We start from the raw sequence: 142,632 nt of genomic DNA, 5'->3' as shown, positions 1-142,632 counted from the left end.
CTGCAAAGACTGGCACAGAAGAGTGTACCCTACTAAGCAGAGTAAATAAATCTTTATAACTTGTAGTAATAAAACCATCTTGATTAAACAGAGAAACTGGGTTGGTCTTAATTTTGTTCTCAGTATGGCCCAAACACTCATCATAAAAAGGAGAAAAACCCACAATTGGTATCTTCAATCTCCTTACAGTTGCAAGCACCAGCCCTGGAGGGAGAGCTCCTCTTCCGCTATGCTGGGAGGAAAGCCCATCTTCTCCAGAGAATGATGGAATTCCACCAGCAAGGATCCAGATGAGTTCCTACCTTGTATTTCTGAGCAGCCACTTCCAGGGGAAGTATTGTGTGTCCTTTGTGTTCTGGGAGTCGCTCACAGACAGCACACACCAATTTTTCATCCTCTTTGCAGAAGAAGTGGAGTTTTTCCTGGTGTCTCAAGCAAAGACCTTTTCTTGAACTTTCTGACATTAGTTTAATTTTTTTTACTATGTTTCTCAGCTGCCAGTTTCGGCGGAAAGCCCCTTTCTGGAACTTGAATTTGCAGACAGGACACTCCAAGTCTCCCAGAGTCTCCCATTTCTCACAGTAGTCGGTGATGCAGGCCTGGCAGAAGCTGTGCCCACAGTCCAGGACCACGGGGTCCATCAGGAACTCCAGGCAGATGGGGCAGTTGGCCTCCTGCTCTATCTCTGTGGATGGTGGAGCTGAGGCCATGAGGGCTGGATTCTCAGTGGCTTGGGTGATAGGAAGGGCAGCAGCTTGTCAGATCTGTAAAAGGGCAGCATAAGAACAAGAACAACAGAGAAGCCATGTTGGATCATGCCAATGGCCCATTCAGTCCAATACTCTGTGTCACACAGTGGCAAAAAACCCACAAGTGCCATCAGGAGGTCCATCAGTGTGGCCAGAACACTAGAAACCCTCCCAACTGTTGTTCCCCATAAGTTCCAAGAATGCAGAGCATCCCTGCCCCAGACAGAGAGTTCCAACAATACACTGTGGCTAATAGCCACTGATGGACCTCTGCTCCATATGTTAATCCAATCCCCTCTTGAAGCTATCTATGCTTGTAGCTGCCACCACCTCCTGTGGCAGTGAATTCCATGTGTTAATCACCCTTATAAGAACATAAGAGAACAGGAATGACCTAGAAAGAAGGCTTTGCATTTTAGTCTATTGCCATGTTGGGTTTGTTTTGAAATAGGTTTTATTGTTACTGCTCACACTATGTAAGTTGTCCACTGCCTAAAGAGTCTGAAAGTTGAGACCAGTGTTCCCTCTAAGCTGAGTGAGTGTGAGCTAGCTCACAGTTTTTCAGACCTCTGGCTCACACATTTTTCTTAGCTCAGAAAAAATGGCCCCAGAGCAAACCAATTTATGCAGTAGATAAATTATTTGCTTACAGCTTTTAACATCAGTAGCTTACGAAGTTGAATATTTGCTCACAAGACTCCACAGCTGGTTGCATAAAAAGGTAAAGGTAGTCCCCTGGGTAAACACCAGTTGTTTTTGACTCTGGGGTGACATTTTCATGGCAAACTTTTTTAATGGGTAGCTTGCAATTGCCTTCCCCAGTCATCTACACTCCACCACCACCACCCCCCGCAGCAAGCTGGGAAGTCATTTGACTGACCGCGGAAGGATGGAAGGCTGAGTCAACCTTGAGCAGGCACCTGAACCAGCTTCCGCCAGGATCGAACTCAGGGCATGAGCAGAACTTCAGTAGTGCAGCTTTACCACTCTGCACCATGGGGCTGCTTTCCTGGTGGCAAACACATCTTTAAACAAATGAAGGGTCCATGTAATATCCTTTCTGATGTGACTCAGACTTCATGGAACTTTATTCCCCGGGAGAGCCACCTGGCCACACTTTCAGCTCATTTTTGCTGGCAGGTAAAGAACTTCCTGTGCCAAAGAGGTTTCCTACAACCAGAAACTGCTGGCTGCCAGGAGCCTTTTCAGAAGAAGGTAGACACTGCTGTGGATTTTAGCTATATCAAGATTTTAGTCTGTTTTTATTTATCACACAATGTTCTTTTAATTTAGCGACTTAAGGGGTTTTTTTTAAATTAATACCTAAGCTGTTCATTAATGAAAAAAGAACATGCATCTTACAATATAGACAAAAACTTCCATGAAATCTAGCAGAAAACTCTCACAAAATCTATATCTCTACAAAAAAATAAAATCTTAATGGCAGTTCAGCACTTCTTCCCTTGATTCTGTTGTAGGAAACAACCCATGCCAGCATCTTATTAAAGGAAACCACCATTGAATAAACCATTTCTGTGCCTCTGTCTTCTTTACATAGTCTTCTTAAAGCATTCCTGTCTTGGCTATTAGCATAATAAACCAAATTTTGCATAACTAGAACTCAAACTTTGGCAGATTGCTGCTTCCAATTTTTAGCAAAGAGCATTCTGGCTGCCAGTGTGGAGTAGTGGTTATAAGTAGCAGACTCTAATCTGGAGTACCGGGTTTGAGTCCCCCCTACTTCTCCACATGAAGCTTGCTGGGTGACCTTGGGCTAATTACAGTTCTCTCAGCCCCTCCCATCTCACAATATGTGCCTGTTCTGGGGAAACTAAGGGAAAAGTGATTGTAAGCAGCTTTGAGGCTCCTTAGGGTAAAGAAAAGTGGGGTATAAAAACAGACTCTTCTTGTTCATCTTTACAAGTAACTGCCACAGGGTATATTAGTGGTTTTTAGGCAACACGGTGTGGCTAGTCTAACAAAACATTAGAAATTGCAATGGTTCTGGATCAACCGCTGCATACATTCCATTCTGAATATTTTCCCAACACTTTCTAGCAATGTGACATATAGGAAAGTGCCCATTCTCACATCTCAGGCACATACCTGGGTTGACACAAGTTTTTGTTAATTCATTGGGATGCTAACCTCCAGGTGGGACCTGGGCTGCCTTGGAATTACAGCTCACCTCCAGCAACAGAGATCAGTTCCCCTGCAGAAAAGAGGTTCCTGTCCTCCCCAGGCTCCACCCCAAATCTCAGGGAATTTCTTAACCTTGAGCTTGCATCCCCACCCCCACCCCTGCCAGTGACCTGGGAGAACCTGGCAATGCAATCTGAGGCATCCTTGTGATTAAGCAGCATCTTATAGGACATTTATGGAAGCCTACGAGATGGTGGTGAAGGCTGCAAAGAAAGAGCCACATGTGGCTCCCGAACCACAGTTTGGCCACCTCCGCACTAGACCAAGTGGGTACAGTGAATGAGACAGAGCTTTGGATATTACAATCTTCACAAGTCCCCTGTTCATAGCTCCTCCTAGGCTGTACTCCCTCCTCTCACTGAATCCTCTCTTGACCTGTGCATCCACTGCCAACTCCCCATCCTCTGACTTCCAGTTTGCCTTTTAGACATCCTTCAACCCTCAAGGCACCATTTCTTAGCTGAATGTCTATCCCCAACTCAGACAAAATTAAGGGCATTCACTGGTAGAGGGCTCCAAGCACAGCCCTTGTAAGTAGAAGCTGAATCTCCTCCTTCACTCTCAACCCACCACCAGCATGGCTTCTCCTCCATTATGCAAGAATTACCTGCTGGTTGTCTCACCTCAGAATCACTGGATGGGCACAATGGTCTCCCCCTTGCTTGGGAGCTCTCAGGCTTCATATGTCCATGGAGAGTCAATGATCTGAGGTCCCCTTGGCAGCTGGCACCCCACACTCCCGTGGTGGTTGTTGCCGCCCTTCACTTCTTCAGGGAGCAAGAGCTAGAAAATGCACTTTGATTTCTAACACTGCAATAAACACGCCAGCAGTCAAACAAAGCGTAAATAATATTCTATTTCAGATGCAATATCTATTAGGACAAATTTATGATTCCAAAGTCCATTTGAATTCTAAAGTCCAAACTGTGCTTGCATTTCATCTCCTTCTGACTCCACATTTTCTTCTTTTGAACATGTCGGGTATGTGCAGCTGCCCAAACAGCCCTGATGTGCATTTAGAGCTCAGCAGGTTTAAAAGAACCTTGGAAACTGCTTCTGTTTCTGATGGTGCACCAGTGTGCCTCTCCATCTCAGCTGGAGGACAGCTCCTGGGCAGGGCAAGCAAGCAGATCCAGGCGGCTGTGAGCAAGGAAGAGAAGCCAGCAGAGTCCCTCTGCTTCTTTTGCATTCGCTTCAGAAGTCACGTGTATAGTGAATTGGATAGTAATGCATTCACTAGAACCTGCCCTGTCTAGTGGGGAGAAAACTCCACCCCCTAGACAGCTCAGTCTGAAGAAGTTGGTTGAAATACAGCAACTCATGTGAGTAAATTGTCCCAATGAGATCACAAAGGTTTGTGCTTGCAAACTGTGTTTATTTTGGCTTCTTTGTGAGAGTATGTGTGTGTGTTCATTCTCATTTAGTGGAAGCGCAGCTGCTGGCATTGCTGGTGCTAGGCTGCTGGAGTGAGGCCAGCACCCCAGGTATTGGGCCCCCTGCCCCCTCTTCTCCACCCTCATCTGCGGAGACCACGAGTGCAGCCGGCAGCGGCACAGCTTCTGCCCCTCAGAGCACCCGCCACCTGGCTGCTGTCACTCCACCTCCCACGTCTGTGCTTCTGGGATGTGGAGCGACAGCAGCTGGGCATTGGCACACACTCTGAGGCACAGGAGCCACACTGCTGTTGACATCGCTTACATATTTCCCTCACGAGGGTGGGGAGGGCTGAAACTGGTGCCCACAGGCTGCGCTCCAGACAGCTGCCTAGGGCTGCATCATGGATGCACTGGCCCTGGCTGCTGGGGAAATACATATTTAGATCCAAGGGAACTGCAGTGCTGCATTTTTATTCAATTGGGGGTTTGAGAAAATCTCCTGGTCCTGCCCCCAATGTCTCCCAGCTCAACCCCCAAAGTCCCCAAATATCATCTGAGTTGGACCTGGCAACCCTGCCTCTCCTAAATTTTAACAATTGATAAGGCATCTATAGAGAAAGGACAGAGGATTTGCCTTTTACCAATTTTGTTTAGCTCTCTTCCTCAGTCTGGTGCTGTGCTAAAAGTATGTCACGCAACGTTTTCTTTTAAATAAATACTTTATAACTTTTGATGCTGCGAGTGGTTCCCTGTACCACATAGATCTCCACAGTCTCAGACACAGTATTTTAAATGGAGCACTGTGGAAAGCCAGGAAGCTGGCAGGTGGCTATTCCTCCAGGGGTGCACAAGACAGTAAATGGCCCCTGTGGTGACCAGGCAGCGGGAAACACAGAGGCAGGGCCGCGGAACTTGGAAGGGAAGCTGGGATGCTCCCGGTGGGGAATTTCTAGGTAGTGTAGGAGAGTTACTGGGGGGTGGGGGGTGGGGGGGAGAGAAGCCTTTCTAGTTGTTGAGAAAAACCTGGACAGGCCTTTTCTGACAAAGATAAAAATCGAAATCAGATAAAATATGCACTTTTATCATCAGTTTTTAAATATATTTCACACTTTCTTTTAGGAAAAATCCCAATATAAAATTGAAATCTTCATAATAAGGCATTTGGACCCTGCGGTCCTCACCAACCACCGCCGTCTCAAATCTTTCATTTCTGCGTAAGGTACTGGAGAGAACAGCAGCTGAGCAGCTCTAGTCTTCTTGGATGACGCCTGCCCCAGACCCATTCCTGTCTGGCTTCTGCCCTGGCCATGGGGTAGAGACTGTACTGGTTGCCCTCACAAATGACCCCCAGAGGCACTTGGATCGAGGCAGGTCAATGCTGTTGTTACTCTTTTTTACTTTTTAAATAATTTATTTCAATAAGAGAAAAAAACCATGAAATAGAACATCAGTTCAAACAAAGCCCCCCCCCCCCCCAGGAAATACACAACAAATAATTAACCAAAGGATTACAGTAGAATAAATACCTAAAAGATATCAATAAAAAACAAAGTTTAGATATTGCTTTGGAACCATACAATAATCCTTATCCGAGTGCTCAACATAGTCCTACATTGTGCAGGGGGTTGGACTAGATCCTGGAGGTCCCTTCCAACTCTATGATTCTATAGTCAAAAAAGGAAAAACATTTTTCAACCAAATTATCTTTTATCTGTTGAACTTCCTGTTGTAAGATCCGATGAGCCAGTTTATCTATGATTAAGACATCCCATACCTTTAAAAACCCAGGGCTTTTTTTGTATCAGGAACTCCTTTGTATATTAGGCCACACACCCCTGATGTAGCCAATCCTCCAAGAGCTTATACGGCTCTTTTTACAATAGCGTTCAACATGGTTGACTCTGACCAGTCAACCCACCACCTCATCAATGTAGGGATTTGGGGGACTGCTTTACTGAGGTTTTCCTGCTTTCTCCATGATCAGGGACAGAGGGTGGTGCTAGGGGAGAGGATGTCCCCATGATACCTGCTTGAATGTGGAGTGCCACAGGGGACAATCCTCTCTTCAATGTTGTTTAACATCTATATGTGCTTCCTCACCCAGTTGATCTGGGGCTTTGGCCTGGGTTGCCATCAGTACACTGGTGACACTCAGCTTTATATGTTCATAGAATCATAGAGTTGGAAGGGACCTCCAGGGTCATTTCGTCCAACAACCTGCACAATGCAGGAAACTCACAAATACTGCACCTTTCTTCCTAAATGTACAGGATCCAGCCTCTGTTTAAAAACCTCCACAGAAGGAGACCACATCACTTCCCGAAGAAGCCTGTTCCACTGAGGAACTGCTCTGTCAGGAAGTTCTTCCTAATATTGAGCCAGAAACTCTTTTGATTTAATTTCAACCCATTGATTCTGGTCCTTCCGGGACCACAGAAAACGATTCCACACCATCCTCTATATGACAGCCCTTCAAGTACTTGAAGATGGTGATAATATCACCTCTTAGCCGTCTCCTCTCCAGGCTAAACATCCCCAGCTCCTTCAACCTTTCCTCATAGGACTTTAACTCCAGATTCCTCACCATCTTCGTCACCCTCCTTTGGACCCATTCCAGCTTGTCTATATCCTCCTTAAAATGTGGTGCTCAAAAGTGAACACAATATTCCAGATGAGGTCTTACCAGAGCAGAGTAAAGCGACACCATCACATCATGTGATCTGGACACTATACTTCTGTTGATACAGCCCAAAATTGCATTTGCCTTTTTAGTCACCGCATCAGACTGTTGACTCATGTTCAGCATATGATCCACTAAGACCCCTAGATCCTTTTCGCACATACTACTGCTAAGACAAGTCTGCCCCATCCTATAACCATGCATTGGATTTTTCCTACCTAAATGCAGAGCTTTACATTTATCACCGTTAAAATTCATTTTATTGATTTTAGCCCAGTTTTCCAACCTGTCAAGATCATCCTGTATCCTGTTTCTGTCTTCTTCTGTGTTTACAACCCCTCCCAATTTAGTATCATCTGCAAATTTAATAAGCGTTCCCTCTATTCCTTCATCCAAATCATTGATGAAGATGTTGAACAGAACAGGTCCCAGGACAGGCATGCATGGATCCATGTTGTAAAGAGTTGAGCTGTGGCTCTGTGTACGTCAGGAGATGATATCCAGGAAGTCACCCCTGTACTTATTCCCAAGCCAGGCACCCCTGGCATGTGATATTGCAATGTAACCCTAGAATATTAATTGGATACAGCAATGCCCATTTGAATTGGAATGGTCTTTCTTGCACATAAGGGAGACAAATCCAGTTCCTTCTTTTGGAGTGAATAAACAATTTTATTAGTAACATATGGTAGTAGAACTATAACTACAACTTATAAAAAGCTTAATATATATTAAGAAAAAGACCATCATTCTACCCCACATCTTACTTTCTCCCACCCCTCCCCCAATTACTTGACCCCCGCCAGTGTTATTTTCTTTAAAAAAACAGATATTAAAGGTACCCTTAACTATCAAGAAAAAAAACGAAACAAAAAAGAAACATAGGGAAGAAGAACCCCCTTCAAGAGTTATATTGTTATCTTAAAAATCTTAATCCTCAAAAATTGTCCAATGTCCTTTTATTTTCCACTCTTTCTCTACATATCTTCTGAATTTCTTCCACTCTTGGTTAAAAAGTTCTAAATCACAGTCTCTTAATTTTCTTGTTAATTTGTCCATTTCACTCCATGACATAACTTTCATAATCCAGTCCCATTTTTCTGGTATTTTTTCTTGCTTCCACAACTGCGCATACAATGTCCTAGCAGCTGAGAGCAAGTACCATATTAATGTTCTATCTTCTTTTGGAAATTTTTCCATTTGTAATCCCAGCAGAAAAGTCTCTGCCTCTTTATTGAATTCATATCCCAGGATCTTAGATATCTCTTGTTGAATCATTTGCCAAAACATTTTAGCTCTTTCACAAGTCCACCACATATGGTAGAAAGAACCTTCATGCTTTTTACATTTCCAGCACCTATCTGGCATCTTATTGTTCATCTTTGCTAATTTTTTTGGAGTCATATACCATCTATACATCATCTTAAAACAGTTCTCTTTAATACTATGACATGTTGCGAGTTTCATGGAATTTTTCCACAGATATTCCCAAGATTCCATCTTTATTTCTTTATTTACATTAATTGCCCATTTTATCATTTGAGATTTCACTACTTCATCTTCTGTAGCCCATTGTAAAAGTAATTTGTACACTTTTGAAATTAATTTCTCATTATCTCCAAGCAGAACTCTTTCCATTTCTGTTTGTTCTTTCCTTATTCCTTCAGCTTTGATATCATTCTCCATCAAACTTTTTATTTGTTGCATTTGAAACCAATCATATTTATAGTTTAGTTCTTCTGCAGTTTTCAATTCTATTTTCCCGCTTTGTATTTTTAGTAACTGGTTGTATGATAGTTGTTTTTCCTTGACTGTTTTGGCCGTTAACTTTATCACTTCAGCCGGCACTATCCATAAAGGTCTCCTCTCATCACCATATTTCTTGTACTTTATCCACACATTTAATAAGCTACTCCTTATATAATGGTGAGAGAAAAGACCGTCCATCTTCTTTTTTCCATAGTACAAATATGCATGCCAGCCGAATTTTTTTCCATGGCCTTCTAACATTAGAAGTTTTTTATTTAATAACGTTATCCATTCTTTTAACCATACTAAACAAATTGCTTCATGATACAGTTTCAAATCTGGTAATTGGAATCCACCTCTCTCTTTCGCATCTATCAGGACTTTCATTTTAATTCTAGGTTTCCTCCCGGCCCACACGAATTCCGAAATTTTTCTTCGCCATTTATCAAATTGCTTAGCATCTTTCACAATGGGGATGGTTTGAAACAGATACATAATCCTTGGTAAAATATTCATTTTTACTGCAGCTATTCTACCCAACAGTGACAAATTGAGCTTGTTCCACTTTAGCATATCTTCTTCTATTTTACGCCATAGCTTTTCATAATTGTTCTTAAACAAATCAATATTTTTCATTGTTATCTCTACCCCTAGGTATTTTACCTTAGAGGTAACTTCACAACCCGTTAGTCTTTGTAGTTCTTGTTGTCTATTTTTCTGCATATTCTTACATAAGATTTTTGATTTTTCTTTGTTTATATAAAGTCCCGCCAACTCCCCAAACTCTTGTATTCTCATTAACAACAAAGGTGTAACTTGTAAAGGATTTTCATTTATAAACATTATATCATCTGCAAATGCTCTGTATTTATAGGTAAATCCTTTTATTTGTAGTCCTTCTAAATCTTTTTCTTCTTGAATCTGCATTAGTAAAATTTCAAGAGTCATTATAAACAGCAATGGCGAAAGCGGGCAGCCTTGTCTGGTACCTTTACTAATTTTCATTTCATCTGTAAGATCTGCGTTGATGCACAGCCTTGCACTTTGTTCAGAATATATTGCCTTTATCATTCTTATAAAACTTTCTCCAAGCTCCATTTTTTCCATCACTGCAAACATAAAGTCCCAATTTAAATTGTCAAATGCTTTTTCTGCATCCGCAAAGAATAGCGCTACTTCCTTTTCTGGATGTCTTTCATAATATTCTACAATATTTACAACAGTTCTAATATTGTCTCTTATTTGTCTTTTGGGAAGAAAACCGGCTTGGTCCTCTTTTATAAAATTTATCAAATATTGCTTAAGACGTTCTGCCAGAATTCTTGTAAATATTTTATAATCATTGTTCAAAAGTGAAATTGGTCTGTAATTTTTCACATTCGTAACATCTCTTTCTTCTTTAGGTATCAAAGAAATAACAGGTATCAAAGAAATAATAACGGGGAGGAAAATGGCGAGCTGAGTTGTCTCTCGTAACGGGAGCAAGCTGAAGGTCTTGTTCGGGGTAGTGGAGGGCAAACCAAAGCCCACTGCCTACCTTTCTCAGTGAGAGAAAGGTCCAAGACTTGCACTAAAAACTTTAGAAGAGATTTACCTTGGCTGAAAAGGAGCTTTGGAGAAGGGTCCTTTGAGGCTTTGAGGAGTCTCAGAAGTTTGCAAAATTATCGTCTGCAAGATCTCTCAGAGCCATTGATTTGGCATAAGCTCGTCACGATCCTAACCTTCTGGGACATTTTTAAACAACTAAAGTCTTGGAAGACCAGTGGAACTTGGATAAACAGAGGAAAAAAGGTACAGAAACTCTTCTTTCACTCCGGAGCTATTTACAGACTAAAGAGACGTTTTAAAGGTGGAAATAAGGGGAAAATATAAAACTTGCAAGTAGAAGAAGGGAAGGGTGAAGTTTGGACTATTTTGACATAAAAGACAGTGTTAAAAACTGCTAAAAATTGAAGAGAAATCATTGTTGTGTCTACTTACGATTTGTGGAATGTAAACAACCATACTGCGCAGGAATATACTGGAACAGTCCTCTAACTCTACTGAGCAAGACAGGAAGTGCGTCAAGCAATCTATAAGGTTGAAGGTGACAGAGACAGGAAGCAGTAAAGAAAAAAGCCTACTCTACATCATAGAGAAACATCGGCAGCCATTGCTGGGAGGTCCAATTTAAAACATCGTTTTAAAAAGATTTGGGACTTTAAAAAGTGACAGAAACGACAGGGAAAAGGGTAAGAAGATAAGAACTATTGACTACATTATTGGTGGGCTCCTGGGGTGATTTTAAAAGGGGAAAAAAAATCTTTAAAAGGAGAAAAAATCGCGGCCGCCATTTTGGATTTTTTAAAGACTTTTTTGTTAAATATCTTTGCTTTGGGGGCTCAGAAACCAGCGAAATTGGGCTTGCTGGAAAGGGCAAGCCCTGCTCTATTGAACCTGACTGTCAGATTTTAAATTGGTGAGGTCAAAAATTTCGTCATTTTTTTTAAAGGGGAAAAATTCTTCAAAAATTTATATCTGGGCCTGGGAAGCTCAGAAGAAAATAGAACAAAGTTTAATTGAGAGAGAAAATTTAGACCTTCTGAACTTGGTAGTCAAACTTGCAAATTGTGCGACGGAAATTTTTGGTATTTTAATTGCATCCCCCTTGCTCTTTGCTTAAATGTCAGAGCCCAGGCAGCTCCGAACAAGAGCCCTTTCATTAGAAAAAATGCAAGACCAAATGGAGGCTATGGAAGCCAGGATTATGAAAGGAGTTAAGAAAATGATGGAAGAGTTGAAGGAAGAACTTACTACAGTGATTAAAAAAGAAGTGGATGACCTCAAAAACCAAATTGGGAAAATAGACAAGAAAGTACAGGAGGTGGAGGAGAAAGTTAAAACACATGATACCACCTTGCTGAAAGTACAAGAAAAAGTGACGATTCACGACTGCAAATTAATGGAAAATCAGCTACGTTTGAGAGGAGTACCTGAGGAAGAGAATGATGATTTGAAAGGATATATAACAAACATAATCGCAGAATTCTTAGAAGAAGACCCTGATAAGACTAAAAGCATGTATGATCACATGTATAGAGTCAACTCGTTATATGCCAAAAAAAATAACTTACCAAGAGATGTGGTTGTAAGATTCATGACAAAGGAAATGGTGGGAAGGATTATGAAGAGAAACTTTGAACAATCATTGATAGTAAGAGGTAGCAGAGTGAGAATTATGAAGGAGCTACCGAAAGAAGTGATAAATGACAGGAGAACATATAAAAAGTTGACAGAAAAATTGAAAGACAATGGCACAAGGTATAGATGGATAATCCCCGAGGGTGTGAGCTTTGAACTTCAGGGGAAGAGAGTCACGATCACAAATGCCCGAGAACTGAGGAGATTTTTTGAAGAAAATAAAGAATTTGCACCATGATGGATTACAAACTATTGTCTTGGAATGTTAATGGACTAAATTCACCACAAAAAAGAAGGGCAACTTTTCATTGGATTAAAAAGCAAAATTGTAATATAATTTGTTTGCAAGAAGTCCACATTAAACAAAAGGATTATAAATTTTTATGGAACAAACAATTGGGAAGGGAATTTTTTTCGTTAGCTGACCAGAAAAAAAGGGGAGTAGTTTTTTATATTAAACAAGACCTGGAGCCAAAATTGGTATTTAAAGATAAGGATGGAAGATTTGTAGCAGTGGAAATAACATCAAATGGGAAAAAAACGCTGTTATTGGGACTATATGCACCTAATGGTGCAAAAGATGTTTTTTTTAAAGACATTACACAACAACTAGATGAGTTGACCTACGATCAAATACTCTTAATGGGAGATTTTAATGGAACAGTTGAGAACTCATTGGATAGATCCGGAGGGGAAAAAAATAGTGGAAAAGAAGGAAAATTGCCAAAGTCTTTTTTTGAATTAGTAAAACAGGAAAATTTGGAGGACATATGGAGAAAGTTTAACCCTGAAGTGCGGGACTATACTTTTTTTTCTGCAAGACATAAGACATTTTCTAGAATTGACATGCTATGGGGAACCAGAGATTTAGGCCTCATAACAAGAAAGATAGAGATTTTGCCTAAAATTGGCACTGACCATAACCCAATAATGTGGATTACAAAACTGTCCAAAAGATTGAGAAGATGGAGATTGAATGAAGACTTGCTACAGAACAAAGAAACAGTGACTTTCCTAGGAAAAGAAACTAAAGAATTTTTCCAAGTGAATGATAAAGAAGATATCGATTTTCAGACGGTCTGGGATGCTTATAAAGCAGTAATGAGAGGGTTGCTGATTACTTTGAACAATAAAGATAAAAGGGAAAAAGAAAAACAACTACTGGATATTCAAAATGAAATAAAGAAAAAAGAAAGAGAGCTGAGGAAAAGACCAGGGAAAAAGAAAATTCTAAGGGAAATTTCAATATTGCAAACTCAACTAAGACATTTATTAAACAAAGAAGTAGAATGGAATTTGAAAAGGCTCCAGCAAAAATCGTTTGAAGGAGCAAATAAGACGGGGAAATACTTGGCGTGGCAGCTGAAAAAAAAAGAGGGAAAATAAAATAATTAATAGAATTGTGATAGATGAAAGAGACGTAGTTACTCAAGAGGGAATAAAAAGAGAATTTTTTAAGTATTATGCCAAGCTGTTTAAAGGTGCTGAAGTAAAGAGAAAAAAGATAGATGAATATCTACAGAAAATAAAAATTGAGCCATTAACTGAGAATATGAGAAAAATTTTGAATGACCCAATTGAAAAAATAGAAATTGAGGCAGCAATCAACGTGATGAAAAATGATAAAGCTCCCGGGCCAGACGGTTATACAGCCAAGTATTTTAAAATGTTTAAAGATGAATTAATACCAAAATTACAGAAGCTGATGAATGCAATAAGAGTCAAAGGGAAGGTACCAAATACATGGAAATCCAGTTCCTTCTTGACCCAAAGCAGGTCTGTAATGTGGTTCTGGTCCACAAGCCAGACAAACATGATGCCAGCTGAAAGGTTGAGAAGCGTCCATCTTTCTGCTCCTGGGAATGAAGATATCTGAGCACAGAGAGGTGGTGTGGGCAGTGCCATAAAAATTCCTTCACTCTTTTGGCAACCTTTAAAAGTCCTGTTATAAGGAAATAAGCATAAGGAAATAAGGATGACCCAGGAAACCTCCAACACAAATAAATGGCTTGTCTGTTATTCCTCAGAGCCAGACAGCAGAAACACGAAGGTTAGAGGCTAAGCACTCCTCTTGTTGTGAATGTGTGGTATAACCTGTAAACTGATCCCACATTTCTGACTCTTAACAAAGTTTCTATTTTTCTTTAATTAATTGCTAAGGCCATCAAAGTCAACCAGTCCCCTGACCACTTGATGGATGCCCATCCATGGTTGACACTAAGAGAGAAATCTATCACTTTTGGGAAGCTTCAAAGGAACCAGTTTTGGGAAAACAAGGCCATAAAGTCATTTGGCCAGTGTAATTAAAATGCCTATGTTGGGGTATGGATCTATGATACGAATGGTCTCTGATTGGATATTACACATATGACACCCCAATTTTCCATTGGTGTGATGCTCTGCCCCCTCATTGGGTAGGTTAATTGAGTGATGTGACGTAATTTACCCTAGAAAACAGACAACCCGACCTGTCAGGCTTAGCGTAGGAGCAGGGGGTCCTGAGAGCAGAAGAAAAAAGGAAGGAAAAAGGGAATCCCTTCATCCTCTCCTTCCTCCACCCCCTTCCTACCCTCACCCCCCCCCCCCCCGCTTCCTCTCAAGAGAAATCTCCCTCCAGAGGTCTTGCATTTCCTCTGACTGAGTCTACCCTGCAAAGATATAGGTATTGTATCACCTTCCCCCATCCATAGTGATTCAGCTAACCTCTTTGTAATTCCTCTTGTATGCTTGAAATTGTTTGATTGAGATGTAACTATCTGAAACCCTATGCCATAATAAAATCCATTATTAACCAAAGGATTTTCAGTGGTCTATCTCCGTAGACAAAGACATAGATCCTATACACCTCACCTCTCGTAGGCCTACCATTTTGAGCTAAGAAATATTAATATTCCCCAATAAAAAGTTGTTTGAGGTGTAACAGAGAAAGAGGCTGAGGAAGAATTAGCTATTGAAACCGTGAGGAGCCCTTTTAAAAGCAGTTCCTTATTCTCTCCGCACCATCACAAGTGGAACACTAAGAAATTAAAGATTGTACCCATGCCTTCATTAAGTCCTATTTGAAGAGGCTATCATTCTTTGTGACTGTTGAGAGACTTTGTGGGGAAAATGTCAAGAATGTTCAGTGTTCCTTTAGTTCTGTTTTTGTTTAACTTTACTAAAAATGGATATTTACATGCCTGGCGTGAAAGCTTTATTGCTTCCGGTGGTTATCTTACATTGCTTATTCTCCACAGTTGCTGTGCGGTTGTGGGGAACCCAGGCCCAACTGTTTAAAAAGCATACCTCAAGCTTGGCAGCCCCACATCCTGTGCTCTTATATGCTGGACTGTGATTCTTTTAACCTGCGAAAAAACATTTCCATGGTTTTGCATGCTGATTCATGGCCCACCTGCTCTATATTAGGACTGTTTGCCATTCCATCTCACTGTCTGATGAACACTGCCCACAAAAGCTTACATTCTGAATAAAACTCTGTTGGTCTTAAAGGCGCTACTTGACTCCTGCTTTGTTCTGCTGCTTCAGACCGACACGGCTGCCCACCTGGATCTATAATCAAGCAATTGTCTTTGATGGGGGAACTCTCTAGTTCTTTTCATTGCAGAGTTATAAAGGGAGCTCTGTCAAGATGTGTAGCTGAGTTAGGCTGCCTGTTGACCTAGAATCTAGTAGCGCCTTAAAGACTAATGAAATTTGTGGCAGGGCGTGAGCTTTTGTGCGTCACTTTTGACTTTTGAAGTGAGGAGTGGCTCCTGAAAGCTTTTACCCTGCCACAAATTTCTAGAGGAGTTACTGGACTTTTGCTCTTTTCTACTGATAAAGTGAACTGTATTGGCTTTTCATTAACTGTTTATGATTCTGGAAATAAAAGGACTAGGGAGTTATTTTTTTTTTTTTTACAAAAATGAAATCTGAGAAGTTGTGCATTATTACTATAGCTGGGGTATAAATAGTTTAATATTTTGATCTAGCTGTTACCAATTTTTTAAATAGCCCTCCAATAGGAAGGGCATGACCTGGATAGCCCAGACTAGTCCAAGATCAGAAGCACATCTGGGTTGGTCCTGGTTAGTTCTTGGACGGGAGACCACCAAGGAATCACTAAGCAGCATCACTGTGCAGAGGCAGACGATGACAAACCACCTCTGTTCATCTCTTGCCTTAGGGAATGGCCTGCTCAGAGCATTAAGACGAGGAAACTGCACATGTGCAGAACTTCAGTGTAAATTAAGAAACGAGAAAACCCAGAATATTGAGTCCTGCCCATATCAGTGCCAGTGCAGAAGTCTCATTCCCTGCACCTCCCCACTGCATGTTCACAAATGACACCCACAATGTGTGTAGAATGAGGACAAGAGCACGCCAGCTCTGGCCTGCAGACCCTGCCCTCTTAGGCTTCGCAGCACCCGGAGGGGCTTTCCTTCTCTCTCCGGTAACACCCACCACCCCCACCTGATCTTTGTGCGGAATTGCCCAGTGGGAGGGTCAGGACTCCCAGCTTCCCTTCCAAGTTCTGAGGCTGTCTTGCCTCTGCAACTTCCACAGCCCCAGCCTGGCCTACCATGGGGACAGTTTAATGCTTTGGGCACCCTTGGAGGAGTAGCCGCTTGCCAATAGCCTGCCTTCTCCCCGGCATCACTTTTAAAATAGTGTGTTTGAGACAGTGGGAGGTCTGTTGGTACACAGATCCACAGCCAGCATCAAGTTATAAAATATTTCTTTAACATTTTTACAAGCATACTTTTAGCACAGCACCAAATTGAGCAAGGGATTCCAAAAGAAATGCTCTAAAGCACAAATCCTTGGCCCTCTCACAATACATGCCCTATCAGTTCTTAAAATATAGAACACGTTCATTAGCATAGACATTCTGGATTTAAACAGAGTAGCCAGTACTTTGACGCTTGTTCCAACTCCTCCACGCAAATACATGGTGAAGAGCTGCCTCCTTACGGATCTCAGCGAAGAGTTCTCATGGATGCAGCATCCCACAGAACAAAGACCTCCTTCCTCCTGCAAGGAGTTTTTCTCAGTCTTTTTCTCCACCTGCTGACCAGATCAGTGAAGCAATTCCTGCAGTCTCCAAAATTTCCCTTTCTGTACCACTCTCAAGCACATTGTTCTCCAGACCTCTGTTTCCTGCTTAGAGAAGGGAAAAAGCTTACCTGGCCCATTATCTCTCCTGCTATATCTATTAGTATTTGTATGAAGGTAAGCTGAGTTCCTTCCGGGAAGCAGATGAACTGACACGCCACCCCCACCCCACTCTCTGTTCAGAGGGAGGGGGGAGGAACCTGTTAAAATGCAAAGTGAAGGTTTGGCTCAGCTCACCCCCCCAGGAAAAAAATGTATTTCTTTGCACCTTGGCTTCATTTTTGCCTCTTCTTCTCCTTTGCTCCCCATCTTCAGTCTCTTGTCAAGTCATGAGGCTTCTTCCTTTACGATGTTACCCCCCCCCAAGCACTTCCTCTCTGCCCAAAGTTTGGTTCATGCTCTTGTCACCTCTCCCCTTGCAAACTTCTCTGCTCTCACTCTGATCTTCCAGAGTACCCCTCAAGCCCCTTTCCTTCTGCCCGGCACTCTGCTTTCCAGGGCTGGATTAACAAATAGGCCAAGTAGGCATTGGCCTAATGAGCCCCCACACCTTTAGGGGCCCTGGGCTGGTTTGTCTCTCTCTGCCTCTCCCCTGCAGCTTTGCCAAAGGGGCTTTTGAGGAGGTGCCTGCAGGAGAGATTAGGAGATAATTACCGGGGGGGGGGGGAGGTTTTGATTACCTAGGGGCCTCCACAGGATTTAATCTGGCACTGCTGCACTCCAAATCCTCCACCTATTCCCTTCATTCTCAACAAGTGACATCACTCCTTAAATCCCTCTATTTCCTGTCTGTTCGCAGATCCTGCCCTTCAAAGCCGTCCATGGTCTCCCCTCAATCTGTATGTCTCTGCTCTTATATCCAAAATCTTTTATAAACAGAAAATTGTAGGAGATGAAGAAACTTGGAACTTATTTACATTTTTAATTTACAGGTTTTTTTATTTTAAACTTTAATTTTAAAAAATTGTGAGACTAAGCAATAAAAATTGTGAGAATACTACTTGATCCTTTTAGCTGGAGGTGCCAGGGACAAGATCCTCACATGACCATTTCGACTTGATCCTTTCAGCTGGAGGTGCCAGGGACAAGATCCTCACATGACCATTTCGACTTGATCCTTTCAGCTGGAGGTGCCAGGGACAAGATCCTCACATGACCATTTCGACTTGATCCTTTCAGCTGGAGGTGCCAGGGACAAGATCCTCACATGACCATTTCGACTTGATCCTTTCAGCTGGAGGTGCCAGGGACAAGATCCTCACATGACCAGTTCTACTTGATCCTTTCAGCTGGAGGTGCCAGGGACAAGACCATGAGCATGTGAGAAAGATGCTCCGCCACTGAGCTAGGGCTCCCACCCCATGGCTGTCAAAGTAGAATAGGAAGGATGGATGGCAGCAGACCACTTCAGCAGGAGCCAATTTTTAGAAACTGTAATTGGCTCTTCTTCAGCTTTTACACGTGGTTAATTTACCCCTGCCAGGCTCTGAGGAGCACACTGCGCAGGCGCTGTCCATGTTCACATTTCCTGGGTCTGTAACAGACCTGGGGAAGGTGAAACTGGCTGGGCAGCATTTGCGCTCCATGGAGCCTTCTTCCCATTGGGGAAGGCAGACTCCAGGGAGGACACACGCTACTTGTGGGGAGAGGGGGTGCCTGGCGATGTACACTAGTCCAGGTCTACTTGGCCTACTCCCTGCTTGGCCTACTCCCATGCACCGGCCATGTTTGCATCCTCCAAGAACTCTTCCCTACCTGTTCTGCCCCTTATGCCTACAGCTGCCTCCCAAGAACACTTACATGCTACCATCTCTCTCCCTTCCCTCCTTTTCTTCGACCTCTTGGGCACAACTTCTTAGCTCCATTTCCCTGCAGAAGAATGTCTATTCTTCCAATTTCTCCCTGCTGCCACCTTCTACTCCTACTTCATGGCAAGGATTGCACTGCAAGCTCATCAGGCAGAGACCTGTTTTCCTGTACTTTGCCAAGTGCCATGCCCAAAGATAGCACTTTGAAAATAAACGTATAAAAAAGCAAGGACACGTGTCCGTTCATCTGTCACTGGCAAGCATAACATATCAGAAAAAAGGACAGGAGGCTCAGAACATCTAGAGCCAAAAATGAAGGGAATCCAGAAATCCTAGTCTGGGTAGGTCCAGAAACTCTGTTCTTCGCAAATGGACCCAAAGGGTTTATGAGGAACCAAGAAAATGGAATCAGCACAGACAGGGAGGGTGGAAAACATCTTTCCAAAACAATGGCGAATTTAACATTAACAATAGGTAAAATTATTGAGAGGGCAGTGGCGTTGCAGCTGCAGAGGTTTCTTGATGACGCTTCCGTCCTAGACCCGTGCCAGTCTGGTTTCCGGCCAGGCCATGGGACGGAGACGGTGTTGGTCGCCTTGGTGGATGACCTCCAGCGGCAACTGGATCGAGGCGGCATCGCGGTGCTGATGCTGTTAGACCTGTCGGCGGCATTTGATACAGTCGACCATCAGCTACTGACCCGTCGCCTCGCCGACATAGGGGTTAGGGGGCTGGCCTTACAATGGCTTTCCTCCTTCCTCAAGGGTCGGGGACAAAGGGTGGCGATCGGGAGCGAGCGGTCCCAGAGGCGCACACTAGACTGTGGGGTGCCCCAGGGAGCAATTCTCTCCCCGATGTTATTTAACATCTATATGCGCCCCCTTGCCCAGATTGCCCGGAGGTTTGGGCTGGGTTGCCATCAATATGCAGATGACACCCAGCTCTACCTGCTAATGGACGGCCGACCTGACTCCGCCCCAGGGAATCTGGATCAGGCATTGCAGGCTGTGGCAACGTGGCTTAGACTGAGTGGGCTGAAGTTGAACCCGACGAAGACAGAGGTCCTTTGTGTGGGCCGCGGCACTCTGGGGAAGGAAATACCTCTCCCGGTCTTTGACGGTGCGCCATTGAAAGCAGCGCACCAGGCAAAGAGTTTGGGTGTTTTACTGGAGCCTTCATTATCAATGGAGGCCCAGATAGCAGCCACTGCCAAGTCAGTGTTCTTCCATCTGAGGCGGGCAAGGCAGTTGGCCCCTTTCCTAGAGCGTCGGGACCTAGCAACAGTGATTCATGCGATGGTCACCTCAAGATTGGACTACTGTAATGCCCTCTACATGGGGCTGCTTTTGTGCCGAACCCGGAGGCTGCAGCTAGTGCAGAACGCGGCGGCTAGGTTGTTGTTAGGACTCCCGAAGTGGGAGCATATACAGCCGGGGCTATGCGGACTGCACTGGCTGCCGGTCATGTACCGGGTTCGCTACAAAGTGCTGGTCATTACCTTTAAAGCCCTATATGGCCGAGGACCGGCCTACCTGAGGGACCGTCTTTCCCCATATGAGCCCCAGAGAGCACTGAGGTCAGCCGGGAAAAATAAACTGACTACCCCTGGGCTGAAAGAAGCTAAACTTCAGAACACTCGTGCACGGGCCTTTTCCATCGCGGCCCCATGCCTATGGAATCAGCTCCCGGAGGAGGTGCGGGCCCTGCGGAGTCTTGACCAATTCCGCAGGGCCTGCAAGACCACCCTTTTTAAGCTGGCTTTTATGGACTGCTGATTTATGATGGTTAAATAAGGGACCCGCCAACATGATTCTGTTTATTGATTTGCTTTTATATAAACTGAACTGAATTGTTTTTAAATAATGTTAATTTTAATGTCTGTATACCTATTATATTGTATACCTATGTATGTTGTTAGCCGCCCTGAGCCTGCTCCGGCGGGGAGGGCAGGATATAAATAAAAAATTTATTATATTATTATTATTATAACAGCTTTCCTGACCTACCAAAGCATCTTGAGATCCAGGTGCCAATCCCAACCGCACCATGGAAGCTTCCTCGGTGACTTTGGGCCAGTCACACACTCTCACCCTAGCCTAGCTCTGAAGGTTGTTGTTGTGAGGATAAAATGGAAGGCCTATTTTTCCGCTTGTGTTCACTGTGCATGTCCATTGGGTTTTCTTTGTCGTTCTGTATTGATTTTCCTCCTTTCAGCACTCCGTTCACTTTGTGGTTGCCGTTTCCCCCAGGGTTTTCTGAGAGTGCTTTCATGAGGATTTTTCTCTTGCTTTGCTTCCAGGTCAAAGTTAAATCAAAAGCATACAGATTCCCTCAGATACCACCCCCCACAAACCTTTTTACTGCCCCCTGAAGGTCACCTCCCCCACATTGAGGTTGTTCCATCAAATCTGCACCTTCTGCCATCATCTCCCACACATTGGTACACAAATTCCATTTTCCATTTGTTTTTAAAGTTTGAAATTTTTTGGACAAGTGGCATGAGACTAGCTATGAAAGACTATCACTAGTCTCAGATCACTGAACGAAAAAACATTAATATTAGGTAGTCTTTCAGATTATTTAATTATGTCTCGTGATCATGATTACTGGTTTCCCCCCTTGTTGTTAGTCTAGTTTGGTTTTAAATTATTTGTAATCTGTTTTGTATTTACTGTTTTCTTTTATCTTGATCTTAAGACCATTGGTCAAAGAAGCTAACAAATAAAAGCAAAGGAAAAATGAAGACAATGGGAGAGGGGAGTTTAAGAAGTGCTCACGTGTATCAGGGTGAAGGCAGAAGAGGGAGTGGAAGAAGGAAGGAGAACCATCGTTCCCCCTCACCACTGCACCAATGAGGTAGGAGATGGCAGCACATTAGGCTGACACGGTGGCAGTTCAACAGTCAGCACAGCAAACAACGAGGGTAAGATAGGATTCCTTCCCTGCAAGTGTCATGGAGCCCTTACTTGTCATCACCAGATCTTCCAGAAATGTAGGTGACCTATTAGTATGAGCTGAGAGCCAGTGCATTGCAGTGTGGTAGACTTAAAGTGATGAGGCCTGAGTTCAAGTTCCTGCTCAGCTATCGGATTGCCAGCCTCCAAGTGGGGCCTGGAGATCACCCAGAATTACAGTTAATCTCCAAACAACATAAATCAGTTTCCCTCGAAAGAAGGGCCACTGAGAGGATGGCTATGGCATCATGCTCCCGCCAGTCCTTCCTCTTCCCAGACCCCACCATCCCCAGCTCTGCACTCAAAATCTTCAGGATGAAGCTCACTCACTCTTGGACTGCCTTCCCTCATGGGGGCGTGGGTAGGAGAGAAAACAGGAGCACCCAGTTCCTTGGAAACACAGAGGAGAGAAGAGGAGACTGGAGTTATACCTTCCCTTCACTCAGAGAGCCTTACAATCTCCTTTCCCTTCCCTCCCCACAACAGACACCCTGTGAGGTAGGTGGGGCTGAGAGAACTCTGACAGAACCCTTGAGGGGAACAGCTCTGACAGAGTTATGGCGACCCAGGGTCACTCCAGCAGGTGCATTTGGAGGGGTGGGGAATCAAACCTGGTTCTCCCAGATTAGAGTCCATGCATTTAACCACTACACTAAAGGAAAGCAAGATGGCTGCGTGAATGTGAAAGGGCTATAACGGTTTGAACAGAGACACAAAAACAACAGGAAGAGCAACCGCAATGCAAGCATAGCCCAGCAGGACCCTGGTTATGCAAATCCACCTCTGGATTTTTCTGTCCAACTGCAGAGTTGGGGATGGGACAAGTCAATAAATGATGGCAACCTTTATGACTTGCCCGGCAGTTATGAAATGGCTTCACCCACCTCCCCCCGCCCCCACCAAAGAAAACTGCGGAATTCAAGCAGCAGACTTTTCAACAAAACATCACTTTATAATAAACATAACATCTTTTCAATCTCTGGCATAACTGAAACACAAGTGGTATCTGAACACAGCTACCTTGGCAGGGACAGGATCTCCAGTGTCCATCAGAAAAGGCAGGCTGAACACAGGGCAAAACCTAGCAGATAGTGCCCAGTAAAGAAGAGAGGAAATCCCAAATAGTAACTGAAACATGCAGGACCTCGTCTTCCTCTGTAGGCTCTGCAGCAGTTCCTCTCTTGTGCTTGAGGAGAACGAAGGCTGGAGTGATCAAGTGGGGGGGGTGTCTGTTCAGAGCTCTCCTGTATCTTTTACAATGGGAAAGGCATTACTGTCACTTTAAGGAATAAGATACAAAGGGGGGGGGGAAGGAATGTTGGGAAATGGAGGGGAAATATTTCCATTTTACCCCAGTCAAATTTTGGTGGCTGGAGACAGGAGAGGTCTTCACAGGCCTTGAAAAAAGGAAGAATATTGAGAAATACTATTTTCTTCTTGATGGTCCTGGTGTGAAGAAAAGGTCCTAGGAAGAGATTTTGAGGTGGCCTTTTTTATACACCCAAAAGTAGGGCAAGAGAGTCTCTCCACGGAAGGAGGCTCCAGAGAACTCATAGAGAAGGGCTGCTCGGTCAGCATCAAAAAAGGCCACTCGACCCCCAGCATAGCTCAGGCATACTCGGATCCTCTTCAGCTCCCCAGTCACAGTCAGGGGAGGGTAATGTTCTTTTATATAAGCCCTGTGCATCCCTGACCACTTCCCCACAGCCCAGATCCCTTCCTCAGGAGTAAAAGTGAGGCCTCCCTTCCTCCTCACAGACTTTCTGGCCACCCCCACAATCCAGCTTTCCTCACTTCCCACAAGGACTTCCCAGAAATGGCAGCCTCCTGTGAATCCCTCACGGCCCAGCACAGCAGTATACATCTCAAATCTCTCCGGACCTCTGGGCAGAGCTTGAGGTTTTTCTCCTTCTCTCACGCTTTTCTGACCCTCAGACAGGATGAGCCATGAATGGGCTGTGTCTGGATCCAGAGTCACATTTGCTGTTGAGGGAAAATGAGACGACAAGAAATGAAACGGCATCAGCTGGGGGATTTCACCCACTGGCCTGTTTGGCTTCCTTCTCCTGCCAGTCATGGCCTCCTCCCACTAGGCTTCCCAACCCCCCGGCCTGGCAGGGGATCCTTGAATTTGCAGGCTCCTCCCCCACTCTCCAAAAATCCGGAAGCAATTGGGGGAGCGAGGGAGAACTGACAGCAACACTCCCAAGAGCTACCCAGCCTATGCTGGCTGCACCGACTACATGGGCGGAAGAGCACCACAGCGGTGGGAGCAACCCCCCCCCCCCCCGAGAGGAAATTCCGGAAGAGCAACAAGCGGTGGACAGTCCTCTTCAGGCAGCACCCCACCACGAGGAACCAGCCGCCCCGCCAGCCATGGCGGCCGCTCCAACTCCCCAAATAACCCCGAGGTCGACCAGGGAACGCAGGGCGCCAGCCTACTCGAAAGACTTTGTGTCCAGAACTAGGGGGGGAGGAGTGTTGTGTCTTGCATTTCAGTCCTGAAGTTACATCACAGCGAACGCTACAGAGGTGACCAGTGGAAGCCCACTGGTCCCCGGATGTAGCTCGCAAATACGCTCCGCCAATCACGATCTGTGGCAGGAAGTTTAACTGGCCAGGATTGGACCTGGCCAGATGGAGGGTTGTTCCGGGGTATGTATATAATCGGGACCTGGCCCGCATTTCCGCGCCTTGTGATGTACTTGTCAATAAAGCATGTTGCCTTCAACACGTCTCGTCACTCAGTACATTACAGGGGGGAGAACAGCAAGACTTCTTATGGAGCTCAGTCAAGTTCTTGCCCAGCAGCCATTCTCCCATCATTTCAATATGGCAGCAAGTAGGTGAAAAAAGGCAGTTCATCTCCTCAGAGTTCACCTTTTCTTTCATCCTTACCAACATCCGCAGAGCAAGAAGGAACTGGCTGTGGTACGGAGGGTCAGATTTTGAGAAACAAGAGTGTTCTGTAATAGGCTTGCCAATCCCCAGGTCCCAGCGGGGTTTCCCTCACTTTTGCAGGCTCCTTCCCCTCCTCCCAGTCAGCTGACCAGCGAGGGAAGTCCCGCCCCCACAGCCACCATGTGCCTTTCTACTTCTGGAGACTTGAAAGATGCTTGAAAAGACTTACATTTTAGACTGTGTGTCTGTGCCTTTAAATCCAGAAGCCAGGCTGAATGTGGGTGGGGTGAGCTGGCAGAATAACATGGTTGCTCCCAGTAGCTGTGACAGGAGCCCAGAACCTCTGTTTTACAATCTTTTCAGAGGTCGTTTGCATGGTTAGGGGTAAACTAGAACCTTGGTTTCCCCTGTTAGTCTGAAGAACTTGGAACTTCAGCAACTCATGAGTAAATTGCCCCAGTGAGACCACACAAGTGTGAAATTGCAAACTGTTTATTTTGGAGAAAGGGAGAAAGAGAGAGAGAGAGAGAGAGAGAGAGAGAGAGAGAGAATGTTTACAGGGAACATGCAGCTGCTTGGGGTGAGGAAATGAAGATTGTATTCAGGGGAACTGCACTGCTGTATTCTTATTTATTTATTTATTTATTTAATTATTTCAGGGAATAGGAAATTCTCTTGGCTCCACCCTCAAAGTCTCCCACCCCCAAAGTCCCCAGGTATTTTCTGACTGACTTGGTAACCCTCTTCTGCAGTGCTATCTCTGAGAACACCAAGCAGAAGAACACAAATTGTAAGGTGAAGCTTTTTAGTTTAGAAACAATTGATACGTTTATGAAGAAAAATGTACCTTTCTGCAGATGAAGTCCAGAATCCAGAGTGTCTGAGAAAGCAAAGGAACAGAAAGTGAGTGGCAGACCTTTCCACTTATCATAAATCTTGGGACAAAAATATCAGCATGGGGAGGGAAGGCAGCATGATATAGCCCAACATTATCAAATCTTGGAAGCTGGGTTGGTACTTAGATAGGAAACTAAAGAAGACTCTGCAGAGGAAGGAAACAGCAAACTGTCTCTGTTTCTCACTTGCCTTGAACACCTCTTGGTGGGGTCGCCAGAAGTCATTTCTGACTTGATGGCGCATAAGTACATATTCCTTATGAGTTACAGCTAAGGGGTCAAGTAGAAGCTATTTCGGGGTGGGGGGGAGGGGACTGTGTACAAATATTCAAATCTGCTTTCACAAGTCACTGGAGTTACTTGAGATTCATGTCATAGAAAGTATCCTAAGGACTGCAGCCCAAGGGTCCAATCTGGCTAAATTTAGGACGTTTCTAGACACAGGTTCTGCAGTGCCATCCTGAGCAGAGTTACACCCTTCAAACTCATTGATTTAAATGGGCATTTGACTTTACTTTAAAGACAGCATTGTAAAGAGAAGGAGTGTCCCTGAAATTGATCCAGTGGCTGTCTTCATTAAATGCAGATGCCCTGAAGGGCAGTTTCCCTCCTCCTTCCTATCATTTCAGGTGCTTGCTTGACCATCTACCTCACCATGTGCCCTTGCATGGTCACAGTAATGATCAGAGATCAACACAGAATAACATCGAGAAGTCCATGTAATGCAATTCTGAGCTGAAGTTATGGCAGAATTCTCATCAGAAATCTTTCCATGGTGAACTAAAATGGCCTTCTGAACTGATACATAAACTCCCCACGTTCCTGGGTCTGTTAACGATATAACCATCCTGGAACATCAGGCCCACTCTAATGTCCAGTTTGAAACTCTTGCAGTGTTTCTTCATTACCTTTGAATTGCCTCTTGATGACCTCCAAAGGGGGACTGAAATATGAGAAGTACCAGATGTGCCACTTCAGGGCAAGTGGAAAATCCACTGGATTCTCAAATGACTCCTTTTCTTCATACCTGGAGAAAATCCAATAAAGATGCTATCCATCCAATTCAGAATCTCCCGTCCCAATGGATTAAAGAAGTAGAAGGAACTGCCAGAAAGCCAAGAGAGACCCAGGCTGATGTTGAAAACACTGAAGGATTGGGGGAGGGGGGCTTTTGGACAGGCCTGTAGCCATGGGGGGCCTGCCCCTCCACACAACCCCACCCTCCACCTATATGGCCCCTCCTGGTGACCCGGCTCTCCCCGGTGCTTTCGCGGCACCCGCTCTCTCTGTGGCTGCTGCTCTGGCAGCCGCTGATCTCCCCACCACTCTGGTGCCTCCCCCCTCCCTCCCACCAACACACAGGAAAAGCAGCGCAGAGGCCAGCAGCTGCCTCCTCCCCACTCCCTCCGGATTGCTGCTTTTCCCGCTGATCAGGTGATGGGGGGAGGCTGCGGCTTTGAAAGAGTCCCGCTTTTCCAGGGCTTCGGTCTGTCGGTGGGTGGGAGGGAAGGGGGAGGCACTCCGGAGGGGAGCGGGGCTGCCAGAGTGGTGGGCCCCTCCATCTGAAATTTAATTCGGTGGGACCCCCCACCTAAAATTTTCTGGCTATGGGCCCGCCTGTGGAGAGAAATGTTCACCTCAGTGTAGCTCCTGCTTTGTTAAGAACTGGACCTGGGTTCCACACAGCAACTGCAGAGAACGGCTACCACAAAACAATACAGCTGGTTTGTGCACTAAATAGCACTGCAGAAATTAACTGTCCATTTTTCCTGCTCCTTGTGCTGCGTTTTGTGCATGTGGAACAACAAAAACAGGGAAGTGCCCTGCCCAACTCTGCCTTGGCATGAAACAAATGGCATGAGGAAGAGAAGGCAGGAGCCCTCCCTCTCCCAGAGGGGCATTTGAGGCCTAAACAGGGTCTGCTTTCTTTTTTTAGAGCCATTTGCTGCAGGTGGCATGTGACCCTGTGGAGCCCAGGCCAAACTATTTTTTTAAAAAGCAAATGTCTGGTTTGGCCCTAAGAACTGCAACCCCAAATCCCCTGCTCCTGTCTGTCTCGCAAATGTCCAGGTAAAGAACAAGAAAGCTAGTGAGGGTTCTGGACAAGGACTATCCCGGCTGTCTGTCTGTCTGTCCCTCTCTCCCCCCTACCCCTGACATGAAAAAGGCCTAAAAATAGATGAGGGAATGACTGCTGTTCCTGCTCCCTGCAGTACTGAATGAAGGACACATTCACAATGTGGAAACAGCCGTGGCCAATCTGCTGCTACCATTACAGAAGGATCTTTATAAAGTGACTGAGGGTAAGCTGCGGCAGCCGTTTTGTGGCTGACATCATCTCCTGTGGCAGCATCCTTCACACCATGTCAGCATTCCAAAGCTGCCGGCAGCCTCAAAAAGGCTGGAGACCCTTGTTCTAGAGGTGCACATCTAGGTGCCAACCCAGACCACCCACCATTTCACTACACAATTTCCTGCTGACGAGGCTCTGTGTATAAGCCGTTTGCCACTGAAAGATGGATGGAGATCTGATTTGGCTCTGAGTCAAGATGCTGAAGGACTGTGTTCTTCACAGGCTACTCAGTCCAATCCCAACATTATGAAGGTTAATGCTAAAGGCCTACTTACTTCTGCAAGGTGCTTCTGGCATCCTGAGAAAAAATGGCAGAGAGAAAAAGAAAAGAAGATATTGGATTTATATCCCGCCCTCCACTCAGAGTCTCAGAGCGGTCACAATCTCCTTTACCTTCCTCCCCCACAAAAGTCACCCTATGAGGTGGGTGGAGCTGAAAGGGCTCCCACAGCAGCTGCCCTTTCAAGGACAACCTCTGCCAGGGCTATGGCTAACCCAAGGCCATTCCAGCTGCAGCAAGTGGAGGAGTGGGGAATCAAACCCGGTTTTCCCAGATAAGAGTCCACACACTAAACCACTACAACAAACTGGCTCTCAGTGCTTGCTAAGAGACCTCAGTGCTTGCTAAAAGATCATACCAGGAAGACCTCTCTGGAAGATTCTACCCTATGGCATTTTGCTTGTGTCCAGCTAGCAGACTTCACTCAAAGACTGGCATAGATCTTCATAAAGTGGAAGAAAAATCTCTGTGAGGTTAATACGACCAGACAAAGTGGAGCCATTCTGGAGCGGTGTGATCTGCTCTGATCACTTAACAACGATAGTGTTCACAGAGATTTTTCTTCACATGGAAGGCTGGAAGACTGTGTACCCCTTCTGGCCACCTGCAGATGCAAAGGCATTCCTAGCAACGTTTCTTCCATCAGCCTTGCATCACTGCAAGACTTCCTCCCTTTTCCCTGCTACATTGCTGAGCCAGCTTGCAGGAGTTTCCCTGCAAGATGGCTCAACAACAAAAGGGAAGGGAGGGTCTAGCCATCAATGCCATCGTATCTGCACAGATGTGAAGGGCAGGCAGAAGCAAGCTCAGCGGTGGCAGGAACAGGTGTGCAGATGCCATTCCTGTAACCACCTGTTGTTGCTGTTGTGTGTCTGTGTGCATTTGGAGCGCACATCTGTGAGCCGCCACTATAACCCACGTTCCCTGCCCCACAGACATCCTCCTTTTAAAATGTACTGTGAAAAACCTTGCATGGAATCCTAACTCCAGGGGTGGGTAGGTTTCACAGAGCCCCTGCTTTTGTCCAGTCTGCCCCTGGCTGGAGATGTAAAAGGACAGAGAGGAAAACAGCTCACATGCAGAGATGAATACTTCCTAGCAGCATAAACTGGCCTTGTTTGCTTTTCTGCTGAGCAAAGGAGGCACAGAGAAGATTTGGAGCCAGCCTTTTCCCCTAGGGGACCCTGCCTGTTCCTGCCACCCCCCTCACCTGCAGGAGATCACTGGCTGGCAGCTGACACTTCTCTTCCATCTCCCGGATGAGGCTTTCGAGAGAGGAGAGGGCCTCAGAGAGTTCGGCCAGGTGCTGGTCCCTTTTCTTTGCCACCTCCATCTCCACCTCTTCCATCTGGGCCAGCAAAAGCTTCTCTTGTTCCTCCAGAAACATGTGCAGTTGCCTGAACTTTGCTACTGCCTCTTGCTTCTCTCCTTGGGTTTGTTTCTGAAATGGAAAGAGAAGAAAATCGGTCCAGTGCCAGGAACACAGCTGGTCTCTGCAGTGGGAAGAGCCTCTTATGAGAAGAGCACTTTGGCCTTTCAGAGATCACAATTAACATTCAGCAGGGAAAGCGGAAGATCCACCAGGCCCAGCCTCAGGGCCAAAGAACACAAGGATCTCCCTCCAACTCCTGGAGGGGTTCTTTCAGCCACAGAAGATTCAGTCTGCAGCAGAAGACCCAGAGAAAAGAAGGGGGGGGGGGCTTGAGTCCATTTGTTCCCCCACTAGAACACCCTTCATAGGTTGACTCCCCCAATCCATATTAGGGGATGATATACCGTACTATTTGAGTAGAAACCCCACTGGGGGCAAAAGAGCACAGAAGCCCCTTCACCTTGCTTCGTCTTCCAATGTAAACTGCAGCTTCCCTGGCTGCATTCTGGGCAAGGAAAAATTGCAGGGGAGGGGGGAACTACACACTACTCAGTATCCCAGGTACTTTCCCCACCTTAGAATCTGCAGTGGTTTAACCCCACTTGGCCCAATTCAGCATCGCTGGGCTACCTATCAACATTTGCAGCAAGCATGAGGAGGAGGCAGAGACTCCTTCGAGGTTGCTTGCTGGTGCATTTACACATATGGGGCCTGAACACGTATGTTCTTCTGCCTGTGATTCTCTCTACAGCAAAGAGTGCCTTGGAAAGTCAACTGATGCTGCTCAAAACAAAACATCTAGGGCACTGGAGGGCAGGCAGCTCCCGAGGCACAAGAGCGTGCAGTTCCACAGCATCCCCAGACTCACCACCCAGGTAATACCTCTGCTTAGAATTGCAATGTTACACCTGCCTAAGAGCTGCCTTTGGGGCCTGTTCTGCTGAATACGGACCAGGCTGTGCATCTAGGGATGCCAGCCTCCAGGTGGGGCCTGGGGATCCCCTGGAATTGCTCATTTCCAGACTACAGAGATTGGTTCCCCTGGAGAAAACATGCTTTGGTGGGTGAATTCTGGTTTTAAACAATTTTATTGATAGCATATGGTAACAATATCCATTTCTATCATCTCTATCCCTAACCCATATGATATTTTCTAATCCCCCCTCCCTCCGTTACTAGACTCCCGCCGAAGTTATATACTTAAAGTTCACTTATAAAGGTACCTTTAACTATAACAATCTAAATTCATATTCTACCTTTTCTAATACTCATTATTAAAAAATTGTCCAATGTCTTTTTACGTTCCATTCTTTCTCTACATAACCTCTAAATTTCTTCCACTCCCTTTTAAACACTTCCAAATCATAGTCTCTTAGAATTCTTGTTAGTTTATCCATCTCACTCCACGATAAAACTTTCACAATCCAATCCCATTTCTCTTGCATTTTTTCTTGCGTCCACAACTGCACATACAATGTCCTAGCAGCTGAGAGCAAGTACCAAATTAAAGTTCTATCTTCTTTTGGAAATTTTTCCATTTGTAATCCCAACAGAAAAGTCTCTGCTACTTTCTTGAAGTCATATCTCAGAATCTTAGATATTTCTTGTTGTATCATCTGCCAGAACTTTTTCGCTCTTTCACATGTCCACCACATATGATAAAAAGAACCTTCATGTTTCTTACATTTCCAACATCTATCTGACATCTTTTTACTCATCTTTGCCAATTTTTTAGGAGTCATATACCACCTATCTCTCTCTCGGCTTGGCTTCGCGAACGAAGATTTAAGAAGGGTGCAATAGTCCACGTCTGCTGCAGGCTCGCTGGTGGCTGACAAGACCAATGCGGGACAGGCAGGTCCGGCCACAGTGGCTGCAGGGAAAAGTCTGATTTAGGGTTGGTGCTGTAGCAGTGCGATTCTTCCTCAATCTCCTTTTGTCCTCAAGACCAGCTATGCGTGCGTTCTCAAAAGAAGAGACAGCCTGGTGGATGGTGTGCCTCCATGCTTTGCGATCTGAGGCTAGGTCAGACCACTGGTGATGGTTGATGCGACAGGTGCCAAGGGATTTCTTCAAGGAGTCCTTGTACCTCTTCTTTGGTGCCCCTCTATTTCGATGGCCGGTGGAGAGTTCGCCATACAGGGCAATCTTGGGAAGGCGGTGGTTTTCCATCCTAGAAATATGCCCTGCCCAGCGCAGCTGCGTCTTCAACAGCAGTGCCTCGATGCTGGTAACCTCTGCCCGCTTGAGAACTTCAGTGTTGGTCACAAAGTCACTCCAGTGGATGTTGAGGATGGTGCGAAGGCAGCGCTGATGAAAGCGCTCAAGGAGTCGCAGGTGCTGACGGTATAAAACCCACGATTCGGAGCCGTAGATGAGGGTTGTCATCACAACCGCTTTGTAAACATTGATCTTTGTGCCTTTTTTCAGATGCTTGTTGCTCCACACTCTTTTGTGCAGTCGGCCAAAGGCACGGTTTGCCTTTGCCAGCCTGTTGTCAATCTCCTTGTCCATCTTAGCATCTGAGGAGATGATGCACCCCAGATAGCTGAACTGCTGGACTGTCTTCAGAATTGATTCACCCACAGTGATGCAGGGAGGGTGATAATCTTCCTGGGGTGCAGGCTGGTGGAGAACTTCTGTCTTCTTCAGACTAACTTCTAGGCCGAATAGCTTGGCAGCCTCTGCAAAGCAGGACGTCATATGCTGCAGAGCTGATACCGAGTGGGAGACGAGTGCAGCATCATCAGCAAACAGTAGCTCTCGGATGAGTTTTTCCATTGTCTTGGAGTGGGCCTTTAGTCGCCTCAGGTTGAACAGGCTGCCATCGGTGCGATAGCGGATGTAGACACCATCGTCATCATCTAGATCTACTGCGGCTCTTTGAAGCATCATGCTAAAGAAGATCGTAAAGAGAGTTGGCGCGAGAACGCAGCCTTGCTTTACACCTGTGCCTATTGGGAAGGTCTCCGAGAGGTCGTTGCAGTGTCTGACTTGGCCTCGCTGGTCTTCGTGTAGCTGGATGATCATGCTGAGGAACCTTGGGGGACATCCTAAATGTTCCAAGATTTGCCACAGGGTGGGGTGGGGGGGTGGGCTCCCTCTGGGTATCCTACCCCCCCAGGGAAAGTGTATGCGCAATACATAGCCTCTCCTCTCCCGGTGTAGTGAATGCCGCGTGGTCACTGTCTGGCTATGCCTGGCAGATGGTCACTGCAATGGCCTCTCCTGCATTACTGCATCCGTAGCAACACCTTCTCGCTGGTCCCCCCCGTTTTTCACAGAGTTTGCTACGTCATGGTGCGACCGAATTGTCCGGCGGTATAACCGGATGGGCAGGCTGGGCCCACCAACCTTGCCAGCCTAAGAGAAGGAAAACTCTAACATCAAACCCGGGCAGATAGAGCTCGTTAATGTAACACCTACCACCTGGAGGACTCGCTGCCGGCGTCCCGGCTTATTGGGCCATGGCAGATGACCCCCAGGTGAAAGGGTGGAGCCAGTACCGCGCACACTGGGCTTCACCTAAAAAATTCCTCTGCGCAGGCCTGAAGGGCATATCCACATACACAACCCACAACGCATCAAGTCCTGTAGCGATGGGCAAGGGGCGAAACGGCAGGTGGAAGGGGCCACTGGAAGCCGCAGTCCCGATCCTGCATGTAGGCGGTTCAGGGTATTGGTCGCCTGATGCTAACCCGGAGACGAAAGCATTTTTCGGCAGCACCCTGAACGACCAAGCAGCCTTATCTAGGGACAGCACTGCTTGCTCCACACGGAGAGGGGCCTAGAAAAGGTGGCCTAAACAAAGCTCGTCTCCTCCACCCCAGTTGGCTAGCCACGGTCAATGGGCATCCTTACTTGCGGTCAAAAAATAACAACAAAGAAAAGGCATGCACCTGCCTCACAAAGTGTGCAAAGACTAAAGCTTGCGTGTTGGAACATCAGAACCATGCTTGACACAGTAGACAGTGGTCGCCCTGAACGACGCTCTGCTCTAGTTGCCCACGAACTTCTCAGGTTGAATATCGACATAGCAGCTCTCAGTGAGGTCCGTTTCCCTGAGGAAGGTAGTCTTCAAGAACACGGTGCTGGCTATACCCTCTACTGGTCAGGTAAGTCAAAGGCTGAGAGCCGCCTTTCTGGCGTTGGCTTCATGGTCAAGAACTCCATTGCCTCCAAACTCGAAAACCTGCCAACAGGTCACTCAGATCGCATCATGTCCATGCGCCTCCCACTTCAAAACAAGCAGCATGCAACACTCTTCAGTGTGTATGCCCCAACCCTTCAAGCAGATCCTGCAGAAAAGAACAAGTTCTATGCTCCTCGTACGGAAGACCCCTACAGAGGACAAGGTGATCATCCTTGGCGACTTCAATGCCAGAGTAGGTAAAGACTCGGAAGCCTGGAAAGGAGTACTTGGCAAACACGGCATTGGCAACTGCAATGACAACGGGCGCCTCCTGCTAGAATTCTGCATGGAGCACCAGCTCACCATCACCAACACTATCTTCCAGCAGAAGAACAGTCTGAAGACAACCTGGATGCACCCACGGTCCAAGCACTGGCACCTTATCGACTACATTCTGGTGCGCCAGAGAGACCTTCAAGATGTCTTACACACCCGAGTAATGCCCAGTGCAGAATGTCATACGGATCGTCTTGTACGCAGCAATCTCCGTCTTCACTTTAAACCCACACCCAGGAGAGGAGGTATCCCTCGGAGGAAGTTTCAGGTTGGCAGTCTCCAGTCAGCCGAAGTTAACGCTGCCTTCCAGGCAAAACTCCAGTCAAGAATTGAGGACCCCAGTTGCCCCACAGACCCTTCTCCAGAAGCACTCTGGGAACACCTAAAAACTACCGTCCTGCAGATCTCTGAAGAAGTCCTCGGGTTCTCCACAAGGAAGAACAAGGACTGGTTTGATGAGAACAATCAAGAGATCCAAGATTTACTGGCGAAAAAGAGATCTGCCTACCAAGCACATCTTGCTCAGCCCTCCTGTCCTGGGAAAAAAGCAACCTTTCGCGCTGCATGTAGCAACCTCCAGTGCAAGCTTCGAGACATTCAGAACGAGTGGTGGACCAAGCTTGCAGAGAGAACCCAGCTGTGTGCAGACACTGGTGATTTAAGAGGGTTCTACGAAGCCCTGAAGGCAGAATATGGTCCATCATATCAGACTCAGAGTCCCTTGCGTAGTGCAGACGGCCAAGTGCTCCTCACAGACAAGGCATCCATATTGAACCGGTGGTCGGAGTATTTTCAGGTTCTCTTCAGTGCCAACCGCGTAGTTCAAGATTCAGCAATTCACCTCACCCCACTTCAACCAGTGAAAACAGAGTTGGATGAGATCCCCACCCTAGAAGAGACTGTTAAAGCCATCAAGCAACTGAAAAGTGGCAAGGCAGCAGGAGTTGATGGAATTCCACCAGAGATCTGGAAGCATGGGGGCACAGTACTACATAGCTCACTTCACAAAGTACTTGTCACCTGCTGGGAACAAGGCAAATTACCACAGGACTTTCGCGATGCAATCATCATCACCCTATACAAAAACAAAGGCGAAAAGTCAGACTGCTCCAACTACCGGGGGATAACCCTGCTCTCCATCGCAGGCAAAATCCTTGCCAGAATACTCCTGAACAGACTGGTGCCCGCCATTGCAGAAGAACTCCTCCCAGAGAGCCAGTGCGGCTTCAGAGCTAACAGGAGCACCACCGACATGGTATTTGTTCTCAGGCAGCTCCAAGAGAAATGCAGGGAACAGAACAAGGCTCTGTATGTGACTTTTGTCGACCTTACCAAAGCTTTCGATACCGTTAGCATACCACCTATACATCATCTTAAAACAATTCTTTTTAATACTCTTGACATGTTGATATTCTCATAGAGTTCTTCCAAAGATATTCCCATGTACCCATCTGTATTTCCTTGATTGCATTAATCCCCCATTTAATCATTTGAGATTTTACTACTTCTTCTTCTGAAGACCATTTCAACAATAACTTATATATTTTCGATATTAATTTTTCATTATCTCCAAGCAGAACCTTTTCCATTTCTGTTGGTTTGCGTCTAATTCCTTCAGATTTAATATCATTTCCCATCAAACTTTTTATTTGTTGCATTTGAAACCAGTCATACTTGTTGTTCAGCTCTTCAGCAGATTTTAATTCAACTTTATCACCTTGGATCTTTAGTAATTGATTATATGACAACCCTCTCTCTTCATCAGATTCAACCGTTATTTTTATTACTTCTGCTGGTACTATCCATAACGGCTTTCTTTCATCACCATATTTCTTGTACTTTATCCATGTATTTAACAAATTATTTCTGATATAATGGTGAGAAAAAAACCATCCATCTTTTTTTCCCCATAGTACATATAAGCATGCCAACCGAATCTGTTTCCATGAGCTTCTAGGAATGAGCTGGAGGGTGAATTCTATGGCCCTGTGTCAGTTTTGGATTAACCATTAAGCAAAAGAAATACACGCCTAGGGTACCAAGGGAAGGGGACACCCCACAGATTTTTCTCATAACTCTCATGCCCTTAACTTTTTCACTGGTGCACTCAGAGCCGGCCATAGGGCGCATGAGTGCCCCAGGCAGCCTCACTGCCCGCCGCCCTCCCGCGCTATGGCCCCAATTTTAACACCTGGGTGAAGCATGAAGCACTGCGCTCCTGGGTCTCTTTCAAGGCCGCCCCCCGCCATTCAGCTGATTGGCGGGTAAAACAACACTGAGGCAGAAAGGACGAGGACCCACTGAAAAAGCAGCCGCCACCGCTGCTCCTCCCCACTTCCTCCCCACACTATCCAGGGAGGAAGTGAGTAGGCAGTAGCCAGCAGCAGCCGCCTTTTCAGCGGCTCCTCATCCTTCCTGCCGCCACTGCCCAACGCTGATCCTGGTGAGCAGCCAGCCTCTACGCTGCTTTACCCGCCAACCAGCTAATTGGCGGGGGCAGCAACCTTGAAAGAACCCCTGGAAAGCGGCGCTTCACCGGGGCATTAAAACTGGGAGGGAGGAAGGGGAGGCAAATAGGAATTTGTCTAGGGGGCAGGAGCGAGGGCCGATTTTGGGGCCCCCACCCTACCAGCACCCTAGGCAAATGCTTAGTTTGCCTAGTGGGCAGGCCGGCCCTGGGTGCACTCAACTGCTAGTTAGTGCTAAACAAATACAAATAATATAGCAAATATAAATTAAACTTAATATACTTGTGAGGTCTGGCCTGGGGATGGAGTAAAAATCTGAATTTTTAATCTCTTATTTCACCTTCAGTACTTACTGAGTCTCAACGTTTTGTCAGTTAAGTAATGGAAAGGCAGTGGGGCAACGTTGTTGGGCTGTGATTAGGGCAACTCCACTTCCCAACTGAAGGGGAGGGGGCGGCCTTGTGAGCTGATATTTCTGCTCTTTGGACTCTGTTCATTCCCCAGCCACAGTGACACTTACAAGCAAGTCTTGGCTTTCCCTCTCAATGTCTCCTTTATACGCCACAATTCTCTCTCTCTCCTTCTTCAGAATCTCCAGACAGTTGCAGAACTGATCCTGCGGGGGGAGGGGGGGCAAAATTGAAATGCATTCTTTTTTAAAGGTTTACTCCATTCTCTTCCCTCCTGCCCACTACTACACACACATTTACACACACGTGCCCCAGCTACGGGTTGGATATTTTTTACATTAAAAACAATTATTTGTAGTCAATATATCACTAAATTGTGTTAACACTCCAGCAATCTGTCAAGTATTGCTTACTGTAAAGAGAAATGGCAAAAACCTCAGTGGTGAGGGATGGTAGTGAAAATCAATACCTTCCAGGGCTGGTGCACCCACTAGGCAAACTAAATGGTCACCTAGGGTGCCAGCAGGATGGGGGTACCGAATTCGGCCTTCCCCCCTCCCCCCAGACAAACACCTAGTTTGCCCCCTCCCTTTGCTGTGGAGGGGGGACAGCAGATCACCAGTCTGCCTAGGGTGCCATGGGCCGTCGAGTTGGCGCTGATACTTCCCACACTTCCTCAAAAACCTCTTTTGATACGATCTTTAAAGAATGATCCAAATCAGGTTTGAGAAAAAACTGTAGCAGATCTGCAGAAAACTGAGAAGATGAGTGGAAACACCACAGTGTTGCACCAAACTAAAACCCCCTGCAATTTCAGAGGGGGCTGAATGCAGCAAGAATTCTGGATAGAAATAACCACAGTTGCAGGAAGCGGGGGGGGGGGGGAGTCCTTGCAGTGCCACAATGCAGCGGGAGGGCTGGGGCTCAGTGGCAGAGCATCTGCTTGGCTAGCAGAAGACCCTGGGTTCATTCTCTTTGCATCTCCACTTGAAATGGTAGCCATTGATGTGAAAGACCTCCGGCTGAGTCCTTGGAGAAGCACAACTAGTCAGAGTGGGCCTGGACATGTGTAGCTTTCCTACCCCACCCCCACCCCACCCCCACCCCACCCCCAGTGCTGTCCTTCTGATTTGAACTGCTTCTTCACAGCTAGGATGTGCAAATGAGAGACAAGGTTCCAAACCTGCACACATTCTCTCCCAGCCCCCAGGCAAAGAGCAACTCCAGGACAGCAGATGACATTGGGAAAGCAGTGTGTGTATGTGGGGGGGGGGGATTTAAACAGGGAGTTAGGCAGCTGCCCCTTCCTTGCTCTGTCACACAATCATCTGACTAGAGGGCAACACAGCCTGACAGGAAATGAACTCATCTCCCCATATCACCCCATGTCGGCCTCAGCAGTGGGCAGGAAGCAATGCACTGGGGAGACACCAGGCCAGGAAGGAGGCAGCAAAGAGGTGTTGTGACTCCCCAATTTAGGCCCAGAGGCCAGGGCACAAATTGGAGGGAGTTTCCCCGCAAAGAGATCCCACCAACCTCCACCTTTTGGCTGTCCTACCTTGTACTCTTGGGAGGCCTCCTCAAGAGGAAGGACTTCGTGATCTCTGTGCTCCTTGGATCGGTCACAGACCACGCAGATGAGGGCTTCATCGTCCTTGCAGAAGAGCTTCAGGGGCTCCTGGTGCTTCTGGCAAACTCTCCCTTTTCCAGCTGCCACTGCTGCCTGCTGCCCAAAACCAAGACACAGGATTTGTTTCATTTTTTCCTCTCCCCCAGGACAGTTTCTCTCTGTGTAATGACTGGATATAGCTAGTGCCTTGTTCAGTTAAAAAATAACACCCACATCCTCCCATCTGAACCCTCTGGATTATGGTTCTCAGTTGCAGTTTGGGGAGGGGAGAGGCACTTTCTCGATGTGAGGGATCTAGAGGTGCCGCTGTCAAGAAAGTGGCCTTTCTCCAAGCCATTTCTTGGCCTTTCAGATTTTGGCTCAGGGTTGGGGCCTAGTAAGTGACGGAAGGCCCCTATCAGGGAAACAAGTGTCCCGATGGCTTGCAGTTCAGAGAGAGATCAGGGATGAGAAGGCCACAGATCATGGAACCTTCAACCCAATGGGAGATTGGTAATCCCACCCCCTCATTCGCACAAGGAACCTCTGTGTGTGTGTGTGTGTGTGTGTGTGTGTGTGTGTAAAAGCTTGCTTGGACTGTTGGCACACACAAGCTGAAGAACGTGTTGCATGTCTAAGCAATGCCCAAGATTGGCCAAACGGGATCAGGCCAGCTGAGAGCAGTCTGGTCATCCTTTGGACTAGGTTGGGTGTTGTGGTCAGAATACTCGACTCTTGGATCTGAAACTCACAGGGAATTTGGCAATCCCACCCCCTCATTTGCACAAGGAACCTGGGAAGGGGAAGGTGAGAGCTTGCTGGGACTGTGGCCACACATGTGAAGGACAAAAATTACATTAAGACCTGAGAATCTCCTGTCTGCAGACTGGCAGCCCCTCCCTGCGAGCGTAGTCGCTACAATAAGTTAGCCTCGTAGCAGAATGGCAAACAAAGAACAATTCACTTGTGCATTCTTTCAAGTTTCTGGAAGCTGCTTCTCAGGGGAAAGGGGCGTAAGAAATTCACATGCCATTAGGCAGGTGCTTACAAATAACAAGCCATAATTAATGGGGCGTGGTTATTAGATCAGGGGCTGGACCACTGACCACGCAGAGGGAGGCTTCCTCCTCCTCCTCGCGGACTCCCCCCTTCGCACCGGCCTCTTGCAGAGCGACTCTCTCGGCTATTTCCACAAAGTTGGCCAGCTGCTGTTGGGGCGGAGGCTGCTTGGCTGAGCCCTTCCTCTGCACTGGGGGCAGGCAGGCTCGGTGGCCCCCGACCGCTCCCCCAGCTGCGGGTCAGGCAGCCTCGGCAGAAACTGTGGCCACACTCGGCAATCATGACAGGGTCGTTGAAATAGTCCAGGCAGATGGAGCAAGAGGCTTCCTCGCAGAGGTCGTGCAGGGGATCCCCGGCTGCCATGGCAGCCGCCTCCGCCAAGCGAGAGGAGAGACGAAGAGAGCTACTTTCGCTTTCCCAAAGAAGCGACGGGGTGTTTCCTTTCCTGGGAATCAGCTCTCTGCCGGCGCCCAATCAGCGGCCGAAGACGAACCGGCGCCAAGAAAGAGAGTGGCGGGAAGGCAGCCCTTGGCAGGGAATTCGGTCCTGATGGGGAGCAAAAGTCTGAGTTCAGCTCAGACTTCATTTGGAGCAGGCTTCATTTGGAGCTCACAGGAGCCCCGCTCCGGAACCTCTGAATTGTATCCTGCTCTTTCTTTCTTAACCCCCCTCCCCCAAAAAACACCTTGCTTCTGGGCTCCACTGCCTGTGAGAATTTTGCTGAACTCTAAGCTTTGACAGACTTTCTAATATCCCCCCTCCCCCCACACACACACAAATAATGGGGAAATAACCCAAACATATAAAGCAGAGAGGCAGAAATCTTCATCATGCCACTGTGGCCACAAAGGAGAAAGTACTTTAAAAAGTACGATGGGAGTAAGATTTTATTTGGACAGTTATAATTCAAGAAGCAGTTTAAGGTAGATGCTGAACTGACATAATTTAGGACACCTTCCGGTGATGTCAGGGGTGTGTGGCATATGCAAATGAGTTCTGGAAATGAGTTGTGCTAATGAGCCCTGGCATCTCTTTTTCTATGAAATGACTCCTGGTTCAGCGGCACCTTTAAGACCAAAATGTTATATTCAAAGTATACGGAGAGAGGTCCCCTTTGCCCTCCTTCGGCTGCTATTTGCAGGCGCCCCGGAGGGAAGAGGCTTCCCTTTGGTCTTTAGGGGACTGGCCCATGCAGTGTCCCAGGGGCTGAGAGGTTTCCCTGCAGGGCTTGATGGGAGTGGGGGGGAGGTCAGAGGTTTCCAGCAACTCCCCTCCCACAAAAAAAAAAAATCCTGGAAAAGTTCCCCCAAAGATGAGATTAAATCAGCAGAAAACCAAGAGTGCCTTGACCTGGATAGCCCAGGCAAACCCAATCTTCTCAGATCTCAGAAACTAAGCAGGGTCGACCTGGTAAGCGTTTGGATGGGAGACCTCTCTGGAATACCAAGTGAGGAAGATAAGGGCAGGCTTTATTCAGACACCTCTCTGAATATCCTCCTGACCCCCAGTAGGGGTCAGTCACCAGAGGACACCATGACTTCCAGGTGTGTGCACAAACACACACACAAAATCACAAAAATACCAGCCAGAGAGAGAACCTAGCAGTAAGCTTCCTGAGTCTTTTTGTTTCCCGGCTAAAACACCATCCGTATGCTGACTCTTGTTGCAAAGCAACAATGAAAAGATACAGTGTTTGAGCAGAAATGCCACTGGGGACAAAAGCGCAGAAGCCCCTTCCCCTCACTTGGTTTCCCTATTTAAGCTGCAGCTTCCCTAACTACACTTTGGACACAGAAATAAAACTCCGGGAGGGGGGGGGGGGAGAGAAATCTACATGCGGCCAGGGCTTTTTTTGTAGCAGGAACTCCTTTGCATATTAGGCCACACACCCCTGATGTAGCCAATCCTCCAAGAGCTTACTGTAGGCCCTGTAAGAAAACCCCTGTAAGCTCTTGGAGGATTGGCTACATCAGGGGTGTGTGGCCTAATATGCAAAGGAGTTCCTGCTACAAAAAAAGCCCTGCAAGCATTCCAAGTACTCCTCCCCCTTAGAATCAGCACCGTTTGAATCCCACAAGTCTAAATTCAGTCTCAGTAGGGTAGCTATCAGTGATTCTAGCATATTTTGGGGGAGGAGTGTTCAGGGAATGAGCTGTCTCTGAGTAAAATTCCAGCTGCAAGATTCCACCCCCCACCCCCCTTCTCAGCTCAGTACATGTCAGGTGTTAGTTACTGGGGAGAGCAGCCCGCCTCAGCACTGACCGCACAAGGCCCCTGTGCAGGCATCCAGCAGCCCTGCCCATTCATTTTACTGGTTTCAGCTGGAACAGTTGGAAGGGGGGGGATAGATCCAGGTGGGCACCTGTTTTGGTCTGAAGCAGCAGCACAAAGTCTGAGTCCAGGGGAGCCTTTAAGACCAACAAAGTTTTATTCAAGGGATCAGCTTTTGTGTGCAAGCACACTTCCTCCGGTACACTGAAATGGAAGGTGACAGTTCATGGATATGCAGACAGTGGAAATTAGCATACAGTGTAATGACAATGTTTAAATAGATGTGAAAACTAAACGGGAATAACAAGTTAAGTAAAGCAAGTAAACATGTCAAAATAGGAGATTGGTTTTGTCTAAGTATCTTTCTCAGTCAACATGGTTTTTGTGGGGGAGTTTCTCTCGTCTCTTGGGAGTGGGGGGGAGTCCTGATTGGTTGAAGGAGATCAAAAGATCATTGGCCTAAATTTGAGTTAGGCAAGTCAGCTGCCTGCTGTTGATTTTCCCCGCTCCCCAGAATACTAGAACTCCAGGGCATTCAATGAAGCTGACAGGAAGTAGGTTCAGGACAGGTAAAAGGAAATACTGTTTTACACAGAGAGTGATTAAAATGTAGAATCCACTGCCAGAGGATGCAGTGATGGCCACAGGAATCAAGAGCTTTCAGAGGGGATTAGACAGATTCATGGAGGATAAGTCTATCAGTGGCTACTGGCCATGGTGGCTGAGGGGAACCTCCACATTCAAAGGCGCTAATCCTCTGAATCCCAGAGCCAGGAGGCAATGGGGTGGAGAGAGCTGACAAAGAGAATTTTTCTCCTCCTCCAAAAATATTAGAACATGGGGACATCCAATGAAACTGATGGGCAGTAGGTTCAGGATGGACCAAGGGAAATACTTCTTTCCACCAAGAGTGGTTAAAATGTGGAATTTGCTGACAGAGGATGCAGTGATGGGCACAGGAATGGACAGCTTTTAAAGGGGATTAGAAAGATTCATGGCAATAGGGCTATAGGTGGCTACTAGCCACGGAGACTGAGGGGAACCTCCACTTGCAGAGGTCGTCAATCTCTGAATTCTAGCACCACCAAGCAAAGGCATCTATGCCCTGTTGTCGAGCCTAGGTGATTGCCTAGGGCGCAGAGGGCACGAAGCACCAGAGTGTGCAGGTCTACAACACTCCAGCCCACTCTTCAAGTAGAACGCTGTTCAGAATTCTAGTGTTAAGTCTACACTTTGTGGGCCTCTTCTGCTGAATACTGAACCACTGGCGCATGGAACATCCACATTGAAAGTGGCGGGGGCTTTCCTTGTCTGTCAACATTTTTGCTTCAATAATAGTTCTAGAATCTGTTCACTTCCTAGCAACAGTAACATTTACAAGTAGATCTTGGCTTTCCTTCACTATACGTCCTTTATAGGCCACAATTCTCTCTCTCTTCAGAATCCTCGACAGTTTGAGAACTGATCCTGGGTGTGGGTGAGGAAAAGACCCCAAACTGAGATTTATTTACTATAAAACAAGGAATACCAGGGCTGGAATGCAGAGGCGGGCAATACAACAATAGGCAAAAGCCACCTCTCTGAACATCCAAGCCTCACTAGGGGTCACTAGAAGTCAGCCATGACTTCCAGGTATGCACACGCACACAAAACATACAAGAAGCAAAACTGTCATTTAAGGGCCAAACTAGATATAACTGCCTCATGTCTGTAACAGGATCTTCAATGACATTTCTGAAATATTGCACGAAGGTAGCTTCCTCACAAGAATGGTGTGTCCTGTTCTCTGTTTGCCACTTCAGTACAAAAATATTCACAGGGACAACTTTCCTTCATGGAGATTTACTCCATCCTTTATACTCCCACCCACCATTCCACCCACAGGAGAGTTTTTTGTACTAAAAAAATTCAGTCAGTATATCACTCAACCGGGGGTTTTTTGAGCAGGAACACACGGGAACGCAGTTCTGACTGGCTTGGTGTCAAGGGTTGTGGCCTAACATCCAAATTAGTTCCTGTTGGGCTTTTTCTACAAAAACTCAAGCAATATACCCAAGCACTGAACATTTTAAAAAGGCAAAAAGCTCACTCGTTTGGGTGGAGGGGGCGCAGTTTGAGAATGCCAGGCAAGAGGCTAAATGGCACTTGATTGTGGGGGTGGGGGTGGGGGGTGGAGAAAAGGCATACTTTCCACTCCACATTTTCCCATGCTCTTTGTGTGGTGGGATTTTAGTAAGATGACTTAAAGTTCATGATAGGGGTTGGGCTTTATCAGATATGTCAGATGTTCATCACAGACTGACAATTACATTAGCTCCTGCGGACGGAAAAAGGGTATTTAATGTGTGATTTTATTTTTGCCACTTTTGTTGTTCTGGACAACCACCTGATAGTCTTTGGGCAGAGCAATCAGCATACATTCTTTAAGAAATAGTAGTGCACTTTAATTGGGTATTTGTTTAATGTAACAAATTCTGCATGCTGCATATTGTGCTACATGATTAACAATAATTGCAACACAGTTTGAATTTTAATAAATGGTTTTAATTTTTGAACAGGTTTCTCTCTCTCAGTTCATGGGATTCTTGCCATGGCTTAATGGCAGAGCATCTACTTAGCAAGCAGAAGATCCCGGACTGACTCCCTGACATTTTTGGTTGAAATGAAGAGGTAGCAGCTGATGCGAAAGAACTCCACCTGACTCCCTGGAGAGCCGCTGCCAGTCAGAGTGGACCTGGGCAGACCGAGAATCTGACTCAGAATAAGGTTGTTTCATGTGTAGGTCTCCCACCCCCCAGTGCTGTTCTTCCAATCTGAACGGCAACCACACAGCTATGGTGTGCAAGCGGGGACACACACAGGTACCAAATCTCCACACTATTCTCTGCCAGCTCTGCCACCACTCCCTCGGCGAACAGCAGCTCTTTACACAAAGAATGATTCAAATGTGGGATTTGCTGCCAGAGGATGAAGAGATGGCCAAAGGAATACACAACTTTGAAAGGGGATTAGATAGAGATCCTTTTCAAACTGTCTTTGCATTCCATTTTAGTAACTGGTTGCTAATAAGATTTTGTTCCTGTCATTTCAGACAGACCAGTTTTAGTAACTGGCTCCTAGTGGAATTTATCACTAAGCATAGAGGAGTAGAAGTTGCCACCACCACCCCAGCCCTCAGGATGTCAGAGAGGAGGAATGGGAGCTGCTGCTGCCTGGCGCCCTTGCCCAGTAAGCCAGACAGTGGAGGTAGTGGCCCCACGAGTGGAAGGGGGAGGGAGGGAAAGGAGACCCCCTGGTTTCTGCCCACCACTGCACCAATGAAGCAGGAGATGGCAGCACATTAGAGTGGCTCTTCAGGGGCGAGCACAGCAAACAAAGTGGGCAAGATTTGATATCCCCCCCAACAAGTCTCAAGAGGCCCCTGCTTGTTACCACCAGATTTTCCAGGAATGTAGATTATATCGGGGTGGCTAAATTGCTTTATGCAAGAGCCACACAGAATAAACATCAGATGTTCGTGAGCCGCAAGACACGAACATCAGATGTTTGAGAGCCACAAGACAAGAAGGAAGGCAGACAGGCATGCAGGCAAATAGATTGGGGGGAGGGAAGGGTGGAAAGAAAGCAACTTTAAATGCATTCCCCAAGTTTCTGTCTGACTTGGCTTGGATAAGTGATTTAAACAGAGAAATGCCTTCTCCTAGCCAGCTGATGGAGTGGTGGGGGCTTCAAGAGCCATACAATGTGTGTGACACAGTCACATATGGCTCCTGAGCCACAGTTTGGCCACCCCTAGATTATATATTAGTATGACCATCTGTGCTGAGAGCCAGTGCATTGCACAAGGTGGTAGGACTTGAACTGATGGGGCCTGGGTTCAAATTCCTGCTCAGATATAAGATTCCCCGCCTCTTGCGGGGGGGGGGGGCTGAATATCTGTGGACTGGATGTCATTATGCCCTCCCCCCACACACACACTTGGTCCCTCTCCTCCCCTCCCCAGACCTCCCCCTCCCCAGCTCTGCCCCCAAACTCTCTGGGGTGAAGCTCACTCGCTCTGGGCCTGACTTCCCTCTCAGGGTCACAGTGAGGATAAAGCAGGAGCTCCCAGTTCCTTGGAGAACCAAAGGAGAGCAAGATGGCTGTGTGGATGTTGAAGGGCCTATAATGGTTTGAAAAGAGGCACAAAAGCAACCGGAAGAGAAACCTTAAAGCAAGCAGAGGCCAGCAGGAGCCTGGCTACGCAATCCACCCCTGGATTCTTCTGTCCTACTGCAGAGTTGTGGATGGATCAAGTCTGTAAATGACGGCACTGTCTGGGACTTCTCTGGCAGTTATGAAACGGCTTCCCACCTCCCAAAAAACAAACAATTAAAGCAGCAGCGTTTTCAACACAACATAACTTTATAGTAAGCATAACATCTTCTCAGTCTCCGGTATAACTGAAAAATAAGTGCTATAAGTGCAGCAACCTGGATAGGGACAGGACCTTCAGAAAAGTCAGGCTGAACACAGGCAAGATCGAACCGTTGGTGCCCATTAAAGAAAAGCGGAAGTCCCCAACAGTAACCGAAACAAACAGTCCTCAGGGTCAAAGAAGGCTCACCACGAATCTGCTGCCGATTCTGGTCATAAATCGACCCAGGCCACTATTAGGTTTTTTTCTCACGAAAGGGGTACATTTTATACCAGTTGCATTAAAACTCTACTTGGCCAAAACAATACCCCAACTTACTTATGGAACTATGTTGGGTCCATCCTTATCAAGCTTTGATCCCCTTGAAAAAATTCAGTCCAAATTCTTGAGAGCCATTTTCCACTTTCCAACCTGCGTTTCCAATGCAGTACTACGCTTGGAAACTGGCTTGCTAAGGATAGAGGCTAGGGTGAGCCTGCTTTCAATCACCACTTGGCTCAATCTCAGCCATTGCCCCACGAATATCACATCGTTGATTTTAAAGGATAGATATTGTTCTTCTTGGGTTAGAGCCATCCATCAGAAATTGTTTATGCTTGGCTTTTCACCTGAATCTCTCCAGATAATGGCCCTGGATCAAGCCAGGGCCATAGTCAAACAGATACTACAAGATATTGAGAGACAGAATGATATTGCCAAGGTCCCGGATTATCTAGCTCCCCCTCTATGGCTCGTTGCAATATCTTTCCTTCAGCAGTCGTTGAGGGCCACTTTAGAAAGGTGCCTATGGCTCGCAGTTGTGGAAGCAAGAAAAAATACCAGAGAAAATGGGTTTGGATTATAAAAGTCATGTCATGGAGTGAAATGGACAAATTAACAAGAATATTAAGAGACTATGATTTGGAATATTAAGAAACTATGATTTAGAAGTTTTTAAGATGGAGTGGAAGAAGTTCAGAAGATACGTAGAAAAAGAGTGGAAAATAAAAGGACACTGGACAATCTTTGATAATGATTAAGTTTTTAAACAAGAGTATAACTTTTGGTTCATTAATAGTTAAGGGTACCTTTAATATTTGTTTTTCAATAAGTAAATAACACTGGCGGGGATCAAGTAACGGGGGGAGGGGTGGGGGAAAAGTAAGATATGGGGCAGATAAATTTTTCTTTCTTAAGTTGTAAGATATATAGATTTGCTACCATATGTTACCAATAAAAATTGTTTATACAAAAGAAAAGAAAAGAAAAGAAAGGTGCCTAAGGCTGAGCGGCTTTGTCCTTGTGGTGCAGATAACGACTGACCATGTTTTGTTGATTGAAAGGATTGACCATGTTTTGTTTGGGTGTGGCCTATACCCTGGCATATGAGCCAGGTACATTTATTCTTTGTTGGAGGGATGTCTCGGGTTTTCTGATTTCAAAATCAGAAATACGCTGTTATCAGGTTTTAACCCCCAATTCACAATTAATTGTGCCAAATTTATGGCGGCAGCTAGGAGAATTCGTGAGGATTATGTAAAGAAGGGGTCTTGAACTGACTGTTTTTTGAATATTTCCAAGCTTGTATTTTATCTTTTCTTAAATGCCTGAGTACTTTGTATACCATCACAAATGCTACTGAAACTGATATAAATACAGAGACCATTCATAATGTTGCCAAATTTTGTTCCCATGCAATCAACTTGCATTTTATGGTTCTTACAAGTTAATGTCGAGGTAACAGATTGTATTTTTAACCAGTGTATTCTAGTTAATATTTTTCTGGAGCTGTATAATTTTTAAATTTTTTATTATATGCACTATATTTATTAAGCTAGAAGATGTTTGACCACTATTGTATTATCTGTCATATCTCATCATTCATACTAATGTCCTATATTTTATTTTCGCATTTATTTTTTAAATATCTTACGTTTCACCTATTTAGGTCCATCTTGGTTTTTACAATTTTTATGTGGTTGTTGTTGGCCTGCATTGTGCTGTGTATTTGGTCATGGACCGTAATAAAGCAAACTGAAACTGAGTAACCGAAACATGCAGGGCCTCTTCTTCCTTCCTCTGTAGGCTCTGTGACGGAACCGGCCCGATTCTGCCTTCAGACCCGGTCCTGTCAGCTCCCTATTGAGTCGCCAACTCCTGGAGGGAGCTATTTCTCCTCCTGCCCCTTGGGCTCGCTGCCACCACCTGCTCAGTCTAGGGGTTCAGATTGAGAGGAACAGGACTCCCAATCCCCCTCTCCAGCTATGAGGCTAGGCCTCAAGGTCCTCTGCCACCCTGCACTTGGGTTTCACAGAGACCTCAGCACTTCTTTGGGGCACCCCTGGAGGATTGGCACCTTATCCAACTGCATGCCTTCCCCCTTCCCCGGGGCCCCCTTCTCAACACAGCGGGGTCTAGAGCGGTTGGGGATCTATGTGGTACAGAGATTGACTGCCAGCATTCAAACAGTAAAAATATATTTATTTAAAAGAGAAAAAGAAAAGAAAAGAAGAACAAAACAAAAACAGTTGCATTTAAAAAGTTAGCACAGCACAGCACCCGTACAGCAAACAGCATGACAAACAAAATGTGGTTTTAAACGCGTCCTCCTGTCCCTGGTCTAAACACGCCCTGCCTTTTTGGATGACTTACTTGGTCTGACTGCCTGGGGGCCTTTTCTCTTGAATAGGCCGCATGCACAGGCAGGAGCCCCCACACTGGCAACCTCTTCCTTCGAGCTGCAGCTGAGAACTGAAAACTCTTCCTCCAAACTCACATGCAGAGAACAAAAGAACTTCCTGTCTCTCTAGGAGACTTTCCCCCTAGCGTTGTTGGTTTGGCTCTGGAAGGGAGGGGGGGAGTGAGGAGAAGGCTAGGCCCAAGCCTGCTTCGCAGTTTCATGTTTTCCCTCCCAATGAAGCTCCAACCTGGATTAAAATGGCGTTTCTCCACAGGCTCTGTAGCAATTCCTCTCTTGTGCTTGAGGAGAACGAAGGCTGGAGAGATGGCCGGGGGGGGGGGGGTCTGTTCAGAGCTCTCCTGCATCTTGTACAATGGGAAAGGCATTACTGTCAGTTTAAGAAGATACGAAGGGGGGGAAAGGAATGTTGGGAAATGGAGGGGGAAATGTCTCCATTTTACCCGTCAGTTTGGTGGCTGGAGACAGGAGTGGGCTTGCCAGCTTCCAGGTGGGGCCTGGAGATCTCCCACTTTTACAACTGATCTCCAGCTGGCAGAGATCAGTCCCCCTGGAGAAAATGGCTGCTTTGGACCATGGACGCTATGGGACTGTACCATGCTGAGTCCCCTCCCCTCCCCAAACCCCGCCCTCTCCCAGATCTACCTCCCAAAGTTTCCAGGTGTTTTCCAACACAGACCTGGCAAACCTATACAGGAGAGGTCTTTACAGGTATGGAGAAATAATATTCCCGATGGTCCTGGTGTCAAGAAAAAGTCCTATGAAGATATTTTGAGGCGGCCTTTTTTATGCACCCTAAAGAAGGGCAGGAGGGTCTCTCCATGGAAGGAGGCTCCAGAGAACTCGTAGAGAAGGGCTGCTCGGTCAGCATCAAAAAAGGCCACTCGACCCCCAGCATAGTTCAGGCACACTCGGATCCTCTTCAGCTCCCCACTCACAGTCAGGGGAGGGTGAGCTTTTATACCAACCCTGTGCATCCCTCCCCACTTCCCCACAGCCCACATCCCTTCCTCAGGAATAAAAGTGAGTTCTCCCTTCCTCCTCACAGACTTTCTGGCCACCCCCACAGCCCAGCTTTCCTCACTTCCCACAAGGATTTCCCAGAAATGGCGGCCTCCTGTGAATCCCTCACAGCCCAGCACAGCATTATAGTTCTCAAATCTCTCCGGACTGGTGGGCAGAGTTTGAGCTTTTTCTCCCATTTGCACGCTTTTCTGACCCTCAGACAGGATGAGCCATGGATGGGCCGTGTCTGGATCCAGAGTCACATTTGCTGTTGAGGGAAAATGAGGAGACAAGAAGTGAAACGGCATCAGCTGGGGGATTTCACCCACTGGCCTGTTCGGCTTCCTTCTCCTGCCAGTCATGGCCTCCTCCCACCTCTGCCACCCTCTCCTTGGTCATCAGGCTCGCCTGCCTGCTCCTGCCCTTCTAAAAGGCAGAGCTGTCTTCCCACATGCTTCAGAAGGCAGACAATGTGCACAACAAGCACCCACAGGGACACAATCTATTTCCTCCCGTATCCCATCCTGAAAAGAGAACTATGAAGAAGAGAAAAAAAAACAATGGCAATTTCAGTCATAGGCTTCTTTGGTTAGAAATCGCACACAAGAACAGAAGATTTGTCTCCCTTATCATGAATCTTCCTTCTTGCTGGTCCTGGGGTAGGGCAGTCTCTACTTCTGGGAGAAGCTCATTCCTGGAGACCGGGAGAGTCCAGAACCTTGCAATTCTGGGAGGGGACGGGCTTCGCTCCCAGGCCCCAGTCTGGCCCCGAAGCAGCACAACTCCCTCTCCAAATGATCAAACATGAAATCAGACCTCCAATAAAATGGTCCAAAAAAACCTCCAACCGACCACACAGAGAACAGGGTGAAGAACTCAAAAGAGACGCCCACCAGTTCAGGAAACTGAAATTGAGGCAAAGAAGCCCCATAGAGTCAATACAGCACACCTACTCTGGCTCAAGTGCCTTCTGAGAAAGGGAATTCACCCCCTTGGATGGGAAGAGACTGCCCTACTCTAGGACCACTGACAAGGGAGATGCACAGTGAGACAACTCTTCCATTCTCCAGTGGTCCGGGGTGGGGAAGTCTCCACATCTGGCACATAAGACAGCAGCATGCCTCAGAGAGGGGAAGAATCTCAGACTCTAGCCTGAAAAGGTATGCTCCAGGACCATTTTCTTCCAAAAGCAGTCCCAGCTGAGCCCATTTTGTCAATCCTGTAATGCCTGGTGAATGAGTGGAACAATTTCCAGGCTGCAGCCCTACAGACCACCTCTAAGGAAAAATAATAATAATATTTTATTTATATCCCGCCCTCCCTGCCGAGGCAGGCTCAGGGCGGCTAACAACATGTCCATATAGTAATTTATACAAAACTTTAAAATCAACATTAGGGAAGGACCAGATAATGCTGAGGTTTCTGCCCCTCTGAGGGAGTGGGCTGTAACACCCAAAGGGGGATCCAGTCCCCTGGACTTATATGCCGGGAAAATGCAGCCTCTGACCCATCTGCTAGTGGTGGATGTGGAGACCTTACGGCTTAAGGAACATTCCCTAAAAGGGAATCAAATCTATTGGAAACAAACAATTAAAAGCCTCCAAAAGTGAGGGAAAGAAATGCTCACCATAGGACAGGGTCAGGGATATAGTGGCCACAGAGGCTGGGAAAATCTGGATTCTCCCACCCACATAGCAGCTGCCCAAACTTCACTGCAATCCTTTCCAAAACTCCAGTGGAAACTTGGTTTAAGTAAGCTGGGAAAACCCAGAAGGTGCCTGAATGCAATGGAGAAGCGGCGGAAAACCTGCTACACATTGAACAAGGGCAGAGCTAGAACGGACAGAAATATCCTTGGTACTTAATACTTAATTCATATTCCCAACACACACACACACCCAGCTGCTGCAAAAATTAATGCCTGTTCTGGTATCCGCAGTGGAAATTTTAAAAGAATTGCAATATTACCAGTTGGAACTTCTTCTGGACTGGAGTTACCAACATGGAGCTATTGAACATCAGGCATGATCTATCCTGGGCTGGCAAACCTGATGCCCCACCTTTGGTAGGAGAACAGAGAGACTTTTCTTATGGAACTCAGTCAACCTGTTGCCCAGCAACCATTCTCCCATCACTTAAATATGGCGGCAGGTTTCATCCCCTCAACCTTTTCTTTCACCCTTACCAACAGAACAAGAAGGAACTGGCTGTGGCAGGGAGCATAAGATTTTGAGGAACGAAACAAGAGCATTCAATTGTGTTATCTCGGAGAACACCAAGTGGGAGAACACGAATTGTTAGGGGAGGTTTTTTAGTTTAGAAATAATTGATCAGTTTATGAAGAAAAATGTACCTTTCTGCAGATGAAGTCCAGAATCCAGAGTGTCTGAGGAAGCAAAGGAATGGAAAGTGAGCAGCAGGCCCTTCTTGTGACAAAAATACCAGCTAATAATACTATTTTCTTTTGGGGAGGGGAGGGGCATGATACAGCCCAATGTTGTCAAACTGCTGAAGCTAAGCTGAGTCTGTACTTGGATCGACCAAAGAAGACTCTGCAGAGGAAGAAAATAGCAAACACTTGTCTTGTTCACCTCCTGGTGGGGGTTGCCAGAAGTCATTTGTGACTTGATGGCACACAGGTACATATCTCTTCTGAGTTACAACTTAAGGCTCAAGTAGAAACTATCTTGGGGGTGGAGGATTGTGTACAAATATTCAGATTTGTGTTCACAAGTGACTGGAGTTGAGATTCATGTCATAGAAAGTATGCTAAGGACTACAGCCAAGGGTCCAAACTGGCTAAATTTAGACTTCTAGACAGAGGCTCCGCAGCACATACTGAGCTGAGTTACACTCTTCAGACTCACTGATTTCAATGGGCTTCGAAGGGTATGACTCTACTTTAAAACCAGTCTGTCCCTTTGAGACCATTCTGTGGGCTCTGCTACGACATACTCAAACAAACACAAACATCCAATCAAAGGGATCAGTTTTGATAAGTCTGATTTGGTCACAGACACATTGCAGAGAGAAGGGGGGGGGGGTGTCCCTGAAACTGATCCAGCGGCTGTTTCATTAAAAATAGATGCCCTAAAGAGCAGCCTCCCTCCCTGTCATTTTAGGTGCTTGTTTGACCATCTACCTCACCTTGTGCCCTTGCATGGTCACAGTAATGATCAGAGATCAACAACATAATATAATTTCGAGAAGTCCATGTAATGCAATTCTGAGCTGAAGTTATGGCAGAATTTTGATCAGAAAACTTTCCATGGTGAACTAAAATGGCCTTCTGAACTGATGCATAAACTCCACACATTCCTGGGTCTCTCAATGATATAGTCAGCCTGGAGCAGACTAAAACACATCTGGCCCACTCTAATGTCCAGTCTGAAACTCCAGCAGTGTTTCTTCATTACCTTTGAGTTGCTTCTTGATGCCCTCCAAAAGGAGATTTAAATCTGAGAAGTCCCAGATGTGCCGCTTCAGTGCAAGTGGAATAGCCACTGGATTCTCAAACGACTCCTTGTCTTCATACCTGGAGAAAATCCCATTAGGGTACCATCCATCCCATTCAGAATCTCCCTCCCTCCCCTCCGCCCCAAGTGGGTCAGAGAAGCAGAGGAAGGAACTGCAGAAAGCCAAGAGAAACAGGCTGATGCTGAAAGGACTGGAAGGTGGGCGGGCTCTTGAAGAGGAATGCACAGCTCCTGCTTTCTTAAGAACTGGCTACACTAAACCTATTGGTTACTGTGACCAGAATTACTAAGTACTCATTACATTTATTATAATAAAGAAAGGTAAATCAAAGATTACATATCATAGACAGACACACAAAAGGGTAAAGTCCTTTCTCTGAAAAAATTCCTAAATGATGGTCCAGATTCCAGTGTGGACTTCAATACCATGAAGTAAGTTGCAATTTCTTGAATCTCATGAAAGGTATCATTAGGATGCTCTGTATTCTCAGTGCTGGGGGGGGGGGGCAACAGTGGGAGGGCTTCTAGTGTCCTGGCCCCACTGGTGGACCTCCTGATGGTACTTGGGTTTTTTGGCCGCTGAGTGACACAGAGTGTTGGATTGGATGGGCCATTGGCCTGATCCAACAGGGCTTCTCTTATGTTTTTATGTCTGGGGCAGTGATGCTCTGAATTCTTGGTGGTTCTTTTTTTGGGGGGGGGGCAAAGTGGGAGGGTTTCTAGTGTCCTGGCCCTACTGGTGAACTTTTTGATGGCACCTGGAGTTTTTGACCACTGTGTGACACAGAGTGTTGGACTGGATGGGCCACTGGACTGATCAAACATGGCTTCTCTTATGTTCTTATAGTCTTCACAAGCTGCCCAGTTCAATCCGAGGATTAAGAAGGTTAATGTTAAAGATCCACTTACCTCTGCAATGTGCTTCTGACATCCTAAAGAAAGAAGGCAGAGGGTGAGAAGAAGAGAAAGAGACCTTCAGAGTAGGATGTGTTGTGTTCCCCTTGTGGACTTCCCCCCTTTTCTCTGCAGCCTTACAACATGATTCTGCCATGAAAGGGAAGAGAGGAGAGAGGGTCTGTCTGGGCATAAGTGCCATCACATCTGCACAGACATGCTAGACAGACAGCAGTGCCCAGAACAGCTGTGTGGATGCTGTTCCTGTAACCATATGCCGTTGCCACTGCGTGTCGGTGTGCATTTTATATATAAGTGACATTCCCCCCACCACACTGCCCCTAGACATTCTCCTTTTAAAATGGGTTGTGAAAAGTCTTGCATGTGACCCTCCTTCCTGGTTGGTGGTGTTGTAAAGAGTTTCCCAGGAACCATGGGGTTCCTCAGACTGTTGGTTGAAACACAAACACACTTTGGCTTCCAGTGGCTGCAGTCTAACAGGGAGGGGCAGGGGGCTGTGGGGGAATGTATCTCCAGGGAGTGTTGTTTTGCAGGGCCCCTGGGATTGTCCAGTCTGCCCCTGGCTGGAGGTGGAAAGGGGCAGAGGGGAAAGTGGCCCTGGTGCAGAGGTGAAAACTTGCTAGCGACATAAACTGAGCTGGTTTGCTTTTGCTTTTCTGCTAAGCTGAGAGGATTTGGAGCCAGCCTTCTCCCCAAGGGGACTCTGCCTGTTTCTGCCACACTCTCACCTGCAGGAGATCACTGGCCGGCTGCTGACATTTCTCCTCCATCTTCCGGATGAGGCTTTCCAGAGAAGAGAGCTCCTCACAGATTCTGTTCAGATGCTGATCCCTGTTTCTCACCACCTCCTTCTCCACCTTTTTCATCTGGGCCAGCAAAAAGTTCTCTTGTTTCTCCAGAAATGTGTGCAGTTGCCTGAACTTAGCTACTATCGCTTTCTTCTCTTCTTCAGTTTGTTTCTGAGATGGAAAGAGAAGAAAAGCAGGCCAACGTCAGGAACACAGCTGGTCTCTGCAGTGGGAAGAGACTCTTGAAGAGGCTCCTATCCCATCCTATCCCGGAGGGGTTCTTTCAGCCACGGAGGATTCAGTCTGCAGCAGAAAACCCAGAAAGTAGAAGGGGCTTCTTGAGTCCACTTGTTCCCCCACTAAAACAGCCTCCACAGGTTGACTTCCCCAGTTCCCATTGGGGGATGAGACATGATGGTTGAGGAGAAACACCACAGGGGGCAAAAGTGCTCAGAAGGGGGTGACACCCCCTTAAGGCTCGTATGGGGGTGTCACCCAAAACCTGTTTAGGCGGAGAGCGTATTTTAGCTCACCCGCGGAGCCTGATGGACCCGGAACAGTTCCTAACAGCTCTTCAGGACACCTGGCCCACTGGCGATTCCCTGGATGATCTGGTAGAGTCCTGGAATGATGGGCTCTCCAGGGCCATCAAGGAGGTCGCACCCAAGTGCCCTCTGCGTCCCCGCTTGAAGCCGTCGCCCTGGTTTAACCAGGAGCTGCGGCACCAAAAGCGGGGACTCAGACGACTGGAGAGGCAATGGCGGCGTACTCGAGACAAAGTGACCCGAACATCTTATAGAGAAAATTTGAAGGCCTATGAGATGGCAATCAAAGCCGCAAAGAAAGCGTTCTTTGCGGCTAAGATTGCATCCGCAACTTCGCGCCCGGCACAATTGTTCGATATAATTAGAGGACTGACAACGCTGCCGCAAGGCAGACTAAATTCTATTGAATTGGAAATAGGCTGTGAGGCTTTTGCGAAATTTTTTGTGGATAAAATCGCGTCACTCCGCCCCGACCCCTCTGCCAATTTTGAGACAGTTAGCGAAATCGAGGCCCCGAGCCTGTCTTCGGATTATACACTGGATGGCTTCGGCCCCCTCAGCCTGGAGGAAGTTGACAGGATCCTCTTATCTGCTAGCCCAACAACTTGCAAATTGGACCCATGCCCTTCCTGGCTTATTAAATCTTGCCAGGGTGACCTTAGATATCCTATACGGGATATCATAAATAGATCCCTGACGGAAGGGCACTTTCCAACGCTGCTCAAAGAGGCTGTGGTCCGTCCCCTCTTAAAGAAACCATTATTAGATCTGGCCCAATTGGCACACTATCGGCCAGTCTCAAATTTGCCCTTTTTGGGCAAACTTATTGAGAGGGCAGTGGCGACGCAGCTACAGACTTTCCTGGAGGATGCTTCCGTCCTTGACCCATTTCAGTCCGGCTTTCGCCCGGGACATGGGACGGAGACGGTGCTGGTCGCCCTAGTGGATGACCTTCAACAGCATCTGGATCGGGGCGGCTCGGCGGTGCTGATGCTGTTAGACCTGTCGGCTGCGTTCGACACGGTCTACCATCGGCTACTGAAGGGTCGCCTCGCCGACGCGGGGATACAGGGGTTGGCCTTACAGTGGCTTTCCTCTTTCCTGGAAGGTCGGGGACAAAGGGTCGCAGTTGGGGGGGAGCTATCCCGGAGGTGCACACTCGATTGTGGTGTGCCCCAAGGGGCGGTTCTCTCCCCGATGTTATTTAACATCTATATGCGGCCTCTTGCCCAGATTGCCCGAAGGCACGGGCTAGGGTGTCACCAGTACGCTGACGACACCCAGCTCTATCTACTGATGGACGGCCAGCCGACCTGCGCCCCGGAAAATCTAGATCGGGCATTACATGCCGTGGCTGAGTGGCTCAGACTGAGCGGGCTGAAGCTCAACCCTGCGAAGACAGAGGTCCTTTGCTTGGGTCGCCACGGCCCGGGAGGGGGAATCCCCCTACCAGCCTTTGACGGTGTGCCGCTGATAGCGGCGGACAGGGTCAGGAGCTTGGGGGTGCTGTTGGAGCCTTCTTTAAAAATGTAGGCTCAGATAGCAGCCGCTGCCAAGTCCGCGTTCTTTCACCTTAGGCGGGCAAAGCAGTTGGCCCCTTCCTGGAGCGCGACGACCTAGCAACAGTGATCCATGCTACGGTCACCTCGAGGTTGGACTACTGTAATGCCCTCTACATGGGGCTGCCCCTGTCCCGAACTCGGAAATTGCAGCTGGTGCAGAATGCCGCGGCCCGGCTGTTACTGGGTCTCCCAAAGTGGGGACACATTCAGCCGGGTCTCCGGACCCTGCACTGGCTTCCAGTGATATACCGAGTCGGGTACAAGGTGCTGGTTATCACCTTTAAAGCCCTATATGGCTTGGGACCTGTCTACCTGAAGGACCGTCTTTCCCTGCATGTTCCCCAGAGAGTACTGAGGTCGGGAACACAAAATCTCCTTACTGTCCCTGGGCCGAAAGAAGCCCGCTTGAAACCCACCAGAGAAAGGGCTTTCTCTGTTATGGCCCCTACATGGTGGAATCAGCTGCCGGAAGAGGTGAGGGCCCTGTGGGACTTTGTACAGTTCCGCAGGGCATGTAAGACGACCCTCTTCCGGCTAGCCTATACCTAGCTTGAGAATTTAATGCAACTTGCCAGATTTCTTTTATATATTTAGAATATTTATTAATCCTCAAGGTTTTATCTGTTTTATCTGTTTTAAATGTTAATCCCTTCCTTACATGTTTAAATATTGTATAATTTTTATCTTGGATTTATTATTGGAAGCTGCCCTGAGCCATTCGTGGGAAGGGCGGGATATAAATTCTAAATAAATAAATAAAGCCCCCTCCCACCGCTTGGTCTCCTAACCTTAACTGCAGCTTCCCTGTCTGCATTCTGGGCAAGAGAAATTTGTGGGGGATGGGGCGGGAATGTACATACTACTGAATATCCCAAGTATGCCCCCCCTAGAATTAGCAGTGGCTGAACCCCACTTTCAGTTGGCCTTAATCCAGCCCTGCATTAAACCCTCCTGAGGTCTCAGTCTCTCTCCCCAAATCTCCAGGAGTTTCCCAACCTACCCCCCATCCCCCACTGGTGGCCAGAGGAGACCCGACAACCGTCCTTCTAAATTGAAAGTGGGGGCAGCCTCAAGGGTTGGTTTTTCTGCTATTTGGACTTACGAGCAGGTCTTGGCTTTTCTTCTCCGCATCTCCTTGATACGCCACAATTCTCTCCCTCTCCTTCTTCAGAATCTCCAGACGGTTGCAGAACTGATCCTGGGGGGGAGATCACAGTTGAAATGTGTTCTTTTTAAAGGTTTACTCCGTGCTCTTCCCTCCTGGCCACCATTACACATACACACACACCAGCCACAGGTTGGATTTCTTGCACTGAAAACAATTATTTCTAGTCAATATATCACTACATTGTGTTAACACTCCAGCAATATACCCAGAATGCCTAGTGTAAAAAGAAATGGCAAAAGGTTCAGGAAATGGTGGTGAAAATCAGTACCCTCCGCACTTCCTCAAAAACCTCCTTTGGTATGATCGTTAAAGAATGATCCAAAGCAGGTTTGAGGGGTACTGGTGTCATGTAGTGTCATAAGTCACCTGACCTCTGTCATGGGTCACCTGACACCATTGCCTGGAGACACAAATTTAGTAATATAAGGCCGTGTGGTCTGCCAGTTCAGTGTGTTTTGTCTTGCTGTACCACACACTTGCACCCCCAAACTCTCTTTGGGCCACTTTCCACATTCATGTCTTCTGCTTCATGGATCCATGGACCACCCTTGAAAAGGTAGTATCAACCTCTGCAATAATGCTTAAAAATCCCTATCATCTCTTTTTCCTAACCTCTTGTTTGTGAGACCTCACCAATTTTGCTTACAGGGGGATCCAAGTATTCAGCCTTGCCCAGGGCACAAAAAAGCCTGGCACCGACCTTGATGGTATGAAACTGAACCTTAGAATGTCCAATCAGATATTCTGTGGGCTTCTGCAAGGCCTGGGGAAGAGGAATGATCTGTGGCTCCAGGTCAATGCCATTCTCCATAAACTAAAATTGTAATTGCCACATAACTCACTTGGTAGCTGCAAAATAATTTTTTAAAAGCTCATGCTTTCCCATGGAGCAATGGCTAGGGTCGCCAGCCAGGAGCACTGGTGGAGTGAGAGTATTTGGAGAGTGGAGACTGTGCAAACAGACTGCATGCTGACATTCCCTCCCCCCACCCCCGTTTTGCTTCCACGGCTTCATACAGTGAAGCCAGAGCAGTGGGGTTTGGAAGTGGCGACCTGATAAGTCTACCGCAAGCACACATCAAGACTCTGTTCCCACCTCCTGTTTCTTCAGTCTAAAAAGGAGGGTGTGCTCTGCATAACCCAGGGACGATTCCCACATGGACTCCCAGAATGGGTGGTAAACAAGTTATTAAAAGGACATGACATTTTTCTTCAGGCCAGCTGGAAGGACAAACAAGACCTGTATTTTGTTTACTCAACCATCCCATACACTTACACCTATGATTTGTTTACAGCGTAAAATGCGCTACATTTTGAGGAGTTTTGTGTCCATTCAGGTGCAGTGGCATACCTAGCCTATTTGGTGACCAATGCAGACAATTTTTAACACCCCCTTCCTCTATTGCTTGTTGTTGTCAAATCACAGCTAACTTATGGTGACCCTGCAGGGTTTTCAAGGCAAGAGACCTTCATAGGTGGCTTGCCATTGCCTGTCTTCTTTTGGCCCTGCTTTGCTCCAGAGATCTGAGGAGAACAGGCTAGGCTGGGGCTACCCAAGACAGGACCCCTCCTCTATAGGACAAAATTATTTTCAGTGATCACCATGAAATGAAACAAATAACAATAATGTCCAGAAAATAGATTCAGGTGGGTAGCTGTGTTGGTCTGAAGCAGCAGAACAGAGTTGGTCTCAGAGGTGCCACTGGACCCAAGCTTTCTTTCAGTGGCCAGGAAAGAGAAGCAGACAGTGAAATTTCCCTTTTATTTAAATTCATATATATAATCATGTTAGTAAAAAAAAAATCAAATTCCAGCATGCTATTCCATCAGGAGAGCCTGTGTGCAGTAACACTTAAAGTGCTGGACTAAGATCTGGGAAATCCAGGTTTGAACCCCCCCGTGGAAGTTTGCTGGGTGACCTTGGACCAGTCTTATGACTCTCAGCCTACCCCTGACCTGGTTAGTCCCAGGATAGCCTGATAAGCAGGGCCGACCTGGAGGCAGGCAGTGGCAGGCAAACCACCTCCAAACCTCTCTTGCCTTGAAAAGCTTACAGGGTGTCCACAAGCCAGCTGTGACCTGACAGCAAAACAGAATTCTGTCACGCCACTCGTGTTCTGAGCAGGCACTTGGGTGGGCTTCTGTTCTCCATTTTGAAACCCAAGACCTGACAATCTCAAACATTCACAAAACATTTTTGAGAGCTAGGAGTCTGCCTTTGTACTAATTTTAACTAGCTAGCCAAAGCATCACACATCTTTAAACAAATGAAGGGCTCAATGTAATACCCTTTCTGATGTGACTCATCATACTGGACGTTAAGAAGCACACTATGCCCAAAGAAGGTGCCCCCATCCTTCACAGTTTCCAAAGGACTACGTCAAACCAGATCATCTCTGCAGTAGAAACTGAAGGGAGGGGCCACAGTTTTGCAAGCCTAGTAGAACCAAAGCGATGTACAGAGTACCCAGCAGTACTAGTGCAATCAGAGTGCCCAGCAGAACCCAGTGCCGTTGTGGCAATGCCAGCCGATGTCAAGCACAGAATCGCAGTCCAAGAAGGGGGGATGGAACCTCAGCAGCACTAGTGCAAATGTGCCCAGCAAACCCAGTGCCATTCATAATATCAGCAAAAAGTTTGCCACTATACTACTCTTAAATACCTTCTGTCACCAAGCAGGATAGGGATGAAAAGGTCTTGAGGTCAATAAGTGAAAATAAAGGGGGAGGGGGACATGGAAAAATTAGGTGAAGGGAGATGGAAAACATGAATGAGAAGTGTGTGGAAAAGGGGGGGAGAGTTGTTTATCCTACTGCATATCATGGGCTCTGACAAGGCAGAGCCGACAGGGTTAGGTGACCCAGTGGAGCCGACAGCTGATCCCTCTCACAACTTGACTGATTCGCTGCCGCTGCCCTCAGAGTTCTCAGCACCTGGCTCTACAGCTGACGAGGAACAACAACAGGTAGACACACATCCCAGTTCACCACCTTCCTTGCTCAAGTATAGGAAAGGCTCCATCAGGAATTAGCGATCTGAAGGAAAGAGGCCAAAATGCGGGCAAGACGTTCACTCAGCCCAGAGTTTTAGCAGACGCCAGGCTGGCCCTGCTGCCTGCTAACTGGAAACAGCAGCAGCAGGCTATATAAGCTCCTGCTTCCAGCTGAATGCTCTGTGGAAGCAACAAGTCCATCCGGTGACTTGCGACTACTCCAGCTCCCGTTCCTTGGCTCTGTTCCTGCTCTGACTTCCCGACTCCTGGATCGTACGATCCTGCTTTCAGACTGCAATTCGGACTCAGCTACTGGTTCCTTCAACGCTCCTCTGGCTCTGACTTGGATTGGACTCTGACTTCCCCCTTGCCTGCACTCCAGCGTGTGACACTGCAATACTAGAACTACTGCTTTGCAAGATCTGGCTGAGCTGGGTGCAAGGAAAGGAAGAGATAAAAACTAGACTATTGGAGAAAATGAGCTGCAGGCTGGCTACACATGGGCTTCCACAGAGACCAATGTATCAAGAGGCCTCTCCTGTAAATACAGTGCCCTCATATTCTCACACACATGATGCCAGACAGGCTGGCCATTTGTGGAAGAGAAAGTGTGCATCTCCACTTGAAATGGTAGCCATTGATGTGAAAGACCTCCGCCTGAGTCCTTGGAGAAGCACAACTAGTCAGAGTGGGCCTGGACATGTGTAGCTCTCCTACCCCCCACCCCCAATACTGTCCTTCTGATTTGAACTGCTTCTTCACAGCTAGGATGTGCAAATGAGAGACACACACAGAAAAGTTACAAACCTGCACACATTCTCCCCCAGCCCCCAGGCAAAAAGCAACTCCAGGACAGCAAATGACATTGGGAAAGCAGTGTGCGTAAGCGGGGGGGGGGGGATTTAAACTGGGAGTCAGGCGCCTGCCCTCTCCTTGCTCTATCACACAATCATCTAACTAGAGGGCAACACAGCCTGACGGGAAATGGACTCATCTCCCCATATCACCCCATGTCGGCCTCAGCAGTGGGGCAGGAAGCAATGCACTGGGGAGACACCAGGCCAGGAAGGAGGCAGCAAAGAGGTGTTGTCACTCCCCAATTTACCCCCAGAGGCCAGGGCATAAGAACATAAGAGAAGCCATGTTGGATCAGGCCAACGGCCCATCAAGTCCAACACTCTGTGTCACACAGTGGCAAAAAATGTTATATACACACATACACTGTGGCTAATAGCCACTGATGGACCTCTGCTCCATATTTTTATCTAAACCCCTCTTGAAGGTGGCTATACTTGTGGCCGCCACCACCTCCTGTGGCAGTGAATTCCGCATGTTAATCACCCTTTGGGTGAAGAAGTACTTCCCTTTATCCGTTTTAACCTGTCTGCTCAGCAATTTCATCGAATGCCCACGAGTTCTTGTATTGTGAGAAAGGGAGAAAAGTACTTCTTTCTCTACTTTCTCCATTCCATGCACAAATTGGCACAAATTGGAGGGAGTTTCCCTGCAAAGAGATCCCACCAACCTCCACCTTTTGGGTGTCCTACCTTGTACTCTTGGGAGGCCTCCTCAAGAGGAAGGACTTCATGATCTCTGTGCTCCTTGGATCGGTCACAGACCACACAGATGAGGGCTTCATCGTCCTTGCAGAAGAGCTTCAAGGGCTCCTGGTGCTTCTGGCAAACTCTCCCTTTTCCAGCTGCCACTGCTGCCTGATGTCCAAAACCAAGACACAGGATTTGTTTCATTTTTTCCTATCCCCCAGGACAGTTTCTCTCTGTGTAATGACTTGATTATGGTTCTCAGTTGGAGTTTGGGGAGGGGAGAGGCACTTTCTCGATGTGAGGGATCTAGAGGTGCCGCTGTCAAGAAAGTGGCCTTTCTCCAAGCCATTTCGTGGCCTTTCAGATTTTGGCTCATGGTTGGGGCCTAGTAAGTGACAGAAGGCCCCTATCAGGGAAACAAGTGTCCCGATGGCTTGCAGTTCAGAGAGAGATCAGGGATGAGAAGGCCACACATCATGGAACCTTCAAGATCATGGAACGTTCACGGCTGAGACCCAATGGGAGACTGGCAATCCCACCCCCTCATTCGTGCAAGGAACCTGGGTGTGTGTGTGTGTGTGTAAAAGCTTGCTTGGACTGTGGGCATACGCAAGCTGAAGAACGTGTTGCATGTCTAAGCAATGCCCAAGATTGGCCAAACGGGATCAGGCCAGCTGAGAGCAGTCTGGTCATCCTTTTGACTAGGTTGGGTGTTGTGTGCTCAAAATACTCGACTCTTGGATTTAGGACTCTGAAACTGAGACCCGTGGGGAGTCTGGCAATCCCATCCCCTCATTTGCACAAGGAACCTGGGAAGGGGAAGGTGAGAGCTTGCTGGGACTGTGGGCACACATGTGAAGGACAAAAATTACATTAAGACCTGAGAATCTCCTGTCTGCAGACTGGCAAGCCCTCCCTGCGAGCGTAGTCTGCTAGAATAAGTAAGTCTCATAGCAGAACGGCACGTGCATTCTTTCAAGTTTCTGGAAGTTGCTTCTCAGGGGAAAGGGGCGTAAGAAATTAACAAGTCATTAGGCAGGTGCTTACAAATAACAAACCACAATTAATTGGGCGTGGTTATTAGATCAGGGGCAGGACCACTGACCTCGCAGAGGGAGGCTTCCTCCTCTTCCTTGCGGACTCCCCCCTTCGCACCGGCCTCTTGCAGAGCGACTCTCTCGGCTATTTCCACAAAGTTGGCCAGTTGCTGGTTCGGCCTGAGGCTGTTGGGCTGAGCTTTTCCTCTGCACTGGGGGCAGGAAGGCTCCGCGGCCCCCGACGGCTCCTCCCAGCTGCGGGTGAGGCAGGCTCGGCAGAAGTTGTGGCCGCACTCGGCGATCATGACGGGGTCCCTGAAGAAGTCCAGGCAGATGGAGCAAGAGGCTTCCTCGCAGAGATCGTGCAGGGGACCCCCAGCCGCCATGGCAGCCGCCTCCGCCAAGCGAGGAGAGAGACGAAGAGAGCTACTTTCGCTTTCCCTTCCTGGAAATCAGCTCCCTGCCGGCGCCCAATCAGCGGCCGAAGAGCGAACCGGCGCCAAGAAAGAGAGTGGCGGGAAGACAGCCCTTGGCAGGGAATTCGACCCTAATGGGGAGCAAAGTCTGAGTTCAGCTCAGACTTCATTTGGAGCAGGAGCTCACAGGAGCCTCGCTCCGGAACCTCTGAATTGTATCGTGCTCTTTCTTGCTTGCTTCTGGGCTCCATGGCCTGTCAGAATTTTGCTGAACTCTAAGCTTTGACAAACTTTCTAACATCCCCCCCACACATACACACACAAATAATGGGGAAATAACCCAAACATGACGCAGAGAGGTAGAAATCTTCATCATGCCACTGTGCCCACATAGGAGAAAGTACTTTTAAAAGTACGATGGGAGTAAGATTTTATTTGGACAGTTATAATTAAAGAAGCAGTTTAAGGTAGATGCTGAGCTGATATAATTTAGGACACCTTCCGGTGATGTCAGGGGTGTGTGGCATATGCAAATGAGTTATGGAAATGAGTTGTGCTAATGAGCACTGGCATCTCTTTTTCTATGAAATAACCCCTAGTTCAGCGGCACCTTTAAGACCAAAATGTTATATTCAAAGTATACAGAGAGAGGTCCCCTTTACCCTCCTTTGGCTGCTATTTGGAAGCAACCCAGAGGGGAGAGGCTTCCCTTTGGTCTCTAGGGGACTAGCCCATGCAGTGTTCCAGGGGCTGAGAAGTTTCCCTGTAGGGCTTGACGGGAGTGGGGGGAAGGTCAGAGGTTTCCAGCAACTCCCCTCCCACAAAAAAAAAAAAAATCCTGGAAAAGTTCCCCCAAAGATGAGATTAAATCAGCAGAAAACCAAGAGTGCCTGGACCTGGATAGCCCAGGCAAACCCAATCTTCTCAGATCTCAGAAACTAAGCAGGGTCGACCTGGTAAGTGTTAGGATGGGAGACCTCTCTGGAATACCAAGTGAGGAAGACAAGGGCAGGCTTTATTCAGCCACCTCTCTGAATATCCTCCTGGCCCCCAGTAGGGGTCAGTCACCAGAGGACACCATGACTTCCAGGTGTGCGCACACACACACACACACAGAATCACAAAAATACCAGCCAGAGAGAGAACCTAGCAGTAAGCTTCCTGAGTCTTTTTGTTTCCCTGCTAAAACACCATCTGTATGCTGACTCCTGTTGCAAAGCAACAATGAAAAGATACAGTGTTTGAGCAGAAATGCCACTGGGGACAAAAGCGCAGAAGCCCCTTCCCCTCACTTGGTTTCCCTATTTAAGCTGCAGCTTCCCTAACTACACTTTGGGCACAGAAATAAAACTCCGGGAGGGGGGGGGGAGAGAAATCTACATGCGGCCAGGGCTTTTTTTGTAGCAGGAACTCCTTTGCATATTAGGCCACACACCCCTGATGTAGCCAATCCTCCAAGAGCTTACTGTAGGCCCTGTAAGAAAACCCCTGTAAGCTCTTGGAGGATTGGCTACATCAGGGGTGTGTGGCCTAATATGCAAAGGAGTTCCTGCTACAAAAAAAGCCCTGCAAGCATTCCAAGTACTCCTCCCCCTTAGAATCAGCACCGTTTGAATCCCACAAGTCTAAATTCAGTCTCAGTAGGGTAGCTATCAGTGATTCTAGCATATTTTGGGGGAGGAGTGTTCAGGGAATGAGCTGTCTCTGAGTAAAATTCCAGCTGCAAGATTCCACCCCCCACCCCCCTTCTCAGCTCAGTACATGTCAGGTGTTAGTTACTGGGGAGAGCAGCCCGCCTCAGCACTGACCGCCCAAGGCCCCTGTGCAGGCATCCAGCAGCCCTGCCCATTCATTTTACTGGTTTCAGCTGGAACAGTTGGAAGGGGGGGGATAGATCCAGGTGGGCACCTGTTTTGGTCTGAAGCAGCAGCACAAAGTCTGAGTCCAGGGGAGCCTTTAAGACCAACAAAGTTTTATTCAAGGGATCAGCTTTTGTGTGCAAGCACACTTCCTCCGGTACACTGAAATGGAAGGTGACAGTTCATGGATATGCAGACAGTGGAAATTAGCATACAGTGTAATGACAATGTTTAAATAGATGTGAAAACTAAACGGGAATAACAAGTTAAGTAAAGCAAGTAAACATGTCAAAATAGGAGATTGGTTTTGTCTAAGTATCTTTCTCAGTCAACATGGTTTTTGTGGGGAAGTTTCTCTCGTCTCTTGGGAGTGGGGGGGAGTCCTGATTGGTTGAAGGAGATCAAAAGATCATTGGCCTAAGTTTGAGTTAGGCAAGTCAGCTGCCTGCTGTTGATTTTCCCCGCTCCCCAGAATACTAGAACTCCAGGGCATTCAATGAAGCTGACAGGAAGTAGGTTCAGGACAGGTAAAAGGAAATACTGTTTTACACAGAGAGTGATTAAAATGTAGAATCCACTGCCAGAGGATGCAGTGATGGCCACAGGAATCAAGAGCTTTCAGAGGGGATTAGACAGATTCATGGAGGATAAGTCTATCAGTGGCTACTGGCCATGGTGGCTGAGGGGAACCTCCACATTCAAAGGCGCTAATCCTCTGAATCCCAGAGCCAGGAGGCAATGGGGTGGAGAGAGCTGACAAAGAGAATTTTTCTCCTCCTCCAAAAATATTAGAACATGGGGACATCCAATGAAACTGATGGGCAGTAGGTTCAGGATGGACCAAGGGAAATACTTCTTTCCACCAAGAGTGGTTAAAATGTGGAATTTGCTGACAGAGGATGCAGTGATGGGCACATGAATGGACAGCTTTTAAAGGGAATTAGAAAGATTCATGGCAATAGGGCTATAGGTGGCTACTAGCCATGGAGACTGAGGGGAACCTCCACTTGCAGAGGTCGTCAATCTCTGAATTCTAGCACCACCAAGCAAAGGCATCTATGCCCTGTTGTTGAGCCTAGGTGATTGCCTAGGGCGCAGAGGGCACGAAGCACCAGAGTGTGCAGGTCTGCAACACCCCAGCCCACTCTTCAAGTAGAACGCTGTTCAGAATTCTAGTGTTAAGTCTACACTTTGCGGGCCTCGTCTGCTGAATATTGAACCACTGGCGCATGGAACATTCATATTGAAAGTGGCGGGGGCTTGCCTTGTCTGTCAACATTTTTGCTTCAATAATAGTTCTAGAATCTGTTCACTTCCTAGCAACAGTAACATTTACAAGTAGATTTTGGCTTTCCTTCAGTATACGTCCTTTATAGGCCACAATTCTCTCTCTCTTCAGAATCTTCAGACAGTTTGAGAACTGATCCTGGGTGTGGGTGAGGAAAAGACCCCAAACTGAGATCTGTTTTCTATAAAACAAGGAATACCAGGGCTGGGATGCAGAGGCAGGCAACAATAGGCAAAAGCTACCTCTCTGAAAATCCAAGCCTCACTAGGGGTCACTAGAAGTCAGCCATGACTTCCAGGTACAGACACACACATGCATGCACACAAAACATACAAGAAGCAAAACTGTCATTTAAGGGCTAAACTAGATATAACTGCCTCATGTCTGTAACAGGATCTTCAACGACATTTCTGAAATATTGCACAAAGGTAGCTTCCTCACAAGAATGGTGTCCTGTTCTCTGTTTGCCACTTCAGTACAAAGATATTCACAGGGGCAACTCTCCTTCCTCATGGAGATTTACTCCATCCGCCCACCATTCCACCCACAGGAGAGTTTTTTGTACTAAAAAAATTCAGTCAGTATATCACTCAACAGGGGTTTTTTTGAGCAGGAACACACGGGAACGCAGTTCTGACTGGCTTGGTTTCAAGGGTTGTGGCCTAACATGCAAATTAGTTCCTGTTGGGCTTTTTCTACAAAAACTCAAGCAATATACCCAAGCACTGAAAATTTTAAAAAGGCAAAAAGCTAACTGATTTGGGTGGAGGGGGCGCAGTTTGAGGAGAATGCCAGGCAAGAGGCTAAATGGCACTGGATTGGGGGGTGGGAGGTGGAGAAAAGGCATACCTTCCACTCCACATTTTCCCATGCTCTTTGTGTGGTGGGATTTTAGTAAGATGACTTAAAGTTCATGCCTTACGGTATGATAGGGGTTGGGTTTTATCAGATACGCCTGTCCTCTGAGAGATTTTACTCAAGCAGGACATGGACCTGGCTTGCGTGACCGAGACCTGGGTACAAGAGGGAGATCTGGTAGCTCTCTCTCAAACAGCTCTCCCGGGTTACTCGGTCTTTCACCAATTGCGGACTAGTGGGCGGGGGGGAGGAGTGGCGTTGTTCATACGTGAGGCTTACTCCAAAGATCGAGGGTATTGAATGTGCGGGCCTGGCGTGGGAGGTTGGAGAGGGGTGGGCGATTTGGCTGGTGTACTGTTCGCCTAGCGCACCAGCCAACGCCTTACCGTCCCTGCTTGAGGCCGTGGCAGGCTGGGCGTTGGAGCACCCAAGGTTGGTGATCCTTGGTGACTTCAACGTCCATGCGGACGACCCGACCTCCAAGCCGGTGGCGGACCTAGTGTCATCCATGGCAACACTGGGACTCTCTCAATTTGTCACAACCCCCACCCACCAGGCTGGCCACATGTTAGACCTGATCTTTGCGGCCGGGGTTATGGTGGACGATGTAACTACAGAAGCAGTGCCATGGTTTGACCACCTTGCTCTCAGGGCTCGCATGGACATTCCATTCCAAACCTGCTTAGGCGACGAGTGTATTATGGCTCGCCCGCGGAGCCAAATAGACCCGGAACGGTTCCAGATGGCTCTACGGGATCCCTGGCCCTCTGGCGGTTCCCTCGATGGCCTTATTGAGTCTTGGAATAGCCGGCTCTCTACGGCCATTGATGAGATCGCACCTCGGCGCCCTCTGCGACCTCGGATCAGGCTGGCTCCATGGTATAACCATGGAATTATGCCAGCTGAAACAGGGTCTCAGATGGCTAGAGAGGCAATGGCGGTGTACTCGGGACGAAGCGACTAGAGCATCTTATAGAGAATTTATGAGGTCCTATGAGATGGCAGTCAAGGCCGCAAAGAAGATATTCTTTGCGGCTAAGATTGCGTCTGCAAATTCGCACCCGGCACAATTATTTAGAACAATTCGGAATCTTACTACATTGCCGCAAGGCAAACCAAATGTTAAGGAATTGGAGATAGGCTGTGAGGCTTTTGCGAAATTTTTTGCAGACAAAGTCCAATCGCTCCGCCACGATTGCCCTGCCATGTTGGATACAGTAAGTGGACTCGAGGCTCCATGCCTGCCTTCTGGTTTGACCCTGGATCGTTTTGACCTTCTCAGCTTGGAGGAAGTTGACAGAATCCCCTCTGCTGCACGCCCAACAACTTGCGATTTGGACCCCTGCCCCTCCTGGTTAATTAAAGCTTGCCAGGGGGAGGTAAGACGTCCTATACGGGACATAAATAGATCTCTTTCAGAGGGTCTTTTCCCAACCCCTCTGAAGGAGGTAGTGGTCCGCCCTCTCCTGAAAAAGGTCACATCAGATCCGGCCGAATTGGCGCATTACCGGCCGGTCTCAAATTTGCCCTTTCTGGGCAAAGTAATAGAGAGGGCTGCGGCGTTGCAGTTGCAGTTTTCTGGATGACGCTTCCACCTTAGATCCTTTTTAGTCTGGCTTCCGCCCAGGCCACGGGACGGAGACAGTATTGGTCGCCCTCATGGATGATTTCCAGCGACATCTGGATCGAGGCGGTGTGGCAGTATTGCTGTTGCTAGACCTATCGGCGGTGTTCGATATGGTCGATCACCGGCTGCTGATCCGCCGCCTCGCCGATGCAGGGATTCAGGGGTTAGCCTTGCAGTGGCTCTCCTCTTTTCTTGAAGGTCGGGGACAAAGGGTGGCGATTGGGGGAGAGCTGTCTCAGAGGCACCCACTTAATTGTGGAGTGCCTCAGGGGGTGGTTCTCTCTCCAATGTTATTTAACATCTATATGCGCCCCTTTGTCCAGATTGCCCGAGGACATGGGCCGGCTTGTCACCAGTATGCTGATGACACCCAGCTCTATCTATTGATGGGTGGCCGGACCGCTGACGCCCCTGTAGATCTGGATCAGGCATTGCAAGCCGTGGCTGATTGGATCAAGCTGAGTGAGTTGAAATTGAATCCAGCGAAGACTGAGGTCCTTTGCCTAGGCCGCAGCGGTCCGGAAGGAGGGATCCCCCTTCCAGCTTTTGACGGGGTGCCACTGGTACCAGTGCGTGAAGTCAGGAGCTTGGGAGTGCTACTGGAGTCTTCCTTGACAATGGAGGCCCAGATAGCTGCCACTGCCAAATCTGCCTTTTTTCATCTTAGATGGGCGAGGCAGCTGGCCCCCTTCTTGGAACGAGGCGACCTGGCAGCAGTGATCCATGCGACGGTCACCTCGAGATTGGACTACATGGGGCTGCCCCTGTACCGAACGCGGAAACTACAGCTAGTGCAGAACGCAGCAGCCAGGCTACTAGTGGGACTACCTCGGTGGGAACACGTGCGGCCTAGGCTGCGGGAACTGCACTGGCTGCCAATTGTATACCGGGTTCATTACAAGGTGCTGGTTATCACCTCTAAAGCCCTATATGGCCGAGGACCTGCCTACCTCAGGGACCGCCTCTCTCCATATGTTCCCCAGAGAGCACTGCGTTCCAGCTCACAAAATCTTTTGGAAATCCCTGGGCCTAAGGAGGCCAAACTTAAAACAACTAGGGAGCAGGTCTTCTCTATAAAAGCGCCACAATGGTGGAATCAGCTACTGGAAGAGGTGCGGGCCCTACGGGATCTTAACCAGTTCCGTAGGGCCTGCAAAACTGCCCTCTTCCAAGTAGCCTTTTAAGATGTAACCAGAACGAATATTACGCTGTCTTGGATAAACAGAGACTGTAGCACCACTGTATTGTTTTAGCTTATTCTTAAAATTAATTTATATATTGTATTTATACTGTTGATTGATTTTATCTGTTATTGTTGTACCATGATGTTGTATCATGCTCTGTAAGCCGCCCTGAGCCTGCCTTGGCGGGGAGGGCGGGGTATAAATAAAAACATATTATTATTATTATTATTATTATTATTATTATTATTATTATTATTATTATTATTATTATGTTCATCACAGACTGACAATTACATTAGCTCCTATGGATGGAAAAAGGTATTTAATGTGTGATTTTATTCTTGCCACTTTTGTTGTTCTGGACAAACACCTGATAGTCTTTGGGCAGAGCAATCAGCATACATTCTTTAAGAAATAGTAGTGCACTTTAATTGGGTATTTGTTTAATGTAATAAATTCTGTATGCTGCATATTCTGTGCTACATGATTAACTATAATTGCAACAGTTTTAATTTTAATAAATGGTTTTAATTTTGGAACAGGTTTCTCTCTCTCAGTTCATGGGATTCTTGCCATGGCTTAATGGCAGAGCATCTACTTAGCAAGCAGAAGATCCCGGACTGACTCCCTGGCATTTCTAGTTGAAATGAAGAGGTAGCAGCTGATGCGAAAGAACTCCACCTGACTCCCTGGAGAGCCGCTGCCAGTCAGAGTGGACCTGGACAGACCGAGAGTCTGACTCAGAATAAGGTAGTTTCATGTGTAGGTCTCCCACCCCCCAGTGCTGTTCTTCCAATCTGAACTGCTACCACACAGCTATGGTGTGCAAGAGGGGACACACACAGGTATCAAATCTCCACACTATTCTCAGCCAGCACTGCCACCACACCCTCGGCGAACAGCAGCTCTTTACACAAAGAATGATTCAAATGTGGACTTTGCTGCCAGAGGATGAAGAGATGGCCAAAGGAATACACAACTTTGAAAGGGGATTAGATAGAGATCCTTTTCAAACTGTCCTTGCATTCCATTTTAGTAACTGGTTGCTAATAAGATTTTGTTCCTGTCATTTCAGACAGACCAGTTTTAGTATCTGGCTCCTAGTGGAATTTATTTACCTGCTCATGCAAACCACTTTTTTTGGGTCACCAAAGTGTGTTTAAGCCACTTTTGAGAGAACCTGCTTTCTTCCATTTTCAGCCCCTTCACAGCATGTCTGAATCACTGTGGTATGCTGTTTAAAATCTTCATAATTCTTCCAACAGTGCTTTTTTCCTGCCCTTTTTTGCTACACAATCTCCCTCGGACTTAAAAAAAAAAAAACCATGTTCTAAGGTAAGCATAGAGGAGTAGAAGTTGCCACCACCACCCCAGCCCTGCAGGATGTCAGAGAGGAGGAATGGGAGCTGCTGCTGCCTGGCGCCCTTGCCCAGTAAGCCAGACAGTGGAGGTAGTGGCCCCATGAGTGGAAGGGGAGGGAGGGTAAGGAGACCCCTTGGTTTCTGCTCACCACTGCACCAATGAAGCAGGAGATGGCAGCACATTAGAGTGGCTCTTCAGGGGTGAGCACAGCAAACAAAGTGGGCAGGATTTGGTATTTCCCCCAACAAGTCTCAAGAGGCCCCTGCTTGTTATCACCAGATTTTCCAGGAATGTAGATTATATCAGGGTGGCCAAATTGCTATATGTAAGAGCCACGCAGAATAAACATCAGATGTTTGTGAGCCGCAAGACACGAACGTCAGATGTTTGAGAGCCACAAGACACGAACGTCAGATGTTTGAGAGCCACAAGACAAGAAGGAAGGCAGACAGGCATACAGGCAAATAGATGGGGGAGGGAAGGGTAGAAAGAAAGCAACTTTAAATGCATTCCCCAAGTTTCTGTCTGACTTGGCTTGGATAAGTGATTTAAACAGAGAAATGCCTTCTAGGCAGCTGATGGAGTGGTGGGGGCTTCAAGAGTCATATAATGTGTATGACACAGTCACATGTGGCCCCTGAGCCACAGTTTGGCCACCCCTAGATTATATATTAGTATGACCATCTGTGCTGAGAGCCCGTGCATTGCACAAGGTGGTAGGACTTGAACTGATGAGGCCTGGGTTCAAATTCCTGCTCAGATATAAGATTGCCCCCCTCTGGAGGGGGGCTGAATATCTGTGGACTGGATGGCATTATGCCCTCCCCCCCACACACACACACACTTGGTCCCTCCCCTCCCCTCCCCAGACCTCCCCCTCCCCAGCTCTGCCCCCAAACTCTCTGGGGTGAAGCTCACTCGCTCTGGGCCTGACTTCCCTCTCAGGGTCACAGTGAGGATAAAGCAGGAGCTCCCAGTTCCTCGGAGAAACAAAGGAGAGCAAGATGGCTGTGTGGATGTTGAAGGGCCTGTAATGGTTTGAAAAGAGGCACAAAAGCAACCGGAAGAGAAACCTTAAAGCAAGCAGAGGCCAGCAGGAGCCTGGCTACGCAAATCCACCCCTGGATTCTTCTGTCCAACTGCAGAGTTGTGGATGGATCAAGTCTGTAAATGACGGCACTGTCTAGGACTTCTCTGGCAGTTATGACATAGCTTCCCACCCCCCAAAAAACAAACAATTAAAGCAGCAGTGTTTTCAACATAACTTTATAATAAGCATAACATCTTCTCAGTCTCTGGTACAGCCGATAAACAAGTGCTATAAGCGCAGCAACCTGCATAGGGAGAGGACCCTCAGAAAAGGTAGGCTGAACCCAAGCAAGATCTAACAGTTGGTGCCCATTAAAGAACAGAGGAAGTCCCAAACTGAAGCACACAGGGCCTCTTCTTCCTTCCTCTGTAGGCTCTGTGGCAATTCCTCTCTTGTGCTTGAGAAGAACGAAGGCTGGAGAGATGGCGGGGGAGGGGGGGTCTGTTCAGAGCTCGCCTGCATCTTGTACAATGGGAAAGGCATTACTGTCAGTTTAAGAAGATACGAAAGGGGGGGGGGGGAGGAATGTTGGGAAATGGAGGGGGAAATGTCTCCATTTTCCCCCTGTCAGTTTTGGTGGCTGGAGACAGGAGTGGGGTTGCCAGCTTCCAGGTGGGGCCTGGAGATCTCCCACTTTTACAACTGATCTCCAGCTGGCAGAGATCAGTCCCCCTGGAGAAAATGGCTGCTTTGGAGCATGGACGCTATGGGACTGTACCATGCTGAGTCCCCTCCCCAAACCCCGCCCTCTCCCAGATCTACCTCCCAAAGTTTCCAGGTGTTTTCCAACACAGACCTGGCAAACCTAGACAGGAGAGGTCTTTACAGGTATGGAGAAATAATATTCCCGATGGTCCTGGTATCAAGAAAAAGTCCTATGAAGATATTTTGAGGCGGCCTTTTTTATACACCCTAAAGAAGGGCAGGAGGGTCTCTCCATGGAAGGAGGCCCCAGAGAACTCGTAGAGAAGGGCTGCTCGGTCAGCATCAAAAAAGGCCACTCGACCCCCAGCATAGTTCAGGCACACTCGGATCCTCTTCAGCTCCCCACTCACAGTCAGGGGAGGGTAAGCTTTTATACCAACCCTGTGCATCCCTGCCCACTTCCCCACAGCCCACATCCCTTCCTCAGGAGTAAAAGTGAGTTCTCCCTTCCTCCTCACAGACTTTCTGGCCACCCCCACAGCCCAGTTTTCCTCACTTCCCACAAGGATTTCCCAGAAATGGCGGCCTCCTGTGAATCCCTCACAGCCCAGCACAGCATTATAGTTCTCAAATCTCTTCGGACTGGTGGGCAGAGTTTGAGCTGTTTCTCCCATTTGCACGCTTTTCTGACCCTCAGACAGGATGAGCCATGGATGGGCCGTGTCTGGATCCAGAGTCACATTTGCTGTTGAGGGAAAATGAGACAAGAAGTGAAACGGCATCAGCTGGAGGATTTCACCCACTGGCCTGTTTGGCTTCCTTCTCCTGCCAGTCGTGGCCTCCTCCCACCTCTGCCACCCTCTCCTTGGTCATCAGGCTCTCCTGCCTGCTCCTGCCCTTCTAAAAGGCAGAGCTGTCTTCCCGCATGCTTCAGAAGGCAGACAATGTACACAACAAGCACCCACAGGGACACCATCTATTTCCTCCCGTATCCCATCCTGAAAAGAGAACTACGAAGAAGAGGGAAAAAAAACAATGGCAATTTCAGTCATAGGCTTCTTTGGTTAGAAATCGCACACAAGAACAGAAGATTTGTCTCCCTTATCATGAATCTTCCTTCTTGCTGGTCCTGGGGTAGGGCAGTCTCTACTTCTGGGAGAAGCTCATTCCTGGAGACCGGGAGAGTCCAGAACCTTGCAATTCTGGGAGGGGAGGGGCTTCGCTCCCAGGCCCCAGTCTGGCCCTGAAGCAGCACAGCTCCCTCTCCAAATGATCAAACATGAAATCAGACCTCCAATAAAATGGTCCAAAAAAACCTCCAACCGACCACACAGAGAACAGGGTGAAGAACTCAAAAGAGACGCCCACCAGTTCAGGAAACTGAAATTGAGGCAAAGAAGCCCCATAGAGTCAATACAGCACACCTACTCTGGCTCAAGTGCCTTCTGAGAAAGGGAATTCACCCCTTGGATGGGAAGAGACTGCCCTACTCTAGGACCTGTTGGAACTCAGTCCTAAAATGGCTGACTGACTCCATCTTAGTAATAGTAATGTTGTTTCTGCAATGTCATGCTGAGTCATGCTGCATCATGATCCAGCTGTTACCTGTTACTGAGGTAAGGTGGGATGACCTCACCTGTAATTAGGCTTTGTGCTGACTCACAGAGCTGATGCAACCCTGATGATTGGTATGTGTACTTAGGGAAGCTCAGTGAGCTTGCTCTGTCTGCCTGTAAGGATTGTGGGTTCTGTGAGGCCCGCTATCTGGGTGGCAGCGATCACTGCTGGTGTTGGATCCTATGCTACTGTGCTTGGATCGTGCTGTGTATACTTACTGCTGTATACTGTTATCTACTGAAGTGTGTACTGATTACTGTGTATGACCTTGGCCTGGCAACGACTCTGAATATTGGATACTATTCCTGGTAAATATATCTACCATTGAATACAGCTGTTTCTCTTGTCTATTAATTCCTGTGTTTTGCCTGTCCCTCTCCTTCAGCTCTTCTGCTGCGTGCAAAATACTCTAACATTGGTTCTGGGCCCAGAGCTCCCAGTGCTCCCAGTGTTTCCAGAGGTGCTGCTGTTCTGAAGACAGAGGAGGCAACACAGTGTTTTGGAAGAGACGGAGGCAAACTGCCAAGTTGCCCAGGTGTCCAGTGATAAGTAGCAGAGATGGAAGCTGCAAATGTTGTTTCCTTCTCTGGGCTCAGCATTACTAAGCTGAATGGGACTAACTATGCTACGTGGTCCCAGAAGGTCAGTCTGTTATTAAAGCACCAAGAGCTGTGGGAGGTGGTGGCTGCTCCTTTACGGGGGTTGTTGGCAGCTGCTGAGGACAGAAAAGCTGCAGACCTTTTGCGTAAAAAGGATGTTAAGGCTTTGTCTTTAATAGGTCTTTCTCTAGACGACTCCCAGCTGGTGCATATAGCAGGACTGGAGACGGCTAATGACTGCTGGAATGCTTTGAAGGAAATTTACGTCCGAGGAACTGTCGGTTCTCAGATTCGTTTGGTGAGGAAGCTTCTGCATACCAGGCTGGCAGCTAATGCAGATATGTTATCTCATATAGAGTCTATGCGTAGGATGTTTCTAGAGCTAAGAGAGCATGACCAAATGTTTTCTGAATCACAGGAGGTGTGCATACTTTTAAGTTCCTTAGATGCATCATATGACGCTGTGATAACGAGCCTGGAGGGTTTGCCTGAGACAGGGTTAACCATGAACGTCGTAACTGGACGGCTTCTTGATGAATATGGCAAGAGACAGTCCAATTCCTCTCTACGTGCGGAGAGAAAGCCTGTCTGTAAGCCAGAGAGGGGCAGTGGATTTACTGTTAAGGAGGATCCTGACTGTCAAACAGGTAATGTAATGGCTGTAAGGAAGAAATGCTTCCGGTGTGGCTCATCTAGACATTTGTTTAGGAATTGTCAAGCCCAGAAAGGGAAAGAGAGACGGTCTGGAATGAGGTCTGCTGATAAGAGTGGTAATGTGCATCTCGTTACTACTGGTAAGTCAACTAACCACACTCAATCTTTCCTAATTGACAGCGGAGCGTCGGAGAACCTCTGTAGAGAGAGGAGTTTGTTTACTACTTACACACCTGTTGATAACCAGTCTGTTGTTTTAGCAGATGGAGTTAAAGCAACTGTTTTTGGCAGAGGGAAAGTGTTCCTGCCAAGCCTAAGGAAGGAGCTTCAAATGGGTTTTGTTCCTTCACTTAAGATGAATCTGCTGTCTGTGTCTGCTCTGTGCAGGGAAGGTTTCAAACTGCAATTTGACACCTCGTGCTGTGAGCTGAGGACCAAGGACGGTTTGTGTGTAAAAGCTATGCTGAAGGAAGATTTATACTTCTTGCATACCAAGGTACAAACGTGTAATAACGTCTGTGTAAATAAACCAGTGCATGATAATTGCTGTCATCTTTTACACAGGAAATTAGGCCATGCTGGTTTTCCTGCTCTAAAGAAGACTGTTGAACAGGCAGAAGGTATTAATCTTAAACCTTGCAAGGAATTTCTTGACTGTGAAATCTGCAAGCTTGTGAAGTCTACAAAAGCTCCTGTGCGTACTCCAAGTAAATTTACTAGTAAGAAACCTCTTGACCTAGTGTTCTTAGACCTGATAGGGCCCTTTAAGGAGTCAGTGGGCGGGGCCAAATATGTCTTAAGTATAGAAGATCACTATTCAAGGTATGGTTTTGTTTACCTGTTGAAAGCTAAAACTGAAACCTTTCAAAATATGCAGAATTGGCTAAGGTTTGTTAAGAGAAAAACTGGAAATGTGCCTGCATGCATTATTTCTGATAGAGGCTCGGAATTTGTTAATAAACGTTTTCAAAGTTTGTTTGCAGAGCTTGGGATTGAGCACAGATTGACTGCTCCGTACAGACCTACCCATAATGCTTTTTGTGAGAGAAGAGGCCGTACATTGCAAGACATGTGCCAGTGTATGTTACGTGATGCAGATATGCCCTGGAGATTTTGGGCAGAGGCTATGTGCTGTGCCAACTACAACCTGAACAGAGTTTGGTGTTCATCTACTGGCAAAATACCAGCAAGCCTATGGCATGACAAGGTAACTAACTTGGCAAATTTGCATGTATTTGGAGTTACAGCTTTTGTTCATATTCCTCAACAGCTCAGACGTAAAGGCCAACTGAAGGCTAGACGTATGAGGTTTCTCGGGTATGAGAGGAACGGGAGCTGTTATCGTTTTGGCACGCTCGACAGTCGTGAGGTGGTGATTAGTGCTTCAGCCACGTTTCTGGAGAGATCAGAGGGCTGGGATCGTTGCACCCAATCGCCAGCGTTCTGTCTTGAGGATGACCAGGGAATCCGGTTACAAGTCAGCTCGATGCCTAGCAACCCAGAGGAGGGAGAGGCGGCTGAATTAACCCCAAAAGAAGAGATGCCTGACGAGGAGGAGATGGAGGAGAAGCCTACTCGTGAGGAATCATCCGGGAGGAATGTGCCAACTGATGAGCCTGCATTGAGGAGATCTACACGTGAAAGAAGAGCTCCTGAGAGATTTAGTCCTGTAATGTCTGCTATACATGAGCCTGAGAAATATACTGACATTTTCTCTTTGTCCAAGGAAGAGCAGTGTAACTGGAAGGCTGCTATGGACGATGAACTTTCTTCCCTGAAACGTTTAAATGTTTATGTTGAGACTGATACTGTACCTACTGGTGTCTTTATATCGAACCTAGGGGGAAGCTAGCACTGAAAGTCTATACAGATGCAAGTTTTGCAAGTGACTGTGAAACCAGAAAGTCAACAACAGGTCTTTCCATATATTTGGGAGAGGTATTAGTATGCTGGAAGACACAAAAGCAGCGTGTGGTTGCCTTGTCCACCACAGAAGCAGAGTTCTGCGCCCTTTCTACCGCTTGTACTGAGGTAGAATGGTTTAGACAGCTACTAAAGGACCTGCATATAGAGGCAGAGAAGCCTGTTGAAGTTCTGGAAGACAATCAAGCTGTGATTGAGATTGCAAAAGCGGAAGGAGTAAAGACAAGGAATAGATACACTGACATAAGGTACCAGAATGTCAGATCATGTATCATGGAAGGGTTGATAAACATAAGGTATTGTGATACTGGCCACAATACAGCAGATATGTTTACGAAACCCCAGACTATGGAAAAGCATAATGAGCACTGTAAAAGGCTCGGATTGAGAAACGAACAGAACTATTAAGAGGAGAATGTTGGAACTCAGTCCTAAAATGGCTGACTGACTCCATCTTAGTAATAGTAATGTTGTTTCTGCAATGTCATGCTGAGTCATGCTGCATCATGATCCAGCTGTTACCTGTTACTGAGGTAAGGTGGGATGACCTCACCTGTAATTAGGCTTTGTGCTGACTCACAGAGCTGATGCAACCCTGATGATTGGTATGTGTACTTAGGGAAGCTCAGTGAGCTTGCTCTGTCTGCCTGTAAGGATTGTGGGTTCTGTGAGGCCCGCTATCTGGGTGGCAGCGATCACTGCTGGTGTTGGATCCTATGCTACTGTGCTTGGATCGTGCTGTGTATACTTACTGCTGTATACTGTTATCTACTGAAGTGTGTACTGATTACTGTGTATGACCTTGGCCTGGCAACGACTCTGAATATTGGATACTATTCCTGGTAAATATATCTACCATTGAATACAGCTGTTTCTCTTGTCTATTAATTCCTGTGTTTTGCCTGTCCCTCTCCTTCAGCTCTTCTGCTGCGTGCAAAATACTCTAACAGGACCACCGACAAGGGAGATGCACAGTGAGACAAATCTTCCATTCTCCAGTGGTCTGGGGTGGGGAAGTCTCCACATCTGGCACATAAGAAGCAGCATGCCTCAGAGAGGGGAAGAATCTCAGACTCTAGCCTGAAAAGGTATGCTCCAGGACCATTTTCTTCCAAAAGCAGTCCCAGCTGAGCCCATTTTGTCAATCCTGTAATGCCTGGTGAATGAGTAGAACAATTTCCCGGCTGCAGCCCTACAGACCACCTCTAAGGAAAAATAATAATAATATTTTATTTATATCCCGCCCTCCCCGCCAAGGCAGGCTCAGGGCGGCTAACAACATGTCCATACAGTAATTTATACAAAACTTTAAAATCAACATTAGGGAAGGACCATATAATGCTGAGGTTTCTGCCCCTCTGAGGGAGTGGGCTGTAACACCCAAAGGGGGATCCAGTCCCCTGGACTTATATGCCAGGAAAATGCAGCCTCTGAACCATCTGCTAGTGGTGGATGTGGAGACCTTACGGCTTAAGGAACATTCCCTAAAAGGGAATCAAATCTATTGGAAGCAAACAATTAAATGCCTCCAAAAGTGAGGGAAAGAAATGCTCACCATAGGACAGGGTCAGGGATATAGTGGCCACAGAGGCTGGGAAAATCTGGATTCTCCCACCCACATAGCAGCTGCCCAAACTTCACTGGAATCCTTTCCAAAACTCCAGTGGAAACTTGGTTTAAGTAAGCTGGGAAAACCCAGAAAGTGCCTGAATGCAGTGGAGAAGCAGCGGAAAACCTGCTACACATTGAACAAAGGGCAGAGCTAGAACTGACAGAAATATCCTTGGTACTTAATACTTAATTCATATTCCCAACACACACACACCCCCCAGCTGCTGCAAAAAGTAATGCCTGTTCTGGTATCCGCAGTGGAAATTTTAAAAGAATTGCAATATTACCAGTTGGAACTTCTTCTGGACTGGAGTTACCAACATGGAGCTATTGAACATCAGGCATGATCTATCCTGGGCTGGCAAACCTGATGCCCCACCTTTGGTAGGAGAACAGAGAGACTTTTCTTATGGAACTCAGTCAACCTGTTGCCCAGCAACCATTCTCCCATCACTTAAATATGGCGGCAGGTTTCATCCCCTCAACCTTTTCTTTCACCCTTACCAACAGAACAAGAAGGAACTGGCTGTGGCAGGGAGCATAAGATTTTGAGGAACGAAACAAGAGCATTCAATTGTGTTATCTCGGAGAACACCAAGTGGGAGAACACGAATTGTTAGGGGAGGTTTTTTAGTTTAGAAATAATTGATCAGTTTATGAAGAAAAATGTACCTTTCTGCAGATGAAGTCCAGAATCCAGAGTGTCTGAGGAAGCAAAGGAATGGAAAGTGAGCAGCAGGCCCTTCTTGTGACAAAAATACCAGCTAATAATACTATTTTCTTTTGGGGAGGGGAGGGGCATGATACAGCCCAATGTTGTCAAACTGCTGAAGCTAAGCTGAGTCTGTACTTGGATCGACCAAAGAAGACTCTGCAGAGGAAGAAAATAGCAAACACTTGTCTTGTTCACCTCCTGGTGGGGGTTGCCAGAAGTCATTTGTGACTTGATGGCACACAGGTACATATCTCTTCTGAGTTACAGCTTCAGGGTCAAGTAGAGACTATCTTGGGGGTGGAGGATTGTGTACAAATATTCAGATTTGTGTTCACAAGTGACTGGAGTTGAGATTCATGTCATAGAAAGTATGCTAAGGACTGCAGCCAAGGGTCCAAACTGGCTAAATTTAGACTTCTAGACAGAGGCTCCGCAGCACATACTGAGCTGAGTTACACTCTTCAGACTCACTGATTTCAATGGGCTTCGAAGGGTATGACTCTACTTTAAAACCAGTCTGTCCCTTTGAGACCATTCTGTGGGCTCTGCTACGACATACTCAAACAAACACAAACATCCAATCAAAGGGATCAGTTTTGATAAGTCTGATTTGGTCACAGACACATTGCAGAGAGAAGGGGGGGGGGGGTGTCCCTGAAACTGATCCAGCGGCTGTTTCATTAAAAATAGATGCCCTAAAGAGCAGCCTCCCTCCCTGTCATTTTAGGTGCTTGTTTCACCATCTACCTCACCATGTGCCCTTGCATGGTCACAGTAATGATCAGAGATCAACAACATAATATAATTTCGAGAAGTCCATGTAATGCAATTCTGAGCTGAAGTTATGGCAGAATTTTGATCAGAAAACTTTCCATGGTGAACTAAAATGGCCTTCTGAACTGATGCATAAACTCCACACATTCCTGGGTCTCTCAATGATATAGTCAGCCTGGAGCAGACTAAAACACATCTGGCCCACTCTAATGTCCAGTCTGAAACTCCAGCAGTGTTTCTTCATTACCTTTGAGTTGCTTCTTGATGCCCTCCAAAAGGAGATTTAAATCTGAGAAGTCCCAGATGTGCCGCTTCAGTGCAAGTGGAATAGCCACTGGATTCTCAAACGACTCCTTGTCTTCATACCTGGAGAAAATCCCATTAGGGTACCATCCATCCCATTCAGAATCTCCCTCCCTCCCCTCCGCCCCAAGTGGGTCAGAGAAGCAGAGGAAGGAACTGGCAGAAAGCCAAGGGAAACAGGCTGATGCTGAAAGCACTGAAAGGTGGGCGGGCTCTTGAAGAGGAATGCACAGCTCCTGCTTTCTTAAGAACTGGCTACACTAAACCTATTGGTTACTGTGACCAGAATTACTAAGTACTCATTACATTTATTATAATAAAGACAGGTAAATCAAAGATTACATATCATAGACAGACACACAAAAGGGTAAAGTCCTTTCTCTGAAAAAATTCCTAAATGATGGTCCAGATTCCAGTGTGGACTTCAATACCATGAAGTAAGTTGCAATTTCTTGAATCTCATGAAAGGTATCATTAGGATGCTCTGTATTCTCAGTGCTGGGGGGGGGGGGGGGGGCAACAGTGGGAGGGCTTCTAGTGTCCTGGCCCCACTGGTGGACCTCCTGATGGTACTTGGGTTTTTTGGCCGCTGAGTGACACAGAGTGTTGGATTGGATGGGCCATTGGCCTGATCCAACAGGGCTTCTCTTATGTTTTTATGTCTGGGGCAGTGATGCTCTGAATTCTTGGTGGTTCTTTTTTTTGGGGGGGGGGGGGCAAAGTGGGAGGGTTTCTAGTGTCCTGGCCCTACTGGTGAACTTTTTGATGGCACCTGGAGTTTTTGACCACTGTGTGACACAGAGTGTTGGACTGGATGGGCCACTGGACTGATCAAACATGGCTTCTCTTATGTTCTTATAGTCTTCACAAGCTGACCAGTTCAATCCGAGGATTAAGAAGGTTAATGTTAAAGATCCACTTACCTCTGCAATGTGCTTCTGACATCCTAAAGAAAGAAGGCAGAGGGTGAGAAGAAGAGAAAGAGACCTTCAGAGTAGGATGTGTTGTGTTCCCCTTGTGGACTTCCCCCCTTTTCTCTGCAGCCTTACAACATGATTCTGCCATGAAAGGGAAGAGAGGAGAGAGGGTCTGTCTGGGCATAAGTGCCATCACATCTGCACAGACATGCTAGACAGACAGCAGTGCCCAGAACAGCTGTGTGGATGCTGTTCCTGTAACCATATGCCGTTGCCACTGCGTGTCGGTGTGCATTTTATATATAAGTGACATTCCCCCCACCACACTGCCCCTAGACATCCTCCTTTTAAAATGGGTTGTGAAAAGTCTTGCATGTGACCCTCCTTCCTGGTTGGTGGTGTTGTCAAAGAGTTTCCCAGGAACCATGGGGTTCCTCAGACTGTTGGTTGAAACACAAACACACTTTGGCTTCCAGTGGCTGCAGTCTAACAGGGAGGGGCAGGGGGCTGTGGGGGAATGTATTTCCAGGGAGTGTTGTTTTGCAGGGCCCCTGGGATTGTCCAGTGTGCCCCTGGCTGGAGATGGAAAGGGGCAGAGGGGAAAGTGGCCCCGGTGCAGAGGTGAAAACTTGCTAGTGACATAAACTGGGCTGGTTTGCTTTTGCTTTTCTGCTAAACAGAGGGGATTTGGAGCCAGCCTTCTCCCCAAGGGGACTCTGCCTGTTTCTGCCACACTCTCACCTGCAGGAGATCACTGGCCGGCTGCTGACATTTCTCCTCCATCTTCCGGATGAGGCTTTCCAGAGAAGAGAGCTCCTCAGAGATTCTGGCCAGATGCCGATCCCTGTTTCTCACCACCTCCTTCTCCACCTCATCCATCTGGGCCAGCAAAAAATTCTTTTGTTTCTCCAGAATTGTGTGCAGTTTCATGAACTTGGCTTCTGTCTCTTGCTTCTGTTCTTTGGTTTGTTTCTGAGATGGAAAGAGAAGAAAAGCAGGCCAACGTCAGGAACACAGCTGGTCTCTGCAGTGGGAAGAGACGCTTGAGGAGGCTCCTATCCCATCCTATCCCGGAGGGGTTCTTTCAGCCACAGAGGATTCAGTCTGCAGCAGAAAACCCAGAAAGTAGAAGGGGCTTCTTGAGTCCATTTGTTCCCTCACTAAACAGCCTCCACAGGTTGATTTCCGCAGTTCCCATCGGGGGATGAGACATGATGGTTGAGTAGAAACACCACAGGGGGCAAAAGTGCTCAGAAGTCCCTCCCCTCCCTTGGTCTCCTAACCTTAACTGCATCTTCCCTGGCTGCATTATGGGCAAGAGAAATTTGTGGGGGTGGGGGGCAGGAATGTACATACTACTGAATATCCCAAGTTTGCCCCCCCTAGAATCAGCAGTGGCTGAACCCCACTTTCAGTTGGCCTTAATCCAGCCCTGCATTAGACCCTCCTGAGGTCTCAGTCTCCCTCCCCAAATCTCCAGAAGTTTCCCAACCTGGATCTGGCAAACCTATCCCCCCATCCCCCACTGGTGGCCAGAGGAGACCCGGCAACCGTCCTTCTAAATTGAAAGTGGGGGCAGCCTCGTGGGTTGATTTTTCTGCTATTTAGACTTACGAGCAGGTCTTGGCTTTCCTTCTCCACATCTCCTTTATACGCCACAATTCTCTCTCTCCCCTTCTTCAGAATCTCCAGAGGGTTGCAGAACTGATCCTGGGGAGAGGGGGGATCACAGTTGAAATGTGTTCTTTTAAAGGTTTACTCCATGCTCTTCCCTCCTGGCCACCATGACACATTTATTTAAATCCATATATATAACCATGTTAGTTAAAAAAAAAATCAAAATCCAGCATGCTATTCCATCAGGGGAGCCTGTGTGCAGTAACACTTAAAGTGCTGGACTAAGATCTGGGAAATCCAGGTTTGAACCCCCAGTCCTGTCGTGGAAACTCGCTGGGTGACCTTGGACCAGTCTCATGACTCTCAGCCTACCCCTGACCTGGTTAGTCCCAGGAGAGCCTGATCAGCAGGGCCAACCTGGAGGCAGGCAGTGGCAGGCAAACCACCTCCCAACCTCTCTTGCCTTGAAAAGCTTACAGGGTATCCACAAGCCAGCTGTGACCTGACAGCAAAACAAAATTCTGTCACGCCACTCGTGTTCTGAGCAGGCACTTGGGTGGGCTTCTGATCTCCATTTTGAAACCCAAGACCTGACAATCTCAAACATTCACAAGACATTTTTGAGAGCTAGGAGTCTGCCTTTGTACTAATTTTAACTAGCTAGCCAAAGCATCACACATCTTTAAACAAATGAAGGGCCCAATGTAATACCCTTTCTGATGTGACTCATCATACTGGATGTTAAGAAGCACACTATGCCCAAAGAAGGTGCCCCAGTCCTTCACAGTTTCTAAAGGACTATGTCAGACCAGATCATCTCTGCAGTAGAAACTGAAGGGAGGGGCCACAATTCTGCAAGCCTAGTAGAACCAAAGCGATGTACAGAGTACCCAGCAGTACTAGTGCAATCAGAGTGCCCAGCAGAACCCAGTGCCGTTGTGGCAATGCCAGCTGATGTCAAGCACAGAATCGCAGTCCAAGAAGGGGGGATGGAACCTCAGCAGCACTAGTGCAAATGTGCCCAGCAAACCCAGTGCCATTCATAATATCAGCATAAGTTTTCCACTACATTGCTCTTAAATACATTCTGTCGCCAAACAGGATAGTGATGAAAAGGTCTTGAGGTCAAGAAGTGAAAATAAAGGGGGAGGGGAACATGGAAAAATTAGGTGAAGGGAGACAGAAAACATGAATGAGAAGTGTGTGGGAAGGGGGGGGGGTTGTTTATCTTACTGCATGTCATGGGCTCTGACAAGGGGACTGCCAGGCAGAGCCGACAGGGTTAGCAGACCCAACGGAGCCGACAACTGACCCCTCTCACAACTTGACTGATTCACTGCCGCTGCCCGCAGGGTTCTCAACACCTGGCTGTACAGCTGACGAGGACCAACAACAGGTAGACACACATCCCAGTTCATCACATTGCCTTGCTCGAGTACGGGAAAGGCTCTGTCAGGACTTAGCAATCTGAAGGAAAGAGGCCAAACTGCGGGCAAGACGTTCTCTCAGCCCAGAGTTTTAGCAGACGCCAGGCTGGCCCCGCTGCCTGCTAATTGGAAACAGCAGCAGCGGGCTATCTAAGCTCCTGCTTCGAGTTGCATGCTCTGTGGAAGCAACAAGTCCATCCGGTGACTTGCAACTACTCCAGCTCCCGGTCCTTGGCTCCGTTCCTGCTCTGGCTTCCCGGTTTCCTGACTTCTGGATTGTACGATCCTGCTTTCAGACTGCAATTCGGACTCAGCTACTGGTTCCTTCAACGCTCCTCTGGCTCTGACTTGAACTGAACTCGGACTTTCCCCTTGCCTGCTCTCCAGCGTGTGACACTGCAATACCAGAACTGCTGCTTTGCAAGATCTGGCTGAGCTGGGTACAAGGAAATGAAGAGCTAAAAACTAGACTATTGGAGAAAATGAGCTGCAGGCTGGCTACACATGGGCTTCCACAGAGACCAATGTATCAAGAGGCCTCTCCTGTAAATACAGTGCCCTCATATTCTCATACACATGATGCCAGACAGGCTGGCCATTTGTGGAAGGGAAAGTACTCTCTAGATTAAGTTTCTTTCTCTTCTTTTGACTGCAACCTGAATGTGGATCTACTTGAAGAAATGTAAGTTTACTTTTTTAACCATATACTTCTTGGGAGATGTATTTACTGCACTCTGCATCCCGTTCTATGTTTGGGCAAACTCTGCTACATTAACCAAATATCCCCATAATGAGTACCCCTAATATCTAGCTGTTGCCTTTTCCCTCGCTCCACCCATTTTTATTCATCCTTTGACTATTATTCCCTCCCTCTGCCTTTCCTCCTCTAAACAAATCTTTGAGTCTTCTTGTCGCTATATCCTGTTGCTCTGCAAAGACTGGCACGGAAGAGTGTACCCTACTAAGCAGAGTAAATAATATATAACTTTGAGCAATAAAACCACCTTGATTAAACAGAAAAAGTGGGTTGGTCTTAATTTTGTTCTCAGTATGGCCCAAACACTCATCATAAAAAGGAGAAAAACCCACAATTGGTATCTTCAATCTCCTTACAGTCGGAAGCACCAGCCCTGGAGGGAGAGCTCCTCTTCCGCTATGCTGGGAGGAAAGCACATCTTCTCCAGAGAATGATGGAATTCCACCAGCAAGGATCCAGATGAGTTCCTACCTTGTATTCCTGAGCAGCCACTTCCAGGGGAAGTATTGTGTGTCCTTTGTGTTCTGGGAGTCGCTCACAGACAGCACACACCAATTTTTCATCCTCTTTGCAGAAGAAATGGAGTTTTTCCTGGTGTCTCAAGCAAAGACCTTTTCTTGAACTTCGTGGCACCAGTTTAATTTTTTCAACTAGGTTTGCCAGCTGCCAGTTTCGGCGGAAAGCCCCTTTCTGGAACTTGAATTTGCAGACAGGACACTCCAAGTCTCCCAGAGTCTCCCATTTCTCACAGTAGTCAGTGATGCAGGCCCGGCAGAAGCTGTGCCCACAGTCCAGGACCACAGGGTCCGTCAGGCACTCCAGGCAGATGGGGCACTTGGCCTCCTGCTCTATCTCTGTGGATGGTGAAGCTGAGGCCATGAGGGCTGGATTTTCAGTGGCTTGGGTGATAGGAAGGGCAGCAGCTTGTCAGATCTGTAAAAGGGCAGCATAAGAACAAGAACATAAGAGAAGCCACGTTGGATCAGGCCAATGGCCCCTCCAGTCCAACACTCTGTGTCACACAGTGGCCAAAAAACCAAACCCAGGTGCCATCAGGAGGTCCATCGGTGGGGCCAGAACACTGCAAACCCTCCCAACTGTTGTTCCCCCCAAGTACCAAGAATACAGAGCATCCCTGCCCCAGACAGAGAGTTCCAACAATACGCTGTGGCTAATAGCCACTGATGGACCTCTGCTCCATATGTTTATCCAATTCCCTCTTCAAGCTATCTATGTTTGTAGCTGGCACTACCTCCTGTGGCAGTGAATTCCATGTGTTAATCACCCTTATAAGAACATAAGAGAACAGGAATGACCTAGAAAGAAGCCTTTGCATTTTTGTCTATTGCCATGTTGGGTTTGTTTTGAAATAGGTTTTATTGTTACTGCTGACACTATGTAAGTTGTCCACTGCCTAAAGAGTCTGAAAGTTGAGACCAGTGTTCCTTCTAAGCTGAGTGAGTGTGAGCTAGCTCACAGTTTTTCAGACCTCCGGCTCACGCATTTTTCTCTTAGCTCAGAAAAAATGGCCCCAGAGCAAACCAATTTATGCAGTAGATAAATCAATTGCTCACAACTTTAACATCAGTAGCTTACAAAGTTGAATATTTGCTCACAAGACTCCACAGCTGGTTGCATAAAAAGGTAAAGGTAGTTCCCTGGGTAAACACCAGTCATTTTTGACTCTGGGGTGACATTGTATCACAACGTTTTCATGGCAAACTTTTTTAATGGGGTAGCTTGCAATTGCCTTCCCCAGTCATCTACACTCCCCCCCACCCCCAGCACGCTGGGAACTCATTTGACTGACCTCGGAAGGATGGAAGGCTGAGTCAACCTTGAGCAGGCTATCTGAACCAGCTTGCGCCAGGATCGAACTCAGGGCATGAGCAGAACTTAGAACTTCCGTAGTGCAGCTTTACCACTCTGCACCATGGGGCTGCTTTCCTGGTGGCATACACATCTTTAAACAAATGAAGGGTCCATGTAATATCCTTTCTGATGTGACTCAGACTTCATGGAACTTTATTCCCCGGGAGAGCCACCTGGCCACGCTTTCAGCTCATTTTTGCTGGCAGGTAAAGAACTTCCTGTGCCAAAGAGGTTTCCTACAACCAGAAACTGCTGGCTGCCAGGAGCCTTTTCAGAAGCAGGTAGACATTGCTGTGGATTTTAGCTATATCAAGATTTTAGTCTGTTTTTATTTATCACACAATGTTCTTTTAATTTAGCAACTTAAGGGTTGTTGTTTTTTTAAATTAACACCTAAGCTGTTCATTAATGAAAAAAGAACATGCATCTTACAATATAGACAAAAACTTCCATGAAATCTAGCAGAAAACTCTCACAAAATCTATATCTCTACAAAAAATAAAATCTTAACGGCAGTTCAGCACTTCTTCCCTTGATTCCGTTGTAGGAAACAACCCATGCCAGCATCTTATTAAAGGAAACCACCTTTGAATAAACCATTTCTGTGCCTCTGTCTTCTTTACATATTCTTCTTAAAGCATTCCTGTCTTGGCTATTAGCATAATAAACCGAATTTTGCATAACTAGAACTCAAACTTTGGCAGATTGCTGCTTCCAATTTTTAGCAAGGAGCATTCTGGCTGCCAGTGTGGAGTAGTGGTTATAAGTAGCAGACTCTAATCTGGAGTACCGGGTTTGAGTCCCCACTACTCCTCCACATGAAGCTTGCTGGGTGACCTTGGGCTAGTCACAGCTCTCTCAGCCCCTCCCATCTCACAATATGTGCCTATTCTGGGGAAAGTGATTGTAAGAAGCTTTGAGGCTCCTTAGGGTAAAGGAAAGCGGGGTATAAAAACAGACTCTTCTAGTTCACCTTTACAAGTAACTGCCACAGGGCATACTACTGGTTTTTAGGCAACACAGTGTGGCTAGTCTAGCAAAACATTAGAAATTGCAATGGTTCTGGATCAACCGCTGCATACATTCCATTCTGAATATTTTCCCAACACTTTCTAGCAATGTGGCAGTCCCACCACATATAGGAAAGTGCCCGTTCTCATATCTCAGGCACATACCTGGCTTGACCCAAGTTTTTGTTAATTCATTAGGATGCTATCCTCCAAGTGGGACCTGGGCTGCCTTGGAATGACAGCTCACCTCCAGCTACAGAGATCAGTTCCCCTGGAGAAAAAGAGGTTCCTGTCCTCCCCAGGCTCCACCCCAAATCTCTGGGAATTTCTTAACCTTGAGCTTGCATCCCCACCCCCACCCCTGCCAGTGACCTGGGAGAACCTGGCAATGCAATCTGAGGCACACTTGTGAGGAAGCAGCAGGAGCATCTTATAGGACATTTATGGAAGCCTACGAGATGGTGGTGAAGGCTGCAAAGAAAGATTTCTCTGTGGCCTCCATTGCATCTGCAAGCTCTTGCCTGGCCATGGAGAGCCAGTTTGGTGTAGTGGTTAAGTGTGCGGACTCTTATCTGGGAGAACCGGGTTTGATTCCCCACGCCTCCACTTGCACCTGCTAGCATGGCCTTGGGTCAGCCATAGCTCTGGCAGAGGTTGTCCTTGAAAGGGCAGCTTCTGTCAGAGTTCTCTCAGCCTCACCCACCTCACAGGGTGTCTGTTATGGGGGAGGAAGGTAAAGGAGATTGTGAGCTGCTCTGAGACTCTTCGGAGTGGAGGGCGGGATATAAATCCAATATCTTCTTCTTCTTGTTTAGGACTATTTGCTCATTATCTAAATTCCCTTGAGGCAAACAAAACGGTTTGGAATTGGCTATTGGCTGTGGGGCATCTGTGAGCTACTTTGCAGACAAAGTCACAGTGCTCCGCCAGGATCTCCCAACCACAATTCTTATAGTAAAAGAACTTGAAGCCCTTTGCCTGTCTTCAGGTCCACTTTTGGACCGTTTCAGCCGACTCTCCCTGGAGGATGTCAGCAGGATCCTGGCAGCTGCAAGGCCTACTGCTTCTCTCCTTGACCTGTGCCCATCCTGGCTGGTCAAGGCCTGTGGGAATGGTGTTCCAGCCCCTACTAGAAGAGATTCTCAACTTGTCGCTTTTGTTGGGGAGCATTCCAGGGGGTTGAAAGAGGCTGTGGTACATCTACTCTAAAAAAAATCACTGGACCCCATGGTCCTAGCCAACAACCACCCAGTTTCCTGAGCTAAGACAAAAATGTGTGAGCCAGAGGCTAAAAAACTGAGCTAGCTCGCCCTAACTCAGCTTAGAGAGAACACGGGCCCCAATTCATATTAGGTTCCCATATGCTTGAGAAATGAGCTTCCTTGGAAACGATGAATGGAAGAGGTAGCTGGTGAATTGTCCTCTTGCTATGCAACACTTGAGCTAGACCAGGGGTGGCCAAACTTGCTTAACAAAGGAGCCACATAGAATAAATGTCAGATGTTTGAGAGCTGCAAGACACAAACATCAGATATTTGAGAAGGAAGGAAGGAAGGAAAGCAAATAGACAGAGGGAGGGGGAAAGAGAGCAACTGTAACTTTAAATGCATTCTCCAAGCCAGCCAATGGGGTGGGGTGGGGGGGCTTCTAGAGCCACACAATATGTGTGAAAGAGCCACATGTAGCTCCCAAGCCACAGTTCGGCCACCTCTGCACTAGACCAGGTGGGTTCAGTGAATGAGACAGAGCCAGTCTGGTGTAGTGTGCGGACTCTTATCTGGGAGAACTGGGTTTGATTCCCCACTCCTCCACTTGCACCTGCTGGAATGGCCTTGGGTCAGCCATAGCTCTGGCAGAAGTTGTCCTTGAAAGGGCAGTTGCTGTGAGAGCCCTCTCCAGCCCCACCCACCTCACAGGGTGTTTGTTGTGGAGGAGGAAGGTAAAGGAGATTGTGAGCCGCTCTGAGACTCTTCGGAGTGGAGGGTGGGATATAAATCCAATATCTTCTTCTTCTTCTGTAGCAGAGGAATAAGCGAGGCGCACACTTACTGATTGAAAAACGAGGTATTTTACCTTGACATCAAAGCAGGTTCATTTGAGCATCTAGGCTCCCCAAAGTAATGAACGCCGGACCCTTCTCAAAACATCAGCTTTAAGCAAAAGCCAGCCTGCAGCCTCCCGCCTTACACGTTATCAGTTTCACTTCTCTCCTCCCCTTCTCCCTGGTAGTCTGCTTATTCCAGCATGTCTGCTTATCTCTAAGGAGCTTCCTCAGAGGGCCTCTATCAGTACCCATCTGTGTATTACACCCTTTTGGACAGCTCTTCAAATATTGCATCAGACAGTCTCTTTGCTGTTAAAGGCAAAACCATATTTTCAATTATTATAGGGGTATTCATAATTATTCAGGGGTCCCTCTTCATTCCCCCTTTCAGTCTCTGAAAGTTATTTTTTTATTATTATTATTATTTTAAAATCTGAAGGAGACTGACCATCATTAAGCAAATCAATTCTGTATGCCCACTCGAGAAGAGCAGCTAGGTGACTATTTGATTTTTGACATTCCCAAGAAAGACTGAAATGACATTACAATGGGGTAATGCTATAGTATATTGACAGAGATGGGGTGTAGATGGGTCACGGGAGGAGAGAGACAGTGATGGGATTATCCATTCACACTGGCACATCCCAGTATTGTCCATCTAGAGAAGGTGTGTGTGTGAAAGAAGGTCACTCAGAGGCATGCCTTGGCTATGCAGCCCAGCCTTTCAATGTGGAGTTTTCCTGATCTCCATCATGGGGCCTTTCTGGGCACACAGACTAGCTTGAGAGGGCCCCCCCCCCATGTCCTTTAAGGCTCCTCTCTTTATTTGGCAGCACTCTGGTATCAGTTCCTCCTCTTTTGTACTGTCCAGTCCTTGGAGGGTGTGTCTCACATTTCATAGTGCACTGCTGATCGGACTTCAAACAACCAGGGTTGAGACACAATTGGGACAAAGGGAAAGGGTTTTAGGAATGTCAATTACCAAAATTAGGCTATACATGAGTAAAAAATATAAAATAATCCACTCATAGTATATCCATTAAATAATTACATATGTCCAGTCTAAATTTGTGAACATAGATCTTGGAAGGATCCTAAAGAACTTATTTCTTTATCAATAAAACATTATTAGTTATGATGCAAGAATACAAAAACTCATCTCAATTCTAAAACACATAAGGAACATTTGCAAATGATATTCTATAAACTGAATCAACTCATGTGCCTTTATGGAAAACACCTCGTTGTAGCCTAGGTGATTAAGTTACACACATTCAGACATACTTGGAAACATTGCCAGTTGTGGGCAGTCCACGTTTGGCCACATTATTACAATATAAAAACCATTTCACTGTTCATTTCTTATTCCCCTCCCCTCTTAGTCTAACAAAAGGTCTTCTTTCTTGGGTTTATGGAGAATTTGCGTGCTTTATGCATGACAATCTTTTCACAGGGAAATCTGTTTCTGTTGCAGCCAAAAGGAATTCCTTTTCCTGAGAGCACAACTGGAAGTAACAATAGGCTGCTGTTATAATCAGCTGAGGCAACCAGCCTTTTGCTAGGCAGAGGACTCTCCCTGGAAATAAGTTTTCTCCACAACTCAATTTGGATGATGTTCTCGGGGAGGCCTTCCTTCCAACATCAGTGAGGCATGACCAAGCAAATTTCAGGACCTCTAGGTATATATGGAAGAGCCTGGAAACATACTTAGAGAAACAAACAAACAAAACAGCAATTATAGGTGCTTTTTTCCCTTTTAAAGCTTTCCTTGGCTGTCCACAAATTGCCATAACTTGAGTCCAACCCTGTTGAGATAGGTTTGCATACATTAGCTAAATTACCATACTTGTTCTGGACAGGAGACTTCCTCCTTGGTGTTTCAGTTTGACAAGGTCTCTACCCTTCCAATGTTAAAGGACAGATTTCATACAACATACATTATGCAGAACACAAATCCACAATACAAACCCATGCATCACTTCTCATGATTCAGGCTAGTGCATATCCATATATAAAACAAGCATCTAGTGGTTCATGAGAGGCTTTTCATTTCATTTCATTTTATTTTTGTTGCAACAGATATGAATCTTAAAAAGAAAACATGAAATTGTGCACAAAATTTGGAGCTCCAAACAACAACAAAAAGAGATTACCATAGTTGAAGTTACCCCTGGATTGGGAAAATGGTCACAAAAAGGGAAGAAAAACTTCAAAAACAAACACAAAACAAAACTGAGGCCTCAACAGAACAATGCCAGCTTTTATCATACATGTACGTGAGGGATCAGACCCAAAAATGATTAGAGAATTTAAACCATTGGACTTCAGTGGGGTGTTCAAGTCCCACTGAACCCCATCTTCCTCCGTGTCAGCTCATCAAAATTTGTTCTGTGGGTCTCACATAAGTGTGAGAGTGGGTTTCATCAAACTTCAACAACAAAAATCCTAAAAGCAAATAATAGTTAAACAATTCTTAGCAGACATACCAATAATTCTTAAAATTACTAGATAATAATGTGCATGCATTAAACTTGAATTGCAGATCCCGGTTTTCTTCATATATATAACAAAACAATCCTGGAAGGCAAATTCTGGTTAATACGCCTTGACAAAGAAGGTTAAAATAACAGAGAGTCAGAAATTCAAAATAATTAAATAGAAATGTGATATCCAGTAGCAAGCCCGGCCAGGACTGAAGACTGGATTGAAACACAAAATCAAACAGAATTGGAGCCCTACCATGGTAAGAACATGAAACATAGAAAGAATTTTCTTGAACATAACACTCAGGAAAAGTCATGCTCTAACAAGATACTTATAGATGGAGGCATAAAATATGATGAATAAGCATATGGATGCCTTTTCCCACCATCTAGCTGAATAGGAAGATTGATATGCACAGTTTATAGATGGAACATAACTATGAATGACATCAAGAGAACAAATGAAGATATGCATTTTGAAGAATGCAGAACATTATTAAAGTCCATATTTCCAATGAAGACCAAGAGTTTTCAGGAATCCTGCCTACTAAATTACTAAGAAATCTAGAAAGGGTATTTCCATAGGAAATATGACACTAAGAATAACTGGATCTCTGATAAAAAAACTATTAGTTGACAGAATAGTAGTAGAAGCGCCCCACTGGGCCACTCTGGTCAGACCAGTCTCAGTTACAGTTCTAATGAAGACACTCACAAAGACAGCCGGTTCAACAATGTTGTATTAGGGTCAGACAGATATCACAGTCAAGAAGCAGTCCAGTAGTCATACTAGGGTGGCCATAATATCTGCAGGCCAGCCAGGGACACCTTGAGGGGGGAATGAGTGCGTGTGTGCGCGCGCGAAGCGTGCGCCGCCGCAAACAGGAAGTGACGTCACTTCCGGTGACGTCACTTCCGGCGACGGCATGCCACCGCCGGAAACAGGAAGTGACATCACTTCCTGTGACATCATATCCCCGCGCCACCTGCCGGAAGCAGGAAATGACATCACTTCCTGTGACATCATTTCCCCCAAATGCCACTGCCGGAAACAGTGGCATTTGGGGGCTCCTTCCTGAGCCAAGACAAAAATGTGTGAGCTGGAGGCTAAAACCCTGTGAGCTAGCTCACACTAACTCAGCTTCGAGGGAACACTGGTCCCCATCACCTCCAGGGAAGCTGCCTAGAACAGACACCTCTATGAATCTGTCTAATCTGTTTAAAGCCGTCGATGCCAGCAGGCATCCCTATCTCCCAGCCGCCCAGACGGTGCCACAATTTGCCATGAGGGCCGGGCGGGGAAGACTCTTCTCCCTTCGCCCCTCAGGCACGGGGAGCGCGGGAAAGTCAGCTGCGCCACTGACTGACCTGAAGCAGGTGGTGAGCTCCCCGCTAGGCTTCAAACACGGGTACTTGGTGGTGGTGACTTTGCTCTCCGAACAAACTTCCCTGCGAAGTGAGAGGGGGGAAAAAGAGAGGGTGTCTGTCTGGCAAAGTCCTCCTCCGTCACAACAGCTCTCCTGAGCCAGTCATAAGTTATATTTATTTAAATTTATATCCCACTTCTTTCTTTATAGATGGCAGTGTTGTTCGCCCACTTGAGAACCCCATCAGCCTGTATGGTGGGATATAAACTTCAAAATAAATATCAAACCCTTGCATATTTATTGCCAAGCCATCTGTGCAAATGGCCTCTCATTGATTTGAAACCCCTGTTCCAAATCAATGCATGCTTACAGAAGTAATTGCCACTGAATTCAAGAGAGCTTTCTTCCAAGCAAGCATGTATTTGCAGCCTTCACCTATCAAAGCTTCTCGTTCAAAGGCATATGGAAGAGAGAGATTCGAATCACTTTTGCAAACATAAGTTTGTACATGACTGTTGGAAGAAAAGTCCATTTATAGTTTTTAAAGAACTCTGTTATGCAGGCTGTATGCCAAAGCATAACTAATGCAACCTTAAGTGATCCTTGACTGGTGAGAGACATATGGAGGAGTGATTGCCTTTGAGATTACCATCCAATATACCAGGGGTAGCCAAACTACAGCTCTGGAGCCACATATGGCTCTTTCACACATATTTTGTGGCTCTTGAAACCTCCACCGGCTTGGAGAATGCATTTAAAGTTGCTTTCTTTCCACCTCTCTTTTCCTCCTCCCTCTCCCCATATGTTTGCCTGCTTGCCAGCCTTCCTGTCTTGCAGCTCTCAAACATTTGACATTCATGTCTTGCGGCTCTCAAGGATCTGCCGTTTATTCTATATGGTTCTTATATTAAGCAAGTTTGGTCACCTCTGCAATTTACACTTCCTTGGGAGTGAGTCTGAATGAATTCATTCCTGCCTTTGTTACAGCAAAAAAGCCATAAACAAACAAAGCACTGAGTGAAATGAAGTCATGTGTCATTCAAATCTAACCAAGAAAATACAGAGACCACTAAGGCAGTTAACACCTGTAATAGGTGGGGAGCAGTTCCATATAATTTATAAATAAACAGTACAGGTAGTACCTGGCAACCAAAGCCCCACCAGGTATAGTTCTAATCCACTTTGCTGAAACACGGGGCAAGTACCATATTGTGGAATAGGGTTTAGCGGAGCCACAGGTGACAGTGACACGGCAAATACCCGCATGCAACTACCAAGCCAGTGAATCACTCACTTAGAGTGTTGGACTACATTTATGGAGACCAAGACATGTTCAAATACTATAAAATTCTGGCAAGTTACACTCAGCCTCACTGACCACACAAGATTGTTGTAAGAATAAAATAGGAAGGATTGTGAAGCATCCTGAGCTCCTTGAATAAAAATATACTAGATAATAGGTATGTATGTGTGCAGCAGCAGGGTGAGAAAAAAATGAATTGAATCAGTATTTCTGTCCACAGAGTCAGCATTTCATTTATGTCAATTCTTAACATGATCATCAACTCCAGCAAAATATACGAATAAAAACGTGACTCAAAAATAATTCTCAAGTTACATTCAACACATGTAGAGCAGACTGTGCAATTCTGGTTCTGGTCCTTGATTTAATCTGCAAAGTGATTCGCTTTAACAGCTGTACACATACATGCGATCACTGTAACATACAAACGGGCAAATGTAACTCTCTGCATTAATGGTGGAGGAACTCAGAAGAAACTAAACACTCTATTTAGGAAGAGAATTAATTGGGAAAACATAACTCTAATTGAAACAAAATAAGACTTTTTTCCAAATGAGGAACAGTCCAGTGATAAAGAGCAGTCACTGCTCTTTGTTTGAGTGCAAAGGCCAACGCAGTCATGACTTTGCAAAATACCTGCTTTTACGCAACTGGACAAACTGTGCTTTTTAATTTTTTTTTTAAAGGGCAATTCTCAACTCTGACGTACTTCTTGAAGCTCATTTCAAAACTGCCCAGCTTCTCTGTAACATGGACTATCGGCAGACATCAGTGTGCTTAAGATAGCAAGGGGCCAGCGGCTGCTTGACAGCACGCTCCCTAGGATTATAGGAAATGTAGTTGCCGCATCCCCTAGACTACATCACACTCCTTCTGTCAGTGAACCCGAAGTACTACAACTCCCAGAAGCCACAGTTCCCTCCTGAGGCCACATGGAGTTTGCTCAGAGGCTTACACGCTAGTCACGCTGAAGTCCGTTTTGGATTTTTAAAAGGCGAAAATAAATCCATCTACGGACCACAACAGAGTGCGCATAAATAGCTCCTTTTTATGGCCAAGTCCTCTGTATAAGGAAGGCAGTTCTGCGCGCACATGTCGTTTCTAAGTGGGAGGGGAATGAATCAACGTAAGATGAACCCTTTGGCGGGTGAAAAGGGGAGAGATCAGGCCGCAACACACGCACACACACACCCGCCCGGCCTCCGCCGTCTCCTCCCACCCCCCGCTTCGCTTTAGCTCCGGGCCCAGGCCACCTTCTGCAGCTGCCCGCCTGAGAACCCAGCGTGGGACAAGCGCGCTTACTCCAGGGAGCTGCCGGGAGGAGAGAAAAGCCGCGGCCAGAAAGGGGGGAAAGTCCAAATGGAACCTTCCCCACCATCCAAGCCGTGCCTGGGAATGCACCCGGCTCTGCGCCCAGGAGGGCAACAGAGCCGCGGCACTCAGCCTGGAGTGAAGCCGGCTGCCCCCCCTCCCCCCCTCCCTGTGTTGCCTAATCACTAATCAGCGGCTGCACAGAGCCACCAGCCGCCCGAAGGCGCCGAGCGCCGCAGAGGAAGTGGAGCGGGTGAAAAGGGGAGAGATCAGGCCGCAACACACACACCCGCCCCGCCGTCTCCTCCCAGCCCCCGCCTCGCTTTAGCTCCGGGCCCAGGCCCAGCCATCCAGCACGCAGGCGGGGCGGAGCGGGGAGAGGAGGCCAGGTTGCTGCTGCTCCGGCCGGCCAGGCCATCCAGCAGGCGGGGTGGGGAGAGGCCAGGAGGCCAGGCCAGGCCGGGGAGCACTGGGCCGCCGCTTCGGCGGGCCCGGCCATCCAGCAGGCAGGCGGGGCAGAGCGGGGAGAGGAGGCCAGGCTGCTGCTGCTCCGGCCGGCCAGGCCATCCAGCAGGCGGGGTGGGGAGAGGCGAGGAGGCCAGGCCAGGCCGGGGAGCGCTGGGCCGCCGCTCCGGCGGGCCCGGCCATCTGGCAGGCAGGCGGGGCGGGGAGAGGAGGCCAGGGCAGGCCGCTGCTCCGGCCGGCCAGGCCATCCAGCAGGCGGGGAGAGGCCAGGCCGGGGAGCGCTGCCTGGGCCGCCGCCCCTGCCACCCAGCAGGCGAGCGGGCGCAGCAGCAGCTAGGCGGCATGGTGGTGGCTGCCGGCGGGAAGAGGCTGGCTGCGGTGGCGACCGGGGATCTGGAGTCGGGACCCAGAACACAAAGGTCAGAACTGCGCCTCGGCAAATGGGGGGAAGGGGGGAAGGTACTTACTGTGTGTAGTCTGTAGGGAAGCTTTTTCTCTTATTTCTCCTCTCTCTCTTCTTCTTCTCTCTCTGCAATGGGCAAGCAAAGCCAGCCCAGATCAGAGTGAAAAGGGAAACTAGAAGAAGCAGCGGGAAGAGGGAAGCGGGGGTGGGCAGCCACGTTCCACGGACCAATTAGGTGGGGCCCCTAGCTGCCTGCCACGCCCCCACACCACTTCAAGACTGCTCCGCAGTGGCTGGGCAGGCTGGCTGCCGATGTGGAGCCCCACCACTGGATCCATTTTTGCCAAACCGGGACTTTTAATGGTCCCGTGCTTGCAAGCCCGGGAGGCGGGAATTTGACACCAGAGGCGGGACTTTCCCGGGCAACCGGGACGATCTGGCCACCCTAAGTCATACACTTCCAATCAATGAATCCAGTCAGAGGTACAGATACACAGTCCAATAGAATAGTCAATACACAGTCCACAGTCATCAAATTCCAATATCCGTCCAACAGTATGCCACGCTATATCCGTCCGTTCCTATCCCACACTGAACAGATAGCAGGCCACTGCATTTCAAGTCCCCTTAGCCAATCCCAGTCCAAATTGGTTAAAGGCTTACACCTGATGACACTTTGACACCTGTACTCAAGGATGACACAATACTTTGGCCGTTCCAATTCATCTTAAAGAGATAGGACACTGACATTAGTTTCTCAAGACTTAAGAAAGAAGAAGCACAATGAGAGGACAGTTTCACCCAGGGAAGGGTATAGATGTTCCTCTATAACACGTTATAACGTTATGGAAAGGGGTCTTTGTGAGGCAGAACTTCAAAACACTGCTCTAAACAAACACTCAGTACCAACAAGCAAAGGAACCCCCATGTTCAAATGAATGAAAAGTTGGGAAGCAGCCCAAAGTAAGACAGAAAAACTGCCAGATGCAACACCTAAAGACCACATGCTTCTGGTATGAGATGTTCTTAACAAAAATCCCAAGAAGATAAAATTTCCAAAAGGTTGGATCCTGTATTGCTTTAGCAGAATAGATGCTCCATATAAACCCAAGATTACAATTATAACCTTCCAACCCATTGTCCCAGATCAAAAAACTTAACAAGAGATCTGTTAGGTACACCATTTCTTTAAAACAAAGACAATCACAAGCTAAATATCTTAAAAATATTCCCCTTAAAATTAAAGCTACACAATCTAAGTACAAGGGAAACTAATAAACCATCAAAAATTATTCTCAGACTCAAAAGGGTAAGACAAAAAGAAAAGAAATGAATTATCAGAGGAATAGCTTCTAATCTAGAAGAACTCTTAGCCTCAAGGCAGTTTACAGGCAGGGTCCTTTCTCTGGTAGAGAAAGATTAGCTGTTTACAGGCAGGGTCCTTTCTCTGGCAGAGAAAGATTAGCTGTAGTGGAACTTTGGGATGCCAGCTCCAGACTGGAGATTTAAGAACATAAGAACATAAAAGAAGCCATGTTGGATCCGGCCAATGGCCCATCCAGTCCAGCACTCTGTATCACACAGTGGCCAAAATATTTTTATATACATATACACTGTGGCTAATAACCACTGATGGACCTCTGCTCCATATTTTATCTAACCCCTCTTGAAGCTGGCTATGCTTGTAGCCACCGCCACCTACTGTGGCAGTGAATTCCACATGGTAATCACCCCTCGGGTGAAGAAACACCTCCTTTCATCCGTTCTAACCCGACTGCTCAGCAATTTCATCGAATGCCCACGAGTTCTTGTATTGTGAGAAAGGGAGAAAAGTACTTCTTTCTCTACCTTCTCCATCCCTTGCATAATCTTGCAAACCTCTATCATGTCACCCCGCAGTCAACATTTCTCCAGGCTGAAGAGCCTTAAGCGTTTTAACCTTTCTTCATAGGGAGTGTTCCAAACCTTTAACCATTCTGGTTGCCCTTTTCTGCACTTTTTCCCATGCTATAATATCCTTAGACCCAAAATCAGGAGAATATGAGAATTCAGAAAAATATCTCAATTGTGCCTCCCCCCTTTGATACCATGGAGCATATCTATAAACACAAGATGGGGAAGGTGATGAGATATATATGCCTGGTGGAGGTTTAGATTTTACACTTCTTATTTCTAAAATTAAGACTAAATTTGGCTATGTACCTTTTCTGGTTATGGATCTGATTTATAAAAAGACAAGTCTCTTTCTGTAAAGACACATGGTTACTTGTGCCTTCAAGAGGAGAGACCTGAGGTGAAAATTTTCTTTCCTTCTTAATATCTCAGGGCACTGCATTCTAAAAATTATTATTGGTTCTGTTGAAGATTTCAGATTGAGAAAAGAGAAGGGGATTAACATTCCTTCCCAATGGGGGAGGACAGGAAGGGAAAAGTCCCCTATGCAAGCACCAGTCGTTTCCGACTCTGGGGTGACATTGCTTTCACAACTTTTTCACGGCAGACTTTTTACAGGGTGGTTTGCCATTGCCTTTCCCAGCCATTTACACTTTCCCTCCAGCAAGCTGGGGACTCATTTTACCAACCTCAGAAGGATAGAAGGCTGAGTCAACCTCAAGCCAGCTACTTGATCCCAGCTTCCCCCAGGATTGAATTCAGGTCATGAGCAGAGCTTAGGATTGCAGTACTGCAGCTCTAGCACTCTGTGCCACGGTGTTCTTGTGGGGGAAGGGCAAGAAGACTGCAAATTTGCAATCTTTAACTTCCCTAAGCCAGGCTCCAATTTGGGGCTGATTTAGGCACTCTCTATACATTCTCAAAGGCCTTTCCTTGAGCCTGAAATTTATAGAACTAAAGGAGTAAATATTTAACAAACTAGTTTAATCTCTCTTTCTCAGAGATATTTGATTCTGGCATTTTAAAGGTGAAAATAAAGGTACAACTCTCTAAATCTCTTTCTCAATCATGGCAATAAATTGCATTTATTTAATTTGCATCCTTGCTGCATTTTAAAAGAGCTGAACCTAAGTTCTTTTGGGCTGACTGTAATGCAGTAGCCATGTACCAACTAATTTTAGTACTGAAATAGCTGAAGAGCCTTAACTGGATATACCAGGAAGGTCTGGGAGGCATAAAAATTAACATTATGAATACATTTCTTTGCCTAGCCTAACCTAGACTAGAGCCTATTTTGCTAAACAGCCTCCTGACATAATTCCATTCGGGGAAACCCTTGGATCCCATCTGGACATTTGAACTCTGTATGATAATTATCTAGCTCTCTGAATTTATACCCAGTTAGCTAATTACAGTGAACAACTCACTAAAACCAATGCTTCCATGCCTATTTTGTAAAATAAACTTTCTTTAAGTTTATTTGTGTGGTTAGTTACTTTCAGGCCACCACAATCTGAACCAAACTTATCCACAAGCCTTTGGAAGTACCTACTGTCAATTTGTGAAAACTGACTTGGGGAACCCCTTGCTGGAGTGGTGTGGCTTGGTTTTCTCTAGAGTTTTCCTAATAGGCAGAGGCTTGACTGGGGCCTCTGTGCTAAAGCATTTATCCAGTCTGGTGGCAACCTACCTTCCTGGTGTTTCTGGGGAAAATACCAGACTCTGGACCTGTGTTTAACTATCACTTGGCAAGTCTGCTGACCCACCTCGGCCAAACAGGTGGCAGACTTCGTCACACTAACAGAGACCTGATCTTTTAGGCAAGGCCACATTCTCTATAGTTAGTTTTATTTCCTGAATGGGGTTGCCATATCCAGACAGGACAGATGGCTTACGATCTAAAATGGAAGTCTAAAGAAAGATGAGTTCCCTAGGGAACCAGGCTCTGAGCTCTCACTCACACCAAACTTCCATTACCCTGCAGAGAAAACTGAGTCTGCAGCTTGGAACTTTGTGCTGTGATTCCAGGAGATCTCCAGGCCTCCCCCTGAGAACTGGTCTCATCTAATTTTAATCCAAATCATTGCTCTTCTGTTCTTTATTTTATTAAGGGGAGAGAGGTCTTTGTTACCTTACAAAGCCAGGTCTCTTCATTGTAAAAGACATTCAAATCAAAAATTTAGATTTTTTCCTTTCTTGAAAGGGAGGTTTAGGGACAAAGGAGCCTTCCCTTCCCATGTGGAACTACCATTCTCTGACATTTCTCAGAATTCTGGCTCTTTTTTAAAAAGTTCCCCATGACTCCAAACATTTAGACAAGACACTTCTAGGGAAAACAAGAAGAAGAAGACGACGACGACGACATTGGATTTATATTCCGCCCTCCACTCAAGAGTCTCAGAGCGGCTCACAATCTCCTTTATCTCCCTCCCTCACAATAAACACCCTGTGAGGTGGGTGGGGCTGAGAGGTCTCTCCCAGAAGCTGCCCTTTCAAGGACAAGCTCTGTGATAACTTTGACTGACCCATGGCCATTCCAGCAGGTGCAAGTGGAGGAGTGGGGAATCAAACCCAGTTCTCTCAGATAAGAGTCTGCACACTTAACCACTACACCAAACTGGCTCTCAAACAGAAAACAGGAGCTGCCAGTGGGATTCTGACAGCTGCAGACACAAAGGAAGCCTTATCCAATCACTTCCCCACTTTCCCGGCTCAGACGCACTCGCGTGGCTGAGAACCGCGGTACTGGTGGGTACAAAAATCGCTTGGAGGCTGTGCCTCCTCTCATTCACACACACACACCACAGAAATCCTTCCAGTTCCTAGCCTCTGTGCTTCAGCTCCAAGGCAGAGCCTAATAGACAGAGCTTCAAAGGTTGATCAAGCCTTTCTTCTCTCTCTCAGGAGAGGTAATCCAAAATTCCCAAACAATTCATACTTATAATCCTGAAGATCTTCCAGTTACCTATACACGTCGGTTTCAATCAGGTGCGAGATCTTGGCTGGCTGGCCGAATACCTTTCCTCACCGGGGCGGAGAAAGCTGGATTCAAGTAAAAAATATGACTTCTGGTGCCTAGTCTGCTGTTCCCCACCACAAGGGTGAAAGGCAAAACGGTTTTGCAGGCCTAGCCAAAGGTAGGAAAAATCCTCCCCGCCATTCCCGGATTCCCAGTATTCCTGGAATTTCTTCCCGGCCAAGGCACCAAGTTATGTAGCAGAGGAATAAGCGAGGCGCACACTTACTGATTGAAAAACGAGGTATTTTGCGTTGACATTAAAGCAGGTTCATTTGAGCATCTAGGCTCCCCAAAGTAATGAACCCCGGACCCTTCTCAAAACATCAGCTTTAAGCAAAAGCCAGCCTGCAGCCTCCCGCCTTACACGTTATCAGATTCACTTCTCTCCTCCCCTTCTCCCTGGTAGTCTGCTTATTCCAGCATGTCTGCTTATCTCTAAGGAGCTTCCTCAGAGTGCCTCTATCAGTACCCATCTGTGTATTACACCCTTTTGGACTGCCTGCTTGTCTAACCATTACAGCTCTTCAAATATTGCATCAGACATTCTCTTTGCTGTTAAAGGCAAAACCATATTTTCAATTATTATTATAATAGGGGTATTCATAATTATTCAGGGGTCCCTCTTCACTTCTTCTTTGGATATTACTATCTTCACAAGTCCCCTGTTCATAACAGGCCCGTAGCTACGAGGGGGCCTGTGGGGGAACAGCCCCCCGACTTCTGGGTGAGGCCTCCTGACTTGGGGCCCCCAAACAGCCCCCAGGGCCTCTGCTGCATCCTGGAGCGTAGGGCAGGGGGCAGAAGCAGTCCCCAGCCTCCCCCTCCAGTTAAAAGAGCTGCAGGCCGATCAGCTGATCAGCAGGCCCTTTAACCCAGCACAGGATTCAACTGCTCCATAGCTATTGGTGCTCCTGGCTTGACTGGTGACGAGGAGTGGGGTGACCTTGGACTCTGTGGAGCAGACCCTGCCAGCTGCCTGTTGTCAGCCGGCTGCGACTCTCGAGGGGGCTGGGAGCCTCTATAAATTTTAGCAGCATTTCAACATCTAAAAGCTTCCCCGCCACGCGCACACACACATCCTGGTAAGTAAATGTTCTCATATGACTGCAAAACTTCCCCCTTCTGCTGTGTATGTGAAGCTCTTCATGTTCTTTGTAATTCACAAGGTAAAACTCGCTCCCTCCCCCCCCACACAGGGAAAGAGCCTTCCCCCGCTTCCTTCCTTGGTCTCTCTAGCAAGCCATTTATTTAGCTCCAGCTCCACAAGGCTGGTTCCTTCCTACCAAAAGAATGACTCAATGTAAATTTAAATAACAAGACACCCTGTATGTGTTCACTGTAACTTGTGAACAGGACTTGTGTGTGTGCATGTGTGTTGGGGGGAGGGGAGGGAGGCTGTATGCTTTCAATACAGTTATCCTGTATTTGGGTAGCAGAAATGTGATATATGGGCTTTAATTCATAGAGTTAAGAACTCTGGCTGGTAAATTCCTGGATATTTTTGGTGGATCCTGAGGAAGGCAGGGAGCTCAGTGGCATGTAAAGTCCACATCCCCCCCCCCTCCAAAAAAGCCATTCTGTACAGGGGAAATTATCTCTGTAGTCCAGAGAACAGTTGTGATTCTGGGTGATCTCCAGGCCCCACCAGGAGGTTGGTAGCCCAATATCTTGGGAGTAAACCCACTGAATAAGAGGACTGAAGGTAGTTCTGCCTTCCATTGCTTCAGGTGGCCTTCCTGGAGTTTGCTTTAATTTTCACACACACACACCCGCCCTCCCAACTTTGTTATTCCAAGGAGGTCTCCCATCCAAATACTTGCCAGAGCAATGTAAAGTTTTTGAAAATTGGTTATCAGTGTGTGTGTGTGGGGGGGGGGGGGAGGCAGTAGGGAGTTTGAGTGTTCTGGGAACAGAAACAGATTCGGGTGGGTAGCAGCATTGGTCTGAAGTAATAGAACAAAATTTGAGACAGGTGGCTCCTTTAAGGCCAACAAAGTTTAATCCCGGCTGTGTGGGGCACCAGCCAGTGTGATGGTAGGTCAGGTGGCCATGAGAGTGGCTATGGGTTGGGGCTGTTGAGTGCCCCCCCCAAAAAAAATCAAAGGCCCCCTGACCTTCCAAATCCTGGCTACGGGGCTGGTTCATAACCCCTCCTAGGCTGTACTCCCTCCTCTCACTGAATCCTCTCTTGACCTGTGCATCCACTGCCAACTCCCCATCCTCTGACTTCCAGTTTGCCTTTTAGACATCCTTCAGCCCTCAAGGCACCATTTCTTAGCTGAATGTCCATCCCCAACTCAGAGACAAGATCAATGGCATTCACTGGTAGAGGGCTCCAAGCACAGCCCTTGTAAGTAGAAGCTGAATCTCCTCCTTCTCTCTCCACCCACCACCAGCATGGCTTCTCTTCCATTATGCAAGAATTACCTGCTGGTTGTCTCACCTCAGAATCACTGGATGGGCACAACGGTCTCCCCCTTGGAGGCAGGGTGGAAAACATCTTTCATAAACAGTGGCGAATTTAACAGCTTTCCTGACCTACCAAAGGATCTTGAGATCCAGGTGCCAATCCCAACCGCACCATGGAAGCTTCCTCAGTGACCTTGGGCCAGTCACACACTCTCACCCTAACCTACCTCTGAGGGTTATTGTTGTTGTGAGGATAAAATGGAAGGCCTAATTTTTCCACTTGTGTTCACTGTGCATGTCCATTGGGTTTTCTTTGTCGTTCTGTATTGATTTTCCTCCTTTCAGCACTCAGTTCACTTTCTGGTTGCTGTTTTCCCCAATGTGTTGAGGGTGGTAGACTTAAAGTGATGAGGCCTGAGTTCAAGTTCCTGCTCAGCTATCGGATTGCCAGCCTCCAAGTGGGGCCTGGAGATCACCCAGAATTGCAGTTAATCTCCAAACAACATAAATCAGTTTCCCTGAAAGAATGGCCACTGAGAGGATGGATATGGCATCATGCTCCCCCCAGTCCTTCCTCTTCCCAGACCCCACCATCCCCAGCTCTGCACTCAAAAGCTCCAGGACGAAGCTCACTCACTCTTGGACTGGCTTCCCTCATAGGGGCATGGGTAGGAGAGAAAACAGGAGCACCCAGTTCCTTGGAAACACAGAGGAGAGAAGAGGAGACTGGAGTTATACCTTCCCTTCACTCAGAGTGCCTTATAATCTCCTTTCCCTTCCCCTTCCTGCAACAGACACCCTGTGAGGTAGGTGGGGCTGAGAGAACTCTGACAGAACCCTTGAGAGGAACAGCTCTGACAGAGTTATGACTGACCCAGGCTCACTCCAGCAGGTGCATTTGGAGGGGTGGGGAATCAAACCTGGTTCTCCCAGATTAGAGTCCATGCATTTAACCACTACACCAAAGGAAAGCAAAATGGCTGTGTGAATGTGAAAGGGCTATAACGGTTTGAAAAGAGACACAAAAACAACAGGAAGAGAAACTGTAATGCAAGCATAGCCCAGCAGGACCCTGGTTATGCAAATCCACCTCTGGATTTTTCTGTCCAACTGCAGAGTTGGGGATGGGTCAAGTCAGTAAATGATGGCAGCCTTTATGACTTGTCCGGCAGTTATGAAATGGCTTCACCCACCTCCCCCCGCCCCCACCAAAGAAAACTGCAGAATTCAAGCAGCAGACTTTTCAACAAAACATCACTTTATAATAAACATAACTTCTTTTCAGTCTCTGGCATAACTGAAACACAAGTGGTCTCTGAACACAGCTACCTTGGCAGGGACAGGATCTCCAGTGTCCATCAGAAAAGGCAGGCTGAACACAGGGCTAAACCTAGCAGATAGTGCCCATTAAAGAAAAGAGGAAATCCCAAATAGTAACTGAAACATGCAGGACCTCGTCTTCCTCTGTAGGCTCTGCAGCAGTTCCTCTATTGTGCTTGAGGAGAACGAAGGCTGGAGAGATCAAGGGGGGGGGGCGGGGTCTGTTCAGAGCTCTCCTGTATCTTTTACAATGGGAAAGGCATTACTGTCACTTTAAGGAATAAGATACAAAGGGGGGGGAGGAATGTTGGGAAATGGAGGGGGAAATATTTCCATTTTACCCCAGTCAATTTTGGTGGCTGGAGACAGGAGAGGTCTTCACAGGCCTTGAAAAAAGGAAGAATATTGAGAAATTCTATTTTCTTCTTGGTGGTCCTGGTGTGAAGAAAAGGTCCTAGGAAGAGATTTTGAGGTGGGCTTTTCCATACACCCAAAAGAAGGGAAGGAGGGTCTCTCCAAAGAAGGAGGCTCCAGAGAACTCGTAGAGAAGGGCTGCTCGGTCAGCATCAAAAAAGGCCACTCGACCCCCAGCATAGTTCAGGCACACTCGGATCCTCTTCAGCTCCCCAGTCACAGTCAGGGGAAAGTCACATTCTTTTATAAAAGCGCTGTGCATCCCTGACTCCTTCCCCATAGCCCAGATCCCTTCCTCAGGACTAAAGATGAACGATTCCTTCCTCCTCACAGACTTTCTGGCCACCCCCACAGCCCATCTTTCCTCATTTCCCACAAGGACTTCCCAGAAATGGCAGCCTCCTGTGAATCCCTCACAGCCCAGCACAGCACTATAGTTCTCAAATCTCTCCGGACTGGTGGGCAGAGCTTGAGGTTTTTCTCCTCGTCTCACACTTTTCTGACCCTCAGACAGGATGAGCCTTTTATGGGCTGTGTTCGGATCCAGACTCACATTTGCTGTTGAGGGAAAATGAGGAGACAAGAAGTGAAACGGCATCAGCTGGGGGATTTCACTAGGGTTTCCAAGTCCAATTCAAGAAATGTCTGGAGACTTTGGGGGTGGAGCCAGGAGAGATTAGGGGTGGAGCCAAGATCAAGGCTGTAACAAGCATAATTGAACTCCAAAGGGGGCTCTGGTCATCACATTTAAAGGGATGGCACACCTTTTCAATTTCTTCCTTCCATAGGAAATAAGGATAGGGGCACCTTCTTTTGGGGCTCATAGAATTGGACCCCAATCTTTTTGAAACTTGGGGGGTATTTTCGGGAGAGGCACTAGATGCTATACTGAAAATTTGGTGCCTCTAACCAACCCCCCCCCCAAAGTCCCAGATAACCGCAGATAAATTCTCCATGATTTTCTATGGGAATAAAGCTCCATGGGGAATAATAGAGTTCCCAGCAGACATTTCCCTCCCCTCCCCCTGCTTTCTGACGACCCTGAAGCGGGGGGAGGGTCTCCAAACCGGGGGATCCCCTGCTCCCGCCTGGGGATTGGCAACCCTAGATTTCACCCACTGGCCTGTGTGGCTTCCTTCTCCTGGCAGTCATGGCCTCCTCCCACCTCTGCCACCCTCTCCTTGGTCATCAGGCTCTCCTGCCTGCTCCTGCCCTTCTAAAAGGCAGAGCTGTCTTTCCGCATGCTTCAGAAGGCAGACAATGCACACAACAAGCACCCACAGGGACACACAGGCCAGTGGGTGAAATCTAGGGTTGCCAATCCCCAGGCGGGAAACTGGCTGTGGCAGGGAGGGACAGATTTTGAGAAACAAGAGTGTTCTGTGGTAGGCTTGCCAATCCCCAGGTCCCAGCGGGGTTTCCCTCACTTTTGCAGGGTCCTTCCCCTCCTCCCAGTCAGCTGGCCAGCGAGGGAAGCCTCGCCCCCACAGCCACCATGTGCCTTTCCACTTCTGGAGACTTAAGAAAATGCTTGAAAAGACTTACTTTTTAGACGGTGTGTCTGTGCCTTTAAATCTAGAAGCCAGGCTGAATGTGGGTGGGGTGAGCTGGCAGAACAGCATGGTTGCTCCCAGTAGCTGTGACAGGAGCCCAGAACCTCTGTATTACAATCTTTTCAGAGGTCGTTTGCATAGTTAGGGGTAAACTAGAACCTTGGTTTCTCCTGTATTAGTCTGAAAAACTTGGAACTTTAGCAACTCATGAGTAATTGCCCCAGTGAGACCACACAAGTGTGAGATTGCAAACTGTTTATTTTGGGGAGAGAGAATGTTTACAGGGAACATGCAGCTGCTTGGGGTGAGGAAATGAAGACGGTATTCAGGAGAACTGCACTGCTGTATTCTTATTTATTTATTTCAGGGAATAGGAAAGTCTCTTGGCTCCACCCTCAAAGTCTCCCACCCGCAAAGTCCCCAGGTATTTTCTGACTGACTTGGTTACCCTCTTCTGCAGTGCTATCTCTGAGAACACCAAGCAGAAGAACACAAATTGTAAGGTGAAGCTTTTTAGTTTAGAAACTATTGACCAGTTTATGAAGAAAAATGTACCTTTCTGCAGATGAAGTCCAGAATCCAGAGTGTCTGAGGAAGCAAAGGAACAGAAAGTGAGTGGCAGACCTTTCCACTTATCACAAATCTTGGGACAAAAATATCAGCTAATACTATTATCTTTTGGGGAGGGAAGGCAGCATGATATAGCCCAACATTATCAAATCTTGGAAGCTGGGTTGGTACTTAGACAGGAAACTAAAGAAGACTCTGCAGAGGAAGGAAACAGCAAACTGCCTCTGTTTCTCACTTGCCTTGAACACCTCTTGGTGGGGTCGCCAGAAGTCGTTTGTGACTTGATGGCGCATAAGTACATATTCCTTATGAGTTACAGCTAAAGGGTCAAGTAGAAGCTTTTTCGGGGTGGGGGGGAGGGGACTGTGTTCAAATATTCAAATTTGTTTTCACAAGTCACTGGAGTTACTTGAAATTCATGCCATAGAAAGTATCCTAAGGACTGCAGCCCAAGGGTCCAATCTGGCTAAATTTAGGACGTTTCTAGACAGAGGTTCTGCAGTGCCATCCTGAGCAGAGTTACACCCTTCAGACTCACTGATTTAAATGGGCTTTGAAGGGTATGACTTTACTTTAAAGACAGCACTGTAAAGAGAAGGGGGGAGTGTCCCTGAAATTGATCCAGTGGCTGTCTTCATTAAATGCAGATGCCCTGAAGGGCAGTTTCCCTCCCCCTTCCTAACATTTCAGGTGCTTGTTTGACCATCTACCTCGCCATGTGCCCTTGCATGGTCACAGTAATGATCAGAGATCAACACAGAATAACGTCGAGAAGTGCACGTAATGCAATTCTGAGCTGAAGTTATGGCAGAATTCTCATCAGAAAACTTTACATGGTGAATTAAAATGGCCTTCTGAACTGATACATAAACTCCCCACGTTCCTGGGTCTGTTAACGATATAACCATCCTGGAACATCAGGCCCACTCTAATGTCCAGTTTGAAACTCTTGCAGTGTTTCTTCATTACCTTTGAGTTGCCTCTTGATGACCTCCAAAGGGGGACTGAAATATGAGAAGGACGAGATGTGCCACTTCAGGGCAAGTGGGAAATCCACTGGATTCTCAAATGACTCCTTTTCTTCATACCTGGAGAAAATCCCATTAAGATGCTATCCATCCAATTCAGAATCTCCCCTGTCCCAACGGATTAAAGAAGTAGAGGAAGGAACTGCCAGAAAGCCGAGAGAGACCCAGGCTGATGCTGAATACTGAAAGATTGGGTGGGGGGGCTTTTGGACAGGCCTGTAGCCAATGGGGGGGCCTGGCCCCTCCACCCAACCCCACACTCCACCTGTATGGCCCCTCCTGGTGACCCGGTTCTCCCCAGTGCTGTCGTGGCACCCGCTCTCTCTGTGGCTGCTGCTCTGGCAGCCGCTGATCTCCCCGCCACTCTGTGGTACCTCCCCCCTCCCTCCCACCGACACACAGGAAAAGCAGCGCAGAGGCCAGCAGCTGCCTCCTCCCCACTTCCTCCCGATTGCTGCTTTTCCCACTGATCAGCTGATGGGGGGAGGCTGTGGCTTTGAAAGAGTCCCGCTTTTCCAGCGCTTCGGTCTGTCGGTGGGTGGGAGAGATGGGGGAGGCACTCCGGAGGGGAGCGGGGCCGCCAGAGCGGTGGGCCCCTCCATCTGAAATTTAATTCGGTGGGACCCCCCACCTAAAATTTTCTGGCTATGCGCATGTCTGTGGAGAGAAATGTTCACCTCATTGTAGCTCCTGCTTTGTTAAGAACTGGACCTGGGTTCCACACAGCAACTGCAGAGAATGGCTACCACAAAACAATACAGCTGGTTTTGTTTACTAAATAGCACTGCGGAAATTGTCCATTTTTCCTGCTCCTTGTGATGTGTTTTGTGCATGTGGAACAACAAAAGCAGGTAAGTCCCCTGCCCAACTCTGTCTTGGCATGAAACAATTGACATGAGGAAGAGAAGGCAGGAGCCCTCTGAGGCCTAAACAGGGTCTGCTTTCTTTCTTTAGAGCCATTTGCTGCAGGTGGCATGTGACACTGCGGAGCCCAGGCCAAACTATCTTTTTAAAAAGCAAATGTCTGGCTTGGCCGTAAGAACTGCAACCCCAAATCCCCTGCTCCTGTCTGTCTCGCAAATGTCCAGGTAAAGAACAAGAAAGCTAGTGAGGGTTCTGGACAAGGACTATCCCAGCTGTCTGTCTGTCCCAGCTGTCCCTCTCTCCCCCCTACCCCTAACATGAAAAAGGCCAAAAAATAGGTGAGGGAATGACTGCTGTTCCTGCAATACTGAATGAAGGACAAATTCACAATGTGGAAACAGCCATGGCCAATCTGCTGCTACCATTACAGAAGGATCTTTATAAAGGGACTGATGGTAAACTGCGGCAGCCGTTTTGTGGCTGACATCATATCCTGTGGCAGCGTCCTTCACACCATGTCAGCATTCCAAAGCTGCCGGCAGCCTCAAAAAGGTTGGAGACCCTTGTTCTAGAGGTGCACATCTAGGTGCCAACCCAGACCACCCACCATTTCACTACACAATTTCCTGCTGACAAGGCTCTGTGTATAAGCTGTTTGCCACTGAAAGATGGATGGAGATCTGATCTGGCTCTGAGTCAAGATGCTGAAGGACTGTGTTCTTCACAGGGTACTCAGTCCAATCCAAACATTATGAAGGTTAATGATGAAGTCCTACTTACTTCTGCAAGGTGCTTCTGCAATCCTGAGGAAAAATGGCAGAGAGAAAAAGAAAAGATATTGGATTTATATCCCGCCCTCCACTCAGAGTCTCAGGTCACAATCTCCTTTACCTTCCTCCCCCACAACAGACACCCTGTGAGGTGGGCGGGGCTGAGAGGGCTCTCACAAGAGCTGCCCTTTCAAGGACAACCTTCTGTGATAGTAATGGCTAACCCAACGCTGGAGCAAGTGGAGGAGTGGGGAATCAAACCCGGTTTTCCCAGATAATGTTAGGGAAACTGCTCTCAAAATGAGATTGGGGAATTAGATTGAGAGACAGCTAACCCTAAAAAGGAATCTTTGTTATCTGTGTATACGAGGCTCAACCGATCAGAGAGTCAATGCTCAATAAAGGACTCTAATTTAATAAAATCAATTGTGGTTTATTTGAAACAATAGTTCGTTCACACAAGGTACAAAATCAATCATACATTCACACAGGTCTAGGAAATATAGAGAGATCGATAGGGGAACATAAAAGGAATGGACATACAGGGTAATACTACCTCTCGCAGACTCCAATGGAAGGCTCCGATGGCGACGAATGAGGGAATAGGGGTAAGGTCCCGAAACTGATCAGGAATCGGGGGTGTAACTACACAGCGGGAATGGGGTTTACTGAGTAGAAGGCACACCTGTGGGTAGCTAGTCCACCGGTTATATAGAGTCACCTTAATCCTGAGGGGATGGGAGGTGACTGGGAGTGGTAATGGGAGGTTCTGCTGATGACCAAGAAGGCTGGACATCGGCTGGACCAATGGCGAGTCAATGGCGACACCTGATTGGATGTGTGCTTCAACCAATGAACATCACCTTCATCCTGGGCATCCTGGAAACTTCCAAGTTGCGACAGGGCCTGGGGCGGCTCCGCTGATATCAATATGGGAATGGTTGGGTGATTGGGAGGAGATGGGATTAACTGGGAAAGGGACAATAGAGAATCAGATATGAACCTAGGTATTCCGGTGTAGACAAAAGGGCTTGGATGTGTCAGGAGAGATTCTTCCTCTTTCTCAACTCTCCTGGGCGAGGACTGTTGTTCAGGAAATCACTTTGGCAATCAGGATTAATAGTGGAGCCATTAATCCATTCATGAACTAGATAGGTTGCTTGCGGGCTAGGAATGACTCAAGGTGTGTACGTGAGGTTCCCACTTAGAAGGAATGAAGCCCAACCAGGCAGGAAGATGGCTACATGTGGTGTTAGCGAAACACAGTGGTTTCCATGCTTAGCGCTTCAACACCGTTCGCCTGGACAGCTCCGTGGCGGCGTAACCTCTTCCTCGCCATGGCGGGTTCCGCGCAGTAGCGGGGAGATGTTTGTGTGCGGCTGCAGACACTCTGTGCCTGTCTCAAGCACTTATATACTTGGTAATAGGTACACGGGAGTCTCATGTAGTCCCTGGATAGTTCTACTCGCATTCACTGGCCAGGCGGATGCAAGCTTACTTCTCCAGGCGCCCTGGCAACCATGTCTGTGACAGAGGGGTCATTTTCTCACAGTTCCCCCCCTCGAGACTGACGTCACCGTCTAGTGGCAAAGTCTCGTATGTATAAAAGAAAGAAAAAGAAGAAAAACGGGGCTTCAGTAAGAGGGCGGTAAGCCCTTGAAGCATGGGGTGTCTACTGGGGAATACCGGCTACCTACAAAAAGGTTGGAGCCACTATCTTAAAACTACTCAAAAACACAATTTTTAAAATGCCAATAGGCCATCAGATCCTTCCCTGGCGTTCATGCTTCCAGTGAGGTCTTCTGGGATACATTGTTCATATTCATTATTTCATGTAGCATTATTAAAATCCATAAAAACACATGGTAAAATCACATAATACAAAGCATTTGCATCAAAGATCATTTAAAAGCAAGAATCACGTGCGCAGTCTAGGCCGGCTAGGCTGCAATAGTTGATTAGATAGGCAATAAACATTTCATATTACCCACGGGTTCACAAGGCAAATCATTCAAAATCTCCGTGCTACATTTCATACTCATAAAAACTCCTAACACTATGCTAGTACATAATTCATCTGTCTATTTCCTGACCTTTGCTCTTCGGGTTTCTTCTTCCCCCCCCCCCCCCTCGATAACTTCCACGCTGGGGACAGGAGAGGCTTCCCTTCTCATTTGGCTTGTCTGTAGTCTTTTTCTGGAGGGGAGGAGGCTGGCGGCGCCGAGGAATCTGCTGCGGATATCCCACCCCCCCTTGTATCCAGGCCGCCCACAGTGAAGCCAAGTTTCTGTCGGAGCATGCTCTAGGCGGAAACATCCGACGTAGCTCGGACCTCGTCGGGGGTCTGCTCACATGACCTGGGGAGACCCTATCTAGAGGGGTCTCCAGGGCATTTATGCAAATTTAGGGAACAATAGGGTTCTGGGAGAAATCTTCACATACTTTGCTTATGTTTATACATCTTTTGAGTAACATTTAGCAAATTCTGTTGAAGCATTTTTACAACACCAACTTTCCTGATGGGGTTACAGTTTTCTCCAGTTGACATTAGATTGCTTCCTTCAACCTCAAAGTACCTCGTTCCTCATGCCTTCCCGGCTTTGAGGATGGGCAAAGCATACGCCTGGAAGTGCAGGCCTATGGACCAACAACCCGAACCGGGGAGCAAGGCCGCGGAAAGGCCTCTCCCATGTTGTAGGTTCGGGGAAGTTGATCCACTGGCTGCCTTCCCCTTTTTTAATCGGGAGCCCGTTTGGGCTCCGGAGAACCAGCTATAAGCGTGGTTCTCTTTTAGGGCCTCTTGGAGTCCCTCCCTGACTGGGAGGGGGGGACTCCCCCTTTACTTGGTAAAAGATAGAAAACATAAATAATAAACATTCACATAATGAAGCCTTAGTCCAAGTTGGTGTTTGGCCTAAGGATCCCTGCCCGTCAATCAAGGTTTTTTTTTTATCGGCAGGGGTGGGATCTGGGTTGCATGGTAGTTCCCACTTCCTGTGAGGCTGTGCCCATATCGTGATGCCAATAACCCGTCAGTAGGCGTGGGATATGTAAATGATTTTTGCAAAGCAGCTTGGGAGATTTCTGCCATTTCCCACACTAATCTGATAGTATAGTGGAGATCATGGGGAGGAGTGTGTCAGGCTGGGCCAGTCATTCCATTGGGTAGGCTTCTCCGAACCTGCACCATTGGAGAGGCCTATGCCCGGGAGATGTTTCTTGGTGAAGCAAGGGAAGAGCCCCTGCAAAAAGGGGTAACTTGATTCTTGCTCCCTCCAACTCCTTACTCCTTGGTTCGGTTTTGTAATCTCTCAAAAGCCTACTCTAATTTTTTCCACAAGCCTGCCCACCCAAGGGCGGGCAACCTTTTCTTGGTATAAAAATAGATCTAAAAACATACAAACATGGGTACAGCCACTCAAGACCTCATTTTATGTTAACCCTCCCGCCCGGGAGATGGCAACTGCTATACTGCCACGTCACTTTTTCCCGCGTCGCCCTGCCGTCCATCACTAGACAGGGCGGTTTGCAGAGGCGCCAGGCAATGATGACATGCAGTTCACTACGCAGACCCAGTGGGAGGCGCATATGCAAATACCCTTCTGCCTTGAAGTGGGTCTCTTGGGCCATTGTGGGGCACCCCCTTCTTCAGAGTCACCCCAGAAAGGCTTATGGTCGCTCTTAAGCGGCTTTTCTATTATTGGGCACTTCTTTCTTGTGGGGAATTCCAGAGTCACTGTGACCTGAAGGTGCTTCGGTGCGTTCGGCTCTCCCGGTGGGGGCCGGGTTCAAGCATTCCGCCTGGTCTCGTGTGCGCCTTTACAAACTCAGGGTGCCCCTGCAAGTATGGCACCTGGTGCAGAGTCTGTTCTGGCCCCCTGAGACCCTAGGTGGGTGGAACTTTTAGCTGGAGCTCCGCGCTCCGGAGGGCAAGTGTCACTGCCTGCCCTCTTTTAACCCTCGGGCTGCTTCGGCGGCCCAACCTTCTCTGGTAAAAGATAGACAGATCTTAAATCAATGGTTCATTGCTCACACATATGGCTTTGGAACTCTAAGTCCCAGATGTCCCCAATCCTGTGCTTTGGGTTAGTGCATGCGCATAGTGTGTTTATGCAGATGAACTAAGCCTAGGGCATGTTGGGAGTGGGACATTGTAAAATATTTTCCAAATAAATGGACCTAAGTTCGGTCCGTTCCTGTGGGAATAGCGGCTCCCGGAAGGCTACTGTTCAGGTGTGCCATGGGCTCCGAGATCGCTCTTCACCTATGTTGCTTTTAATCTATAAGGTAGTTGACAGACCCAGGGCGCCCGAGAGCGAGGGTTTTCCTAAGCTCCTCGGTTCGGGTGCTCATGCACAGCCTGAGTCCCTTCCACAGTTATGTGGGTAAGGGCTGCACGCTCAGGTGTCCCAATGGGTCAGAACAGAGGCTGCACCAGGTTCCTGATGCTTTGAGCGTCTGCAACTTCTTCCCCTCTCCGTTCCCTGTGTTCCTTCAGGATCACGGAGCGCCGGAAGAGTCACAGAGCTCAAACACTGGACTGCTGGGAGTCTCTCTGGGTCAGAACAGGTTCTGTCCCAGAGTCACTTCGGGCCTTGTAGTGATGGATCACTTGGTGGGACTGTTATCTAGACCATCAAGAAGCGATCCAACACTTGCAAGAATGCCCTGAGTTTGTTCTGCTCAATTTGGGCTTCCCTCACCCCATCCCCTTGGGCTAACAAGCCCACCCTTTACTTGGTAAAAGATAGAACTTTCCATAGGAGCAAAGCGAGGGGCTGAGAGATACTGACATGCATAATGTAAAAACCGGGCTGTGGGGACTACATTTCCCATTGTCCTCCGCTTCCCTATCCCAAAAGTTGGGGCATGTGCAGGAGAGATTTATGCAAATGCCTCAAATCCAAGGCGGCCTGGGAACGACGGGGGGGGAGTGGAGTTTTCGGCCATTAAAACTTTATTCAGGGGTTAATAAGGAGGGAGAGGTTTTCCAAACCTATAAACAGGATGTATGGACTTAAAATATAGAGTGGGCCGAGCCTCCATTTGACTCATAGAGACCTTTTTGTTCCTTGGTGGGATCGAGGCACCAGAGGGGGATGATCGGGCGGCTTTAGCCTGTGACCCGACCGGTCCCCGCTGTTGTCAAACATGTGGGGCTGCAGAACCGGGGGTCCCAGCGGGCCTGTTGAACTGAAGCGCCCGGCGCAATCCAGTTCAGATGGGAGCCTGAAGTGGCAAAGCAGGACACGCACCCGATGGGAGTCTTCCTAATGAACACTCCTGAACCCTCGGGGAGCATCTCTTGCAAGCTCTACCTTGCCACTGCTGGTCCTCACTCCACGGTTCGGTTTCGTCGCCTTTCTCCCCTCTCCCTTTCCCTTGGGCTTTACAGCCCTCCCTTACAAGTAAAAGAAAGATCTTGGAAAAGGAATTAAGAGAGGGAGCCCCCCCCCCCTCTCGCACAAGTGGGGAGAGGATTCCAGGCGGTACTTAGGGCTTTTCAATGACGAGGGGACGATATCTCCACATGGTTTGGAGCTCGTCCACCTTCTTTAACTGCTTTCTCAGCCAGCACCCCAAGACAATTATTGCAATACAGAGTATAATCTGGAAGACCAAAATGACCACAATAGGGTGCAAGGCTACGTTAAGTATCGCTGACCCAGTAGGGCTCCAGCCAAGGAGCGCGTCAAGGAACGAATGCTTTCCCGTGTCCTTGATTTGTGTTAAAAGCCCGGAGATTTCCTGTCCATCGTGTTTAACCACCATGGCGGCTGTATCTCCGCTCCTCTTAATGTCTTGCAAGGTCTGTTTTAAAAGGGGATGAGACAGCAAGGATCTAATCGCCCGCAGCCCCATGCCCAGGAAGACTGGCTGAATAAATTTGAACAGGCTAGGGGCCAACAGGATTTCCTCCCTAGTCCATATGGGGACTGTGAACTCTATATCGCACCCTACAATGGAAGATAGGTTGCAGAAACATCTGTTGACACCTGGCAACATGGGTTGGATGTGGAAGGTATTTATGATGAGGTACTCGCAATATGTCCTCACGCAAGCACATCCTCTTCCCAAATACACAAAAGCGGAGGCATTCTCTTGCCTGAGCGCATATTTGCATTCTCGGGGAGAGTCCCTTAATGGGTTCACACAGGGGTGGTGAGTTTGTAGAATTTGCTCATCACAAATAAATCCCAAGTTGTCTTTGTGTACACATGCCTGTAGATCCACAGCTTCCCAACTTCCGTTGTCATTCCTGGCCCATTTATCTGAGTCCGAGGAATACAAAACTTCGGTTGGTCCCACTTGCAGCCCTAGTGGCACAACGGGGTGTACATAAAAGAACCTTTGTGCAGTGGGCATCAGGATGAGAAGTCTCAACTCCTGCCTGTCCACTGAGAAAGATGTATTCACCAGAGTCCACCAAGCTTCCAATTCCAGTTGTGGGGTGGGAATTTCTGATCTAATTAACTGCTTGATTTCCAGGGGGATATTTCCCTCCGTGGCTTGCCTGATCATGCCCATGGTTACTGCTAAATTCATAGCTTGAGCCTGGGTGCATGCCAGCGCCAAAGAAATATTTAACTGTAGGGATTGAGTACCTCTCAACAGCAAGGCAAAATCTCTTTCAATTTGGTTTTCCCAATTTACTAAAATGGAGCTGATGGAATGCTGGACTTCAGAGATGGTGTGGAAAGAGTCATTAATGGGTTTTCCCAGCTGGGAAATATAGGAGGTAGCATAGGCAAATTTATTTGCTAGTGTTTCTATATTTATAGAATCTAAAACCGCTACTCCTCCAGCAACTGGTGCTACCCAGTCTCCTACAGATCGTTTCAATCTGCGAGGCGTGTTCCCCACCCATAACTGCAGCCAAGCCTCCCAACCCTTTTTACTGGGTTCCAAGTAGGGAGCACATTGTGGCAATTTTTCGATGGTATTCAATCCCGTCAGGCTGACCCTTATTTCCTTTAATACCATTTGTGGGCGAATTAAAACTTGCTCCTTTATATCCCTTTTAATCACATGTGAACCAATTATGTGAGAGTTGGCGCTTAATGTGCTCTCAGCGTCGGGAATGAGAGGGTTGAATTGGAGCTGGGTGGAATTCCCTATCGTGAGGGTATAGTTTCCTTCCTCCGATGGAAGCTCTGTGTTGAAGGTGCCCAATTTGGTGAATTTCATTCCCATCGCGGGCTCCTGCTGGCATAGAGGGTCTATTACTATAAACCAGTCAGGAGGTCCCTGTGTTCCCAACTCCAAATCAGTAACGATCCAATTTCTATTTGACCATGCGGTTAGCTGGTACTGATGCGTCTCTCCACTAGGTGTCTGTATTGAGAACGCAAGCGGTTTTTCTATCCTGGAGCCAATTGATAATATAAATTTGAAGGGACCCTTTGCGCTCCATACTGCGGTCGACACGATTGCACTTTCACAGTATGGCCCCATGTCCTCAGTAAACCCTTTAGAGGCTGGAGTAGCGCTAGGAGTTATTGTAGGAGTTGTTGTTAATTTCCGTGGGCCTTTTGGGACATAAACACAATGCATTGGCACTAGAGGTCTCATAGTATCCTCATGAGAAAAACAGTACAGTTCCTGCGTTAGCATTCTAGTCCCAGCACATAACAAAATCATATTAGGTGGTCTAACCCATTCTTCGTCACAGCTGCGAAAGTCATAGCTGCTTCTGGGAAGTCTGCTGTCATTTTCCCCATAATTAGACTTTATGACTTTGCATAGCATGATTTCCTTGGGGTATAGACTTGTTTTACATCTCCAATGAGAGAATGGGACTATAGTGGGCAATACTGCTCTATCAGCTGTACATTTCTCCTGCATTAACATCAACACTAAATACATTGCATGCATCATTGTTCTCACAAATCTCACCTTCACATTCTGGTAATCCATATTGGGTACCTGGAAATAAAGATAAGATTGCGCTGTAGACCCTTCTTGCTATTTCTATAAGCTTGAGAGAGTTAAAGTACTAAGACAAGGTTGGGGAAGAGGGGAAAGGGAAGGAGCAGTTTCACAGGAGAGAAGAAAAGAAAAAAAAACTGCTGCAGTTCTAAAACTACATGTTCGTGTTCTGAGTTCTTATCTCCTGCACCCCCCCCTAGATTACTGTGGACAGGTCTGTCTCAGGAATCTTTTTCCTATACTTGGACTTGTTCAAGTTACACCAAGGGTGAGGAATGTGTCACTTAAGGGGAAATCCACCGGTTCAGGGCAGGGCATGACAGAAATTTGTCGGATTTCGGCTCTTCTCTGCGGCGGCGCCCCTTCAGGTTGCTGAATCTGATTAGGGTTAGCTGGAGTAGTTCCCTTCCATTCCTTGAGTTGGGAACAATGGAAGTACTTTCGCCAGGTTTCTCCGTTCTTTTTCTGGATTTCTACTTGGTAGACTGCTGGGCTGATCCTCAGTGTTATCGGGACCGGACCTAACCATTTGGCTTCCAAGGAGTGCTCGTTTTGCGAGAATCTCCTATATAGCACTAGCTGGCCTGGATCCCACACTCGAGGATTTTTAACCCAGCCTAGTCTCTGATCCATTGCTTGTTGTGTTTTTCCTAGTTGTTTAGCTACCTCCAGGTGGATATTGTGGACCTCCGTGACTAGCGATTGCACCCACGCGTCATTCACAACCACCGGCATCCAGTCAGATGGAAGTTGTGTTTTGAGCCAGAAAGCTTCTGGCAACACCATTTTCCTTCCTGTCATGACCATATGCGGCGTGTGACCATGGACGGCAGTAGTTCCCCTCAGCGCCATCAGGATAATGGGCAGCTTCTCGTCCCAAACCCTGCCTGTGGATTTTACTACTTTCCGTAGGGCTTCCTTGATAGTCCGGTTGGTCCTTTCAATTGCCCCTGAGGCTTGGGGGTGCCCGGCAATGTGAAACCGCTGTTCCACCCCCAAGGCTTTACACAATTCCTTTGTGACCTCCCCGATGAAGTGTGACCCCAAATCCGAGTCCATGACCCTTGGGATTCCCCATCTCGTCCATAGGTGGTTGAATAAAATTTTAGCAGTTGTAGCGGCAGTATTATATTTACAAGGGAAAGCCTCCACCCATTTGCTGAAAGGATCGATCACCGTGAGGCAATATCGATTTCCTCTTGCTGTGCGGGGAAGGGGGCCGATAAAATCAATCTGTATTCGAGCCCAGGGTCCCTCTATTCTTTGGTGTTGGATGGGAGCTTTGGGTCCTGATGTGTCGGCATTAACCATAGCACACGCAAGGCAATTATTAACCCACTGCGCGACTTCCTGACGCATGCCCGGCCACCAGCCCGTCTCCTTTACCCGCTCCAAAGTTAGATTTGCTCCGCGGTGTCCCTGCTCGTGCACAAACTTGATTAAATCCCCTCTGACCTGCAGGGGCACAATCCAGTGTTGCTCCCCCTGGCTATCTACCGCCCAGTAAATGCCATCTTGCTGAATAATGGTGTATTTCCCTGTTTCATCCTTCTGGGCTTTGGCAAGCTCCAGGATCTCTGGGTCGTCTTTCTGAAGCTCGCCCAAATCCATCAGGATTTCTCTCCCTTTGCTCCGGTTCCGAGTGGTGACCGGGTGTAGAGGAAAGGTGGGGGGTGAGCGGAAAGGATTGCTGTCTGCGAATGCAGCTTCTTTAGCAATAGCGTCTACTCTGTTGTTCCACATCCCTTCCTCTGTATATTGTCTCTGATGTCCCTTGACGTGAGTCACGTAGGTGGAGTCAGTTCGCGCCTCTATTCTCTCAGCTATTTGCAGCCATTTCTGAGAGTGCGCTACTGTTTTCCCCTCGCTATTCAGCCAATTTTGTTTCTTCCAAATGGGCAGCCAGGCTGTGATCGCCTGCACCGTCCAATGAGAGTCAGTAAAAATGGCTAGGGGCACGTCCAGAGGCTCAAACTGGAGGATCGCTAGCACTGCCTCCACTTCCGCGGCTTGGCTAGAATGAGGGCGGACTGTTCCTTTAAGGACTAGGGAATCCTGCACTCTAATGGCGCCGTAGCTGGTTCGAGCTGAGCCATTTACGTGGAAGGAAGATCCATCGCAAAACCAACAAACAAGCTCTTGTTGTCGGGCTTCTGCTAGGGTTATTCCTCCACTAACCGGCCAGGGTATATGTTGTACCACTGGCAGCGGACACTCATGCTCTTCCCCTTCAACTACGAGGCCATAGGGCGAGGGCGGTTCCTTTTGCTCCTTCTGGAAATCTACCCCTCTATTAGTTAACGCCAGTGTCCACTGGGCAATCCTTTGGTTCGAAACTTGCCCATCTTTAACTTTCCCTGAGAGAATATACTTAAGAGGGGAATGAGTGGTTTGAACTACCACCCTTGCTCCTCCTATTATAAACTCCCAATGGGTTAAACTCCAAACCAGAGCGAGGCAGACCTTCTCACAGGGGGAGAATTTCTCCTCCACAGAAGAAAGGTTCCTGGAGGCGTAAGCCACCACCCTCTGAGATCCTGCCCGTCTCTGGATCAGGGTAGCCCCCAGACTGTGCTCCGAGATAGCCAACTGAATGAAAAACGGCTGGGTAACGTCGGGATGGGCAAGCGCCGGAGCCTTTGCGAGGTCATTTTTGAGCTCTGCAAAAGCCTTTTGCTGCTCCGGTCCCCAGTACCACTGCACATCCTTCTTCAGGAGCTCATAAAGAGGTCGGGCTTTCTCGGAGAACATCTCGATGAAATCCCGGGAAAAGTTAAAGGTGCCTAACAAAGCTCTTAGTGAATGGGGGTCTGTGGGGGCGGGGAGTTTAGAAATCACTTCTACTCTCTGCGAATCCGGTGTTCTCCCTTCTGCCCCTAGTGTGATGCCAAGGTACTTCACCTCGGTCTTTACTAGCTGAGCCTTCTCCCTGCTCGCTTTAAATCCTGTTTCTTGAATGAGGCTGAGGACCTCCTCGGTGACCTCCCGGACCTTCTCCTCTGTCTCTGCGTGGATCAGCACGTCATCTACATAACTGAGCACGCAATCCTTTGATCCAGGCAGTAGTCGGTCCCACATCTGTACAACATGCGCGTGACAGATGCTTGGGCTAGAATGAAAGCCCTGCGGTGTTCGCTTGAACACGTACTGTTGGCCGCGGAAGGTGAACGCGAATTTATACCAACAGGATTCGTGCAAGCGGATCGAGTGGAACGCGTTGGCCAAGTCCACCACGCTGTAAAATTTAGATCCCGCTGCAATGGCTGCCACTATTTCGTTGTATTTAGCGACCACCGGGGCCACCGGGGGAGTCACTGCATTGAGGGCTCTGAAGTCCACCGTCATCCTCCAAGTTACTCCATCTGCCTTTAGGACCGGCCACAAGGGGGCGTTGCAGATGGACTGCATTGGGAGGATGACATCCCACTTCAACAGACCCTCAATTGTTTTCCCTATTCCTGCTTCCGCTTCCGCGGGGTATTTGTACTGACGCTGGGGAGGAGGATCTTTGCCCTCTATGAGAACGCAAGCGTTTCTCACAGTCCCACACTCCGCCTTGTCAGTAATCCATACCCCGGGAAACTTTTGGGTCCATAGATCTCCCGTCACTGAACATACAGGGAAGGGCGCTTTTAGGGCCGCACATCGGTGTATAGCATTAATAAAGTCCGGGCCTCCCGGGATGTGCCACAGGAGTCCGTTGGCTAAATCTACAGTTAAGTGGTTTTTCTTTAGGAAGGGAGCCCCAATCATTCCATCGTCTTCTCCTGCATTATTACAGGCTGTCATGGTGGCTTTGAGTCTCCCTACAGTGATTGGGATCTTCCTCCATATATGCGAGAGGTGGCTTCCTCCTGCATAGCCGGACAGTTCCAACGTTCGGTCCGTTTGAGTTCCTTTAGTAGCTAGCTTTGGATGGAGCACACTAATCGATGCTCCTGTGTCCACTAACAGAGTGGCAGGTTTAATGTTCCCTGGAGCCCCAATGCCTGCCTTTACCATTGGTCTCCCCCAGGTGTCTGGCTTAAGTTTAGCCACTACTCCTTCGGGGAGATCAGTGGGCCCCGGGCACCCCTAGCGCAAACCCTGTTCCTCATATTCGGGATTGCTGACGACTGCTACTTGATTAACTGCCGCCACTGGTGCTGTGTATAGTGGGACGGTAGGGTACATTGGAGTAGGCGGGTTCTGGGCCACTGCAGCTACGGGTGGTGAATACCCTTGAGGCGCCGCAAAGTGAGATTGGGTTGGCGGAGGCGGGGGAGCAGACGGCTGCTGATTTCCCCACCCCTGCATCACTTGCTGTTGCCTCTCTATCAAAAGTGCAGTGGGTGCTAGATCCATATTGGTCATGTCGCACCCTGCATGGAGTAAAAAGTTCCAGAGCGCCTTTCGCCGAGTCTGTTCTTCGGGCGGCATTGAATTCCAAAAACGAACTCGCTCAGCCTTTCTGTTATAGGAAGGCTTGTACCCTCGACTCTGATTCTGCAAGTCTTGATATGCCTCCCCATAAGGGCCCGTCATTATGTTGGGCTGTGGGGCCGGAGGCGGCTGCACTGCGGGAGGAGGAAAAGGGGCCGAGGGCTGTGCGGGTGGAGGTGGGGCTCTCGGTTGATAGTTAGGATTCCCTCCCCCTGCTCCGTGCTTCTGCCTGGCCGGTTTCCCATTGTTTCGCGCCTGAGCGGGCTTATTTTGTCCTGTTGGAGGATTGACGGGAGGCTGTGATGGGTTATAGGGGTCCGGATTAACTTCCCTCTTCTGATACTGAGAGTGGGGCCCGTTGTTAGCATAAGTAACTGTATTAACAGCTTCCTTAGGCCGGTCTTTCTTGCTACTCTTTTTCCCTTGCGCAACCGTATCCATATATCTACTAATATTTTCCAAATTGGCATGAAGTGTGCTCCATTTGGGGTTAGGTGCATGTGTGGGTCCCAGTGCCTGCCGCGTTTCTGGGTTGAGGCCTTTAATGACATCCGTTATAAAATCAGCGTCATCGTAGTCGGGCTCCTGACCCTCTTCCTCCGGGAATACTACGTCGGCAGCTAAGGCTAAGAATTGTTTTTTTGCTAGGTAGACCATAGGGTCTTCATCTGGACCTTGCACGGTCTGGGTATATACATATTTAACATTCTCTTCGTTCCAAGTGATTCTCAATAGTTCCGCTATCCACTCCAAGGTGGTTATGGCGTCTGTGTGTGCGAGTAGCAACTTTTCTCTCACCTTTTCTACATGAGGGCCGTTTAGAGCCAATCTCAGGACCTGATTTAACTCCCTGATGGTTATATTTGGGTATTCGCGGTACATTTGCATCATCCATCGGATGGAGGTTTCCCTATTATATGGGCCGAGAATTTGGTGTGCCATTTTAACATTTTCAATTTTCCAATCCTTAACCTCCTTAGTTATCTGCACCGTCTCTTTACCGTTTCCCTGTTTAGTGGTAGTTTGCCGGGTGACCACCGGGCATACTGGGGCGGGGGCAATCTCGGCAATCTCATAGGGTTGAATCTCCTCCTCATCCTCACTTTCCTCATCCGAAAAAGCATAGAAGGTGGATGGGGAGACCGTTGCTATAAGAGCGTTTTTACGGTCTAACTTCTGCTGCAGTAAGGCAATCTCCTTTTTACATGCCTCATGATTAGCTGCCTCTTTGGTTTTCTTCACCGTTTCTGTGGCTATTTCAACGGCATACTGCAGTTTGTCATTCCGGTTTTTGGTTTGCTCCAGCTCTTTGCTCAATGCCTTTACTTGCGATTGGGCTTTCTTTAGAGCTGTTATGGCATCTTGATATGCTATAGCTATAGTGAGTTTCTCAGCCTTAATCTCCTCTACGGTCCGACTTGCCTGTTGCCAGTCAAGGTCCAGGGTATTATTTTCCTGCGCTATCCTATCTATTTCGGCAGCGTGTCTCCTGTGCAACTCTGCTTTTTCGATTTCGTGTTCCTGCTGCACTTGTTCCAATTTTTCCGCATGGCCCTGGAGTAGGAATTCCCTTTCTGCAGTTTGCCTCTGGAACTCCCGCTCCAGCACCGCCGCATGGTTTTGGAGTATGGATTCCCTCTCAGCAGTATGTTTTTGGGATTCCTGCTCCAGCGCTGCCGCATGGCTCTGGAGTATGGATTCCCTTTCAGCAGTCTGCTTTTGGAATTCCCTCTCCAGCACCTCTGCGTGTTTCTTAAGAATTGTCTCCAATTCTTGTTCTTTCTTCTCTGCCTGCGCTTCGTGCTGCTTTATTTCCTGATCTCTCTGCGTAAGCTGCTCCCTGAGTTGTTTAATCAGGGCGGAGCTATCCCGCAGGGCTTCAAACAAACCCCACGTGGCAAAGAGGTCTCTTTTGCCAGTGCTAATCGTTTTGTTGTTACAATTTTCCTCAAATATATCTCTAAAGGACTGGAGGGGATCAGGGCCCTGGTCAAAGACTCCCTTGTGCCAAGGGTTGTCCCCTTTCTTTACTTCTGCAAGGTGCTTCTGCAATCCTGAGGAAAAATGGCAGAGAGAAAAAGAAAAGATATTGGATTTATATCCCGCCCTCCACTCAGAGTCTCAGGTCACAATCTCCTTTACCTTCCTCCCCCACAACAGACACCCTGTGAGGTGGGCGGGGCTGAGAGGGCTCTCACAAGAGCTGCCCTTTCAAGGACAACCTTCTGTGATAGTAATGGCTAACCCAAGGCTGGAGCAAGTGGAGGAGTGGGGAATCAAACCCGGTTTTCCCAGATAAGAGTCCACGCACTAAACCACTACACCAAACTGGCTCTCGGTGCTTGCTAAGAGACCTCAGTGCTTGCTAAAAGATCATACCAGGAAGACCTCTCTGGAAGATTCTGCCCTCTGGCATTTTGCTTGTGTCCAGCTAGCAGACTTCACTCAAAGACTGGGGTAGATCTTCATAAAGTGGAAGAAAAATCTCTGTGAGGTTAATACCAGCAGACAAAGTGGAGCCATTTTGGAGCGGTGTGATCTGCTCTGACAACTTAAGAACGATAATGTTCAGAGATTTTTCTTCACATGGAAGGCTGGAAGGCTGTGTACCCCTTCTGGCCACCTGCAGATGCAAAGGCATTCCTAGCAACGTTTCTTCCATCAGCCTTGCATCACTGCAAGACTGCCTCCCTTTTCCCTCCTACATTGCTGAGCCAGCTTGCAGGAGTTTCCCTGCAAGATGGCTCAACAACAAAAGGGAAGAGAGGGTCTAGCCATCAATGCCATCGTATCTGCACAGATGTGAAGGGCAGACAGAAGCAGCTCAGCGGTGGCAGGAAAAGGTGTGCGGATACCATTCCTGTAACCACCTGTTGTGTGTCTGTGTGCATTTGGAGCGCACATCTGCAAGCCGCCACTATAAGCCACGTTCCCTGCCCCACAGACATCCTCCTTTTAAAATGTACTGTGAAAAACCTTGCATGGAATCCTCACTCCAGGGGTGGGTAGGTTTCACAGAGCCCCTGCTTTTGTCCAGTCTGTCCCTGGCTGGAGATGCAAAAGGACAGAGAGGAAAACAGCTCACATGCAGAGATGAAAACTTCCTAGCAGCACGAACTGGCCTTGTTTGCTTTTCTGCTGAGCAAAGCAGGCACAGAGAAGATTTGGAGCCAGCCTTTTCCTCTAGGGGACCCTGCCTGTTCCTGCCACCCCCTCACCTGCAGGAGATCACTGGCTGACTGCTGACACTTCTCTTCCATCTCCCGGATGAGGCTTTCGAGAGAGGAGAGGGCCTCAGAGAGTGCGGCCAGGTGCTGGTCCCTTTTCTTTGCCACCTCCATCTCCACCTCTTCCATCTGGGCCAGCAAAAGCTTCTCTTGTTCCTCCAGAAACGTGTGCAGTTGCCTGAACTTTGCTACTGCCTCTTGCTTCTCTCCTTGGGTTTGTTTCTGAAATGGAAAGAGAAGAAAATCGGTCCAGTGTCAGGAACACAGCTGGTCTCTGCAGTGGGAAGAGCCTCCTATGAGAAGAGCACTTTGGCCTTTCAGAGATCACAATTAACATTCAGCAGGGAAAGCGGAAGATCCACCAGGCCCAGCCTCAGGGCCAAAGAACACAAGGATCTCCCTCCAACTCCTGGAGGGGTTCTTTCAGCCACAGAGGATTCAGTCTGCAGCAGAAGACCCAGAGAAAAGAAGGGAGGCTTCAGTCCATTTGTTCCCCCACTAGAACACCCTTCATAGGTTGACTCCCCCAATCCATATTAGGCGACAATATACTATTTGAGTAGAAACCCCACTGGGGGCAAAAGAGCTCAGAAGCCCTTTCACCTTGCTTCGTCTTCCAGTGTAAACTGCAGTTTCCCTGGCTGCATTTTGGGCAAGGAAAAATTGCAGGGGAGGGGGGAACTACACACTACTCAGTATCCCAAGTGCTTGACGGCTAGAGTGTGTGCCGAGTGTAGTTAGACCATACGGTGAAGTAGTAGGGACGTTGATAAGAAGAGCCAACACACCAGTTGGTTTTATAACAAACCTGTTGCTTTTATATACAAAATATTTACAGCAGTGAAGATATATACAATCACAGTTCTGAGTAACAGTGTGGTTCGCCAGTAATCCAATTCCATCGAGCGAAAAACACCCTGGCCACTCAGATGTTATTATAGTCCAGTCCACCAATCAGCTAATTCTGCTGACTCAGTGTGACTCTGTAGAAATGTCCAGCTATAACCAGTTCTGATTGCATCAACTATAGCAGTCCTGTGACACCTGTCATTCTTACAGTTTGTGATCTAGCATGCTTCACAAACAGACTTACAATACACTAACAGTACTTTCCCCACCTTAGAATCTGCGATGGCTTAACCCCACTTGGCCCAATTCAGCATCGCTGGGCTACCTATCAACATTTGCAGCAAGCATGAGGAGGCGGCAGAGACTCCTCCCAGGTTGCTTGCTGGTGCATTTACACATATGGGGCCTGAACACGTATGTCCTTCTGCCTGTGATTCTCTCTACAGCAAAGAGTGCCTTGGAAAGTCAACTGATGCTGCTCAAAACAAAACATCCAGGGCACTGGAGGGCAGGCAGCTCCCGAGGCACAAGAGCGTGCAGTTGCACAGCATCCCCAGACTCACCACCCAGGTAATACCTCTGCTTAGAATTGCAATGTTACACCTACCTAAGAGCTGCCTTTGGGGCCTGTTCTGCTGCATACGGACCAGGCTGTGCATCTAGGGATGCCAGCCTCCAGGTGGGGCCTGGGGAGCCCCTGGAATTGCTAATTTCCAGACTACAGAGATTGGTTCCCCTGGAGAAAACATGCTTTGGAGGGTGAATTCTGTGGCCCTGTGTCAGTTCTGGATTAACCATTAAGCAAAAGAAATACACGCCTAGGGTACCGGTCCTAGGTGCACTCAACTGCTAGTTAGTGCTAAACAAATACAAATATATATAACAAATACAAATTATACTTAATATAGTTGTGAGGTCTGGCCTGGGGGATGGATTAAAAATCTGAATTTTTAATCTCTTATTTCACCTTCAGCACTTACTGAGTCTCAATGTTTTGTCAGTTAAGTAATGGAAAGGCAGTGGGGCAACGTTGTTGGGCTGTGATTAGGGCAACTCTACTTCCCAACTGAAGGGGAGGGGGCGGCCTCGTGAGCTGACATTTCTGCTCTTTGGACTCTATTCATTCCGCAGCCACAGTGACACTTACAAGCAAGTCTTGGCTTTCCCTCTCAATGTCTCCTTTATACGCCACAATTCTCTCTCTCTCCTTCTCCAGGATCTCCAGACAGTTGCGGAACTGATCCTGCAGAGAGGGGGGAGAACCAAAATTGAAATGTGTTCTTTTTTAAGGTTTACTCCACCCCAGTCATGGGTTGGATATTTCTTGCATTCAAAGCCATTATTTGTAGCCAAGATATCACCAAATTGTGTTAACACTCCAGGAAGGAGGCAGCAAAGAGGCACTGTCACGCCCCAACTTGGGCCCAGAGGCTGGGGAGGAAACTGGAGGGAGTTTCCCTGCAAAGAGACCCCAACAACCTTCCTACCTTGTACTCTTGGGAGGCCTCCTCAAGAGGAAGGGTTTCATGTTCTCTGTGCTCCTTGGATCGGTCACAGACCACACAGATGAGGGCTTCATCATCCTTGCAGAAGAGCTTCAGGGGCTCCTGGTGCTTTTGGCAAACTCTCCCTTTTCCGGCTGCCCCGACCGCCTGATGCCCAAAATAAAGACATAGGATTTGTTTCATCCCCACCCACCTCCAGAACTGTACTTCTCCTTGTAATGGACTAGACACAATTTTTGCCTTGTCCAGTTTAAACACAACACACACACAATGGGAGAGATACAAAGTTTTAATCAAGGTATGAACTTTTTATCTTGCTACAGAGAGAGAGAGAGTGAGTGAGTGAATGTGTGTGTTGTTGGGCTCTTATGCAAGGGCTCTCCTGGGTGCAACTGGGTTTCCCCCTCCCTTTTGAATACAGTGGTATTCATACCCTCATGATCCAGTTTTTCTCAGTAGGAAAGTAATGTGATTTAGATGAGGAATAATAGGCCAGTGAAGGGGATTAGACTGAGACCAGACCAAGTTTACCCAGCACATTTCCTTTGTAGACTGAGGGTTCTGAACTTAAGACCTCCCAGATAGTAGGCTGATACTGACCACTATACATGTTTTCTCTGTTCTTGCACTGCCTCATAGGAGTTGTAGTTATTTCTCTGAAGAGACTATAGTTTTGGAGACAAACACACAGCTCTCAGTCTGTGTCACAATGCCTTCATGACTGACACACAAAACATTTATGTACAAAAGGTCACACAATGCCCAACCATTTCATGTTTTCCTCTGGGCCTTGGGATCAAAGCATTGACAAGATTTCTGTAACAAATGTCAATAAATAAAAAGTAGCTTTGCAACTTACAGATACACACCTGAACAGCATACTCAAGATTGCTACAGAACACTGTCTCCAGATTTTGATGCAATAATTCAGAGCAAGAGGTGTCAGTTATTAGAGACTGTTAAATAAAAGACTAGCGCTCTTGCAATTTTGTAAATGTTTTAACTTTTAAAAAGAATTCTTTAATTGTGTTTGTGTCTTGAAGCCTGATTCAGGGTTTTGGAATCAAGGAAAGCCAACCAGGGATCATATGGCAAAAGTTCCTCAGCTAATGGTGGCCTACCAGTGAAAGGCTGAGTGGGGCATCAATACTGAGAGGGCTAAAAGCAAAGGGTGATTGCCTGGAGGGATCAGGTGAAGAAGACAAGAAGCAACCAGGGTCTCCCCACTACAAAGAGAACCCACCAGAACTAATGGGTTGAAATTAAATCAAAAGAGTTTCCAAAGATTTCAGGTTTTCACGGCTGGTAAAATCATTAGGGTTTGTAGAATCTTTCAGGGCTCAAGTGCCGTGTTCTACTGGAGAAAGTTTTCCTTCCAGACATTTCGTTCTCAGCTACGGAGAACATCCTCAGTGGCATTGCAGCCGGAGCAGGCGCTCAGACCTTCTTGGCTGCTGTGCATTGAGTCTCAAGATTCTACAAACCCTAATAAAAGAGTTTCCGCCTGACCATTAGAGTAGTTCCTCAATGGAACAGGCTTCTTCGGGAGGTGGTAGGCTCTCCTTCCTTGGAGGTTTTTAAACAGAGGCTAGATGGCCATCTGACAGCAATGAGGATCCTGTGAATTTAGGGGGAAGTATTTGTGAGTTTCCTGCAGGGGGTTGGACTAGATGTCCAACTCTATGATTCCTCAAGTGACTTTTTTGAGCAGTTTAATTCTACTTGCTGCTTTGCAGTTTAATACTAGCCGCCAATTTGTGGCCTATGGGGGGGGGCGTGCAATCATATTACAGTGTATGTATTATATTTGCTATTGCATTATACTCAGTCAGCAGCAACGACCTGAAACCTGAAATTGTATTGCCAGGACTGACTTATGCATTAGGCACAGTGCCTAGGTCCCACTATAGTTTTAGGAGTCCACAAAAACGTTTACATTTCTTTTGCAATCCGAAGAAAAAACCGAAATGTTTAGGGCCCACAAAAATTTATCAAATTTTGCCTAGCGTGCACACACAAAAATGCTGAAGAATTTAAAGTCATATCAAAAATAATTTTTAAAAATATCATCATGGTGGTGAGAGGGGCCCACAAAGGCAAAAGTTCCCCGGGGCCCAAGAAAGTCATAATGCAGCACCCAAGTGAAATTTTGAGCCACACACCAAGACGCAAGCGCACTAGTGCTGGTGAGGCGGGACCCAGGAAGAGCCCCGCTGGATCAGACTCAGCCAGGATTCGCCCAGCCCACTGGCCTCTTTCCAAACTCTGGAGGACTAAATGAGTCCAGGAGGAGGGGAGAGGAGCATTTCCACGTTATCATCCAGCGGGATGCCTGACACCTTACTCACTCGCAGGTTCCTACATTTAACTGATTTAGTACCCATCACTTTGCATTTCAATTAAGATTGTTTTCATTGGACTGAAACTACAGCGAGGCCAAGAACGAAGAGACTCTCCAGCTACTCCCCATCAGGATTCCCCGCCTCCCCCAGAGGAATCAGCACCTCTCTGAGCTCCTGGGATATGCCGCAGACCATGCAGAAGGGGGCTTCGTCGTCCTGGCAGGAAAACCTCAGCAGCTCCTGGTGCTTCTGGCAGAGTGGCCCGTTCGCACCCGCAGCATCTTTCCGCTCCTGCAGAGTGAATTTCTTGGCTATTGCCACCACGTTGGCCAGCTGCTGGTTCGGCCTGAGGCTGCTGGGCTGCGCTTTTCCTCTGCACTGGGGGCAGGAAGGCTCGGCGGCCCCCGACGACTCCCCCCAGCTGCGGGTCAGGCAGGCTCGGCAGAAGTTGTGGCCGCACTCGGCGATCATGACGGGGTCTGTGAAATAGTCCAGGCAGATGGAGCAAGAGGCTTCCTCGCAGAGCTCCTTTAGCGGACCTTGAGGCTCCATGGCGGCCTCCGCAAGGCGCTAAAAGAGCAGAGCCACTTTCGCTTTTTCCCGCTCTCCCAAGCAGCGAAGGGGCGTTTCCCTTCATGCAAATAAACTCTCTACCGGCGCCCAATCAGCGGGCCCGAGCAGAAAACAGCTACCTGGAGAAGCGGCCTGCTAAAGCAAGGGGAGGGTGGAGTCAGAGCTTCAGGTGGAATCGCCTCTGTTGCGCTCCTTGGGCAGGTGTTTGCAGGGGGACCTTTCCCGTTGCCCTCCAGGGCCTGGCCCATGGGGGTGCCCCTGGCTGGGTCTAAGGAGAGACTTCCCCGTGAGAAGGTCAGAAGTTTCCTGGAAGGGTCCCCCCAAACTTACATCCATCTGCCCCTTTGATAAATGAAAGCCAGTTTCTCATCTTCCCCCACCCCTCTTACTTCCGGGGAAGGGAGTGGCAGAAATGCTCCAGTTTCCCGCAGGAAGCTGAGAGTCAAAACACGAAGTTCCAGTCGTTTGCATGCGAGTCCCTCTCTCTGCTTGCCCCTTTCCCACACTGCATACATGCGGGTTGTTCCCTGCAAACTCAGATCTGGAGGCAGATTCCGGAGCCACAGGAGGGCAGAAATTACTGCACTGAAGGGAGTCACATTTCCGAAAACTCTCCCCCCCCCCCAATAAAGAAAAGTCCAGGCAGACAGAAAAACAACAAATCAGAGAAAGGGGCGAGGATATAGCCTCTCTCCCTGGAGGGCTAGTTTTCTATTGGCAATGGAGCATGTTGGTGCGGCCCATTCTTCTCATTGCCGTGGTGCTTGCACAGGGACGGCCTCTAGATCAGAGCCAGGCCAAGTAGGTACCACCCATATTGATTTTGGCAGTGGTGAATGAGATGACCCGAACCTACCTGGGGTTTGCTCTCCTGCGTTTGTTACCTGTCAGTAAGTCCCAGTTTCTTCCTTCTGGAAGGGAAGAGCTTTTCCTGGACAATCTGCAGGTCAGGCTGATAAGTATCTCAGTACCTGCCTGTAGATTTCAGTGCTTTCCTGTTTCAGCCTTTCTTTCTTATCTTACTGCCGTCCCACCAATCACTCTTAGCCAAGAACTTTGGTCTCAACAAAAAGCACATTTTTTTCTGAGAAAGCCATTGTATGTTTACATGCAATCTGTTATTAATCTTTACAATGACTTCTACAGATGTACCGATTGCAGTAGTATGGTTTCATTGCTATGGCTTTAGAACACAAAAATAATTATTCCAGTAGCAGTTCAAAGGCTGTTAGTTGTTCTGAAAAACGCAAACCCTGTCTAGACTAGTTGTGGAATATCACCAGAGCAGAAGAGCCTGCTGTTTGAGAACCAGGGCTGGAGATACAAGGCCCTGCACTCATAAAAAGAACCCCCTGGGAGGAGTCTAGAGAGGACCATCTCTTGATCTGCTAACTTTGGATTGTTTCTTAACACAAGGGTCCAGGATGACTAGGCCCTGGTCCAGCTTTTGAGGTGCTTAGCAGCAATTTTAAAAACTGTTGAGATGCCATCATAATGACCTACTGTGGCAATGACTAGTCTAACACCCTAACTTCCTTAGAGTTGTTGTGAGGTGAAGACAGGAAAATAACGGAAGCCACTTTGAGTGCACTTCTGAGGTAAAGGCAGCAGAGACAAGGAGAATAGAGCATAGCCTCTCTTTTACAGAATAAAGAAAGGGGACGAGTTCAGAACTTCCCTGAACTGTCACAGTCAGTGTGGTGTTGTGATTGTAGCATCTGTCTGGGATTTATGAGATCTAGGTTTGTATTCTCAATCTGCCACAGAAGCCTGGAGGCGGACTGAGGGCCAGTCACGCACTCTCAGACAGATCTAATTCCCAGGATTGTTACTGTGAGGATAAAATGCAAGACAGGAGAACGATGGGAGCTACTAGTGATCTACACTTGGACAAAGGCAGGGTAAAAAAGCAAACCAGTCAATTATGAACCAAACTAAATACTGCACCGAGGAATAATTTCCAAGAAATCATTATTGTCTGTTTTCAATTAAAGAGACAATATAGTTTCCACATGCTCCTGTAAGAATGGGAAAGACTTTTGTTACAAATCTGACTACGTTGGTTACAGTTCACAAAAAGGGGTAATGATTCTCTCTTAGGCTACATCAGATATTGCTGTAACTCTTTTGATGGAAGGCAGAACTGCTCTTTCAGTATTCAAAATACCATCAAATACTGGGAGCACAGCAAGTGAGGGGCAGGGAGTGGGAAAGACCCCCAGAATCACTAATGAAAGTGATGGGCGTCTTGCCTGCATCTCCAGCTCCTTCTCTCCCTTCTACAACGGTTGGGGAAAAGGAGGCACCCTGGATTTCCCCACCCCCCTTCTTCTTGCAGAACCGGGACAGCGTATCTAATTTTGAACAGTGCATATTGAAAAACCCAGAAAACAGGGCCAGGTATACATGGGAGACATTTTTCTACAAACCCATGGCAACACTTCTCCCAAGGTTTGCTAAAAATATCCCAAAAAGTTTTTTAAAAAATAAAAAATTTAATAGGTGGAGAAACTTCTACCCTGTCATGAACATAAGAGAAGCCATGTTGGATCAGGCCAAGGGCCCATCCAGCCCAACAGTGGCCAAAAAAACCAGGTGCCATCAGGAGGTCCATCAGTGGGGCCAGGACTACTAGAAGCCCTCCCACTGTGCTCCCCAGAGCACCAAGAATACAGAGAATCACTGCCCCTGACAGAGTTCCATAAATACCCTGTGGCTAATAGCCACTGATGGACCTCTGCTCCATGTTTATCCTATCCCCTCCATGGGATTCCAACTGCCAGTCTGGAGGTGGGAGGAGCAGCTGCTCCAAGAGCTAGGTGTGTGAGGAAGGAGGAAAAACAAAGCCGACCAATATCACTCACCCCCATCCCACCCCCATGGGAGCCTGGCTAGATGGGCAAAAGTTGACTTGAAACTGCTATATCCCTGGCACTGTGGGAAGGCAGGGAGAAGGCCAAGTGGGGAGCTGTTGCTGCCCACATGCCATTGCCCAGTAAGGCGACAGATAGAAGCAGCAGCAGGCGGGAGGGATTAGGGGGCCCACCATATCCCCATTACTACTGTGTGATTCAGGCAGGAGGAGATGTAGGTGCAGGAGGCTGACCGGGTGCCTGATCAGTGGCCAACATGGAAGGAATGGGACTCCTGCCTGTGTCTGAAGAGTCCCCTCTTTGTTACCACCACGTTTTTCTGAATTCTAGATTGCACACTAGTGGGATTGTAAACACTTGTGTTGCAGTGCACAGTTTGGTGGACTTGAATGGGCAAGGCCTGGGTTCATATTTCTGCTCAGCTGTGAATCTCATTTGCTCTTGGCCTAACTTCCCTCACAGAGCCACTTGAGGATAAAACGTGAGCACCCAGTGCCTTAGAAACACAATTGAAAGGATCCAGGTGGGCAGCCGTGTTGGCCTGAAGCTGAAGAACAAAGTAGGAGTCCAGTAGCACCTTTAAGACCAACAAAGTTTTATTCAGAATGGAAGCTTTTGTATGCATGCAGACTTCATCAGACAATGGAAGGGGGTACAGTGAGCAGAGCTACTTATAGCTGGTGGGCAGTGCTACCAACTTTGCATTCTGAGCCACTGCCTATCAGCAGCTCTGCTCGCTGCACCCCATTCCATTGTCTGATGAAGTCTGCATGCATACGAAAGCTTCCATTCTGAATAAAAGATGCTACTGGACTCCTGCTTTGTTCTACAATTTAAAGGAGATGGCTGCATGGATGAAAAGGGCTTATAATGGCTTCAGGAGAAAAAAAAACAATGCAAGCATAACGCAGCAGAATCCTGGCTATGAAAATCCCCTTTCTGGTTTTCCTTCCATCTGGAGGGGAGGGGGGCTTCTAGTCAATAAATTAGGGGACTCCAGTCTGGCAGTTATGACATTCCCCTCCCTGCCCCCCCCCCAAAAGTCAAGTCAGCCCAGTTTTCAAGGTAACATAACTTTATCATAAGCATAACACAATCATTTGTTTAACTGAAAGCCAAGTGGTATGAAGATATCAACTCTGATAGGAGCAGGATCTCCAGTGTCCTTCACAATGGGTTCAGTGAACACAAGAAATCCCAGCAGATGGTGCCCAGTAAACCAAAGGAAAGTAAAAGTCCAGAAAACGGATTTAATCTTGCACGGCCTTCTCTTCTTCTGTGGACCCTGCAGTTGTTCTTCTCATGCTTGAGCGGAAAGGAGGCTGCAGGAGACCCAGGGGGAGGGTCCATTCAGAGCTCCCCTTTGGAATAAGCTGCTATTCTTTGTAATGCGAAATGCGTTAATTGTTTGAGAAATAAGCTACAAAGAAAAAAGGGAATGTTGGGAAATGGAAGGAAAGATGCCTCCATTTCACTCAAGTCCATTTGGGTGCCTATAGGACTAAAAAGAGTGGGGGGAGGCTCTTGGGAATATTTTCTTCTTTATGGTCCTGGTTGAAGAAAAGGTCTTAGGAAGAGATTCTGAGGTGGCCTTTTCCATACACCCAAAATAAGGGCAGGAGGGTCTCTCCATGAAAGGAGGCTCCAGAGAACTCATAGAGAAGGGCTGCTCGGTCAGCATCAAAAAAGGACACTCGACCCCCAGGATAGTTCAGACAGACTCGGATCCTCTTGAGCTCCCCACTCACAGTCAACAGTCTGTAACAGCCATGGCCTGTTACAGAAACCTTGTAGCTGCCCCCCCACTTCCCTGCTTCCCAGATCCCTTCGTCAGGATTCAAGGTGAAGGTTCCCTTCCTCCTGACAGATTTTCTGGCCACACCCACAGCCCATGCTTCCTCACTTCTCACAAGGACTTCCCAGAAATGGCAGCCTCCTGTGAATCCCTCACGGCCCAGCACAATATACTCCCCGTCAAATCTCTCAGGATTGTGGGGCAGAGCCTGAGTTTTTAATCCTGCTTGCACACTTTTCTGATCCTCAGACAGGATGAGTCGTGGATGGGCCGTGTCTGGATCCAGAGTCACATTTGCTGTTGAGGGAAAATGAGGACAGAAGAATGGCATCAGCTGAGGGATTCCACCCTCTGACTTGTTCTGTTTCCTTCTCTTGCCACTCATGGCCTTCTCCCACCTTCGCCACACTCTCCCTTGGTGAAAAGGCTCTCCTGCCTCCTCCTGCCCTTTTAAAAGGCAGAGCTGTTTTCCTGTGGGCTTCCTGTGTGATCTACCCTGAGCTGGAAAAATGGATGGCTCAACAGCCACCTTTGGTGGAAGAACACCAAGACTTTCCTTATAAACCTCAGCCAAGCTCTTGCACAGAAACTGTTCTCCCATGATTTCAATGTGGCAGCAGGTAGGTGAAAAGAGCCAGTTCATCCCCTCAGAGTTCATCTTTTATTTCACCCTTACTGACATCCTCAGAACACAAAGGAACTGGCTGTGGCAGGGAAAGTAGGATTTTGAGGAACGAAACAATAGTGTTTAGTAATGTTATCTCTGAGAACACCAAGTAGAACACAAATTGTAAGGTGAAGCTTTTTAGTTTAGAAATAATTGATTAGTGTATGAAGAAAAATGTACCTTTCTGCAGGTGAAGTCCAAAACCCAGAGTGTCTGAGGAAGCAAAGGGACAGAAAGTGAACAACAGAAAGAATTGCTTATCACAAATCTTGGGATAAAATTATCAGTTAATAACTGTCTTTTTTCTCTTGGGAAGGGTAGGTGGCATGGTATAGCCTCAATTCGTCAGATCGCAGAAGCTAAGCTGGGCTTGTACTTGAATAGAAGACCGAAGAAGACTCTGCAGAGGGGGGAAAACAGCAGTCTCTGTTTCTCACTTGCCTTGAATACCTCTTAATGGGGCCACCATAAGTCATTTGTGACTTCATGGTACATATCTTAGAAGCTACTCTGGGGCAGAGAATTGTGTACAACTATGCAGATTCATTTTCACAAGTCAATTTGAGTTACCTGAGAGTCACTTCCGAGGAATTATGGTAAGGACTGCAGAACAAGAGTCCAATCCAGCTAAATTTAGAACGATTCGAAACAGAGGTTCCACAGTGCCATCCTGAGCAAAGTTACACCCTTCTGAACTCACTGATTTCAATGGGCTCAGAAGGGTGTAACTAAGACAGCACTGTGATCCCCTTGAGACCATTCTGTGGGCTCAACAAGACATATTCAAGCAAACATACATAACCAAAGGGATCAGTTTTGATCAGTCCAATTAGGCCACAGACGCTTTACAAAGAGGTGACCCTAAAAAGTATCAGGTGGACATCTTCATTAAATGAACAATGCCCTTAAGGGCAGTTTCCTCCCCCTCCCATTCATTTTAGGGGCCCCTTCTACCATCTATCTACCTTGAAGTTTGCCAGTGCACGGTCACACAAACGCCTACAGATCAGCAATATAGAACCAATTTTGAGAAATCCATATAATGCAATTGTGAGCTAAAGCAGCAGAATTCTGACCAGAAAAATTTACATGGTGAATTAAAATAGCCTTCTGATACATACATTCCCCATGTTCCTGGGTTTGTTAATCATATAAGCAGCCTGGAGCAGACTAAAACGCATCTGGCCCACTCTAATGTCCTGTCTGAAATTCCTGCAGTGATTCTTCTTTACCTTTAAATTGCTTCTTGATGCCCTCCTAAAGGGTATTTAAACTTGAGAAGTCCCAGATGTCCCACTTCAGTACAAGAGGTAAAGCCGCTGGATTCTCAAATGACTCCCATATTTCATACCTGGAGAAAATCTTGTTATGGTGCTGTCCATACAATTCAGAACCCACACACACACCCTTCCCCCTGGATCAAAGAAGCAGAGGAAGGAACTGACAGTCTAGAGCAGGGGTCCTCAAACTACGGCCCGCGGGCCAGATGCGGCCTGCTGAGGACGTTTATGCGGCTATAGCAGCGCCCGCCTCACGGCCTCACTGGATCTCTTTATTTCAGTCTCTTTGGGGTATTTTACTTGTTTATTTGATGGAAATATACTTCACTTCATAGGGGACCACAGCAGCTTTGTTTATTTTTCCCAAAAATATAGGCTCCCGAGAACTTTAACTTAAACCACAGATTTATTATAACACACAGTCTTTAAACTGGGGATATGGGAGATATTTACACAGGCTAACACGTTGCTCAGTTGTTTCAGGCTTTACATTAACTTTTTCTTCCTTTGAGTCTCTCAGTTACACAGTTCACAGTTTCCCTATAACTTGCTCTCTCCACCTCTAGCCAAGGTCTGGCCTCTTGGGAATGATGTGCCAAGTCTCACCCCTCGACTGGAGTCCCTCTCTCAGCCCTTCTGGTGTCTCAGACCCACATCCACTCCCTCAACCACCTCACTAGATCTTCAGAGTTGTCTATAGGTGTCTGTGACCGTTCAGGTCTTGACTGACTCACACACACAGCCCTCTTGGCTGGTTTTGTCGAGCTTGCAGCCTCTGGAAGTCTTTCCCGCCACTGTCTCAAGCTCCTTCACAGGATCAGCTGTCCCCTCAGCCTCTGTCCGGCACGAACTGACCCTCTCAGTCTCTGTCAGGCTCCAACACTGACCAACTGACTGAATCCCTGCCCCAGCAGTTTCTGTCTCTCACAGACTTTTTCCTCCCTGAGAGCCCTGAGCACTTTGCCCCCACCCTCAGGTCACCTGACGCAGGCCCTGTGCGTCTTCAGTTTCTGGTTAACCCCTAGCTTTCCGTCACAGCGGCCCACCGGGTTATGGCAAAATCAGACCGGAAGTGACGTTCGACCTAAACTCGCGTTAGCAACGCACACTTCCGGCACTGGGCTGAGGCGGCGGAGACAGAGTGTGAGGTGATACCGAGGTGAGGTGAGTTCCCAGGCCGGGGTGTGTGGTGTGGGGAAGGGAGAGAGATGCAGAAGACGGAGAACTGACGGCCCGCGGCCTTGTACAGTAACGGCAGTCCGGCCCTCCAACAGTCTGAGGGACAGTGAACTGGCCCCCTATTTAAAAAGTTTGAGGACCCCTGGTCTAGAGAGACCAGCTGATGCTGAAAGAACATAAAGATGGGGTGGGCCTCTTTGGAGATGAATGTTCACCTCATTGTAGTTCCTGCTTTCTTAAGAACTGGATCTGGGTTCCTTACAGCCAGACTGCATCTGCAGGGAATGGCTACCAAAAAATAAAACTGAGCCCTCAGATTGCTTTCCACTCACACTAGCTGGTTTTGTGCACAAAAATAGTACTGTATTTGCTAATTTCTGCTGCTCCTTGTGGAGTAATTTGCTGGGACTGTGGCCACACATGTGAAGGACCAAAATTACATTAAGACCTGAGAATCTCCTGTCTGCAGACTGGCAACCCCTCCCTGCGAGCGTAGTCGCTAGAATAAGTTAGCCTCATTGCAGAATGGCAAACAAAGAACAATACACTTGTGCATTCTTTCAAGTTTCTGGAAGTTGCTTCTCAGGGGAAAGGGGCGTAAGAAATTCACATGTCATTAGGCAGGTGCTTGCAAATAACAAACCA

The 142,632-nt window shown here is 47.5% G+C and overlaps 5 protein-coding genes across 5 annotated transcripts in view; all 5 read right to left on the bottom strand.

The window, feature by feature from the left end:
• Positions 1-710, bottom strand: part of LOC132571805 (tripartite motif-containing protein 10-like) — a 13,163-nt gene extending 12,453 nt beyond the window's left edge. Inside the window, exon 1 of the mRNA XM_060238599.1 lies at positions 303-710. Coding sequence (XP_060094582.1) covers positions 303-710 — 408 coding nt within the window. The remainder of the gene's footprint in view (positions 1-302) is intronic.
• Positions 711-23,252: 22,542 nt separating this feature from the next.
• Positions 23,253-64,395, bottom strand: LOC132571804 (uncharacterized). The gene is given in 18 exon segments (XM_060238597.1): positions 23,253-23,775; positions 25,541-25,573; positions 26,498-26,616; positions 28,218-28,240; positions 29,433-29,663; positions 37,051-37,146; positions 38,499-38,659; positions 39,706-39,765; positions 39,768-39,843; positions 39,846-40,020; positions 49,742-50,246; positions 52,332-52,364; positions 53,395-53,513; positions 54,364-54,386; positions 55,098-55,328; positions 58,367-58,462; positions 62,972-63,111; positions 64,097-64,395. Coding segments are annotated over 18 exon segments (2,934 nt in total). The 5' UTR covers positions 64,392-64,395; the 3' UTR covers positions 23,253-23,257.
• Positions 64,396-74,564: 10,169 nt separating this feature from the next.
• LOC132571803 (E3 ubiquitin-protein ligase TRIM39-like) lies at positions 74,565-88,127 on the bottom strand. The gene is made up of 6 exons (XM_060238596.1): positions 87,720-88,127; positions 85,062-85,157; positions 84,189-84,419; positions 83,454-83,476; positions 82,475-82,593; positions 74,565-75,079 (listed from the first exon to the last, which is right to left on the bottom strand). The coding sequence occupies exons 1-6, from the start codon at positions 88,125-88,127 to the stop codon at positions 74,565-74,567; spliced, it is 1,392 nt and encodes a 463-aa protein (XP_060094579.1).
• Positions 88,128-108,064: 19,937 nt separating this feature from the next.
• Positions 108,065-134,172, bottom strand: LOC132572170 (E3 ubiquitin-protein ligase TRIM7-like). Its single transcript, XM_060238974.1, has 8 exons — positions 133,752-134,172; positions 131,261-131,433; positions 130,921-131,016; positions 128,916-129,146; positions 127,729-127,751; positions 111,654-111,772; positions 110,670-110,702; positions 108,065-109,119 (listed from the first exon to the last, which is right to left on the bottom strand). The coding sequence occupies exons 1-8, from the start codon at positions 134,170-134,172 to the stop codon at positions 108,602-108,604; spliced, it is 1,614 nt and encodes a 537-aa protein (XP_060094957.1). The 3' UTR covers positions 108,065-108,601.
• A 3,951-nt stretch (positions 134,173-138,123) lies between these two features.
• Positions 138,124-139,246, bottom strand: LOC132571802 (butyrophilin subfamily 1 member A1-like). The gene has a single exon (XM_060238595.1). It carries the CDS (start codon positions 139,244-139,246, stop codon positions 138,635-138,637), a length of 612 nt encoding a protein of 203 aa, XP_060094578.1. The 3' UTR covers positions 138,124-138,634.
• Positions 139,247-142,632: the final 3,386 nt, after the last annotated feature.

Source organism: Heteronotia binoei, chromosome 5 (assembly GCF_032191835.1).
Source record: "Heteronotia binoei isolate CCM8104 ecotype False Entrance Well chromosome 5, APGP_CSIRO_Hbin_v1, whole genome shotgun sequence".
NCBI lineage: Eukaryota > Metazoa > Chordata > Lepidosauria > Squamata > Gekkonidae > Heteronotia > Heteronotia binoei.
This window is presented reverse-complemented; position numbering and strand designations above follow the sequence as displayed.

What these genes read in the sequence shown, in the direction of transcription:
- LOC132571803 (XM_060238596.1), bottom strand. Translation starts at nt 88,127, where the DNA reads ATGGCCTCAGCTTCACCATCCACAGAGATAGAGCAGGAGGCCAAGTGC. An exon ending in AGGAAAGCCAAGACCTGCTC is followed by an intron (nt 84,420 to 85,061) that starts GTAAGTCTAAAT and finishes TTTCCATCTCAG; the next exon opens with AAACAAACCAAAGAACAGAA. An exon ending in CGGCCAGTGATCTCCTGCAG is followed by an intron (nt 83,477 to 84,188) that starts GTGAGAGTGTGG and finishes TTCTTTCTTTAG; the next exon opens with GATGTCAGAAGCACATTGCA.
- LOC132572170 (XM_060238974.1), bottom strand. Translation starts at nt 134,172, where the DNA reads ATGGAGCCTCAAGGTCCGCTAAAGGAGCTCTGCGAGGAAGCCTCTTGC. An exon ending in TCTGGGGGAGGCGGGGAATC is followed by an intron (nt 131,434 to 133,751) that starts CTGATGGGGAGT and finishes GTCTTTATTTTG; the next exon opens with GGCATCAGGCGGTCGGGGCA. An exon ending in CATCAAGAGGCAACTCAAAG is followed by an intron (nt 110,703 to 111,653) that starts GTAATGAAGAAA and finishes TTGCTTCCTCAG; the next exon opens with ACACTCTGGATTCTGGACTT.
- LOC132571802 (XM_060238595.1), bottom strand. Translation starts at nt 139,246, where the DNA reads ATGAGTGGCAAGAGAAGGAAACAGAACAAGTCAGAGGGTGGAATCCCT.